This window comes from Podarcis bocagei (genome assembly GCF_964188305.1).
Source record: "Podarcis bocagei genome assembly, chromosome: 13".
Taxonomy (NCBI): Eukaryota; Metazoa; Chordata; class Lepidosauria; order Squamata; family Lacertidae; genus Podarcis; species Podarcis bocagei.
The window spans coordinates 23,583,180-23,727,358 of record NC_138138.1 but is presented as its reverse complement, the minus strand read 5'-3'; the positions used below and the strand labels follow the sequence as shown (position 1 = coordinate 23,727,358).

At 45.6% G+C, this 144,179-nt stretch overlaps 2 protein-coding genes across 5 annotated transcripts; one reads left to right on the top strand and one right to left on the bottom strand.

Annotated features, from left to right (window-relative positions):
* Positions 1 to 43,822: 43,822 nt before the first annotated feature.
* On the top strand, positions 43,823 to 102,390 carry TBX21 (T-box transcription factor 21). The gene is made up of 6 exons (XM_081166433.1): positions 43,823 to 45,094; positions 92,363 to 92,517; positions 96,223 to 96,344; positions 96,469 to 96,627; positions 98,050 to 98,111; positions 98,554 to 102,390. Exons 1-6 carry the CDS (start codon positions 44,466 to 44,468, stop codon positions 99,218 to 99,220), a joined length of 1,794 nt encoding a protein of 597 aa, XP_081022559.1. The 5' UTR covers positions 43,823 to 44,465; the 3' UTR covers positions 99,221 to 102,390.
* Positions 102,391 to 103,968: 1,578 nt separating this feature from the next.
* Positions 103,969 to 142,501, bottom strand: OSBPL7 (oxysterol binding protein like 7). 4 transcript variants are annotated; one of them, XM_081166235.1, is made up of 23 exons: positions 141,892 to 142,501; positions 132,586 to 132,801; positions 132,129 to 132,251; positions 131,646 to 131,699; positions 131,360 to 131,473; positions 129,669 to 129,800; positions 128,442 to 128,568; positions 127,283 to 127,386; positions 126,501 to 126,593; positions 125,809 to 125,938; positions 124,873 to 125,021; positions 123,335 to 123,430; positions 122,240 to 122,371; positions 120,031 to 120,124; positions 117,354 to 117,667; positions 116,251 to 116,388; positions 111,984 to 112,047; positions 111,064 to 111,142; positions 110,819 to 110,963; positions 109,137 to 109,281; positions 107,724 to 107,850; positions 106,970 to 107,092; positions 103,969 to 106,472 (listed from the first exon to the last, which is right to left on the bottom strand). In XM_081166235.1, exons 2-23 carry the CDS (start codon positions 132,682 to 132,684, stop codon positions 106,364 to 106,366), a joined length of 2,691 nt encoding a protein of 896 aa, XP_081022361.1. In that variant the 5' UTR covers positions 132,685 to 132,801; positions 141,892 to 142,501; the 3' UTR covers positions 103,969 to 106,363. The 4 variants fall into 4 exon arrangements, 3 of the variants coding, with proteins under 3 accessions (XP_081022361.1, XP_081022363.1, XP_081022362.1); XM_081166237.1 differs by lacking the exon at positions 141,892 to 142,501 and adding an exon at positions 141,686 to 141,777; XM_081166236.1 differs by lacking the exon at positions 141,892 to 142,501 and adding an exon at positions 141,519 to 141,658.
* Between the last annotated feature and the right edge of the window lie 1,678 nt (positions 142,502 to 144,179).

Here is a 144,179-nt window from a genome sequence, read left to right as displayed (position 1 = left end):
CATAAATGCCGAGACAAGATCACACGTGGGGCTCGTCGAGAGGATATCAATCGGCAGGCAGGGCATTGGCACAATTGGGGAGCCAGCAGAGCTGTTCAGAAAGGAGATTGATTTCTATAAGAGGGTGGTAAAACGCCGCTTAGGGGCGTGGGTGGCACTGTGGGTTAAACCACAGAGCCTAGGACTTGCTGATCAGAAGGTCAGCGGTTCGAATCCCCGCGACGGGGTGAGCTCCCGTTGCTCAGTCCCTGCTCCTGCCAACCTAAATGGTGTTTCTTTTTTTTAAAATGATATTTATTAGAGGTTTAAAAATTACAAAAAGAAGAAAAAATAAAGAAAACAACAAAAAAATTAAAAGGATATACATTACAATACATAAAAAGAAAAACATAGAAAAACAATTTGGGAAATGATCTATAATGAGTTAAAAAAGGTATTTAAGTATACCTTCCCTAAGAAACCAGAGGCCTTCCTTTTAGGCATTGTTGGCCAGAAGGTGTTAAAGAAGGACCGAACCTTTTTTATGTATGCAACAACAGCAGCAAGAATACTTATCACAAAACATTGGAAGACCCAAGATTTGCCCACGCTGGAAGAATGGCAGACGCAACTGATAGACTACATGGAGTTGGCTGAAATGACTGGCAGAATTCGAGACCTGGGAGAAGAGACAGTGGAAGAGGATTGGAAAAAGTTTAAAGACTACTTACAAAAACATTATAAGCTGTATGAATGTTAAGAAAATGCACGATAGATAACAACATGGCATCAGCAATTTAGTTGAAAGATATATGAGAATAAGTGATGTTTAAGAAAATGATGAAGTTTGAAGTAATATTATGTCTAAACTAAGCAGCTTAGTATTTGATAAAAATATTTAAAGTCTGGGACATAATATTTGAGAATTATAAAATTAAGAACTGAAATAAGGTAATAAATTGCTGCCTATAACTTTATTTTTGAGAATGCAGGAAAGGGAGATGTGAGGAAGTCCAAAGCTTATGGAAATATGATTTATGGACAGTTGTTTCTGTTGTATTTTTTCTATTCTATGTCTATTTTTTTGTTTCTCTTTGTTCTCTTTTGTTTGTTACATTGTGGTGATGGTATTTTATATGTTTGGTGACTTTTTGTTTAAAATCTGCAATAAATATCTTTAAAAAAACAACAAAATGTTCGAAAACCAAAGCATGGGTTCCGATTGGCTGCAGGAAGTTCCTGCAGCTAATCAGAAGCCGTGGAAGCCCCATCGGATGTTTGGCTTCCAAAAATAGTTTGCAAACCGGAACACTCACTTCCAGGTTTGCGGCGTTCAGGAGCCAAAATGTTCGAGAACTAAGCTGTTCAAAAAACAAGGTACAACTGTATGTGAAAATGGTTAGCCAGACCAATTAAGTTCCTTTGAAAGTGCCGTAAACCTTCTAATGTGCATGCTTTTAAACATTATAGTCTTGCACCCGTAAATTATTATTCAGCTATGTTATCATTCCTATGCTATAATATTTTTATTAGCGGATGATAGCTACATATACGGTATTTTAATGCAAATTCACATTCAGATCAATCTAATATTTGAAATTCTGTACAAATTCCAAATTATTATGATTTACTGGTCAAGTGTATGTTATATCTGTGTATTCATGAGTAGATCTACATTCTTTCCTGTGTTTCAACAGCTCAATATGTGTTCGGAGCTATTTAATTCTCTTAATATCGGCACCTGGGCTGGATTTTCTCTTCCTTGACCTGTGAGAATCTCGTGCCCTTAGGAAACAAGTTTGTGGGGACCTGGGGCTCCTGAGAAAGAATAGGTTTGAAAACCCTGCTTAAGTTAGGACTGGCTCTCCCAAGAGATGCAATCTCCGAAATTGTGTTTCCCTATAACCCTTAAACAACTGCACCCACTCAAATGCGGTGGGATTAATACAGCAGCTGGATTTGTCTATTTTTAAACGCAGAACCGTGTTTTGAAGCGGCAGCTGTTCTTGATTTTGTAATCCTACCATGACACACCTAGCGTGGCCCTCATTATATCTGTCATTATAGAACCTCATGCCATAATAAGCCCCGATGAAGAATGTGGAAGTTGGGGTGAGGGGAGAAGCAAGCAGGCAGCAGAAAAATGTCGGAACGGGACAGTTGTGAGAAGAAGCCTTTGAAACATCCCAAGAAGCAAGCAAAGGAAACAGATGAAGAAGACAAAGCTTTCAAGTGAAAACAGGAGGAGGAGCAAAACTAACGGGATGAGTTGAAGGCAAAAGCTGCTGGCAAAGGCCCACTTATTGGAGGTGGGATTAGGAAATCTGGTAAGAAGGAGCAGATTTGATGAGACTTTGTGAGAAGAAAAGCATTCGTTCTCATTGGTTGCTGGGCAGTAGGGTGGATTTCCAAGCTGATGTGGTGGAAAACATTAATTTGAGCACCTTTGTGCATTTTGTTCAAACAAAATAAATAGTGCTCTTTTTTTGTTAAAAAAAGAATGTGGAAGTTCCCAAGAATAGGGCCTTGTTGTGATCTTCATCAGATATAAAGGGACCGTCCAGACTGGTGTTTTATTGTGGGTGCATTCCACAACATGTTCTTGTCACAATAATAGTGTGTTAGGTAAAGGGACTCCTGACCATTAGGTCCAGTTGCGGACAACTCTGGGGTTGCGGCGCTCATCTCGCTTTATTGGCCGAGGGAACCAGCGTACAGCTTCCAGGTCATGTGGCCAGCATGACTAAGCCGTTTCTGGCGAACCAGAGCAGCGCATGGAAACACTGTTTACCTTCCCGCCAGAGAAACACTGTTTACCTATTTATCTAATTGTACTTTGACGTGTTTTCGAACTGCTAGGTGGGCAGGAGCTGGGAATGAGCAACGGGAGCTCACCCCGTCGCGGGGATTCGAACCGCCGACCTTCTGATTGGCAAGCCCTAGGCTCTGTGGTTTAACCCACAGCACTGGTGGATTTATTCTGCTTCAGTTTCGAGATGCTTCCCCAATGCTACTACCCTGTGCCCAGCTGCCATCTTTCATCCGAACCTATCTCACAGGGTTGTTGCAAGGATAAAAGTGGTGGAGGGGGACCATTTACATTAATTTAAACATAACTTTCTATTCATTTGTTATTTAGTTGTTTTCTGAAAGATGTTTGTCAGCTACGTTTTGAGTCTGAAAAGAAAAATGGAAAACATGGTTTTAAATAAATAACTCTGTGTGTGTGTGTGTGTGTGTGTGTGTGTGTTGTCTGTGAGACACACACACACACACACACACACACACACACACTTTCTTTCTAAATATAGTCCATGCCTGGCAGGTTGCAGCAGCCAGATGTGTCAATATAAGCTGTTGGTATCTCGATTAGTCTGAACTTTTTCTGACCCTTCTGAGGCTAGAAGGGTTGCTGACAATCAAATGAGTGCAATGCAATCAGGAGGGTTAGATCTCTGTGCTCAATAAATGAATTAAACACACACACACACACACACACACACACACACACACACACACACCATCCAGATTCAGCCACACATGTAAGGCTGCCTGCAATCCTATGCACACTTCCCTAGAAGCAAATCCTGATCCAAGTGCGTTGACTTTTGAACCACCCTTCATTATCTGATCAGGATTCCAGGACGGTTTACAAAAGACTTGTTAGAAGACCATCATTTAACATGCCATTTAAGCAAAACATTAAAAACAAAAAGACAACACAACACAACAAAACTGAAATTTAAAACAAAACCAACACGTTTGTAAGCACAGTGGGAGTCAAAAATTGCCCTTGGACCGGAACAATTTCCCCCCAAAGCATGTGTAAACATGTCACGTGACCTCAGATCAGTAATGGAAATGGTATTGGAGTTTGGTACATATGTTGTAGTGGTTTGTAGAAAGAACGAGTCTCGTAAGAGACACCGGGCCACCTTTAGCATATACACTACTGGGGTGCAAAGATCTGCCCAGCGCCCCCAAATTTAGTTTAGCTGCCCCCAAATTAACTTTCATTGAGTTTTTTTGGGAGGGGGGAAGCCAAAGTTGTTGACCTCACTCACCTGTAACAACAACGCAGCGGAAAAAACTGCTTTTGTTTCCTGACTCGTCAGGAATATTTTACACTACGGAGTAACAGTGATGGAGGAGGGGGGCAGGGAATTTCGTTCCATCTCAAAGCGGCTAACATTCTCCTTTCCCTTCCTCCCCCACAACCAACACTCTGTGAGGTGAGTGAGGCTGAGAGACTTCAAAGAAGTGTGACTAGCCCAAGGTCACCCAGCAGCTGCATGTGGAGGAGCGGAGACACGAACCCGGTTCACCAGATTACGAGTCTACTGCTCCTAACCACTACACCACACATGCATAGGACTGCAGTTTAAAATGGGAAACATGACCACATTGGGGGGCATGAAGTAGAAAAACTGAATGGACCCTCCTTTTCTACTAATAAACAGAGGATGCAATTCAGTGGGAATTCATACAAGTGTCCTACTCAGATGGAGCAATGATGATTTAATGGGTGCATTTTTAACCCAAGAAGCTCCTCACCACTATTGAAGTAATGCTAGCCTTATGAGTTGGAACAACAAGGAACCCTTTTACACCTCAAAAGCTAACACATTTATTATGGCATTGCATTTTGTGGACTACAATCCACTTCCAGGGAAGCTTATGCCTACTACTACTAATAATACACAATATCCTATGTGTACCATCCAATTGAAGACTAAATTTCGTGCATCTAGGGTAATGTATTGAATGTGTGTGAGAGTTTTCCCTCTGATACCTCAGTCTTCAATAAATAATTGCACTGCATTGTGTTGTGTTATATTTTGCATTTTCTTCCTTTTTCAAAGGTGGTTGGGGTCCAGTTGACCACAGAAAAGTGTGTATGCAAGCTCATTCCATACCTTAACGTTAAAAAGCACCATAATTTTACAGACAAACATTGCAAACAGAATGCCAGACTAAATGACTCCTTTTGCTCCACCAGATATACAAAATGGCTTGATTTGCATAATTTATACAGGTTGCTGAATTCATTTTCTCTTGGTGCAGGATTTGGGTTGTTTAACCATATAATTGTGATTCCTTGTTTTTAGCAGAATCAACACTCAAAAGCACACTGAATTATTCCTGTAAAGTGAGAGCGGCAATGAGAGACTTGTGATTCTCCCTATGAGATTGGACTACAATTCCCATCATCCCTGACCAGTGCTTTTTTTCTTAAAAAAATGTTTAGGGGTACTCTCATTTTCCTATTCATATTGAAATACTGCCCCTCAACAAGGCCAAACCTACATTCACAAAATGTTTAGGGGTATATGTACCCCTGTGTTCCCCCCCCCCGAAAAAAGGACTGTCCCTGACCACTAACTATGCTGACTGGGGCTGATGACTGAAGGAGGCCAAGAATACCTGCGGGTTAGAGGTAAGAATGGGGAGAAATCCACTTCAATTCACATCTTAATGTGAACCAAAACACAAAAAAATCCTTCAAAAATCACACCTCAGAATTTTGAATGGGGTTCTCCAATTTTTTAAACAAATGCACAGAAAGACATATATTGGGGGAAATGTCCCGAAAAATACATATAGTAGTGACAAACCTAGATAGCATCTTAAAAAGCAGAGACATCACCATGCCGACAAAGTTCTGTATAGTTAAGGCTATGGTTTTCCCAGTAGCGATGTATGGAAGTGAGAGCTGGACCATAAAGAAGGCTGATCGCCGAACAATTGATGCTTTTGAATTATGGTGCTGGAGGAGATTCTTGAGAGTCTCATGGACTGCAAGAAGATCAAATCTATCCATTCTGAAGGAAATCAGCCCTGAGTGCTCACTGGAAGGACAGATCCTGAAGCTGAGGCTCCAATACTTTGGCCACCTCATGAGAAGAGAAGACTCCCTGGAAAAGACCCTGATGTTGGGGAAGATGGAGGGCACAAGGAGAAGGGGACGACAGAGGATGAGATGGTTGGACAATGTTCTTGAAGCTACCAGCATGAGTTTGACCAAACTGCGGGAGGCAGTGGAAGACAGGAGTGCCTGGCGTGCTGTGGTCCATGGGGTCACAAAGAGTCGGACACGACTAAATGACTAAACAACAACAACAAAGTGAAAATACAACAAATGCAATTACATTAGGGGAAGCTGCTTGCAAAAAAATATGTCTATTAGGGGAAATCACATGCAAAGATGTGTGTAATAGGAAGAACCACGCACACAATTTTGTTGTGAGGACTTTATTTTAAAATTTCATTTTTTAAAAAATTGCATCAGAAAAACTGGGGAAGCACAGATTTCCCAGAGTAGCTGTGTTTCGATTGGTGTATCGTTTTAAATATGTGTGAATTAGGCTGAACCAATTTTCTCTCCCACTCCTCACACGACTTATGCCAAAGGTCACACAGCCTGTGTTGCATGGATCTCTCTGCCTCCTTCCCTCCGGGAATCTCACAAACCTGAGTGTCCAGATTTGATAACCCACTTAAGTTGCACCATTTCACCTCTTGTCATGGGGCCTAGCCAGTGTTTCTGATCAGCTGCCGCCATGTGGAACTTAGTTTTTGAGAATTTTGCAAGTGAGAGAAGGGAGAGATGGAAGCCGTTACGAGTGGGAGGGAGAGAAATGTTACTGAACTAGCTGCTGAAATTAAAACTGCTTTTATCTCCTTCCTCCTGACCTATTTCTAACATAGGATTGGACTGGGTTCCCCACCACCACTTGAACATTAGTCATCCCCTTCCCCTCCCCCTCCCGCCTTCTCCCCAAGTTGCCATGTCAGCCCAGCGTCACATCAATTAAAGCACAGGGACCGTCATTTGTCACTTTGAATTTTCTCACACAACACCAAACGCTTATCCATTTCTCTTCCCATCCCCCCCACTCTGCTTCCTCCAGCCGCATAGGACTGAGTTTTTATAGCATTAATGCGTGCCCATCCACTGATTCTTGCTATTAATTAAGAGCCAGATTTATTTCCCCCTCTGCCCATTGTGTGGCCTTGCTCACACGACAAACAGCAAGAAGGAAGTGCTTTTATTGCATTTCATTTATTTATAGCGCATTGTTAAATCGAAGTCGAAGTTATTTATTCATTCGTTCATTTAAAGTGCATTGTTAAATTGAGGTAGGTGTTCATAGATAGCCTCAGTCTTAGCAGCTGTATTTTGGCGCCACTTTGGCCCCCTTGCAGCGCATATCTACTCAGATGTGTATCTACTCAGGAGTAAAGCCCATTGGCTTCAACGGGACCGACGACGGTAAGTTCGTGTTGGATTGCAACCATGATCCCACTTTTGTGTCTCTCACACAGAGAGACACAGGTAGGCGTCTATTTCAGTTTACACCTTTCTTTCAAGGCACTGGTACGTGATTCTCCCATCTCCCCATGTTATGCTCACAACAGCTGTGCAAAGCAGAGAAGGTTGGACTGAGGGAGAATAAATTTCCAACATATATAGTTGATTGCCCAACATTCTAACCACTAAACCACACTGGCTTACCATTGTTTGAACTGAAAGAGGCGATAGAAGGCCACGAGCAGTCAGGGAATGGGCTGGTTGTGTACCTGTCCATAGATGCTCCTGGAATTATAGTAGTACCTCAGGTTAACAACTTAATTCGTTCTGGAGGTCCCTTCTTAACCTGAAACTGTTCTTAACCTGAGGTGTCACTTCAGCTAATGGGGCCTCCCGCTGCCACCATGTGATTTCTGTTCTCATCCTGAAGCAAAGTTCTTAACCTGAGGTACTATTTCTGGGTTTGCAGAGTCTATAACCTGAAGCGTCTGTAACCTGAAGCGTCTGTAACCCGAGGTACCACTGTAGTGCATTAACGTGCTCAGAGGATTAGTGAGGACAGCAGGCACCCACGTAGCTTCTCATTTTCCCCTGGGCCCAGGAGAAAATGCAAAGCGTGTGACACTAGGCAGCACCTACTATCCAAAATGGCTGTGTGCTCCCTCCACTGTGGGAGCTCTGAATAGCAGGAGCTCGGAATCACAGGTGCGGAGAATGCCCAGCTTCTGCTCACAAGCTTCCTATGGACCTCTGCTGCCTTAGCCACTCTGAGAAAAGGTTTTTGGACTAGATGGGCCTTTGGTCAGATCCAGCGAAGATCTTCTCATGTTCTTAAGCCAGCAGACTTTCTGCACAACATCTTCTAGGCCAGGAGCAGCTATAGGAGCCAACTCCTAGGGGCTGAGGGGGCCTCACCCCCCCTCATTAAATATTTGCCCCTTCAAAGTTGATGGGCACTGCCATTCAAATGGTATGTGTGCACCACATCATGTGTTTGATTATGCTGGGTGGGACTTACCTGGGCCCCCACACAATATTTTATTCAAGTTGGCACCCCTGGGAGCAGCCCAGTGCAACTTTGCGATTTCAGCAGCTGTACCTACACCAGTTCTTCATTGATTTAAGTGCCAGTTCCTGGAAGAGAAGTATACTTGGGAGCTTGTCTTGGAAACTGAAAGGGCACTGGAGGCTAGCATCAGATTTGAATAGATGAGTCTGTTTCTCATTGGTCAGTTTCACTTCCTTTGAACCGAATCCCCTGGCTCCTGGTACTTGTCACTGGGTAGTACAAGGCAAGAGATCATTCTGGCTCCTGTGAGACCAGAGGTAGCTCTCTGATTGAATGGGAAATGGAAGAGCAACTGAGAGCAAAGAGAACCGCTGCCTAAGTACAGGAAAAGCAGAGGCCGCTTTTGATTAATCGAGGCCAAAGCATGCTTTTCATTTTAAATCATCGTTCTTCTTCTTCTTTAATCCAGTGTTGCTACATCCGTTCATATGGAAAATACAGCCCTCCCAGACTTGGTTGAGCAATTTGCTGTCTCAGGACTGATCCGCCAACTTCCTCGCTGACGTGAAATTCCCCCGCGCCACCAAGTCGCGTTCTGATTCGGGAACGTGGTCCACCAGGTCACCTGGAAACTCTTCGGCACCGTTGCAGATGCAGCTCGCTGCAGCGTTGATGAAGACAAGGGGACAGAAATTATCAAACGGCCACACACACACACACACCACCACTTTTTATCCTTTCCATTTCTGGATGGCAACTCACCGAATGCGGAGTCTATTTATTTCCTTTCCAACCAACCCATCTCTGGGAGAATAGAGTGACTTATATAACTTTCTTTTTAAAAAGGAGAGGAGAGGAGAGGAGAGAGAGAAACCCAGACATGTAAAAAAACAAAAAAAACCCCAAACCCTTAAGTTATTGTGGCATTTCTACAATGAAATCTGGCATGCCATCACACCCACAAAGGGCACATGCTGGAAATCTCAGTTTTGGGGTGCTTAAAAGGTAAAGGGACCCCTGACCATTAAGTCCAGTCATGGCAGACTCTGGGGTTGCGGCGCTCATCTCGTTTTATTGGCCGAGGGAGCCGGTGTACAGCTTCCGGATCACGTGGCCAGCATGACTAAGCCACTTCTGGCGAACCAGAGCAGCGCACGGAAACGCAGTTTACCTTCCCGCCGGAGCGGTTCCTATTTATCTACTTGCACTTTGACGTGCTTTCAAACTGCTAGGTTGGCAGGAGCAGGGACCGAGCAACGGGAGGTCACCTCGTCTTTGGGGTGCTTAGCCTGGCAATAAATAATCACTCCTAGAGGCCATGCTCCTGAACTTTGATACTCTTTGGGGTTTGAGAAGGATCTGCAACATCAGCCAGATCAGGGCAAGGAAACTTTGTTAAGGGCCACATTTCCTCAGAGGGGGGTATACTTTGTTTTCATCTCTTTCTATTGCTGTATTTTAAATCATTGTGACCCGCCCTGGGACCTTAGGGTGAAGGGTAATGACTCAAATTCATCATCACCATCATCATCTCCATGAATAGTAGGCCTTAGAGGATGTAGACATTTCTGATTACCTCTGTTCATCTCATCTCTAGTCTACTCTTCCTCCATGTAACTGGAGCTACTGCAATACACTAGGTCCATTTCAGTTTATCTCTACCACTTTCTTCTGAGATAGACAAGGCTATCACTACATACAGATGGAACAGTACTTTTAATGCACATTCAAAACAACTTTTCCTTCTCAAAGAATCATGGGCCCTGGAGTTTACCCCTTACAGAGTGACACTTCCCAGCAAGCCCTAACAAACTACAGTGGCCAGAATCCTTTGAGGGGAGGGGGGAAATGTGCTTTGAATGTGCAATGTGCTTTCAAATGTATAGTGTCTACACAGCCTTAGAAGGAATGACTGACCCAAGCAGATATTTTAAATCTGGGTCTCCCTGAACTAAGTTGGACACTCTATTCACTAATCCCAGGATATGTTCTGAAGACATATGAGGCCACCACTTTTCTGAAGATTACCTGGGTCTTGTCAGTGCCCGGGTGGGTGACTTCCTGGGGACCACTTTGGCTTCCATAATGGAAAAAGGAAGGATGTAAAAAACATAAGAAAATAAATAGATAAAAATAAATCTACCTACAACCTGGGGGCCATATGTAGCCTTCCAACTTCTTCCATGCATCCTTCTCCAGGCCTGGGGAGAGAGGTGGGGCAGGAATGAAGACAGCAGGAGGTGCTTGCTTGTGTGTGTTGGTGTGGGTAGATGTACAGTGGTACCTCGGGTTAAGTACTTAATTCATTCCGGAGGTCTGTACTTAACCTGAAACTGTTCTTAACCTGAAGCAGCACTTTAGCCAATGGGGCCTCCTGCTGCCGCTGCATCGCCAGAGCACGATTTCTGTTCTCATCCTGAAGCAAAGTTCTTAACCTGAGGTACTATTTCTGGGTTAGTGGAGTCTGTAATCTGAAGCGTCTGTAACCTGAAGCGTATGTAACCCGAGGTACCACTGTATGTATCTTTGTGTGTGTGTGTGTGTGTGTGTGTGTGTGTGTGAGAGAGAGAGAGAGAGAGAGAGAGAGAGAGAGAGAGAGAGAGAGAGATACAGAAACAGAAACAGAGAATGATGGCTGAAGGAGAGAGAGGCACATCACCCATTTTGTTGCTTTAGCCCCACCCACTTTTTGCATTGGCCCCACCCACCACTAGTGGCATGTGAACCCTGCCCATTTCCTTCCCATACAAATGCAACCTTCTCTTTAAAAAGGTTCCCTTCTTGCCTCCCTTGCTGGGTCTCCATATCTGCTTTCCTTCAGTTTTTCTGTTCATACTTGGAAGAACGATTCCTGTGCATTCCACACACATGATGCTGCCGCCGCCACAGAATTTGCTTCTATGGCCTTTCATGACCTGTATAAGCCTGGTTGCCTGTTCGAAACCATTCCTGACTGTCGCCTTGCTAGTTTCCTCTCCTTTCTGTGCCAGTCTTCCTTGCAGGAGCCGCACGACATATGCTCCTGTGTCACTGTGTCCTAGCTGCTTCTGCACAGAGCAAAAGTGACCACAGCGCTCATGTCGTCTCCTACACAGAAGTGACAGCTGAAGGAAATATGTGTGGAGCGAAGCAATGAAATTAACTCAACCTTTCTCCATTGGTGCTTGACAGGAGCTCTCCAAGGTACTGATTTCTTCACCAATGCAACCAAATTCCTTCTTAGCCTTCAGCTATGCCACTCAGCCCAAGCACTCAGGACCACAGGAGTCTAATACAGAGTCAGACCCATTGGTCTATCTAGCTCAGTATTGTCTACACGGACTGGCAGAAGTGCTCCAGCATTTCAGGCAAGTTACTCTCCCAGCCCTACCTGAAGATGCCAGGGATTCAACCTGGGATCTTATGCGTGCAAGGCAGATTCTCACCCACTGAGCTATGGCCATTCCATGCTCTTAAAGTAATACTAAAGAGGGTGATTCACGCAAATTCCTCTGGACACTTCAAATGATTTCAGGTCTCCCCTTCCCTCTGCTTTCCAGAAAACTTCCACGAGGCCTCCTCCCAAAAGCCCTTCTTTTCCATGAAGTATTTGGCACAACTTCCTAGTCCCTAAAAACCCACTGCAGCCTTTGCTGTGTTGGCTTGGGCTGACGGGGGTTGTCATCCCAAACAGCTGGAGGGCACCAATTTGGCGAAGGCTGCCCTGCTGAACCTAAGCCTGACTTCAGTCACATTGTTTTCCCCCTGTTAACCCCGGCCTTGGTTTCCTTCCACTTTCTTGGTCATCTCTCTTATTTCCTTTTCTAGATTCTTGTCTCTCTTTGCTTCACCCTCTTCATTCCTCTCTGTGTTCTGGGGTGGGGTGGGGGGAGCTGGCCGCAGCAGAGACTCCCCAGCTTCTTCAGAAGAAGAGTTTGGATTTGATATCCCGCTTTATCACTACCCTAAGGAGTCTCAAGATCGTGAAGCTGAGGCTCCAATACTTTGGCCACCTCATGAGAAGAGAAGACTCCCTGGAAAAGACCCTGATGCTGGGAAAGATTGAGGGCACAAGGAGAAGGGGACGACAGAGGACGAGATGGTTGGACAGTGTTCTCGAAGCTACAAACATGAGTCTGACCAAACTGCGGGAGGTAGTGGAAGATAGGAGTGCCTGGCGTGCTCTGGTCCATGGGGTCACGAAGAGTCGGACACGACTAAACAACTAAGCAACAACAAAGGAGTCTCAAAGCGGCTAACAATCTCCTTTCCCTTCCTCCCCCACAACAAACACTCTGTGAGATGAGTGAGGCTGAGAGACTTCAGAGAGAAGTGTGACTAACCCAAGGTCACCCAGCAGCTGCATGTGGAGGAGCGGAGACACGAATCTGGTTCACCAGATTATGAGTCCACTGCTCTTAACCACTACACCACGGTGGCTCCCAACTCTTCACCTCATCCCTGTCTCCTGGCTCCCATTCATCTCCTCCTCTGAACCACTCTCTGCCACAGCTTCTTCCTGCTCACTAAACCCTGTTACCTCTTCAGCTTCCAACACCTGCTCCCTCTTCTCTCTCTGACCGCTCATCATCCTACTACCACCCATCTCCAGGCTCTGAGCCAGGGGTGCCAACTTGAGTAAAATATTGTGGGGTCCCAGGTAAGCCCTGCCTCACATAATTGACCACATGACACGGTGCGTGCGCGCACACACACACACACTCCCATTTGAGTGGCAATGGCCATCAACTTTGTGGGGGGCCCAGCCCCTTCAAATATTTTATTGGGGGGCTCCCACGGCCCCTAGGAGTTGGCTCCTTTGCTCTGAGCCGTCCTCCCTTAGGGGTTCCCCAGCTGGTGCCTCCACCACTCCTCTGCATTCAGCCTGCCCATGACATAAAGGTATGGCAGCCTATGGCCATGGCCAGCTTTAACAGTGAGGGATGGTTGATTTACTTTATGCTGTGCCTTCCCTTCATTGATTTCAAGGCAATATTCCTGGTTCTACTCCCCTGTTCCCCCAGAAAAACCCTGAAAGGTAGGCCAGGCTGCGAGATAGTGACTTGTCCAAGGTCCCCAATGAGCTTTGGGGCTGGGCAGGGGGTTCTGAGGCTGGTTCTCCCCAAATCCTAGTCCACTACTCTCACTGCTAGCCCAGCACACTGGCTTTTTGAATCTTTGAAATGGAAGAAGCAAAAAGGGGTCAGGAGTATTCAAGGAAGGGACTTGGAATCCATGATGGGATGGACACTTCCAAAAGATCCTCCTGAAAGTACTGCAAGTACCGTAGGATCACAGAAACAGAATGGTAGAATTGGAAGGGGCCACAAGCGTCATCTAGCAGGAACCTTTTGCCCAACATGGAGCTCAGACCCAAAACCCTGAGGTTAAGAGTCTCATGCGCTACCGACTGAGCTGTCCCAGCTATATCACCACCACCCACAATAAAATGGGTGTTGTGGTTATATTTCCTGGACTGAGAATCTAGTGTGGTGTAGTGGTTAAGAGCAGTAGACTCATAATCTGGTGAACCGGGTTCGCTTCCCCACTCCTCCACATGCTGCTGGGTGACCTTGGGTGGCTAGTCACACTTCTTTGAAGTCTCTCAGCCCCACAGAGAGTTTGTTGTGGGGGAGGAAGGGAAAGGAGAATGTTAGCCCCTTTGAGACTCCTTCGGGTAGTGATAAAGTGGGATATGAAATCCAAACTCCAACTTCTCCTCCTCCTCCTCTTCTTCTTCTTCTTGTAATCTGAATGCCACAAAAACAGCAAGACAATGTTGATTGGGCAAGTTAGAAGCTGCTGAGAAGTCCAACGTGTGGGAGGGCCTTTGGAGGCAAAGGGGAGACTGTGACCCCCTACCCACCCTGTCCATGGGACTGAGAGGAAACTATGAAGAATGTCAATGTCCTATTGGTGGGTTCTCTTCTATTGAGAACCAGCAGCAGCCTATTGGAGCCCTAGTAGCTTAGGAATATTTGCTAATGAATCTTTCCTTACCTGGTCAACCATTTCCAGTAGAGGGGGCCAGAGATCTGCACTCCAAGGGGTGGGGTGCAAAGGCAATAAACAGACTTCTTTTGTATCACAACAATCTTTTATTTCACGCAACACCCCTCAAATTTACTCCCTGACTTCATCAATTGACATTGAAAGATTTTTATTCGCTTCTCCAATGGAGCGTTGCCTCTGCCTGGGCAATGGTACTTAGTACTATTCTGCCTTCCTCAAAAGGGATAACTTCCTATTTATAATTTCTCCTTCCAACATCCTTCCTTCCTTGATTATATGCAGGGCAAGTTGGGGTCAGGAAGGTAGTGGATCCCTAAATATTACAGCTACTGCTGGGGTTTCGGTTTCCATTCAGGTGGACCTCATTTTTGTTTTTAAGCTTGTGTGGTAATTGATACTCCTCTTCTCTCCTCTTCTCTTCCATCTGAAACTATTGAGTATCACTTGAGAGAAACTATGATCACGTCACAGGAAACCACTAAGGTAGGGTGGTTATTTGTCAGAAGTCTGTGTGTGTGTGGGAAGACATGCTACTGTAGTTACTGCTACTGTTTACATTTTTCTGCAGTTAATAAGTGTATACATGGTGATGTTGTTGTTGTTTAGTCGTTTAGTCGTGTCCGACTCTTCGTGACCCCATGGACCAGAGCACCCCAGGCACTCCTGTCTTCCACTGCCTCCCGCAGTTTGGTCAAACTCATGCTGGTAGCTTCGAGAACCCTGTCCAACCATCTCATCCTCTGTTGTCCCCTTCTCCTTGTGCCCCCCATCTTTCCCAACATCAGGGTCTTTTCCAGGGAGTCTTCTCTTCTCATGAGGGGGCCAAAGTATTGGAGCCTCAGCTTCAGGATCTGTCCTTCCAGTGGGCTTCCTCTGGGCTGATTTCCTTCAGAATGGATAGGTTTGATCTTCTTGCAGTCCATGGGACTCTCAAGAGTCTCCTCCAGCACCATAATTCAAAAGCATCAATTCTTCGGCGATCAGCCTTCTTTATGGTCCAGCTCTCACTTCCATACATCGCTACTGGGAAAACCATAGCCTTAACTATACAGAACTTTGTCGGCATGGTGATGTCTCTGCTTTTTAAGATGCTGTCTAGGTTTGTCATTGCTCTTCTCCCAAGAAGCAGGCGTCTTTTAATAAGTGTATACATGGTGATAGTTCTATGTTTTACATACTGCTTCATTTCTCAACAGAAATCTAAATGGGTTTGTATATCCCAAGAAAAAGGAGTCAGTATTAAAATAAAATAAAATAATGCAAGACAAATCCCACATCCAAAACCAAATAAGAATAATTCCACATTTTAAGTTACAGTAATTTAACAATAAACATCTCCAAGCAATGCACAAAAGGAAATAATATACAAAAAGATCAACCTGCAGCTTTGAAATGCAACGTAATTTCACACCTGATGCTTCTCACCTCATCACAGGAAGCGCCCCAGTCAATCAGACAAAAGCACATGAAAACAATCTCCCTGAAAGAGCAGCAATGCACCTAGGATAAAGCCCACAGAAGTGGCAGAATCCTGCCCATTAAAATCTGATTTGCAAGACTAAAGTAAGGAAAGGGGTGGGGCCTGGAGCAGAATAGGGATGAGCAGAACTATGCAGACCCCAGGGAACAGAATGGCAAAAATTACAAACTCAAGTTTTAGAATTAAGAGGATGGTAAGGTCGAGAACACTTGCTGCATTTTTAATATTGAACTTGTTTGCCTAGGACGTAGCAATTTGGCTTCGTTGGATCGAACTTCATTTTGGGGTGGGATGCTGCAAGAATAATTTCTTACAATTCTCTGTTCTCACAATTCTCCCTGTAAAACCAGATACAGTGGTACCTCGGGTTAAGTACTTAATTCGTTCCGGAGGTCCGTTCTTAACCTGAAACTGTTCTTAACCTGAAGCACCACTTTAGCTAATGGGGCCTCCTGCTGCCGCCGCGCTGCCGGAGCCTGGTTTCTGTTCTTATCCTGAAGCAAAGTTCTTAACCTGAAGCGCTATTTCTGGGTTAGTGGAGTGTGTAACCTGAAGCGTATGTAACCTGAAGCGTATGTAACCCAAGGTACCACTCTATCGATCTATCGATCTATCGATCTATCTATGTATCTCCCCGCTCTTAATAGCACCCACAACCTGCCACTTGATGATGCTGTCTCGCTCACTGCCCCCCCCCCCAATTGCAAGCATGCATTTGAATCCAAAATAAAAGGGGAAGACGGTGGCTTGTGTTTTCATCATGTGAAGAGGCCTCTTCGGCCTGCCATCCTTTCCACCTCTCCCTCTAACCTCTTGCATGTATTCTGTACACCACAATTTGTTTCAGAGGGAACCAGATTGTGTCTGAAAACAAGCTTTCCCCCCTTTCTAACCGCTTGTGGGGTTACTCCAAACCCTGTCGGCCCGACTTAGTGTAACTCTGGAAAGCAGAGTCTTTGGGGCGGATGGCCAGAGGGGCTGCTCCTTTCATCAGAAGGATTAAAAGGCGAGGAAATGATGGGTACTGACCGCTAAGGGAGAAGTGGGGGGGCGGGGGCAGGAACTGGTAAATATAACATGTGTTACAACTTCTTAGAAAGAAAAAGCAAAAAAAGGGGTCAGTGGTCTTGTCAGACGCTGATCCCTGCCTGCACCTTCTTCTTCGAATGTGGGCATCAGGGAATTTGGGTGGGTGAGGAGGGGGAAGGGGGTGGGTGCATAAAAAGGAGACAGAGATGGAGGGACAGGGTAGAGGATGAGGAAGAGATGGAAAGAGGCAAGATGGAAGGGCAGGAGAAGTACTGGGCTAGGAATGAAGAAGATGGGCAACAGAAGAAAGGAAAAAGATTGGTGGTGTGATGAGGTAAACGTAGACTCTGGGTATCTGAAGCATCCCTTCCCCGAGTTTCAGGTGATACTACTTCAAAATATTGTGGCAATCCTCTGCATTTGGGGGGAGGCCCTCCTTCTCCTCCAATAGCAGGATCCAACAGCAGGGTTGTGAGGCAAAGGGAAAACCAAACAAAGCAGAGTGGTCCAAAATGGCGGGAGTCCGAAGGGCAAGGCCCATCACGGTAGACAACAAGAACAAGAAGAGTCCAAGGCCACCTTCGACTTACGAATATGGTCACCTGGACCTTGCCCAGACCCAACTGCAACGGGTTAACCCATTCAGATCACACCAATGGCCTCATCTCATCCAACATCCTGTTTCCCCACAGCGGCCAACCACATGCTTACAGGAAGTTCACCAGTGGGGCCTGAGGGAAATGGCCCCGCCACCTGTAGTTATTCTTCAGGGGCTAATATTCAGAGGCTCTGTGATCCTGGCAGTGCAGTTCCGCCATCATCGATTGCCTCATCCTCCACGAACTTGACTCCATCTTTTTTCTACAGTTGCCTAAGTTGGTGTGCCAATGTCGCTGCATGAATACAGTGGTACCTTGGGTTAAGTACTTAATTCGGGAGGTCCGTTCTTAACCTGAAAGTGTTCTTAACCTGAGGTACCACTTTAGCTAATGGGGCCTCCTGCTGCCACCGGAGCACAATTTCTGTTCTCATCCTGAAGCAAAGTTCTTAAACCAAGGTATTATTTCTGGGTTAGCGGAGTCTGTAACCTGAAGCGTATGTAACCCGAGGTACCACTGTACTTCCTTTTGTCTGTCTTGAATCTCCCGCTTGGTTGGGTGGCCCTGGGTTCTTGGTGTTGGAGGGTAAAATAGTCCTTTCCCCAGATGTGGAATAATAATCACATTTCTCCGTTGGAAGCCATACATGCTTCCCAGCCTCCCACCGCCGGCATTCCTCTCCTGCGGTTCCAAGGAAGCTGACATTCCAGTTCCCCTCCTGAGCTGGAAGGACTTGGCAAATTGGTCACACATATTCTTCATACTATAACTCTTGGAACTGGAAGCGTTCCAAGACGGGTGCCTCCCTCAAATCCCTCTCCAATCTTTCCTTGCCAGCCCCCCACACTCTGGCCCCAGGGCTCTCCTATCTTGTTTCCAGCTCTTCTTCCCTCCCTCCCTCCCCCCCCCCGCCCCACCTCTCTGCTGCTGGCCCTTGCAATCTCTTGCTTTAAAAACCAGGAGCTGGGAACTTTGGGTGACATTTACTTCAAGGTTCAAATGCCGGCCCTGAAGCCTGTTTCAACCGCCAGGGCTTTGCTCAGGGGCAGCATGTCTCTGAGCATCTGCAGAGTGCCTTCCACCCAGAGTGCCGGATTACTGCGCAGCTGTCAGGAAGGCAAGATCACTCTACAGCTGTTTCACAAACTTTACACAATCCGTAAAAGGTACTTGCTGCTTCTGGTTTCATTTGTAAATGTCTCAAGGGAGACTGGGAAACTGAGGGAAAACACTAATACGGCTGATTGGACAGGATTGTAAAGCTGGGTATTATTTTGATTTTCGAGGCATTTCTGCTGTCCATTCCCCACCACCACCACCACCACACAACCCTACCCTCTTTACTGTCTGCAGGACAATTCCGCTATACAGTGGCACCTCGGGTTAAGTACTTAATTCGTTCCGGAGGTCCGTTCTTAACCTGAATCTGTTCTTAACCTGAAGCACCACTTTAGCTAATGGGGCCTCCTGCTGCCGCTGCACAGGCAGAGCACAATTTCTGTTCTCATCCTGAAGCAAAGTTCTTAACCCGAGGTAATATTTCTGGGTCAGCGGAGTCTGTAACCTGAAGCGTATGTAACCCGAGGTAACACTGTACATGTAAATAAATCACCGATATGCTGATTTGGGAAAGGCCAGTTATGCCCATAATTAAATTGTGTGTTTTATTCAGGCCAAAACCTGGCAACGGGCTGCTAGTTTAAAGAGCTTTAAAAAGGTGTGAGGGTGGGGAGGGGAGGTTAGGTCCATCAGTGGAGGTTAGGTCCATCAACAACTGAGCCACAATAGAGCCTCCACATTCAAAGGCAGTATACCTCTTAGTGGCATATGATGAGGACAAGCCAGAAATAGAGGGACCACCTTGCCCTTGAAGTAGGATTTGACCTTGTCTGTCCTCCCTTCATGTCCAGCACTGGAGAAGAGATGTGACTGGAAAGGGATTAACCCTTGGGAATCTTCTCTGTCTGTCTGCCTGCCTCTCTTTCTCTCTCTCTCCTCCCCCCAATTTCAAGCTGTTTTTGGATGGCATTAACTGAGCTATGCTAATGGCTTTCCTTCCTGTTCCTCTCTGTTTACACTGGCAAGGATCAGGTTGTGCTCCTGTAACTAGAGCTCACTTCCTTCCAGAAGATTAAGGAGTGCTTGCCTGGTAGCCCTCTCCCTCCAAAGGATGCTGACAAGGAGCTAAAACTAGTGATTAATATCCCAGAACAGGTTCTTAGATCTTCACTTCTCCCTCAGCATGTGGGCCAATATTCATTCAGCTGCGCCCCCCCCCCTTCTCTGAGCCACCACTGTACTGTGTAACAAAACCTTCCCCGCTTGGCTCAACACGGCCTGTTAATTCCTTTAGGAAGCTTCTGCTTTCAAAGCAAGGAGGGCTGGAGAAAGTTTTGAGGCCTGCCTGTCTGCAATGTCAGTCACAGAACGAACTCTTATTTATCCAAAGAAAGCCTTGGGTTTCTGTACAGTTTCACAGCAGTGTATCTCTAGAATTTAAGGATTTAAATTCAGATTTGTCTTAAGCAATGAGGAATAGAAACATGGTGCCCCCCCACGCCATATAAATAAGTAAACACAGAAATTGGAAGAACACCTATTCAGAAGCTGCTGGGTTTTTTCATTACGGAACCATGACTTATTTTCTTTGTGGCACCACAGGAGTTGTGTGTGTTTTCAGATACTCCTCACCTCAAGAGATTCCTCCAGTCTTAGACCAGCATAATGGCCACTTTATGCACACTGGCTTCCACAGAGCAAGGAAATGGACTTATATTTTGGATTTTCCAAGCATATGATTTTGGGAGAGTCCATTTTTAAGGCTCTGGTGGAAGAGAGCAGCATTTAATTTCTAAGGGAGAGTTGATGTGGGATGCTCACACCTTCCTCTCAGCCTTTTGCTTCCACTCCCTAAAGCTCAGTCAGAAGAGCATGAGACTCTTAATCTCAGGGTTCAAGCCCCACATTGGGTGAAAGATTCCTGTATTGCAGGGGGTTACACTAGATGATCCTTGTGGTCCCTTCCAACTCTACAATTCTGTGTTTCTAAGTGGGGGTGGGTGGGGGTTGGCCCGTGGTTTATTCGCTATTGGTATGAAGACATTCTGTTTATTCTTAGAAGCACTTTCTTCATTCATTCAAAATATAGCACTTTCTTCTTCATTCAAAATATGGGTTGCCTTTGCTTACATTTAATGACCACACACACAGAGAGAGAGAGGACAAAAGTACCTGATTCCCTTACACTGGTCGCTTTCAGACAACCTGTCTATTAAGGATTCTTCCTGATTTGTTTGCAGGAAGGTTAGATAAAGTTGCATCAGGCAGGTGTAAACCCTGCATTTCCCCAGCACAAAACAACAACAACAACAACGCCACAATTTGGGGAGGGTGAAGGTTGTTGTTGCACAAGTTCTCCAAATCAACTTCAAAGGTGAAACCTACATTTGTCAGGAGGTGATTGAATCCCACCCCCAAATAGCAACTGTCTGGAAGTGTCCGCTTCCTGGAAAGCGTTTCCTCCCCCCCCCCCTTTAGTGTTCCATTTGGGTTTCCCATCTGGGTTATATTTAGGGTGGCCCCTTATGCATTGCCAAAAAAGAGACAACAGAAACGAAAGGGCAGGGGCTATTTGCAAATCATTAGCATGGGTTAATTTATATGCCTATGTAGAAATTATGGTGACAATTTCAACAGAAAAAACCAAGACATCACACCATAGTGGAGAGGACTGTGACCAGGGGTCCTGCTCAATCTGCTGTCCAGGTGGTCACTGAGGAGTGACCACTTCCATCCCCCTGCTTGTCTCCCTTCTGAAGGTGCCCTACCTTTAAAATGGCCTTAGACCAGGCAGCCCTTCCGTAAAGGACTCCTTCAAATACACGACGGTCCTCTGATAAGTAATGGACCATAGGTAAAGGTAAAGGGACCCTTGACCATTAGGTCCAGTCGTGGCCGACTCTGGGGTTGCGGCCCTCATCTCGCTTTATTGGCTGAAGGAGCTGGCGTACGGCTTCCGGTCATGTGGCCAGCATGACAAAGCCGCTTCTGGTGAACCAGAGCAGCGCACGGAAACGCCGTTTACCTTCCCACCGGAGCGGTACCTATTTATCTACTATTTATCTTACGTGCTTTGAAACTGCTAGGTTGGCAGGAGCAGGGACCAAGCAACAGGAGCTCACCCCGTCGCGGGGATTCAAACCGCCAACCTTCTGATCAGCAAGTCCTAGGCTCTGTGGTTAAACCCACAGAACCACCCGCATCCCTATGGACCATAAGGAAGGACAAATGATCACGCAAGTTATGCTTACTCCAAAAATAAAATAAAAATAATAGACGTGGGTGGCGCTGTGGCCTAAACCACTGAGCCTCTTGGGCTTGCTGATTGGAAGGTCAGCAGTTTGAATCCCTGCGATGGAGTGAGCTCCCGTTGCTCTGTCCCAGCTCCTGACAATCTAGCAGTTCAAAAGCACACCAGTGCAAGTAGATAAATAGGTACCGCTGTGGCATGAAGGTAAATGGCGTTTCCATGCGCTCTGGCTTCCATCACAGTGTCCCGTTGCACCAGAAGTGGTTTAGTCATGCTGGCCACATGACCTGGAAAGCTGTCTGTGGACTCCCTCGGCTGGACCGGCTCCCTCGGTCTGAAAGCGAGATGAGCGCCGCAACGCCATAGTCGCCTTTTTTTACTCCAAAAATATTGGGTGTGATCTGTACTAACTGAGCATGTCTAGAGACCTTTTGGCACAAGGTAGGCTTATAAATAACAAGTGTAGGCAGGTGAATTGAGAACTGCCGCTCCAATCCAAGCCACAGCAGGTATGCATGCCTCTTCAGTGAACAGAGCTACGAGTCACCTTTGCTGAAAAGGGATGCCATTTCACCACCACTGTACATCTGCTGAAGCTGAAGGCGGCTGGGCAAAATGGTCATTTGAAAAGAAGCATCTCATAAGCCAGACTGATATTGCACACCCCTATCGCCAAGGCCATGTTAAAAACTAGGTTGTGGGACATAGATCATCAAGAACTAATCTCAGCTGCGGAAAAAACATGTCCCCCTCTTTATTTTCGACTCTCTTGGGTACAGGAAACTAGCCTTAATTATTTGCAATTTTTGTTTAACCCGCAAGAAAGAAGGGGTTTTTCACTGGCTAGGTTCAATTCTAATCCTTCTAACCTCCTTTGGGGTAGGTTTGCGGGTATGGCAGAAGGTGATAGGATCTGCCCATGTGATGCGCACCTGGTGGAAACTCTAGCTCACATGGCCCTTAAATGTAAAATGTATGATGATCTCCGCCAACAATTTTTAGCCATCTATGTATTCCAACATGGAAACCAAAGACGGTTCTTATTCTACGCTTCTTATTACAGGGGAGAGATCAGGAGCTCATCAAGACAATAGCTAAGTTCCTCTATTTGATTTTTTGTCTCCGAAGTACGCTACAGGATCCTGCCCTTGCTGGAGACCCACAAAGATGAAATAGATTGCTCGCCTCTTCTTCCCTTTGGCAAATGACTGTACTGTTGAAATGGCAACCAGATCGCACTGGCTTATTTATTCTGAATGTTTGTAAGTGATGCCAATAAAGGTTTGATACTGATGGTGATGATATTGTACAGAGATGGTTTTGCAAAGAAGATTAAGCATGCAGCTTAATCACACAGGGAATTTGGAGGTTCGGTGGTTCCCCTGTGGCCTAAGTGCAGGCTTATCCACCTGCCAGTATTTTACAAGTTTATCCAATCTCGACAGAAAACCAGGGTTTGGGTTCTGACAAGTCAACAAAACACAGGTTCTGATCTTGACCTTTCTCTTCTGCAGTGGCTCCCCATTTGTGAAATGCTCTCCCCAGGGACGTTCGCCTGGCGCCTTCATGACACACCTTTAGGGGCCAGGCAAAACATTCCTCTTCAACCAGGCCTTGGGCTGATTGACATCCAATGCCTTTTTAAATGTGTTGGGGGGGGGGAATTATCGGTTTGGTTCTGTTCTTAATTTTATTGTGCATTTTGATTCTTTTATATTGTAATTTATACAAATTTAAACAACAAGAACAACAACCTTTACCTCGCTCCACCTCATCCCCTCAGATTTCTCTGGGCTCCACCTTTCACCACCTGGGTTCTGTCTTCGTTCTACCTGTGCTGGGCCACAAATGGGAGTAGTATTTTTTTAGACATAACTAATGGATGTGGGTGGCGCTGTGGGTTAAACCACAGAGCCTAGGACTTGCTGATCAGAAGGTCGGCGGTTTGAATCCCTGTGGCGGGGTGAGCTCCCGTTGCTCGGTCCCTGCTCCTGCCAACCTAGCAGTTCGAAAGCACGTCAAAGTGCAAGTAGATAAATAGGTAGCGCTCCAGCGGGAAGGTAAACGGCGTTTCTGTGCGCTGCTCTGGTTCGCCAGAAGCGGCTTAGTCAGGCTGGCCACATGACCCAGAAGCTGTACGCTGGCTCCCTCGGCCAATAAAGTGAGATGAGCGCTGCAACCCCAGAGTCGGCCACGACTGGACCTAATGGTCAGGGGTCCCTTTACCTTTACCTTTAATGGGAGTTAGATCCTTGGTGCGAAAGAGTGTACACAGGTGGATTTGATAGCCTTTCGAGGCCTTTCCAGGCCTCCCCTTTTGAAGCGTCTGGGTGAAATTCTGTTTGGCAAGACCTTCCAACTAGCAAGCAGGGAGGCCCCGGAAAACCTCCTGCATCTCCAAGAGTGGTCCTTTCTGATGAGATGCGACAGCTTGCATCGAAGGCAGGAGAACGGCCAATATCTTGGGGGCAAGCATCTTGCAGGAAGTGGCATTCACACACAGACAAACAGACGTACAGTGAAGCTGAGTCAAGATGTCAGGCCTGAAACGTAACAGTTTGTCATTTCCTTAACCTTATAATTAACGGGCGATTCTTCCGAGCGGCGTTGCACGCGCCTCTGTTTTTGTGTGTGCGTGCACTTGCTTGCATGTGTGGAGCTGAGGCAGAGGGAGGGCTGTGTGTGTGTGTGTACAGAGAGACAGTGTTGTGTCAAATTTGCTTGCAGGAGAACAGCTGCCTCGCTTAGGGATAGATTGCACTGCATTTGCAATGACTCTTTGCAGGCAGAAATGCAAGTCCACCGCAGTGTGGAAAGCAGCTTGAACATGATACTGCCGAGCAGATGGGGGTAGATTGGGGAGGGGGCAGAGGGGTGGGGAGGAAGCAGTTCCTGAAGGTCTACCCACATGCTGTATCACATGCACACAATGCTCACATATGCAAGGAAAACACAAGGAAGCTGGCAAGCTTTCTCTGTTGGCTCCACGTTTAAAAAAAAAATTTCCATGAGGCATTTTGGGTCCTTCTTTTCAGGATCAGATTCCTGGAAAATCTGCGCAGTGCAAATAGCTCCAATCGAATCAAGTCATTGAACCAAGTCACATAAGAACGTAAACAAAAGCCCTCCTAGGTGGGGACAGCTTGTTTTCTCCTGCTCTGGAGGGTAGGGCACCAACCAATGGCTTCAAATTACAAGAAAGGAGATTCCCATGAAACATCAGCAGGAGCTTTCTGACAGTAAGAGCTGTTTGACAGTGGAATGGACTCCTGCAAGAGGTGATAGACTCTCCTTCCTTGGCGGTTTTTAAGCAGAGGTCAGGTGGCCATCTGCCATGGATGCTTTAGCTGAGATTCCTGGGGCTTGGACTAGATGGCCCTTGATGATAATAATAATAATAATAATAATAATAATAATAATAATAATAATAATAATAATAATAAATTTTATTTATACCTTGCCCTCCCCAGTCAAGACCGAGCTCAGGGCGGCTAACACCAGATATAAAAACAATTGATTAAAATACAACTTAAAAACAAGATTAAAATACAACATTAAGATGCAGCCTCATTTCAGTAGAAACTCAAATCAAAAAAATTGGGGGATGAAAGGGACCTTGGGGTCTCTTCCAACTCTATGATTCTAAAAGTTTATCCAAGCTGTGTACACTCTGCACATTTAAAGCACATTTCCCCATCTCAAAGAATCCTGGGAACTGTGTTTTGTTAAGTGTGCTGTGATCTGGCACCCTGTTCCCAAGAGTGGCCAATCAGATGCCTTCGGGGAGGCTGCAATCAGGACCTGAGTACCACAATACTCTCCCTGGCAACTGGTATTCAGAGGCATCTCCTGCCTCCGATAGACCAGAAGAATAGGAAACCCAGCCAGCCCTGCTGCAGGGAGCAGATTGGAGCACGAAAGAACAGGTTCTCAGAGCTCAAGCCACATTCATCTCAGTAGGGCTTGTGCAGGAGAACTTCCCGGTGGATTGTGCCCTTGAGTTCTGGTGAAACCTTGGCTGAAAGGCATTCCGTAGCCTTGTGGCTAGACTCTAATAATGCACCCACAACGAATTCACCAAACTCAAATCGTCTTTCATGCACCTGCAACTTTCCGGCTGGTCTTAAGCTGCCAGTTGTGCGTGTGTGTGTGTGTGGGCACACATGTGCAGTGACTCAGCAGCTATTTCAGTGTGGGTATTGAACTGGTTATTTCCCAAGGGGTTTGCCAGCTGTTACAGATGCAGCCTTCGCCAGTGAACGATTTCTGCTCTCATGCATCTGTATGCTTAGAAATGAGAAACATTAGGTGAAGTTTGATGCAAATGCTCCCATGTGGGTAGGCTCCCCGCCCATTTCCACTCCGAGACTCAGGTTAGTCATAGTTTGTTTGGTGTTTTCAAAAATGAAACAAAGGTCTTTATTAAGAATAAGAAGAAAACGCCCACAACTTCCCCCACTTTCCCCAGTTCACTCAACCTTGCCTTCATATCGCTTGCTATCAATACACAATGTGGTTCAAAGAAGCTCTCAGACCTACATCTCTTGTTTTACTTGTTTCAGTTATTTGTGGATTAAAACTAATTCTCCAAAGCAGCTTCCATTAAAATAAACGCAACAGTATACCAGAGAAATGCAATACAGTGGTACCTCGGGTTAAGAACTTAATTCGTTCCGGAGGTCTGTTCTTAACCTGAAACTGTTCTCAACCTGAAGCACCACTTTAGCTAATGGGGCCTCCCGCTGCTGCTGCGCTGCCGCTGCACGATTTTTGTTCTCATCCTGAAGCAAAGTTCTTAACCCAAGGTACTATTTCTGGGTTAGCGGAGTCTGTAACCTGAAGCGTATGTAACCTGAAGCGTATGTAACCCGAGGTACCACTGTATTTATCTATCTATCTATCATCTATCTATATCTATCTATCATCTATCTATCTATCTATCTATCTATCTATCTATCTATCTATCTACCGTATTTTTTTAAATGATATTTATTAGAAGTTTAAAAATTACAGAAAAAAGGGGGGAAAGAAAACAACAACAACAACAAAATTTTAAACAGGACATACATTACAATACATAGAGAAAAGAAAACATAAAAAACAATACAACAATACAGCAAAAAAGAACAATAACATTAAAACACACATCCATATTCCATATCTTTATCTTTCATTTACTTGTTTCATCGACCTCCTCACACCTCCCTTTTTGTATTCTAATTCAATTAATTGTTTCAGCAAATTCTTTCCATCTTTCTCAATTTTTATTCTATAATTTATCTTAACGGTCTAACCTATTAATTAACTCAGCAAATCCTTTCCATCTTTCACTGTATTCTGTCATTAAATTACCTTAATTTATTTTTACCTTATCTTACCATAAAAAGCCTTAAAACTTAAACTTAAAACTTAATACTTATTTATACATAACTCCTTATATCGTTTCTACTAAAGCCAAATAGTTTCATTCCAACATTTTTCCTAACACTCATTAATTTTACACTATTTCTCAAAATGAATTTTTTAAAAACTTTCTTCCAATCTTCATCCATCGTCTCTTCTTCCTGGTCTCGGGTTATGTCAGTCCTTTCTATCCATTCCATCTAGTCCATCAACCTGGTGATCTTCTGTCCGAGGCTCTTAAGTCTTTTCCATGTCCCTTCTGCAGATCTTCTTCTTGTTTATACCTGCACTTTACTTTGTCTTTTGTTGATCTTTTTCTTAATTTCTTTCCTTTCTCATTGAGGAGTAGGTCTCGGGGAGACTCCAACCCAACAATATCTCCATCCCCCCTCGACAGGTCAGCCCACTCTCCACAGTCAGCACTGTAATCCAAAAAGTATTTGAAGGCATGTTTCAAAGTCCCTCCAAAGTTAAGAGCCCCCACAACTCCAGACCCCCCCTGGCCCAAAACCAAATCCCAAGAGCCGAAACGGCCCTGCATAGGGGGATCCATCCAACTTTCCATCTCCAAACCAAACAGTACTCCATCTCTCCAAATCTGACCCTCTCCAGGTTCAGTCTTCAAAGACTGCAGCTTATGCTCCTGCAGGGCCTCGGGTCTCTCCATTTGTGTTAGTTGAGGTTCAACAACAGCCTCCTCAATTATCTTCTGCATTTGCCCTGTCAAAGCAGATTCCTGGGTTGGTTCCTGAATGGTTTCTATATGCGTATTCACTGTTTGTCCAAAATTACTGACTGCAACAGTCATCAAATCCATCTTCTCATGCAGCTGCTCCAACAAAGCGCTTGTCTTGCAAAAAGCAAGCACCAAAACTTCTTCTAGGCACATTCTTGTCCAAGGTCAAAGTCTGGTCTCATGATCCTTAATCTCCACAGCTGTGGAATTCCCCAGATCGACTCCAGCAACAGTTTAACAAGCTCCCTCTAGAGGAGACAATTTCTATTTGTATCCATCTTTTAAAAGCAGGTCCAACAAAAGAAAGTTGCTTTCGTTTTTCAAATATTTTGTTTCTTTTAAATGCAAAAGGCAACATTGGAATCAATATGTTTCTCTTTTTTAACTATCTGTCAAAAGACGTTTCATTCACAGTCAATGAACTTCCCCAAAACGTCTGTCTCTGACACCCCGTTCCCAGGTTTGAGACGGTGGAAATTTATCTTTCTTTACTTTCTCTCCTGCAGGCTTAAACAATCTAAAATTCCCCCTCCTCTTCTCCTGCTTCCAAGAGGGGTTTTGGTAGTTTTAACTGAAGGAAATTTAGTCCTTTGTATACGACTTTCCAGACTTTAGCTTGCAAAATTTTGCTTCAATCTATTTACAAAAGCGGAAGGCGGACTTCCTGTTTAGAACCTTCCTGCTTCGGTGCCAAATTAAAATATTTCGTAGTCCAATTTTCCGTTCTACTCACGGGTAGTTGTTTAGAGTCCAATTGTCCACAGGAAAAAGTCAGCGCTCTCCGGCAACGGCTGTGCGGCTTCACTCCGTAAAAGTAGCGGTTGATTCAAAACACCGTGCCACTCACCCCACTTCACTTCGGGACCCCGAAAAAGGGTTTTCCCGCAAGTAGGGGAGGTGCTCTTGGTGTCAGCCGAATCCCACGTTCCCAGCCTTCCTCTGCCTGGGATTTTTGAAGGGTCTCCGCCTTTGCCGCGGCGGCAAGACCCGATTTTCGCGGAGCAGGTTCCTCTCGGCAGAGGAACTCTGCCATTGCCGATGGCGCTAACCCGGAAGTCCTATCTATCTATCTATCTATCTCTATCATCTATCTATCATCTCTCTCTTTCTCCCTCCCCACAGGAACATTAAAAGAAATCAAGGGGGGGGAGGTACATTTTTTAAAAAATGACAGTGAAGATACAATGGGACACCTCCCAGAGTAAAACTGTTTTCAAATGCCAACAAAAAACTGGAAGGGAAGGGAGTTGGTCGACCTTCTGGGGGCTGAAATTCTGTGTCAGGGACTGGCTCAATGAGAAAGAGTGGGGGAAGCCGCCCAACCAAGAGTTCCCCATGGAAGGTGCAGAGGAAGAGGATTTTGAACCTGGCAACTGGTGGGGGGACACTGGCCACACCTCAGAGGAGGGGACAAGCTGGGAAGTGCTAGAAGCAGAGGGCTTGAGGGATAGCGAAGAGACGGGAGCAGACAGGTATTTTGTTAATAATGAATTAACTCGCTCAGTGTAATTTACTGCTGGCTCGCTCCTGTCCTACTTTCCCCCTTACTCACCTGAACTAAAAAAGCCCCCAAACTTGTCACCTTTCATCACAGAGGCCTGGTATGTCCCAGTGCTATGTGGCCAACATGAGTCAGGGTAGAGTTGGGTGCTTGCTTGTTTCAATGCAGTGGTACCAACGTTTACGAACGTAATTCGTTCCAGAAGTCTGTTCTTACACCGAAAGCGTTCTTAAACCAAGGCACGCTTTCCCCAATGAGGCTTCCCGCCACCGGTGCCCTTCCGTTCTTCTTCCAGGGCAAAGTTCGCTAGCCGGAACACCTACTTCCGTTTTTGCGGAGTGTGTTGCCTGAATCGTTTGATAACCGGACTGTTCTTAGACAGAGGTACCACGGTATCTACAGACTGTCTATATACTGAAGGTGGCTTCAGGGCCCACAGGGCTTTGCAGAAAAAGTTTGCTTGGATGTGTCTCCTTCCCAGAGCGCAATGAGACAATAGAAGGCTTGGACTGGGCCATTCTCACAGTACATTGATTCATATACTGTATACAGTGGTACCTCAGGTTACATACGGTTTAGGTTACACACTCCGCTAACCCAGAAATAGTACCTCGGGTTAAGAACTTTGCTTCAGGATGAGAACAGAAATTGTGCTCCGGTGGTGCGGCAGCAGCAGGAGGCCCCATTAGCTAAAGTGGTGCTTCAGGTTAAGAACAGTTTCAGGTTAAGAACGGACCTCAGGAACGAATTAAGTACTTAACCTGAGGTACCACTGTATATTTTAAAAGGGTGCAAGTGTTTCATTTAATTATGATGAAGTTAACCAGGAACTGCAAGCAACTGTGGGGAAATGGGATTAGGACTGAAGGAGCACCTTGGTGGATGAGACCAAAGACCTACTGAGTCCAGCAGCTTATTCCTCAAAGTGGCCAACCAGATGGTTCTGGGAAGCCCAGCATCAAATATTGCCAATTTGTGTGGGAAGGAATGCACTCTTGCTCTAGTCTTCAACCTTCTCAGATGGGACCCACCTTTAAACCAAGCATACACTGGGAAACCCCTTTTTTAAAAACCGCATATTTGAATTGCTGGTAGTTCTGCTATTATGACCCATCTTGAATTAGGCCACAATTTAGCAGTGGGTCCCTCCTTCCCAAAGACCAATGCAAAAGAGTCTGCAAACAGTAGAAGCAAGGCAATCACTCCATATCTCAGTGGTACAACACCTGCGTTGCATGCAAAAGGTTCCAAGTTCAAACCCCAGCATCTCCAGTTAAGGCTGGGCAAAGAAAGACCTGTGGCCAAGACCCTGGGCAGCTGCTGCCAGTCAGTGTAGGCAATATTGAGAAAGGCTGATCTTTAATGAAATGGAAAAAAAATGTTTAGAGTAACCTTTGTTAAAAAACCAGAAGCCTTTTTATTAGGTATTGTAGGAGCGAAGATTCCAGAAGACCAGAAAAAATTGTTTATGTATGCTACGGCGGCCGCCCAAAGATGGCAAACCAAGTTAATGGACAATGCTGAAATGGCAAAACTAACTGGAAAGGTCAGAAATCAAGATGACAATAAATTTTTAAAAGAATGGGAAATGTTTATTATGTATATGCAAAAGTATTGTAATCAGGTTAATACATTGGCAGGATTTTAAGAGCACTTGTCATTTTAGAAATAGTACAGGAAATTTGAAGTAGAAAAAATAATTTGGAGTAGAAATGATATGCAGTTGAAAATGAAACTTAAGGAACCAGGGGAGGAGGGGAGGGAAGTCATGGGATTTGGAGAATCCCATTTTATGGATTTGATACTGTTTTGTGTATATATTTCCTTGTTTGTGTTTGTTGTGGTGGTGTTTCTTGTTGTTTGTTTTTGTTGAGAATTTAATCAAAATATTATAAAATTAGAGAGAAAGGCTGACTCAGTAAAAGCAGATTTGTATGTCCTTGAAGAAATCCAAGATGGGCAGTCATCATACTAACTTAGGTTGGCTGAAGGCAGGGGGATTTCTTCTGTAAGGATGTTATGCTTTGCTTTCTTCCCTTCCTGGCTTGATGACACAAGGTATTCATTACATTTATTTATATTTTCCTTTGCCGAGGAGAAAGTAAAGCTAGAATGAATTAACACGTTCTTACATCGAGGCCGCTTCTCGTTATAACACTTTCCCTTCTCTTCCTAATGAGTTCTCACGAACAAATTCTTCCCAACACAAAGGGCTGGGCTGGGAATTATAGAGGGAACATTATCTTCCGACAATAAATAGAAAGTAAGCGAGACACATCTTTTTGTGAAGCCAACCTCCCTTTGAAGAAGCAAACCTCTGTGTTACACAGAACCCTTTTGCAGACTTCGGTGTTGAGAGGAAATGTCCAGACACTCTCTGAGAGAGCCAGCGTGGTAGAGGGAAGGGTTAGAGATCTTGTGGATCTCCAGAAGATGTTTATGGCCACTGGTCTTGCTGGCTGAGGTTGATAGAAGTTGGAATCTAACAGTGCTTGGAAAATCGCAGATTATCCACTCCCACTCTCAAGCTTTTGTATACAGTGGTACCTCAGGTTACATACGCTTCAGGTTACAGACTCCGTTAACCCAGAAATAGTGCTTCAGGTTAAGAACTTTGCTTCAGGATGAGAACAGAATTTGTACTCCGGTGGCGCGGCGGCAGCAGAAGGCCCCATTAGCTAAAGTGGTTAAGAACAGTTTCAAGTTAAGTACGGACCTCCAGAATGAATTAAGTACTTAACTCGAGGTACCACTATACTGCCCATATAACTCTGAAGCCAAAGGCCTTGTAGTATAATGGAAACTCTCCAAGAAATACTGTTTATGCAACACCAGTGTTACCCAAATATTTGGTAGCTGCTGTGGCACACTTTTTACTGAATTAAAAGAATTAACACGTTGTTGTCTCCTCTTTGCAGCTCAGGCTTTGTATGCACAAGACCCCAGGTTCTCTATTTGGCACATATTGCTAGGGCTTGGAAATACTCTGTCTGAAACCGTGAGCTGGACAGGTTGACATAAAGGCAGTTTTATATGTTCTTAGTATGTTTTAACTTCCAGGCTGCCTTTCTGTGCTTTTGATTGCTGTGTATGGGGCAGGGGTGGGGGTATGGTTAGACAGAGAAACTGTGTGTGATAAGGTGGGGGTGTAAACATACTAAATAATTTAAGCAAATAAATAAAATGAGAGCAAGGCATACTTTTCAGGGTCATCCAGCTCAGCCCCACTTGTCCTATGGGCCTGAGCAGTTTTCGCTTTGCCCTGCTACTTTCCCCTGGAAAACCCATGCTTTAGCGCTAAATCAGAGCACATGGCAATTGGCCCTGTATACCTGAAGGAGCATCTTCACCCCCATTGCCCAGCCTGGACACTGAGGTCCAGCTCCGAGGGCCTTCTGGTGGTTCCCTCATCGTGAGAGGTGAGATTACAGGGAACCAAGCACAGGGCCTTTTCGGTGGTTGCGCCTGCCTGGTGGAATGCCCTCCCAGCAAATGTAACACAGATAAACAGCTATGTTATTTTAAAAAGACATCTGAAGGCAGCCCTGTTCAGCGAAGTTTTTAGTGTTTGGTGTTGCATTGTGATTTTCCTATTTTTTTGTTGGGTGCCGCCCAGAGTGGCTGGGGAAACCCAGTCATATTGGCGGCATATAATAAATTATTATTATTCTCTGAGGAAAACCCGGTTGCTGTTTGTTCCGATTCAGTGATAAATCATGGATTTGCTGTGGGGGAAATTTGGGGCGGGTGGGTGTGAATGAGCCCTTGATCTGTGTAATTGTGAAGAGTAAGGATTCCCACTTTCAAATAAATTTGTTCCCTGTGTTTCTGCGTGAGCCACTGCTAACCCAAGAGTGCCTCTCCAATGAAAAGAGTGATTCATTCAGAGAGGCAAAGGGGTCACACTTGAGGGTCTGCTATTCCAATACCTTTCTTGCCACTGGGAGCAACTGAATGGGAGGCAACACCTGATGGAGAGACGAGGCCAACCAGTGGAGGCTAACCGAATGCCACCAAGGCCAGAGCAGTGACTCATGGAGAGATGCGGTGGGCAGCCTCTTTTTGAGAGAGAGCCCTTTCAGAGTTCCCCCAGATAATTTCTTGCAGTAAACAATTTGGGAGTTACTGTGCCAGCTTCACTTGGGGAGGCTGAGAATGCCATATCTTTTCCCCATGTGTTGCATTGTAGGTCCAAGTAGCCAAAATGACTTAAAACAAAAAAGGACATTTCAGGAATGTCAGTGATTGCAAAAGATCCAGGTTTTTTAAAGTACACGTTGACACTGATTTCAGCTGAGCTCTGTCACCCTCAGTTGCCTGTGGCTCTTGTTAGAAGGAGAGGCCACTGCAGGTTCATCTGAAATGGAAAAGTACCTGCCAGTTTTAGGTATATACTGGAGATGGAGGGGGCTGAGGATCAACTGTATTTAAAAAAAATAAAAATCTATTTGTATTTGCTAATAAGTGGTGTGTTTTTTTAAGGTAGGGGAAAAAACTTTCTGCAAAAGGTTCCTCAAATGGCAGGGTAGGAAACCTGCCACTTTGGCAGTAATTTATTTTTTGTTTTCCCCCAGCAAGGGTGGCCATGTGTCCTTCTTTACAGAGGACTGTTCTCCATTTGAAGGACTGTTCAAACTGGGATAAAATATACAGAACCCTAAGAAGGGAGAGAAGAGGATTCAGGAGAGTTAAAATGAAGTACACTGCTCGTAGCTAAACTATGGAACTTGCTCCCAGGGGAGGTAGTGATAGCCACAGACTTGGGTGGGCTTTAAAAGAGGATTGGGCAAATTCATTAAGAACTACGCTAGGCAATCAGTGGCTACATGAGGGCTGTGTTTTGCAGTAATGCAGTAATAGGAATTGCAGGCGGGCAAAGCGCAGTTCTGACAGCAGCCACAAAATTAAAAGATGCCTGCTTCTTGGGAGAAAAGCAATGACAAACCTAGACAGCATCTTAAAAAGCAGAGACAGCACCTTGCCAACAAAGGTCCGTATAGTTAAAGCTATGGTTTTCCCAGTAGTGATGTATGGAAATGAGAGCTGGACCATAAAGAAGGCTGATCGCCGAAGAATTGATGCTTTTGAATTATGGTGCTGGAGGAGATTCTTGAGAGTCCCATGGACTGCAAGAAGATCAAACCAATCCATTCTGAAGGAATCAGCCCTGAGTGCTCACTGGAAGGACAGATCCTGAAGCTGAGGCTCCAATACTTTGGCCACCTCATGAGAAGAGAAGACTCCCTGGAAAAGACCCTGATGTTGGGAAAGATGGAGGGCACAAGGAGAAGGGGACGACAGAGGGCAAGATGGTTGGACAGTGTTCTCGAAGCTATGAACATGAGTTTGACCAAACTGCGGGAGGCAGCGGAAGAGAGCAGTGCCTGGTGTCCTGTGGTCCATGAGGTCACGAAGAGTCGGACACGGCTAAACGACTAAACAACAACAACAACAACAACCTCTTTGAAGGCTTCCCACAGGCCAATGTGAGAACAGGATGCTCAACTTAATCCTGGAAGCTGCCCATCAACAGTTAGCAAGCCAGACAGCAGACTCAGCTGCCAGATTACCTGGCCTCAGGCACCTTCACTATGGTCCTTCTGTTGAAATTATTTCTTAATTTGCATCTATCTGCATATCGCAGTACACATTATCTGTTTTTTTGATGATGCAGGTTTATTCTGCAGCATGGCATCGAAGCATTAATGAGGCACTGGTGGTGGAATTATACTGGATCGTCCACACTTCCTTCTGTTTTATTAGCTGCTCTGTGATATTCATTGTTACCACATTATTGTCATCTGGAGAGGCGACTCTTGCAGTGTGGTACAACAAAAGTGGGGAACAAAGCAGGGTTGGAACATTAGAAGTGTACAAAGTTTCAGGATTCTCAGAAAGGAAGTTACAGGACAGGCACTGGTTGCAACTGAAGATGTGTGACCACCCTGAAACATCTGGAGATACAAACAGTGTTGAAACCAGGGTCAAATATAAGCACTCCAATTTTGTTTGCACCAGGGGCAGACTTGGGTAATAAGACTTTGGTAATGAGGGAGAGTCCAATTTGGCACCCCCTGCTGCAGCAGTTCCTTGGGCCCTGTAGAAAAAGTTCAAAGAGGTCTATGTACTTGGAAGGGACGCGGGTGGCGCTGTGGGTTAAACCACAGAGCCTAGGGCTTGCCAATCAGAAGGCTGGTGGTTCAAATCCCTGCGACAGGGTGAGCTCCCAATGCTCGGTCCCTGATCCTGCCAACCTAGCAGTTTGAAAGCACGTCAAAGTGCAAGTAGATAAATAGGTACCACTCCGGCGGGAAGGTAGTGGCGTTTCTGTGCGCTGCAGTGGTTCGCCAGAAGCGGCTTAGTCATGCTGGCCACATGACCCAGAAGCTGTATGCCAGCTCCCTTGGCCAATAAAGCGAGATGAGCACCGCAACCCCAGAGTCGGCCAACGACTGGACCTAATGGTCAGGGGTCCCTTTATCTTTACCTTTAGCAGTGCTGGAGGGGCAGGGAAGAGGAGGTGGAGGAGAGCCACCTGCCCTCTCCAACCCAGGGCACACAAGCACCCAACACTTAGCTCCCCATCATGCATGGAAATAGCCAGGATTTTTGTTAGGGGAGACCCAAAAACTTGTTGAGCTTTTTTGGGGAGATCACAAGTAAACCCCCCCCCCCAAATAGGACGTTACAGGTTGCAGGCATTTGTTAGGAGGCCAGGCTTCTGCTAGGGGGTGCAGAAGCCCCTTGTTGGCTATGCCAATGCCCCTCCCTCGCCTATGGAAGCACCTGTGGCTCCCCCAAGCACCACCTACGCTTGGTCCGGAAAAATAAGTGTCCTGGCTGCAGGAGTCCCCTGATAGTGCTAGAGAGGAGGAATCAGCGGCTGGAGTCTCGGGGTGCCCCCTCAATCTGGTGCCCTGTGTAGGGGAAATGCCCTCACCGCCCTAAATCCAGCACTGGTTTGCATCTGCAAATGTTTCAGAGTAGTCACACTGCTTCATTTCCAACCAGTGCCCGTCCCGTAACTTCCTGCTGAACTCCTGAGTGGTACAGTGGTACCTTGGGTTACAGATGCTTCAGGTTACAGACGCTTCAGGTTACAGACTCTGCTAACCCAGAAATAGTACCTCGGGTTAAGAACTTTGCTTCAGGATGAGAACAGAAATTGCATGGCGGCAGCAGGAGGCCCCATTAGCTAAAGTGGTACCTCAGGTTAAGAACAGTTTCAGGTTAAGAATGGACCTCCAGAACGAATTAAGTTCTTAACCTGAGGTACCACTGTAGTTGCCGAGTCACACTACATGTGTCGCCCAGTGGCCACCCTATTTTCAGCTGGTTCAGAGGAGCACTTCAGTGGCACACTTTAAAAGTATTTTGCAGTATTGTGTGGCATAGGCACAAGAAAGGAGCAGCTATGTCATTTCTCCATAGTGATGTCAGAGTCACTCGTCCAATAGGAGCCTGAGAGGCCACATTCCTTAAAGAAAGTAGCCACAACTCCTGCAGAAATAACAAAGGCTGTATGTGGAATCCTGAAAGACTGGCATGTTTATGTTGGCATAAACCAGGGATGGGGGAAAACTTCCAGATTTTGTTGGATTCCCGCTCCCATCGGAGTCAACCAACGGTCAAGGATCAGAGTTATAGCCCCATCTATGCACTGCTTGGGTATTCCTTGAGGGTGGAGCAGTTTATATGTTCTGAAATAAATAAACTAAATTAACATCTGGAGGGCCACAGGTTCCCCGCCCCTGCAGGAAGTTTTAATGGAGTAGAAAGCACTGCATCAGAGGTTTTCATTCTATTAATGTTTAGTTGTTTTTAAATTATATTTTCCCTGTTTTTAGTGATTCTTGTTTTTATCCGTAAGCTACCTTGAGTCCTATCAAGGAAAAATGTGGGGTACACTTTATTTCTTTATTATGTTCTGTCCTATGCAAAACAATTCATTGGCTACAATAATGCTTTAACTCTTAAGTGCATGCACCCGGCTTGGGTTAGTTATGTGTTCTAGTAAAGAAACAAAGCGGAACTCACAAATCTGCCATTCCCTGCTCTAAGGTGCTTCAAGATTCCACTGGCTCTTGCAGCAGACCTGCTTAGTGAGCATTCATTCTGGTTTGTTTGCACAGAAATTATATGAAATCACCCAACATTGCCTTTAACCCACTTTCTGGTGCATTTTCCCATAATTTTTCTTACTGCAAAAAATCCATGGGTTTCTTCTTGTTGTTGTTGTTTTGTAAGTGAGTTTGTTGTGCTAGTGTGCCAAATCCACTATATTCACTCAACCTAAATTGCATCATTAAGCCATTTCATAATTAAATCATTCTCACAAGATACAGTGGTACCTCTGGTTACAGAAGCTTCAGGTTACAAACGCTTCAGGTTACAGACTCTGCTAACCCAGAAATAGTACCTTGGGTTAAGAACTTTGCTTCAGGATGAGAACAGAAATCATGGGGCGGTGGCGCGGTGGCAGCGGGAGGCCCCATTAGCGAAAGTGGTACCTCAGGTTAAGAACAGTTTCAGGTTAAGAATGGACCTCCAGAATGAATTAAGTTCTTAACCCGAGGTATCACTGTAGTGGTGGTCTGGAAGCAGCCTTTGTTATTTTTGATGCAATACACTAAAACAGCCATCCCTCCAGTGAAAGTATAATGGAGTTTGTATTGGGGGCCAACTTCTTGCAGTTGCCAACACAGAGCTATTGTGGTGTAATGGTTAGCAGATTGTCAGGTGAGGACAGGGGAAATCCTTGTTCAACCCCCAACTGAAGCATGAAGGAGGCGACTTTGGGCCAGTCGCTGACTCTTCACTTAACCCACCTCACAGGGTTGTTGTGAAGATAATGGAGATAATGATGTAGTAATTCAATAGTAAAGACCGGTGTTTGAGCTGCACAAAATTACTTTCCAATGGAAGGCAGAACGTTTGTCATACAGAGATGAACAAGAGGGGTACACATAAATGCTACAATGCTAAAATTCAAATATTGCTGTTCCTAGAGGTGGCCAGGCCTTGGTCAATTAAAAAAGATGTCGTGTGGGTGTAAGCCACATTGAAAGCCCAGCCTTGAGTTCTAAAATGCCTGTCCACTAGCAGCTAGCTTGTCACTGGTAGGAGACAACAGTTTAAAGGTGAATTCCTGGCATTTTAAAGACAACAGCAACTTTGTTTCTGGACAATATGATGTGCATCTCTTGTGGCTGAAGTGAATGCTGCTAGAGAAAAGTATAGAATACAATTATTTTAGGCCAGAATCTTGACAGTAGGGTTTGTTCGGCTTTTTGTTTCCTTTCTTTTCTTTTGAGAACCGTAAAATATGCCTTGGGCATGAGATGCAAACTCATTCCACTGTTGCCTCTGGTCAAAAGGTCTTGCAGGTTCTTGCAGTTCTTCCAAAGCTCTCCAAACCTGTCTGAGTTTGGGAGAGTAGCAGGACAAAAGAAATTGAGTTTGTACACAGAAAGGGACCTGCTTCATAACACCACTGGCTCCCTTAGAAAGCATTTTACAGATCTCTGCTTCACAGATCTCTGCTTTCTGTTGTGTTTGCTCCCCTAAAATCCTAGAATGGACAGCTGCTTTATTCTGTTTTATTGTGTCCTATCTCATTTCTGCCCCTTTCTTGGAATCCTTGAAGCTTACAGTGGCAGAGTGGACCTTAGAGGAAGCCGGAAGAGGGTTTTTTGCATACAGGAGGAAGAGACAGAAGGAACCCCTCCAAACAATGAAAGTTGTGAATGGGCTGAGATGGCTGCTAAACTCTGTCTGATGGGACAATACACAACCCCCCTGGAGAGACAACCTGGCCCATCAAACCAGCCCTACTCACATCTTCACAGAGGGGGAGCACATCCCTTGGTTTACATAGCATCAGACAGACCTTCCTGCTGGTGCTCTGGGTGTCTGCAGGGATTTCCTGATCTAACCTTAAACACAAAACTGTTATGAAGACTTTGTGAAAACTGCCAGAATAACACCCTCCCAAAGAACCTTTGATTGCTGCCCCAAACATTCTCTGTCTGTCACTCTCCCCCCAGCTGAAATAGTTCTTTTTCATATAGCACCATCAGTTTCCTCAGCATAGTAGTAGTAGTAGTAGTAGTAGTAGTAGTAGTAATAATAATAATAATAATAATAATAATAATAATAATAATAATAATTTATTTATACTCCACCCATCTGGGTAGGTCTCTCCAGCCACTCTGGGTGGCTCCCAACAAAATATAAAAAATACGAGAAAACATCAAACATTAAAAACTTCCCTAAACAGGGCTGCCTTCATATGTCTTCTAAAAGTCAGATACAGTGGTACCTCGGGTTAAGAACTTAATTCGTTCTGGAGGTCCATTCTTAACCTGAAAGTGTTCTTAAACCGAGGTACCACTTTAGCTAATGGGGCCTCCCGCTGCTGCTGCTGCGCCATGTGATTTCTGTTCTCATCCTGAAGCAAAGTTCTTAACCTGAGGTACTATTTCTGGGTTAGCGGAGTGTGTAACCTGAAGCGTCTGTAACCCAAGGTACCACTGTAGTTGTTTACTGTATTTCTTTGACATCTGATGGGTAGGTGTTCCACAGGGTGGGCACCACTACCAAGAAGGCCCTCTGCCTGGAGTGAAAAAGACAGGGAAGGTTTCACCTTGTGAATTTCGGCCTGTTGTGCAACTCCATGCTCTATATGTATATCCGTTTCTCTCTCCTGTAGCCTCCCACTCATAAAATTGTAGAGTTGGGAGGGACCCCAAGGGTCATCTAGTCCAACCCCCGGCAATGCAGGAATCTGAGCTAAAGCATCCATGACAGATGGCCATCCAGCCACTGCTTAAAAACCTCCAAGGAAGGACAGCCCACAACCTCCACTGTCGGACAGCTTTTACCGTCAGAAAGTTCTTCCTGATTTTTACCTGGAATCTCCTTTCTTGTAACTTGAAGCCATTGGTTCGGATCCTACCCTCCAGAGCAGGAGAAAACAAACTTCCTCCATCTTCCATGTGACAAGGCCTTGAGATATTTGAAGATGGCTATCACATCATATCATATCGGTAGCAGGCAACAAGTTAGGAATGAGTTCTAAATCCGGTGTTCCTATATCCTATTTTAAAAGAACCCAATAAAGTATTTTTCAGCTTTGGGGGTGGCGGGGATGTTATATCATGTTATTTTTCAATTTCCAATTGCGATTCGCTTCCAAAATGTTTCTGTATATTGACATAATCAAAAGATGTGCATGAATCTACATCAGATGAATTCTGTCTCTTGACAGCTATCAGCAGCATTAGGATAAATAGCATTAAAAGTTTTTGTAAGTTAACACTAATTAGTCTTGTTGGAACATTTTAAAAATAACCACGACCATTCCTTCCCTAATATAAGTGAATTAAGATCTGTGTCCTATATATTTTTAAGAGGAATGAGGAGAGGATCTTCATAAATTAACAGCAATATTGTTTATAAAGTTACATATAGAATGAGTTGTAATTAATATTTCAGAAATTTGGTTTTGCGTGTAAACAAGACTATTTCACTGTTAGTTGTATAATGATATGCCTTACCTGGAACTAATGGAATCTGGGTGATCTAAACCTTGCGATCTTAGTTAATAACTACCCATGTATAAGTATATGTTGGTCCACCACCTGCTTTTATTTCCAAATGGAAAAGTCCCCAGAATATGGCAAATTAGTCACCACTTTTTCATTATCAGATACTGATATGATGTGAAGGGCTGTTTTGGGGCTGTTTGAGTTTAAATTTAGCTTTGTCTGGGAAGCTGTATTGTAAAATAAGTGAAGTAACAGTGAAGAAGACAGTGCCTCTGGGTGTATGCAGGGTGCCTTTTTCTTGCCACTGGGTATCCTTCACTAATCCCCAAACATTTTAAGCAGAGATGAAGGGAAGTTTCGCTTGGGATCCCAATTTCAGTGCCATGACCGAAACTTGGAACATATGAAGTAATAAAGAACAGCACAATTCTGAGCATGTGCCGAGTAATGCAAGTGGCCACCACTCCAGAATGAAGAAAACTGGGCTTTTTTAATGCAATGGTACCTAGGGTTACATACGCTTCAGGTTACAGACTCCGCTAACCCAGAAATATTACCTCAGGTTAAGAACTTTACCTCAGGATGAGAACAGAAATTGTGCTCTGGTGGTGCAGCGGTAGCGGGAGACCCCATTAGCTAAAGTGGTGCGTCAGGTTAAGAACAGTTTCAGGTTAAGAACGGACCTCCGGAATGAATTAAGTACTTAGCCTGAGGTACCACTGTATTGTGACATTTGCAAATGTAAAGCTTCAGTTCTGAGTTTATTTCCTTGGAGGTTAATTCTGTTGACATCGGAGGATTTCCCTCAGCCCTCCTCAATAAGATTGAATTGATAACGGATTTGAGGAGTTGGCTGTAAGAAATCTCAAATCATATGCCCTAAGTATGATCTGCTTGCTTTAGTCTGAACAAGAACAAAAAAATGAGACAATGTAGTTCTTCAACTCCCCGGCTAGAGTTAGAAATACACATAGACATGGCAAAAATGCCAGTGTTCAGTTATGGAGTGGGAGAATATGAGGAGCAGGGATATGACTTTATCTTTGCAATTTGGCATTGAGGCATATCAAAGTGAAATGCTGGACAATTATGTTTAAGCATCAGAATGTACAGGACAATGTTTAAACTTTGATAATTCCTCCCAACCCCTCAATGCACCCCGGCCCAGTCCCTTAAATTCAGTTCTATAATTGGTAAGACTAAAAACCATCAAAGTAGTATTGCGTTGTATTCAGATTGGACTCATTGAAGTTCATGGACATGACAAACTTGGGTTCATTGATTTCATTGGGTCTACTCAGAGTTAACTTAATTGGGTGCAACTGAGAATGTTTACAGGCAAATTCAAATTAGGACGTACCTACAGCCACTTTAATTGTTTACATTCTGCTGAGAGTGAGAGAGTGAGAGAGTGAGAGAGAGAGAGAGAAAGATCCCCTAAATGGATTGATTTAAATAGATCTCCTTCATATTAAAGCAGCGAACTCTTTCTAAAGGGGCACTTGTCAATGAATTTTAAGATCAGTATCTCAAATCCAGGTGTCAATATAATCATATTTATGTTCAAATCACTCCTGGTAATGTTGTATGAGGCCTATTCTGCTCTCTCCCCTGTTAATTAATCAAGATGGTAAATCTTAATTTCCATTTAAAGCAGAAGGGAGGAGCTTGTGACCCTGCAGATGTTGGTAGACTACAACACCCATGATCCTTACAATTGCTAGCAATGGCTTTAAAGCAAGCCACCGTCTCTCAACCTAACCTACTTCCCAGGGTTGATTGGAGGATAAAGCTGAAGAAAATACCGGTAACTTCGTCGGAGGAAATGAGGTTATTATGAAAGTCTTAAATCAAGACTTACTGGTTAGCTCAGTTGGTTGCAGTGTGGTGCTGATAACGCCAAGGTTTTGATCCCTGTATGGGTGCACATTCCTACATTACAGGATTTGGACTAAATGATTCCACAAAGTCCCTTCCAACCCTATAATTCTATTATTCTGTACAGACAGGGAAACCTTTGGTCTTCCAGATGTTGATGGACTCCAGCTTCTAGGCTTTACAAGCACAGACAATAGTCAGGGATGATGAGAGTTGCAGTCCAACAAAATCTGGAGGGCCAAAGATGTACTTTAATTAATTAATAAGCAGTGACTGGGATGTACCAAAAACAAAACCCTCTTAATATTTTATGTTTTATCTTATTACATTTATACTACTCCTTTTGCCCCAAAGGAGCCTAGAGCAGCAACGAGGGTGGTGCGAGGGAGGGGGAGGAAGTGGTCTTGCACGCCTGATCCCTGCATATCGAACAAGAACTGTTCACACAGACGGCTCTCTTCACATGGTCAGACCCTGCTTTTCAGGGTTCACACTCAGGTGGAGGCAGCTCCCTGTGCACACAGATATATATGTGAGCCCCCCCCCTTTTTTTGGAAATCTTATAATCAACCTGTAGATTTGATTGTGCATGCCCAACCTCTGAAGTGGGAACTAGGAGTTCATACAACATCTGAACCTGAAAATAGAATATAAGCATTGCCCTGACACCACAGAGTTTTACTCAGGCAGTTGGTTTTAATTCATTTTTAAAAATATATATTTTTATTGAGTTTCAGAAGAACCCCCCCACCCCCCCCCCAGAATAGTTACTTATATTTGAATGGAGGAATATTGCGTCCAAAATAGCACCAACCATATATAAATTTATTTATTATTCTGGGATATAACTAGGCAAAAAAAAACAAGAATACAGAACTGGCATGTAGGAAATAATAATAATAATAATAATAATAATAATAATAATAATAATAATAATAATAATAATAATAATAATAATAATAATAATAATAATAATAATAATTAATAATAATAATAATAATAGGGAGGTCACTTTGGAAGGACCTGTCTTCTTAATTCATTGGAGCGAAGCTTGCAGCAGTGAAGGGGAAGGAGCAGCGGAGGTGGGCGTGTCTTGGAAACTCCGCTCAGCCAATGAAAGTGAAGCCGACACGAGAGCTCGAACGCTGTTCTTTTAATAGGAGGCAGGTCGAGAGAGCAGTTTTCGGAGGCGGCGAGGATGGGCTGGGCAGAGTAGCAAAGAAGAGAATAAAGTAGAAAGGGGGGAAAAATAACCCCCCTCTTGAGATCCTTAGGAAAGAAAAAGTAGAGAAGAAACCCGGAGTTAAGCAGCTGTGATCTTGACCCATCAGCTGCCGCATATATAAACAACAACCCCAAACTTCTGGCGATGTTTTGCGATGCAGGAGAAAGCACGGCTGCTAAAGAAGGATGAGGAGCGAAATTGAGCAGCCTCGTTCAGCCAAGTAAGGAAACGGACCAGATTGCTGTTGATAAAACGGACTAGGCTGGTCTCGGGTAGGGGACACCACTGGGTGTCCCCTTTCCCAGCCACGATGAGCCTTTAAGGGTTTCGAGCCAACCCTCGGGACTTCCCCCCCCCCCTTCCCTACTTACCTACCTTCCTCCTCCCCCTCAGCCCTCCTCCTCCTTTTTTCCTCTGCTGCCAACTCCCTCCCGCTCCCCCCCCCACCCCGCCAGCCTTTCTTCAATGGGCGCTTTGGATTCCCTCGCCGGAGGAAGCGCCAACCCGACCGCCGCTGCCCTCACCATGCTGAACGGGGCAGAGAGCCAAAGTTTCGCCAAGGAGCCGCCAGACCTGCAGGGAGCGGCGACCAAAGACCCCGCCGAGCTGAAGATCGGCGTCCCCCAGGAGCGCTTCTACTACCCGGAGCCCCACATGCAAGAAGGCGGCTGCAACTTAGGGCTGACCTACGGCGCACAGATGGTGCAGGGAGGAGGAGGCGGTTTTGGGGTGAGCAGCCCGGCCCCATCGGGCAGGTTTCTAGGGCCGGCCGTGAACAACTGCTCCTCTTACAGACCTCCGCCTCCTCCTCCCCCTCCGGTTCCTGCTCCTTCTTCGGCTGCCCCTGCGGGGAATCCCGGCTTCTCGGTGTCCGCGGCCGAGATCTACCCAAGCGCCGGGGACCTGTATCCCAGCGCGCCCGGGGGAGAAGGCTGCTACTCGACCGCCGTCCAGCACATGTTCCCGCGCGGGCCTCTCTACCAAGTGCCGGGCTACCAAGTCTCCGGGAAGATCCAAGTCGTGCTCAACAACTATCCTCTCTGGGCCAAGTTCCACAAGCACCAGACGGAAATGATCATCACGAAACAGGGCAGGTGAGCAGCAACGCGCGATCGGCCCGGAGGGCGCACGAGGTGGCGCGGGGTGGGCTGGTCGGCAGGCGGGAAGCGGGAGGCCGAGATTTCAGTAGAGAGAAAGAGAGAAGGAATGTGTGGATCTGGGGATCGAAGCGGGATCCCAATGGAAGGAGATGTGGGAAGCGCCGAGGGATCCCGCTGCGCGCCAAGAACTTCTGGAGCGCGCCGGGAAGAGGATCTTGGGGAGGTTGGCAAGGGTGGGCCCGGCAGGGAATATTCCCGGGTCAGGCGCGTAATTGGGGCAAACATGTCCGCTGGGAGACCGGCTGTTGGCTTTTGGACTGCGCCGCGGAGGACATAAACAACCCTAAAGTCTTGCCAGGGAGGGAGAGAGAAGCGCCCACGGGCGCGCGGCTGAAGGAGGTACGCTCGAGGAACGCGCATTGTTTTGTTTCTATTTCTTACTTTTATACTCCAGCCGCATAAGAAGAGTTCTCTGGGTGGCTCACAAAAGCGCAAGCGCGCACGAAACTACACCATAAAGCAGCAATGGAACAAATTAATCGAAAACCAAAAGCCGGTAAAAACGCAGTTCACCTGTTCCTTAAATTTGCCAGGTTCCCCAAGCATCAGAGCTACAATCCCCAGCACCCTTAATGAACTACAGTTCCCAGGATTCTTTGTGTGTGATGGGGGGGGTGTACCTTAAATGTACCCGCTGACTGTCACAGGCCCCGCTCTGGAATGTCTTATTCCTAACGTGCGAATGGGAAACCCGTGTTTCTTAGTGGTGTGACGGGAAGACCTCGGTCTTCTCTCCCGCTCACGTTCACATGGCTGAGGGGCAGCATGGAGAATGCGAGTCGTGGGTGTGAAGGCTGTGAAGGGAAAGTGAGCTTCGTCTCTTAATAACATTGGAGTTGGTTGTCCCGCGTAAGAGGTAAGAGCAAAAAAAAAACAACAGAAGGCCAAAAGTGTGGCTGGGCTGCTGGGATTGTATTTGCGTCCAAATTTGTGAAGAAGCAGTTGTACCTCAGTGCTGTGACAGGGCTGAGCTAAGATATTTTGCAACATGGCAGCGCCCCTCGAAACCTACCTGACTGGTAACTGACTCTTTAACACTAGTGAGGATGGGACAGTGTTCTCCTTGTGTGCCTGAAGAAAGGAGGCTACGTGCTATATTACACATTTCATATCTCCAGGCAACTCACTGTGGCTTTTCTCTGCACTTCAGCATCTACTAACTGAGGCATCCGCCTCCCTCTGCCTAATGGTAGATCCATCTTTGACTTTAAAGGCTGCTACTTAAACTTTGCAATATGTTTGGAGAATATGGCTGAGGCACAGCAGTTGTTGGCATACTGTGTTTTGAAATTATTTTTAAATGGTGTAAAAGGGACCTGAAAAAGGAAGAGTAGGTTCTAGTTCAATGAAAATTTAGTTCTCTGCTGAATCTAGTTCTCCTTTCATGTTTTAGGCCTTTAAACAACAACAGTGCACAAGCAAAACTTTGTAGATCTTTCCCCATCAGTACCAACAAAACCTCCCCTCTAAAAAATGAATGCAAAAGCTGCATCACTTGGAATATACATTCAGGGTTGAGCTTGTGTCTTTGTTTTAAATGACTTTCTTGTGCTTTCTAGTCCTCCAACATCAGGATGCAATTTTTTATTAGATTAACTGGTAGGTTAAACCAAGGTTTTTAAGGTAGTCTATTCCGATAGATGAGTTAAGTCTGAGTTACGGACTTCTCTCCCTTTCAGGTGTTATTTCTCCCTTTTAACAAAAAGTGGAGGCCAATTTCAAGGGTGTGGTTAAGTCTTAAAGGTACATTTGTTGATGTATTTATTTGTAAGGCTGTTTTGGCTCTGGTATGTTACCATAAGGGGGAATTGTAATATTAACAATATAGTAACTTGTTGGTTTTTTTAATTTTGAGCTACCCTGCACTTCCTTCAATGTTCTTTTTTTTTTTAATGAGAGCCTGGTAATATGGACATAAATATAATCAGTTTATGCAATCCTGTGCCTACTCAGAAGTACCGTATTTTTCGCTCTATAACACGCACCCGACCATAACACGCACGTAGTTTTTAGAGGAGGAAAATCCGTAGGCATGCCACCCATAGGCATTCCCTCCATAACACGCACAGACATTTCCCCTTACTTTTTAGGAGGAAAAAAGTGAGTGTTATGGTGCAAAAAATACGGTAATTCCTCATGAGATTCAATTAGATGTGCATAGGATTGTACACACACTTACCTGAGAGTAAGTTCCATTTAACTCTGTGAGGCTTATGTCTGAGTATACATGTACAGACTCACTCTGTAAATGAGTTATAAGGCAGGTGATTAATCGATTGAAAATTCTTTAATGGGTTGACAGCTCTATTTTGATAGGGTTCTCAAAATAGGTTTCTAGTGCCGCTTATGAAAACATGCTAGGCCAGAGATGGTTAGTGCCTGTCTTTTTAGAGGCAACTTAATTTCCCATACAACCTGCACTGGACACATGTGTGCACACTAACAAATTTTACTCATGGAACTGATACGCTTATGAATGACCAAGCCCCTTTAAAAGTCTTGTCAGGCCAGGACAGCATCCTTTTTCCACTGAGGTCAGGCACAGCATTGTAAATAGAGGCCTATATATACAGTGGTACCTCAGGTTACAGACACTTCCAGAAATAGTACCTCGGGTTAAGAACTTTGCTTCAGGATGAGAACAGAAATCTCACGGCAGCGGGAGGCCCCATTAGCTAAAGTGGTACCTCAGGTTAAGAACAGACCTCCAGAAGGAATTAAGTTTTTAACCCGAGGTACCACTGTACATATTACATACAAAATCTAAAGAAGAAATGCAACGTTAGAATATTGAATGTCTGTTTTCTACAGCTTGGAAGGAAAGCTTTTGTTCTGAAAGTGGAAACTTGACTACAAATTTGACAGAGGCATGACGTGGACCCATCTGGACTATAGTCTGCCAGTTACCCATCCCCGGCCTAATCTGAAAAGGAAAAAAGAGACTAGGTTGCCCATTGCTGTGTGCAATTTGTTCAAGTTATTTATTCATTTATTTTTATTTCTCATGATTTATATACCATTTGATGGTAATAAAACCTAAAAATGGTTTAAGAAAAGAACAAAACACTTAGAATTATAAGTCTAAAGCCATTAATAACACCTATTTAAAATATTCAAAAAAGTAAAATCTGTAATAAACTAAAAAACCAGATTGGAACACATGTCTAGATAGGCTCGTTTGCCTGAACAAAAATGCTTTCAGTGGGCACCAAAAACAGTACATTGAAGGTGCCTTCCTGGTGTCGATGCACAGGGAGTTCCAAAGATTAATTTCTTGCAAATGCAGAACTAGTATTATCTGGCACCTGTAACAGTGCCAGTTCCACAGATTGAAGTGATTAAGTAGGCATATATGAGGTAAAGCAACCTTGCAAGTAAACTGATCCCAAGGTGTTCTTTCTGAGCAGTGGGGGACTTTGGGTTTTCAAAATTACACAGTGCAAAAATTGTGCACCAACTAACCAACCTGCCACCTCTAGGTCACTGTTGTGGTGCCCTCTTGGCTCTGCTCCCAGTGTAGGTGAACTGGTGGCGCTCCCCTAAATCTGCCTCTGTTGTGAGGTTTATAACCTGCCCTTCATCCAAAGAGCTCAGTGTATCTTATGTGGCATGCAGATATTTCAAGCAAGCATGAAAAGGACAGAGAGGGTTAGTATGTGAGTGGGCAGAGTTGGCCCAGGTCTATAAGTCATCAAATCCTAGTTTGCATCTTTCAGACTTCTGTTTTTCTCACTTGGCATGAAAAATATCATAACGACTCTTATGGTGTTTGTGGGCACTGATTTATCCATGCAAGAGAGCCCTTTTAAAACCTGGATAAATGTGTGCTACTCGCCAGTATGGATCCTAAGAGAGCCCCATCCCCATTTCAGAGCTAGGAAATGCAAAGGGCAAACTGAATGTCATGTGTGAATACACCATCTGGCTTTGCAAGATGCAGACAGAACAGTGGTAAAAATTTAGCTCTCATCAGTTTTTCTGATGGTACAAAGAAGGGGATACAGATATTGTTAATAAAGGAAATTAGTGTGTTTGTGACAATTTTCTCTGTGCTCACTCTGTTACACACAGAGAGGGCGGGGGAGAAATTAACTTGATTTGTTCTAGAGTTCAAACTTTGCATCTGTTTTCAACAGGGATAGCTGAATCTGTCAATTCTGATTTCTCTGCATTTCTTGTTTCCCCAGTCTTAATTTCAGTTTAGTTTCTGCAACAGTTTGCAACTTATTTTCTTTTTTTAAAAAGTGAGGTGCATTTTCATGCACATTTCTGTGCCTTCTTTCCCCTAAAGTTCACATTTTTTAAAAAAAAATATTTTGAGCAGAAAAAAGATTTGGAGAAGCAAGCTCTATGAAGGATCGTTGCTTTTCTGTTTGCAAACTGGTTTAGAAAGGGCGTGTTAGGCAGGTTCATGTGGAAATGGGAAACCAAACTAATTTGTCTCCTTGCCCTTGGTTTTCAGTGTCTTAATCTATGGATGTAAAAAGGCAATAATAAAGTGCCTTTTTAGAGCACTTTGCTCTAAAAAGTTAATCCATGCTGATTAACTACAGAGGCCACACATTTCAAGGTTTGGAGTGAAGGACTTCTCAGTGTTGATGTGCCCTTTTCCTAGAAATTAAGCAGAAACTCTCTCTCTCTCTCTCTCTTTTATAATCTCTCACCTTTCCTCATTTCACCTTCAGGCTGTTTACTGTCAGGTCTGCGAATCCTCTTTATTAACCACCATTGTGGCTCCACAACTTCCTCCCCCCGCCCAAACCTCCTTTTATTTTCCATTTTCCTCTTTTCAGTATATCTGTGGATATGCTGGTAAGGTGATTAGGCATTTTCAACCAAGTTGGAAATCCCCAGGCACCAGCTCTGTAGTGGAGGGAGGGGGGCAGCGCCATACAAACATAATTGCCAGAGTTTCCCCCTGTTGCAACGTGGCAGGGGGGGGGGTTGCAGTTGGGGAGTGTGTGCAGAGAAGAGCTGTTCTTTCCACCCTTCCACTGAGCTGTCCACAGACACCCACTCACACCCCTGTTTGTGGAAGGGATTGCTTTCAGTCAGAGGGAGGGGGGAATTAGGGGGGGGGAAATTGAAAGGCTGCGAAGGTTCATAGATAGGCAAGGTCCCCAGGCAGTAGATGATATGGGTCACAGCCACAGAGGCTGCGGCAGACACCAAAATCCTTTCCTCCTCTTCCAGCCTACTGAATGTCGGGCCTTTTAAAGCCACACTCCATGCAATAGGATCACATGGAACCTGAGTTCGGTTGAGCAAAGGGCTAACAAGAATCAAGTTTTGAGATGTGGGGCTGACTCACACTTCACATTTTGTACTGGGACGGTGCAAAAGGCATTCACAAACACACAAAGATCGAAGGGCCGGAAAACGTAAAAGTTGAAACGTGTCCCTTTAAAAATAATCAGAAATGCAGACACTATCCTTTTTGATCTGTTGCTTCCAAAGGTTTTTAAATAACATGCCCCCCCCAAAAAAAAAACAATTCTCAGGGGTGCTTCCTTGGTAAAAGGTGCATGCTCGTCTTCTGTATCCACCCGAATGCAAAATGTAAAAACTGTTTTTTTAAATTATTCCTTGTGGTTGTTTTGATAGATATATTGTGCTTTACATACATGTAATCTTTGTTGGAAGCCACCCAGAGTGGCTGGGGAAACCCAGCCAGATGGGTGGGATACAAATAAAAAAATTATTATTATTATTATTATTATTATTATTATTATTATTATTATTATTATTATTAATTACAAACAGCAAAAATAGGTAGGTCCCTGGTCCCAGCGAACTTGCAGTCTTAGGCCTATTGTCACTGAGGTGGTAAATCAGGACAGTATAGAACAAGGTTTCCCAAACTTGGGTCTCCAGCTGTTTTTTGGACTACAACTCCCATCATTTCTAGCTAGCAGGACCAGTGGTGAGGGATGATGGGAACTGTAGTCCAAAAACAACTGGAGACCCAAGTTTGGGAAACCCCTGGTATAGAATCATAGAATGGTAGAATTGTAAGTGACGCATTTTCAGGTTCCAGGTGGAGAGCTCACAGGACAAACACACATATAAAGCCAAAATTACCTGCATTTTGAAATCTAGCATATTTGGGAGAAGGTATGACTAGAACTCTTCTCCCTGATAGGCTACATTTGTATGTGAAGTGAACGTTTTGAGGTCAGACCCCACCTTTGAAGTCTGAAGTGGTATAGTCCAGATACAGGTTTACTTTTTCATTGAGGGCAAAGAGACGTGATGTGGGGCATCTGTGACTGAGGCCAAATTCACACCATTCGATTCACACCATACCACTTTAAAGAGGCATGGCTTCCCCCAAATAATTATGGAAGCTATAGTTTGTCAATGGAGCTGAGAGTTGTTAGGAGGACCCCAACCCCAATTCCTCTCACAGAATTCCAGTTCCCAGAATTCCCTGAGAACACCTATTGATAAAACCACGTTGACACTTGAGATGCATATTTTAATCCCACCTAATTTCTGTGAAGGTAATTTGTTTTAAACTATAAACTATTTTTCATACTGTGTTTTAATTGTTGTAGTCCACCCTGGGACGTTAGAATGAAGGGCAGATTAATAATAATAATAATTAGAACAATAACTTCCACTCCTGAAGAGTTTCGTATTATCCTCGAGAGTTGCTGCAACCCCATTTTTATCCGCTCTTTTATTGCATAGTATTTTAGGTTTATAAAATGTATTTTAAAATAGTTATGCTTCTAGTTGGCCCTGATATCCCACTGTGATGAAGTAGGGGGTTATAAATATTTTTTAATCAAATGTGCAAACCTTCTTGGAGTCTAATCTCTCCACGATGGACAGAAAGTTTTGGCAGGTACGGCCCGTAAGACATTTTGCTGCCGTAGAAGGGGCTGCCACCGAAAGCCTCCCTGCCCAGTCAAGGTGCAGAGCAGTATCCCCAAGGCCAGTAGATATATTTTGGCACCTGAGGCAGGAAATCACAGAATTACCTCCCTGCCTCCCCACCAGTAAAAATAGAATAATAAAAAATTGAGTAACTAACAGTTTGCTGGCCTTTCATGACACAGAACATCTGTTGCTTCGGATGCCTGTCTCATTCTGTCTAATGGTAGGCGCTGGGCTTGAGAAGTGTGAAGATGGAGAAAGAAAGAAAGAGAAAGAAAGAAAGTTAAGCACTCCCTCTTTCACCTAATAATTTGGTGAAAATAATTTGGGCTATGTGTGACATTTAAATCACCATCGTATTATTGTCTATTTGCTTGTTTACGTTTCTTATCTGCCTTTCTCAAAACTATAGGCGTGAGGCCAGTTACAAATCATCATTTTAACAAGTTTTTTAATACAGAAGGCAGGTGATCTTCTGTATTTGTTGAAGGCAGACCCTCCAAGTGTCCCTATTTTCTAGGGACAGTCCCGGATTTACAGAAGCTGTCCCGGTTTCTGGTTTGATCCCCAAATATCCTGCTTTTCCTTAGCACATCCCTATTTTCATCAGAGAAATGTTGGAGGGTATGGTATGGGACGCGGGTGGCGCTGTGGGTAAAACCTCAGTGCCTAGGACTTGCCGATCGTATGGTCGACGGTTCAAATCCCCGCGGCGGGGTGAGCTCCCGTCTTTTGGTCGCAGCTCCTGCCCACCTAGCAGTTCGAAAGCACCCTTAAGTGCAAGTAGATAAATAGGTACCGCTTTATAGCGGGAAGGTAAATGGCGTTTCCGTGTGCTGCGCTGGTGCTGGCTCGCCAGAGCAGCTTCGTCACGCTGGCCACGTGACCCGGAAGTGTCTCCGGACAGCGCTGGCCCCCGGCCTCTTAAGCGAGATGGGCGCGCAACCCCAGAGTCTGACACGACTGGCCCGTACGGGCAGGGGTATCTTTACCTTACCTATGGTAGGAGGTCCCTGTTTTCTATGGGGAAATGCAGGAGAGCATGGAGTTATGCGACCCCTGAGCCTAAGGGGATAAGTAATTATACAACCTTTAGAAGACATATGGAGGAAACCCTGTATAGGGAAGTTTTAAAATGTTTTATTATATTTTTATATGTGTTGGAAGCCATGTAGAGTGGCTGGGGCAACCCAGTCAGATGGGCGGGGGATAAATAATAAATTTTATTATTATTGAATAGGATGTCCCTTTTTTCATCAGGGAAATATTGGAAGGTATATATTCACATCTACTCAGATGTAAGTCTCTCTTAGTTCACTGGGCCTTACTCCCATGAAAGTGTAGGCTGTCCTGTTACTTGCATGAATGAGAAACAGTTAGTTCACTTGCTTCTGCAACAGTCTTTGAGCAAATCATTTTCAGAAACCTCATTCTGTGTGCCGAGCAACCATTGTTGGACCAGGGCCAGGCAGCTTCTGGGAACCTGCGTTTGTTGGGCCTGGTTTATCCTAGTAAGTTTTTTTTTCTTTTTTCCTCGTCTCTCAGGACTGGAGAGGTGGGGTTCAGGCCATGGGGTATCCCTGCACAGATCCCTGTTCTTGCCCTCTGCCTTGATTTTTCTGGAGTTCAGAGCTGGGCTTGTGGCTGTAGCGCTGAGGCTCATGGCTGGGTACATAGGCATCGGAACTTTGGTTACTGTTCCCACCCTGTGGGGAGTGGGGTGTGTCGGGCGTGGGGCCTTTGGGCATTCCATTTTCCAGTGACCCTCTTGCCTGCAGATGGCGCACTGGCTTTTTCCCTAGGCGTTCTCTGCCCCTCCCGTGGACACCCTCGCTCACTCTGAGATTGCATTTTTGGCTTTCTGGCTGTTTGAAGACAAACCCCTAATTATTTTGGCCAGGTCCTCTTCGAAAGAAGGATTCTGATTTAAGGTGCTTGGAGGTCTGTGGTCCTGGGCATCGGATGACTCCAGGGGGTCATACACTCAGTGGAGTGGGGCCATCAAAGTGGAGTTTTAGCTGCCTCAATTGCAACTATTAGTATTGTCCGCTGCCCTGAGGGCATTTATCTTCCTATGCGGCTCTCAAAGCCTTCCCTTCTGTATCTTTCTGCCAGTTCACATCCTTGCATTGTGCTGCTTCTAGAACTCAAGAAGCCACATGGTTCTACATACTGAAACACTCTTTTGGACTGCTTGTCCACTTCACCTTCTGAATTCTTCATTCTCTATACCACCTTCTTCTTCACTTTCCTCTTCTCTTTCTTTTCTCCCTCAGTCTCTTTTCTTGGGGGTTGGGTAGGGGAAACCTCATTTAGCCCTGGTGCAGTTGCTGCATAGGGTGGAGGGGGGCTAATTATTCCTTCCTCCTTTTCTTCTGGGACTTCTCTTCTGGGACTGGCAAAACTGCTGGCTTTTTAACTTGTACTTGCTGCCATACTGGGCACAGTTTGGCATGGCACAGGTAATCACAGTTCTACTTTACTTGAGCCATGGGAGACGGTTAGGAACTCCACATAAGTGTTGGAGTCTATTTTTTCATCAGGTTTTTAAAATCCCCAATCTTCTCCCTTCGTGGCATCTTTTCAATTTGTTCAGGAAAGCATTGCAGGGGGGTCATGGGAGTTGTTTTACTGCTTTTTCTCCATGACCCTGGAACACTTGGACACTTGGGATACTGGGACACTCCCTCCTCCTAACGTTATTTTTTCACTCAGTCACAGGCCAGACGTTGCTTTCAACGTCTCACATACTCAAAACATTCACTGGAGTGTCCCCACACGCACATTCAGAAAAACCCATGCGCCTCCCCCAACCCCTTTTTCCCCCCAAAAACCAAAATCACAACCGGCAGTGCTTCACAACTTCGACCGGGGCCCAAGAGCACCTTTTACTGCTTCTTCTGGGCACAAAACCAACCACAACCACAACCGGCAGCGCTTAGACTTCGACCGGGGCCCTAGCAGCACCCTTTGCTGCTTTTTCTGGGCACAAAACCAACAACCAACCATAACCGGCAGCGCTTAGACTTCGACCGGGGCCCTAGCAGCACCCTTTGCTGCTTTTTCTTTTTACCAAAAAAAAAACAACAAAAAAAAAACCAAAAAAACAAAAAAACCTTGTTGGTGGCACACCACTGCCACGCCCTTTTTTTCCCTTCCTGGCTGCACACTACTGCATAACCAGGTGAGGCTGATCAGGCCTCCCTTTTTTTTCCCTTGGGCCCCATGCCCAGCCCTTTCCCTTGGGCTTACCGTGTTTCTGCTGCAGAGTCCCTTCCCTGGCCAGTCCTCTTTCCTCCCTCGACCTGGGTCCTTGCTCTGGAGCGGTGTGGCTGGTTCCCCCCACAAATTGGTAGGGTGCGCGCGTGGAGCCTGCAATCACCGATCCGAGCTGTCCACCAGGTTGAGCCTGGCTCTCTCCAGCCCTCTGAGGTGGGGCAGATTCCCGTTCAGGGAACCAAGATGTAGGCTGAGCCTAGTCCATGCCAGGGAATCGTTGGCCCGCGTCCTCAGATCCAGAGAGAGAGTAAAAGAAAACTCCAGGAAAGATCCTTCTTTGGAGGAAAGCAGTTTTATTCTCTGTGCACAGGAGACAGCCAGCAGAATAAATTCTGGAAAAACTGACTGCCCCGAAAATACCCCTCTGCAGATTTTCTTATACCTTGAGTGGGCTCTCTCCCTCCTCCCCACGCCCTCCCAAAAAAGTTTTCAACTTATTTTTAGCATGTCTATAGCCTTCTAAAACAGCCCTCCCTATTGTTCTTTCTAAGCGTCCTGCATCCCCCGTCTCCTCCCGTCTGTGTCTTTTTTTTATCTTGCATTCCTAAGGCGAGGCTATTTCTAGCTTACAGTCTCTGTCTTATCTTGCATTCCTTGAGGGGCCCTTAGCTCAGAAATTAACTTACAGAGAATATGAAGATCCTTCTTAGGTATATATGAAGATCCTTCTTAGGTATAAAATATAGAAAGCAACCCTTCCCTCTCCCTTCAAAAGCATGTATAGAATTGCAGTCTTAACCTTGGTTGCCCATTAGCTCTGCCAGCTTCTCTGTTTCTGCAGAAAATGCAAAATGCAGTCTTTCAAATTGATTAAGCAGTTTTTAAAAATACTTAATTTTTCAAAGAGTGCGCATGTGCAGTACAGTAATAACCATTCTGAAACTTTATGGTTTCTTGATTTATGGTTTCCTCAAGCTAATATTATGGGGAAGGAAAGGAAATTTTAAGAAATGAAACGGGCTGGTAAAACGACACCAATTCCATTGTTAAACATTGCTGAGTTATTTCCATTAATGAGTGCCTTCCATGACATCACACCACATCCCTTCTCAAATGACTTGAGTGTCTCCCTCTCTCATATCAGAACTGGCACACCGTTAGAACAATTGCCACATAATCCTTGTTCCGCATTTGTAGGAAATGAATCTTTTACTGTGGCAGCACCTGCACTTTGGAACTCCCTGCCGATTGAGAGCAGGCAGAAACCTTCACTGTACTCTTTTCGGCTCCTGCTAGAAACATTTTTGTATAGACAATCCTATCCAGATCTGTAGTATGTTGGCCTGTGGTTTTTTAATAATAATAATAATAATAATAATAATAATAATAATAATAATAATAATTAATAACAACAACAATAGTAATAATTTATTATTTATACCCCACCCATCTGGCTGGGTTTCCCCAGCAACTCTGGGCGGCTCCAACAGAATATTAAAAACATGATAAAACATCTTTTGCTGGTCACATACAAAGAACTGAACTTGCATGACCTCCTGCTCCAGAATCTTGGGTCTCTTTGAAACAAAGCCATTTGCTTAATCACAAACTCATGACACCCACAAACTTATAACATTTCACTTCCTTGCAGCCTAAGGAAAGCTGTTTATTGGCAGAACACACTGGGCAGAAACGGGGATGAGGAGGCCTAAGGGTGAAGTCTTGCTCCTGACCATCATAATACTGGACAGATTACTACAAGGTGTTGAGAGGGGTTGTTTTTAACTATTAAGTGAGAAACAGCAGCCATAGTCTAGGCCAGAAGTATTTTCCTTTGGTAACCCCAACATATTGAAAAGCGTGTGTGTTTGTATGGCGATTCCTGTCCTTTTCAGAAAATCACTGAGCTGCATTGAAAGGGGTCTTGAACTTTTAAAAAATAAATTACCGATAAATAAAACTGCTTAACCCACTAAAATATATATTTTAAAAAATGAATATTAAGGGGAGCCATGCCCATTGTTAAGCAGGGTAGCTAAAGTCATGGTGTCATGTCCTCCATTGTGACCCGCCCCCCTGCTGAGTGACTTGGCTGAGGACTTTGGGAAGAGCAACTATTTGAGGATAGTTAGTTTGAGGAGCTAGAGTTAGTTTGTGAGAAAGCCAAGATGTTTTCCGGTGCAATGAAGAGACTTTCTTCATCTAAAGTGTAAGTCAGATTTCTAAGTCTTTCTTCATTCTGCTTCTTTTGCTAGCCCTCAAAATTTAGAAACATGGGGAACCATATTGTGGTTAGGTTAATTTTTAAAGATTGTCCTCAGGGCCACCTTAGAGACTTTGAGGGAAATGGCTTGCCTCCTCCCTTGTGGGCATCATCACAAGAAGGGCATCTCCCAGTTTGGGAGGGTATTTTGACAAGATGGCCTCCTCAGTGTTGGCCTGTGTTTTTACCCGCTTTTGATCTGAAATATTTTTGAATGTTTAAAATAATTGTTTTTACTTATAATTTCATTACTTTGTTCTTTTTGTCACCGGCATTTGGGGATCCCCCCCCCTTATAGTTGCACAGTATATAATTTTTATGAAATAAACATATCTTTCCCCATTGGCAGCATGGCAGAAAGCAAGACATGACTAGGTGGGAGCAAATCACCAAGCCAATGCCTTTTCTGCTGCTAGCAGTGATGGCCAAACTCACCCCCCCAGCTGTTTTGGGACTACAGTTCCCATCATCCCTGACCACTGGTCCTGGTAGCTAGGGATGATGGGAGTTGTAGTCCAGAAACAGATGGAGGGCCAGGTTTGGCCGTTACTGTGCTAAGGTGAACAAGATGCTGCCTTTCTTGATTCCCCATACGGATATTGACTGGGCAAGCAGCTGGCTTTTACCTCAACACTGTTTATCCGACAGCACCATCCCTTGTATCTGAGGGTGGCAAGCTACCAGCTTTCTGCTGCTTCCTAGTCTCCAGCACCTGCCATCTTGGGCAGCCACCTCCCTGCCAAATGGTAGGACCGGACAAGGTTGAACCTGCATACACACCATACATTGAAAGCACATGACTTTTCCCCCAACACTGCAGTAGACTTTGACAGAGGTGCAGATAAAAATGTCAGCATTCAGCAGAATTAAGTGGTAAAGCTTTTTCCTGGATGTTACCACGTCTGGCTGAAGTGGTGGTTTGAATGTTCTATTATTAGGACCAAGCCAACAAATAGGTATAGACAACTGAGTCTTTCTCAGGTGCCAAAAAGTCTTGGGCTGGCCCTGCAGAGGAACATCTCACCCATCATCAAAAAAGGATCCTCGTAACAGGTGTGGGGAACCTCCCCCCCCCCCGGATGTTGCTGAACTACAACTCCCATCACCTTTGGGCATTAGCCATGTTTGCAGAGGCTGATGGGAGTTGTAGTTCAGCAACATCTGGAGGGCGACAGGTTCCCCACACCAATTTTATTAGGCTCAACTCCTGTGCTCCTTTATGTGGAGTGAACCCTGTTTGAACACAATGGCACGTATTTCTGGATAAAGATACAGAGGGTCAGGTTGGACGATGTATCTTCTTCCACCTTTCTGCCCCCCCCCCCCGGTCTGCTTCCTTTGTGCTCATGCTATTCCCCCCCCCCTTCCTAACTCTATTCTTGTTTATCTACTCCTTCAGCTTATCTTTCTCCCTCTTGTGTTTTCTCTCTATGCATTGCTGCAAGATCCACAGTAAAGGTAAAGGGACCCCTGACCATTAGGTCCATTCGTGGCTGACTCTGGGGTTGCGGTGCTCATCTCACTTTATTTGCCGAGGGAGCCAGCGTACAGCTTCCGGGTCATGTGGCCAGCATGACTAAGCCGCTTCTGGCAAACCAGAGCAGCACACGGAAATGCCGTTTACCTTCCCGCCGGAGCGGTACCTATTTATCTACTTACACTGGTGTGCTTTCGAACTGCTAGGTTGGCAGGAGCTGGGACTGAGCAATGGGAGCTCACCCCGTCGCGGGGATTTGAACTGCTGACCTTCTGATCGGCAAGTCCTAGGCTCTGTGGTTTAACCCACAGCGCCACCCGCGTCCCTAGATCCACAGTAGCTAGCTTTAAAAAAAAGAGAGGGGGAAAAAGGAGTAGATAAATCAATGGAGAATGGATCTTGCAAGATCTGTTAGCGTGACAGCTGGAGTGAACCTCCCTGTCGGCAAGCACTATATCTCTGAGTACACGGCTGCCAGGGAGGGCTGTTCCCTTCACAGCCTGCTTGTGAGCTTCCCAGAGGCATTTGGCTGTCTACTATTTTGGAACGGGATACAGGGCTAAAACGAGTTTCTTGTGTGATCCAGCAAGGCAGTTTTGACCTGGTTCTTGGTTCTGTTTCTTTGGCTTTCTTTCTTCCACAAGAACACATCCTCTCTTTTAACCAGGAACACTTTGAATAACAGAACCACGGAGGAGGAAGGGACCTCGAAGATACAGTTGTACCTCGGAAGCCGAATGCCTTGTGAGTCGAACCTTTTGGCTCCCGAACGCCGCAGACCCGGAATTGAGTGTTCCAGTTTGCGAACGTTCTTTGGAACCCGAACTTCCGATGCGGGTTCCGCAGGTTCCGATTGGCTGCAGGAGCTTCCTGCAGCCAATCGGAAGCGACACCTTGGGTTTCCGAAAGTTTTGGAAGTCGACCGGTCTTCCGGAAGGGATTCTGTTCAACTTCTGAGGAACAACTATAATCTAGTCTGACCTAAATGACTTTTTGTACTCTCCATGGAATCCTATTCTCAAGTGCAAAAAACCCCCCAATATTTATGAATGGCAGACAGTAGGCATAGCGGGCAGTTTTTGCCTGTGAAATGCCACCTTTCCCCTTTATCTCTTACACACTCTCACTCTTTTACACACACACACACACACACACACACACACACACACACACACACCTTTGTTTCTTTCTCACACTGTTTACAAGGCAGCCTCTTGATCTCTCCCCCTTGCTTGCTTCTTTCTCTTTCTCTCTCATCCTTCCTTGTTCTCCTTTCTCTCAAGCCCCAGACACAGAGTGTCACTTTGATGCTGTAACCAAGCCGCTCCTAATGTGTTGAAAGTCTAAATGCATTAAAGCCGCTTCATTTCCTGAACACCCTTCAAGGGTTTGCAATCTGGAGAAAAAGAAACCCCGTCCGCCTTGTGCTCCCGGCGCTTCAGCGACACGCCACCACCATCAGGGAAAGGAAGGGGGAAGGAAAGAGATACCAACACAAGAGAATAATTCTATTCTGAAACTGCACTGACATAAAATGGTCCGCAGCCAGTTCCGAAGCAAAGCTTCCACATGCGCCGCTCCAAACTTTCCCTCTTTTTCTTGGGATCCCAGTGGGAGATCAGGGTTTGAATGCGCACTCAGACATCAAGTTCGCTAGGTGGCCTTGGGCCTAGTCCAGGGGTCTGCAACATTTAAGACAAAAAGAGCCACTTGGACCCGTTTCCGAAGAAAAAACAACAACTGGGAGCCGCAAAACCATTGCAACATTTAAAACAAATATATCTCCGGAGCCACGATCTGACAGCGGGCGGGAAGGTGACGTCGGGACGGTGCGTGACTAACGCACGCACCGCCCCCATGCGACGTCACAGCCAGTACAGCGCCCACCACAGTGAGGAGTGTCGGGGCGCACAATGCGCCTCCTCCCCTCGCTAGTATCCGCCCCAGAGCCGCGGCAAAGATGTAAAAGAGCCACATGCGGCTCCGGAGCCGCGGGTTGCAGACCCCTGGCCTAGTCAGTCTCTCAGCCTGTCCCACCTTGCAGTGTTTCTGTGAGGATAAAATGGGGGAGGAGAACCAAGAAGGAACAACTGTGTTGTATCTGGGAAGAGCCACGCAGTATTCATAAGCCACGACTTTCCTCAGAGAATCCTAGCATAGCTCAGTCAGTAGAGCATGAGGCTCTTAATCTCAGGGTCTCTGGGTCATAGGTGCAAGCCCCATGTTGCGCAGAAGATTCTTGCATTGCAGGGGGTTAATTATAATCATCACCATCATCATAGTAATAAATTTATTATTTATACCCTGCCCATCTGGCTGGGTTTCCCCAGCCACTCTGGGCAGCTCCCAAAAGAATATTAAAAACGTGATAAAACATCAAACATTAAAAGCTTCCCTAAACACGACTGCCTTCACTTGTTTTCTAAAAGTTAGGTAGTTATTTCCTTGACATCTGATGGGAGGGCGTTCCACAGGGCAGGCGCCACTACCAAGAAGGCCCTCTGCCTGGGTTGAACTAGATGACCCTTGCGGTCCCCTCCAACTCTACAATTCAGATTCTAAATGTGATTTCCTCCCTCACCGAGCCACAATTCCCATCACCCTTAACAGACTACACTTCTCAGGATTCTTTGAGGGAAGTCCTATGTTTTAAATGCACACTGAATGTGCTTTAAATGTCTGTTCCTCTGTGTTTTTAGTGTCTGATAAGGTTCATGCGGGCGGTGCTGTGGTCTAAACCACAGAGCCTAGAGCTTGCCGATCAGAAGGTCGGTGGTTCGAATCCCCACGACTGGGTGAGCTCCTGTTGTTCGGTCCCAGCTCCTGCCCATCTAGCAGTTCAAAAGCATGTCAAAGTTCAAGTAGATAAATAGGTACCACTCTGGCAGGAAGGTAAATGGTGTTTCAATGCACTGCTCTGGTTTGCCAGAAGAGGCTTAGTCATGCTAGCCACATGACCCAGAAGCTGTCTGCAGACAAACGCCGGCTCCCTTGGCATATAGAGCGAGATGAGCACTCAACCCCAGAGTTTTCTGCGACTGGACCTAATGGTCAGGGGTACCTTTACCTTTACCTATGGTTCGCTTTTTTAAAAAAACACACTTTTGGTGTCACTCACCAGGTAGGCAAAATATACCTTCCACTGGAGTTTCTGTGATCGGCACCGTTATATTTATTGATCGAATTTATTTCAGATTTTTAAGCTTCACCATGTTTAGTGGCTCACATAGGCTTTTGCCAAGGGAGGCGGAAATGGAGTAAACGACCAAATTGTAAAATGGGATTTCACTGTTCCTAAAGGTGTGTGAAAGGGTTTCCTTGAGCAGCTATGAGCAATTGCTGTGGAGAGCAATTGGGGAGAAGCGTGACTGCTTCCATACCAGATACATTTTTGTATTGGTTTTAGTCTTTGCCATTATTATATCATATAACTGGCTGGGTATTTAGTTTGTAGGTTGTCAAACTGTGTTCTAGACAGGGATGCCATGGGGGGTGGGGTTCAGCATCGCTGGGCTTTCTGTGAGGCCCATGCCACAGTGTGTGTGTGTGTGTGTGTGTGTGTGTGTAGTATCCTGACCCTGGTGTGCCACCTCCTGGCTGCCATTGCCTACTCACCTCTCTGAGCAGGCAAGCGGCAACAACAGAGAGATGGGACAGCAGCCTAGGCATGCCTAGGCCTCCCCACACCGTGTGTGTGTGTGTGTGTGTGTGTGACTGTGACTGTGACTTTGGGCCAAGACGAAAAGGGCAAATGTGGTGAGAAACTGGCACGATGCAATGACAGCATCTCTCGCTCAAGGAGCCGGCAATGGTTTTGCTGAACGCCTGTGCTCCTCCAAATCCTGTTAGGGATTCCTCAAAGGGCTGCACTTCCCTGAAATACAGCTTGTCTAACCACTGCTTCTCTTCTTCAGCGTTGTCTAGGCACAGGGGAATATGAAGGGTGGGTCTTTCTCTGGCCTCAGTTCACACAGGGCAACAACGGTGGCCAAGAGGCCTGGTGCATGGGAAGCAAGAGTGTGTCTTAAAAAATATGCCCCATAATCCTCTTCACAGGAGGTCCACGGCAGACGTTTGTTTGTTTAGTTCATAAAATTTACAAAGAACAAAGAACAAACAAACCTCAAAACGGTTTACAGAAGATAAAACAGGAAAACCGGGGGGGGGGGGGGGCTCACAACCACACTTAAAAACACACAAAAGTTGAAATGCAGTGGTACCTTGGGTTAAGTACTTATTTTGTTCCAGAGGTCCGTTCTTAACCTGAAACTGCTCTTAACCTGAAGCACCACTTTAGCTAATGGGGCCTCCTCCTGCTGCCGCGCCACCAGAGCGCGATTTCTGTTCTCATCCTGAAGCAAAGTTCTTAACCTGAAGCACTATTTCTGGGTTAGCGGAGTCTGTAACCTGAAGCATATGTAATCTGAGGTACCACTTTACTAACACAGATTTTAAAATTTCTTAAGCGTTTGGCTACACTTGTGTGAACAAGATTATGAGCAGGTGCCAAAAAGAGCACAGTTGAAGGCACCTGCTTTATCTCAATAAGCAGGATATAACAACAACAACAACAACTATTATTATTATTATCATCATCATCATCATCATCATTATTCCCCACCTATGTGTCTGAGTTTCTCCAGCCACTCTGGGCAGCTCCCAACAAAATATTAAAAACATGCTAAAACATCAAACATTAAAAATCCCTAAGCAGGGCTACCCTAAATTTCCCTAAACAGGGAATCCCACAGTGTAGGCACTGCCACACCAAACGACTGAATTTTTACAAAGGCGGAACATGCAGCATCTGTAGCAGCACCAGTTCTGCCACATGGGCACGTGTGGGGTAAGAACGTCCTTGGCAGGATGAGTTGTGGGAAGTTGGAAAACTGATGTCAGAGCCTTCTGCAGCCTGGTTATCTTGTCCTCACACCCTGACAAGGCCATCTCCCACCAGCTGCCTTCTGGGTAGGATTTCAGGAGAGATGGGGGGGGGGGGAGAAAGAGAGAGACTATCCTCTTCCCCTCTCAGGGTTATCTCCCATCAGCTGCCCTGTGGGAAGGATGCCAATGATCTGTTATATTTTGATATTGTGATTTAATTAATGTGTTTTGATGTTACTTGAAGTCTGCCTAGGAAGGATTGATATGAAGAAAGAAAGAAAGAAAGAAAGAAAGAGAAAGAAAAGCAATAGCTTGCTGTCAATAACAACAACAATTTAATTTAATTTAATTTATTACTTGCCCTTTGCCCTAAGGTTTCAGGGTAAGGTAAAGGTAAAAGGACCCCTGACCATTAGGTCCAGTCGTGACAGACTTTGGGTTTGCGGTGCTCATCTCGCTTTATTGGCCAAGGGAGCCGGCGTACAGCTTCCGGGTCATGTGGCCAGCATGACTAAGCCACTTCTGGTGAACCAGAGCAGCGCACGGAAACGCTGTTTACCTTCCCGCTGGAGCGGTACCTATTTATCTACTTGCACTTTGACGTGCTTTCGAACTGCTAGGTTGGCAGGAGCTGGGACAGAGCAACAGGCGCTCACCCCGTCCCGGGGATTCGAACTGCCGACCTTCTGATCGGCAAGCCTTAGGCTCTGTGGTTTAACCCACAGCGCCACCCGCGTTCCCAAGGTTTCAGGGTAGGTTGCAACAATTTAAAACACTACTTTTAAACAACTTACAAAAGTAGTGTGGGGTCCTAAAAATATACATCTCAGATGTCAAAGGCCAGGGCAAAAAAAGGGGGGGGGGATTCAGTCCCATCTGGAAAAGGCGGGATATAAACAAACAAACAAACAAACAAACAAACAAAAAAGTGTATTAATATACAGTCTACACCTGTATGTTTTTATAGTTGCATTGGATATTAGGTTTTGGTCAAAACAGCTATGGAGGCTCATAACTTTATTCTCCTTTCCCATCCCCCAACAACTGGAAATTTATTCATGAGTCACTAGTCTATGAAAAATACTAGATGTGACATTTGGTCATTGAAACGTATAAGCTCAAATGACATCCAGTAAAACAAACACGAAACAGCAGCAACAGCCCTAAAATCCAATGAACCTAAACAGTTGCTGATATGAAATAAAACAAAACACATGCTCACTCTCAAAAACTAGTACAGGAACAGAAATTGCATGGTGTCCACACAGGACCAGGATTATTCAGGCAGCATTTCCTGCCTTTGTATCTTGGCTTCCTCATAAATACAAGACATCAGGTGCAGTTTTAATTGAAAATTCCTTCCTTCCTTTCTCCATTAAGGCTGTCTCCTTTTCTACCAGCTCCTCTTCAGGACAAACTTCCAGACAACAGAAGTGATTAACTTGCAGGTCATAGCACATTGTTCCCTTTTATAACAACAGGATTGGGATCTAGGTCTTATTGGCGCTAAAAGACTTATAAACTTTTTGTTGATTTATCCTGAAGTTTTTCCTTAGTATTTGGGTTGCCAGAGACAAAATCAACTGGTCATCTATCTTCTTGTTTTTATTGAGACCTTCTTGTCACTTTCTTGAACCTCATCTGTGAGATCAAAGCTACCTCTGAATCATTAGGAATATCTTCTTCTTTGGCTATCATTGTTAGCCGAGTAAGATTGTCTTCCATAAACATGGTTTTAACAATGAGTCCGTAAGTGACTGTGGAGGCCAATTTTGGAACCACACGTCCTTCCACAGTGGGGAAATTGGTTTCCGGGCAGGAGTTGATCATGGTGTGGATTTGCCAAGCATGCCTTCCTCTTAGCGCGTTTCTCCCTTTCGTCCTGAGTTTGAGTGTCTTCAAAGCCCATGACACCTTTGGTAAAGGCTGTTCTCCAACTGGAGCGCTTGCAGGCAAGTGTTTCCCAGTTGTTTGTGTTTATACTACATTTTTTAAAATTTGCCTTGAGACAGTCTTTAAACCTCTTTTGTTGACCACCAGCATTATGCTTTCAATTTTTAAATTTGGAATAGAGTAGTTGCCTTGGAAGATGATAATCAGGCATCCGCATAACATGACCAATCCAACAAAGTTGATGAGTCCTGTGAGTTGCCATTGGATAAGCTTGGTGTTTGCTTTCCACCCTTTCAGCAATTCGAAAGGCGATTTTCATGTAACAGGGTAGGGAGTAGTTACGTAATATCACATCTGCTAGCGTACATCTATGCAGGAATTGATGAATTGCATCTATGCAGGAATTGATGAATACTCAAAGTGTACTCACAAAACACACACCTGATTTTGGGGAATTAACTGAAAAGTTGAACTCAACTGGGGATGCCCAATGCATTCAGTAATAAAGAAAATGTATCAAAACAGCTTCACCTTGAATCTGAAAAGGCTTTTCCACGAAGGATCCAAGCTTGCAAATAAGATTGTAACACATTGCACAACAAAATACATACCGTATTTTTCGCTGTATAAGACGCACCAGACCATAAGATGCACCTAGTTTTTGGAGGAGGAAAACAAGAAAAAAATATTCTGAATCCCAGAAGCCAGAACAGCAAGAAGGATCACTGCACAGCGAAAGCAGTGATCCCTCTTTGTTCTGGCTTCTGGGATAGCTGCGCAGCCTGCATTTGCTCCTTGAAGATGCACACACATTTCCCCTTACTTTTTAGGAGGGAAAAAGTGAGTCTTATAGAGCAAAAAATACAGTAGGTGGAGAGGCCCTCAGACATCCTGAATGGAATTAATTTGATATGATGCCACAGGTTGAAAGCCCAGCCGAAAGAGACTTCTCTGTTGATAAAAGTATTTTAACAAGGTATTGTTGTCTTTGCTGAAAGGGGAATTCAGCATACTTGGGCTTCTCAGGAAATGCAAAAAGGCTGCTTAATTTAATTTAGGTGGGATGAGCTTGCCGGCTGAACAAGGGACTCACAATAGGAGATCAGAAACCATGCTGAAGGTGTTGCTTGCATCAGATGTGGTACTTGTTTCTGGAATTAATTAGGCTGGAGTGTTACCTCCTCCTTGTAACTGGGATGTTCCTCAAGCTTACACCAGTGCTGACTCACACAATAGGGACTTCCTCAGGTGACCACAATGCTTCTCTCACTGCCAGAATTAAAGACAAACCATGCACACATTCCCTTGGCTTGTCTTAGCTAAACTAAACTTTTTGGTAACTACTAAGCAAACAGAGTTTTGAGAATTGCCTCTTTTGAGGGTTGTTGTGAAATGGTCAGTTACAAATTCTCATTTAGTAACTGTTCATTCTTTCTGCTAAGCAATTCTCTCTTGGATGGAACAACCTTGTAATTTTTTAAAATTGCTGTAGAAATATTGTTCTAGTTTAAATGAGGTAAGTTGTCGCCCATTGTCAGTCACTAATTCCTTGGGAAGGTCTTCTCTGGTAAAGACTGCAGACAAATCAAATTACAGTGGTACCTCGGGTTACATACGCTTCAGGTTATATACGCTTCTGGTTACAGACTCCGCTAACCCAGAAATAGTGCTTCAGGTTAAGAACTTTGCTTCAGGATAAGTACAGAAATCGGGGTCCGGCGGCGCAGCGGCAGCAGAAGGCCCCATTAGCTAAAGTGGTGCTTCAGGTTAAGAATAGTTTCAGGTTAAGAACGGACCTCTGGAACGAATTAAGTACTTAACCCGAGGTACCACTGTACGTTGCTTATACAGTAGTGGTTTGCCAGAGAATGAAACATCTGGACATTTAGAATAATAGTCCCCCACCATGATGATAAACCTCTTATTTTGCAGGCTGGTCAACATCTAAAGGTCTCCTTATGTCTATCTAGAGTTAATTTTCCCCATGGGCTGTTAGGATATTCTGTTGGGCTTGTGGCGAATGTTTTCTGGGATTTTTCACAAGTACAGTATAAGCCATACAGTTCCTGATTACTTCCTCAATTTGTTTGCTCATTCCTGGCCTCCAAAAGCTTTGTGTGATTCATCTGTTAGGGAATCTGATACTTAGGTACCTTCATTAGGCTACATTAATCAACCTTGCTTGCAGAGATGTTGGCAGTACCAAACAACCAGTCCTTTAAAACCAACTTTTGAGAAGGGACACTTCACATGCTTATGGTCTCTACTGTTGCAAATATTCAGACATCTAATTCATACATGTACACGGGCATCCTTTGGTTATATAAGGTGTGAGTTCAGTAAACACTCAGGGCTGCTTTCTGTTCCAGTGCTGTAAGCGTTTCTTAGGTGGAGGAAGCTATTTGTGCATTTATTGACCCTTCATCCTCATCTTCGACTTGGGCTCCTCTGTAGGACAAACTTCTAGACACCTGAACTGATTAACTGGCAGGGTAGTGCACCCATCATTCTCCCCTGGTAGCACCTCCCTCTCATGTCCTTTTATCATTGGGGCTGAGCAGCTGGATCATGCTCAGCCCATCACAAAACTTGGTGTATCTTCCCAGGAAATGGGACTCCAGGGGGAACTCCCAACTGAAGCAATCAGAGGTACAAGGCCTCTGAATACAGTCTCTGAATGACATTTTAAAAGTCATGTAAGCTGGTGGCCATCACATCTCATGGCAATGAAATGCAATGAGCTTAATCCGCTCGGAGTCTAAGGGTAAGGTTCTTTTTCTTTCTAATTCCATTGCCTGGTTGCAGAAAAGTCTGGGCAGAACCGCTGCAATGAGGGCAAGGTATCTTGTGCACACAGCACAATACTAATGCAATTTCAAAGATATCCAAATGGATGTTCTATGTTCATGCAAATGGTATGTGTATAATATGATATACTGTACTAGCCTGCATACAGCCTACGGTCTTAGATATAATATTCTTACATCCTGACTATGGTGGAGGCTTGGCTCATGGAGACTAGGGAAAGGCTTTCTTTATTGAATAGAGGCTCAGTTGCCCACTCCTTGTATAGTTTTTTGCATTGCAAAACCCTTTCTATTTAGGCAGGTGTTTAGTATTAACTCATGCATTGCCTTTCTGCCCCCACCTTTTTCTCCATGGTTCTTCCCTTCCATGTTTTTCTTGTGTATTTACCATATTTTTCTGTGTATAATACTGCCCCATGTATAAGACTATTTTTTTGAACCCTAAATTAAGAAATCAGTATTTTAAACACCCAAGATCGCCCAATTTCGTCACCGCTGAGAGAGGCAGGCAGGCAAGGCAGGGTGGGCGGGTAGGTGAGCAAGTGATAGCTAGCAATAGGGAGTGTAAGAAGGAACTAGAGTCAAGCAAGGCATGAAGATAGTGGAAGCGGAACGAGCAGCTGAAGCTCTGGACCGTATTTTCCCATGTATAAGACGACCCCTGTGTATAAGACGACCCCCTCTTTTGCACTAAAAAATAAAGAAAAACATCGTCTTAACACACAGAAAAATACAGTAAACCCCACAACAACCAATCGAGGTAAATTTAAGCTGAGAGGCTGTGACTGGCCACTCAATGGCCGAGTGGAGATTTGAATCCTGATCTCCTTGGTCTTATGCCATACATTCTTAATGACACTGTTTGGTTTAATGGCTAAGTTTTTATCCGATACCTCTATTTTATCCATTGTACTTGTCTCTGTTTCTCTCAGGGGTGGTTTTACAGTAGCTGCAGGGGGCGACATGACAAGGCCATGGAACAAAACGTGAGAGGCCGAGTGGTGCCGAATTCTAGCATTCCACTGCGTGCCACTGAAATTTGAGAGCCCCCCACTGTTTTTATAATCCTTTTTGTTGTTGTTGTTACAGTGGTACCTCAGGTTAAGTACTTAATTCGTTCCGGAGGTCCGTACTTAACCTGAAACTGTTCTTAACCTGAAGCACCACTTTAGCTAATGGGGCCTCCCGCTGCCGCCGTGCCGCCGGAACACAATTTCTGTTCTCATCCTGAAGCAAAATTCTTAACCTGAAGCACTATTTCTGGGTTAGTGGAGTCTGTAACCTGAAGCGTATGTAACCCGAGGTACCACTGTAATTGTATTTTATGATTGGCTTTGATGCACTTTAGCTGTGCTCAATGGTACCGAAAAGGCAGGATATATACCTGCCATATATATATATGGCGAATCAGCTGCAAGCTTCTGGCTCGTGATACATTTCCAAGCTGCCCCATGAGCACGGAGCAAGTTGCCAGTTGCGGGCTTGCTGCCCTGTTGCCCTCCTCGAAGCGTCTCCCTCTCCACCCCGCCCTGCCGCCTGCCACGTCTCCGAGACTCAAATTATGTCTCTTCCGCACAAATCTTGGCTGCATCTTTCTCACACCCACGGGGAGTGTTTATATCTGTTAATTTTTTATCCACTGAACCTTTCTTTCTCCAAGGGCCTGTTGGTGCACAGTGCCAGTGCTGTGTCCCTGGGGGGAAGCTGTCAACACGCATGTTCTTTAAGTGGCCTCCTTTGAATGTGGACAAAAAAAATTTCCAAACCTTTGGAGGGAAAGATGAGGAACAGGGCTTCTCCTTGTGGTTTGACTCTCCTTCACTAACAGGGCTGTGCCAGAGGAGGGAGGAACTTTATTCTTTTTAAAAACAAAGGAAGGGGATACTGGAGCCGACATGATGGAAGCTGTACCACAGGGATGGGGAACTTGTGGTCCCTGCCTCAAGGAGCTTACAAAGCAAATTTCAGAACTGGAGAGGCAGCAGGGGAAGGTGAGGGTAAACAGGAGAAGAATCATCTGTGTTCAGCTCAATTAGGGAAAGGGTGTTTTCACACTGGATGTTCACTGGGGAGGGACGCGGGTGGCGCTGTGGCCTAAACCACTGAGCCTCTGGGGTTTGCTGATTGGAAAGTCTGCGGTTTGAATCCCCGTGACGGGGTGAGCTCCCGTTGCTCTGTCCCAGCTCCTGCCAACCTAGCAGTTCGAAAGCATATCAGTACAAGTAGATAAGTAGGTACCACTGCAGCAGGAAGGTAAATGGCGTTTCCGTGCACTCTGGTTTCCATCAAGGTGTTCCGTTGTACCAGAAGCGGTTTAGTCAAAGCTGTCTGTGGACAAATGCCGGCTCCCTCGGCCTGAAAGCGAGATGACCACCGCAACCCTATGGTCACCTTTGACTGAACTTAACTGTCCAGGGATCCTTTCCTTTTTGCCTTTTCACTGGAGAGGAGCCACACTTCATCCACAACCTTCAAGTGGGGCATCTACAGACTACTGTCAACAAATTGTTGCCCTCCTGTGTTTCTCCATGCTCCTTTAATATTTTCCAAAAAGAATTATATGAGAAAGAACAAAACCTAGTGCATTCTCCACCACCATAGAATCGTTCTTCTGTCTTTTTTAAGGCATAAAGACATAGCATTGACATGTGCAGTGATGAGAGTCTATATGCATCAATACTCTGGCAAAACTTCCCCAGCAACTCTCCTGTCAAAACCCATTTATTAGCATGATTTTGTCCCCCATTGATCTTTTTAAAATTTGCTGTAAAACGCCTTTATACACAACACACACCTCTCTTAAAAAGCTTGCACAATAGCACTTAAAACTTCAAAAGCATTTTAGCACAAAGTTCAACATTAACTTAGGGGGAGGGTGAACCATCCCTGCCTATCGTTGGCACCATTTTTGCATTGTGTTTATTTCCCCCATCTGTTAATTAGTGCTAAAACACATTTTTTTATTTTGCCTTTAAAAATTAAAGAAATTGTGCACTAGCTCCTAGATAAAAAAAGCGTTATAATGTAGATTTAAAAACTGATCTTAAAAAACTGTTTGGGGGGAAAAAAAGTTACTTTTAAAAATGGCAGATGTAGACATTTTGTCCCTTCTTCCCACAGGCTATCTCAGGTCCATTCGTGTGGACAGAACATAGCAAAATGTACCCACCATATTCCCCAAAGTGTTGAAAGCACCTTTCAGTTCCATTTGTATCTTACAGAGGATGTGCAATAATTGGGGAGTTTGATAGCGGATAAAGACTAGGGCAGGCATAGGCAACCTTTGGCCCTCCAGATGTTTTGGCCTACAACTCCCGTGATCCCTAGCTAACAGGACCAGTGGTCAGGGATGATGGGAATTGTAGTCCAAAACATCTGGAGGGCCGAAGGTTGCCTATGCCTTGGGCCTATGCATGTGCCCAAGAAGGCACCAGATGTAATCCATGATTAGATGCAGGAGCATCCCAGAAGCATCTCTGTTGCCCAGGAAGCCTGGTCCCATTCCTGAACCATGACTTGACTTGACAATTCGGAGGCAATATCACTGTGCACATCTGCAGTAGCAATGGCAGGATGATTGCCCATTGTTCAGGGAGCGAACAAATATGCATAACCTTTTTTAAAAACATCAGCTCTTAGAGAGCATGAGCCGGCACAGTGTAGTGGTTAGTATGGCAGACTAGGACAGGATGGGGGGGGCAGGGGAATCGGGTCACAGGTTCAAATCCCTACTTGGCCTCACAGAAGGCAGTTAAAAAATAAGAAAGTTACAGTGGTACCTTGGTTCTCCAACGCCTTGGTACTCAAACAACTTGGAACCCAAACTCTGCAAACCTGGAAGTAAGTGTTCCGATTTGTGAACTTTTTCGGAAGCCGAACGTGCTCCATTTTGAGTGTTACGCTTCCAATTTGAGTGCCACACATCCTTTTCAAGTGTTACGCTGAGGTCTGCCTGTTTTTGCTATTTGTTTTGTGTGTTTTTGTTTTTGTGGCTCTTTTTTGTTTTGTTTTTGTGACTGTGTGGAACCCAGTTCAGCTACTGAATGATTGATTGTGTGACTGCTGGTTATTGCTTTCATTTTATGGATCAATAGTCTCGTTAGATAGTAAAATTCATGTTAAATTTCAGTTTTAGGGATTGTTTTTAAAAGTCTGGAATGGATTAATCAGTTTTACATTACTTTCTATGGGAAAGCCCGCCTTGGTTTTGGAATGCTTTGGTTTTGGAATGGACTTCCGGAATGCTTTAAGTTTGGGAACCAAGGTACCACTGTATTTTCTTCAGAAATATTGTCTTTATTTGTATTGAAATGTATGCAGATTGAATCAAATAATTGTTAAACTTATATGAGGCTGTGTTGCGTAGAGGACAGCACTCTGCCCAAGTCTGCTGCTAGGGGTGTGTGTGTGTGTGTGTGTGTGTACTTGCATATGTAAAATCTCTGGAGGTGCAGGTGGGGAGTTGAATGAAGTGTTTGAAGAAATGGTTTTACCCCTTTGTTGATAATACAGTGTTTGATTTGTTGCCGCGAGGTTTGTGCCTTCAGTACTGCCAAACTTCTGAGGTTTTGTGGCATAAAACTCAAGAACAGAAGGTTAGCGTTGAGAGTTAAATTCCAAAACACCACTCTCCTCTTTTTGTTTTATCGTAGACAGGTAGAAAATATTCGCAGGAGGTACGGTTTCAGATTAGGGGGTGTAGGATTAAGAGAGATACTATTTTTGTTTGCATTGCAATGAGAAATTATCCAATTTGCACCTCTTGAACCAACACATGAAGACGGCTCGCCTTTGAAAGGCACATTACTGTGAATTCTCAATACAATTCTCCAACCAAACAATGTGTACAAAAATGCATGCATTAGGCACAGCAAAACTAACACATGCATAAATACATTGGGGAAAACGGTTGCCAAAAATATGTATATTGATGAAAACTGCATATAAAAACAAGAAATTTGAACTAGAATGATAAATGTTCATGAGGATTTTCTTTTTATTAAAAAAAACCCCCTGCATACTCTTGTGGAAATGTGAATAATTGAATTTAAGATTAGCAAAATGAGAAACGCTGAAATGGACACATAAGTCCATTCTAGGGGGCTTGGGAAGACCCAGCAGTGTCCACACGCCTGGACATAGGGCCAAACCACATGAAGATGATACAGTTCCATAGTTTCCTTGACTATTTAAGTTTTGTAAAAAGCAGTCTTGGAGTGTTTGCACATACAGCTAAAGAAACTAGGTCCCAAATCGGGACCAGGGAGAGAGGTTTTCTAGGTGGCTGCCAATCAACTTCAGAAGTTTCTCATATCAAGAGACTCTCCAAAGGCCTCTCTGTGTGTTGTGCTAAGGCAGTTTTATTCAGACAAAATTTTGCCTCCTTTGAACTTCCTTTCAGCACAAGTGTCACATCTCTCCCCACCATGAGCAACATTCTGGGGAGTGGGAGATCGCATGCCGCTAGTGAACGGCACCACAGACAGACCACATGGGTGGGACAAGAGCAGACATGGGCAGAAGATTGGATTTGACCCTTCCCATTGGACTCTAGGCCACGTTCACCCTGTCAAACGTCAAAGGTTTCTGCGCACATCTCCCTGGGGTCCCTGTGCTGCGCAGCTGTGTCAGTGAGCCTTCGTCTAAGATTTCCCACGATGCCCCAGAATGGTGCTCTTGTCAGGGAGATTGTGGGGAATTTAAAATGCAGGGTCACAACCTTTTCTGCTAGGTAACATCAAGGGCCCCACCAACACTGGAAGGAGCCCACCAGAGAGTATGCCTAGGACCTCCTCACACCTTGAAGCTTTTCGGCACATTCCTGTTGGCTATTGACGCATCTCTCCATCCTTCATTCAGGAAAGTAAGATACACGATTTCAGTTAAAAGTTTTTCCAACCAGGCAAACACACTCAAGGAGGTCACAGAGCAGGGACAATGGAAGGTCTGGCCTGAGGGCCCAGGCTGAGAGGCCCAGAAGGCCACATTTAGCACCCAGGCCTGATGTTCTTGTGCCTATAGATTAATAACTAAGCCTTAGTTTATGATTTGGAGGAGCGGTGGAGGCTGGCTAAATCAGTGGATGCATTTTAATAAAAGATTTCCCCCCAACGATGAAATATTGTGATTTTCAGATTTAACCAATGGAACAGCTAGTAACGTGCATCAAAAATGGGACAAGTGGGCGTATATTGGGCAATGAGCTTCCACAGAAAGGCCTGTGAAATGGATACTTTTAATGCAGATATAATAAACATGTAAATATTCCTGCTTTTGATGTGGTGGGGCAGTGTACATTTAACACTGCATCTGCGTGGATGGTATAGGAAAATGTGACAAAGTACTTTGTTACAGGACACTGGTAAATCTGCTTCATTTGTGGTAGGAGCTTGGTCTAGAGCAGAGGTTTTCGATGTTTTTGAGTCTGCGGCTCCCTTGACCAATTCTTTCTGCGGCACTCCTGTGGGGCTCAGGAGCCCAGTTATGTCACCCCTCGCCTTCAAAGCTGACAGCCTCTCACCCTTTTTTGAACACCTTCCCTTGTGGAGGGTTCCCTCAGCTTCCTCTCCCCTCTCCTTGGGAGTCCTCTGGGCAGCCGCTGTTGTCACTGCTGGTCCCCTGCCCCAAAGAGAGGTAACTCCTCACACTGCCCCACAGGGGCCTGGGAAGCACCCCTGGCCAGCCATGAAGGCACCATTCACCTGGGGAGCTTGTAGCCAGGGCTGCTGCAACAAACAGCCATGCAAGGCTTTGGGAGGCAGAGACTCAAGACAGCATCAGAGGAGACAAGGAAGGAAAGAGGGACAGAGGCCAATGTTGCCTGCAGCATCCCTTAACTTTATTCAAGGCACCCCAGGGTACCACGGAACCCTGGTTGAAAACCCCTGGTCTAGAGACCACAGTTGTGACTTAGGGCCAGTGTATAGCTATGGGCAGTAGGTAGTCTGTTACCCTCAGTTCCTCTGTCTGCAAGATGAGCATGCCAGGAACCAGTTGCATTGTTAGGCAAGGTTAAAATACAGAGAACGTGCTCTACAGTAGAAGTGACTAGATGTAACAACACCTGCAAAGTTCTGCGTTTGCAACAGGGGCGAAGGTGGGATTGGAGGTACTGGGGTTGAGAAGCTTGTCGGCTCTGAGTGGTTATTGCGGCCCGTATCACGTTCCCCTGGCAACGTTGGCTCAGGAAGTCAGCAGCCCACCACACGCCCTGTTTAGTTCTTTTTGTTGTTTTGCTGTGGTGCGGCGATGAGGAGAGGGGATGGGTTTTGGCTCCCCTTCTGAAAAGTTCAGTCTATAAAACTTGATTTCCCCCCACCCGCTCCCCACCGCAATCCTTGCATGTGTCCCAGCTCCCACCCAACACATGCAGACAGAGGCTTGTACTTGGAAGTAAGAAAGAGATTATGGGACGCAGGTGGCGCTGTGGGTTAAACCACAGAGCCTAGGACTTGCCCATCAGAAGGTCGGCGGTTCGAATCCCCGTGACAGAGTGAGCTCCTGTTGCTCGCTCCCTGCTCCGGCCAACCTAGCAGTTCGAAAGCACGTCAGAGTGCAAGTAGATAAATAGGTACCACTCTGGCGGGAAGGTAAACGACGTTTCCGTGTGCTGCTCTGGTTCACCAGAAGCGGCTTAGTCATGCTGGCCACATGACCCGGAAGCTGTACGCCAGCTCCCTCGGCCAATAAAGCGAGATGAGCGCGGCAACCCCAGAGTCGTCCACGACTGAACCTAATGGTCAGGGCTCCCTTTACCTTTACTTTAAGAAAGAGATTATAATTCAGGCAAGTAACAATACAGCAGATACAGTGTTCAGGAATTACAATCCAGGAGTAGGGAAGTTCAGAACTGGGCGGAAGGGACAAAGATGTCCTGACAAATTTCCGTACCCCTCCCTCCAACATTCTGTGTTAGCAACTACCTTTTGTTGTTGTTGTTGAATGGTCACTGTTAGTAAGGTAAGTACTGTATGGTTCAGTGTTCCAAGAGTGAATCTTGTGTTTTCATACTCCAAGCTCTTCCCACTTTTTCAATCAATGGTTTTCTCTTTTATGGAAACCATAGTTATGCTATTCTATCCAAGCCCAGCAAACTAAGTTTGGCACTTGCCCACCAAACCAGGATTGCAAACCAGTTTTGAACTGCTAGCGGCTGCAAAGCCACATGTTGTAGATCGTAATAATGGATATTAGTTGCTGAGTGTCATTTAGATGGGAGTGTTCTTTGTTTGTGTGGGTATCGTTAGATTGTATTTGTTTACTACCTGGTTTGTTTTCGCTTTATAAGTTTGATATTCCGTTTCACACTTTGTTTGGGCCAATAAACTGAATTGGGCTGAATCCTGGTTCGGCAGCAAAGTGCATGTCACTGTATGCTGGTTTGGATGCAAATCATGGTTTATGTGAAAGTGGAAGTAACTTTGCCTATGATGCCAGTGTGGACTGACTGGATCTCAAACTGAATTTTTCACAGATCTTGCTAATCTTTCAAACCAGATGTGCCAGGGATGGAATTTGGGGCCTTCAAAGGAAAAGCTTGAGTTTTACCAGTGAGCTGTGGCTCCTGTCGCTTGTATTTCCTTTCTAAAAGAAATGTATTTAAAGATTTCCTTTTATTACTTAAACTATTAAAGTGTCCCTTAAGGACGGATTTTTGACATGTGGACCTTTGCTTCAAAACCATCAAACATTCTCTTATTTTGCCTTGAACACCCGTTCTTATATACTATTATACATAGCCATAGAGGGAACTTCCCAAAACTTTGTCCAATAGTTCTTGCTCCATGTGAGTCCCTGAGGGTCAAATCAGACTTGATACTGGATCGGGGTAAGCTGGGGCTGCAATGGGGTGACAGCACAAGTTTAACCCTTCTCCTCTGCTTAAATTCCCCCCACCCCCATGGGAACCTTCCATGGCTAATAGCAGCTATGTTGGGGTGGGGAATTTAAGTCAGGGAAATGGGATGGGGAAAAGGTTAAACAGCCACCTCTCGCCCCCGCAAAGCAAAATTGAGAGCAATTGCAGATGCTTTGAACCAATGGCAGATTTCCCACTTCACATCTCAGTTTGGCTGTTGTCCAACACCTGCGTCCCAACACCTGACTCTAACTGCTACTAATAGTACCAAACCTATTTCCTGTTGCCTCTCTGAGAGCTGCTCTTTTACATAATTTAGTAAACAAACGAGGAGAGGTCAGTTCAGGTTATGTCTTCAAAAAAACAAAACAAAACATAGATGACAAGCATCTCAGTTTCCTCTTTTTCTAAGCTTTGGCCCCCATTGCTCACCCACCCCAGCCAAGGCTGTCGCCAGGCTCGATGGAGTCTTAAGCAAAATGTGCCACCCCCTCAGTCCCAGGATCCCTTTGGACTTACCTGGCAGATGAGTGGCTGCATCAAACTGACATTTTCTGTAGCTCCCTAGAAGGATGCTATGTCCAGGGCATTGTAGAAAATTAAGATGCCAGCCAGAGCCAACTGTTCAACAATATTCAGAAGGCCAGGGCAGGCATCAGCAGTGAGGCCTGCTAGGTGCTGAGATCCTGGCAGATGACCACAGATTCCCATCTGGGATTGGAAATCAGATCGACTGCAGCATTTCATTCATTCATTCATTCATTCATTCATTGTTTTATTAGATAGCTTATCTGCCCTTCACCACAAGATGCCAAGGGCAGGTTTACAATAATAAAATATCTGTTGATTTTATTTTATTCTGATACCATTTCTATGCTGCTTACATTTTTTTAAAAATAAAATAAAATCACAAAGTGGTTTACAAAACTGAAACACACATTAAACCAATATCCAGTTATAAAATGGTTACAACCATAAACCAAGGGCAATAGCAATTAAAAACAGTCCAATAAATAAAATAATTAAATGTATAAAAACTATACAAACATTTAAACACAATTCTGTGTATAAAAACTTTTTACCAAAAAATAGTTGTGATACAGATGATCCCCAGATTGATAAATTTAATTGCTTAATTGGTCAGGATAATAATTTTAAGAACCTGTTTTACAGCGCAAGCCTAAGTATGTCTACTCTGAACTAAGTCCTGTTCAGTTTTAGTGGGACTTGCAACCTAGTAAGAATGTAGGACTGCAGCCTTTTAATCAACTAAAAATAACCAGTGATAAATCTAAGCAACACATCCCCATTTTTTTAAACAAGGGCCAAATTGTTGTATGATCATAAAAGGGCCTTTAAAAAGAAAAAGAAAATATTAAGGATGCCCTTTCCTTTTGTCAGTGAGTGGTAGTTTTTGTGTACAACTGAACTGTTAAGTTTGATCACATTGTTTTGAATATCCAAACAAGGCATCTATACCAAGTCCTTTGTAGTTTGCAGATTTAACCAGATTCTTTTCAAAAAGTCAGATGATTGATAAGATAAGCATTCCTTTATTGGTGGATACAGAAGCATGTGACTCTCAGAAGCTTGCGCTAATTTTTTTCCGCATTCTTACCCGGGCTGTGGTTACATTTAAAACATCCCTGATAGGTCAGTGATGGTTTGGGAAACTTGAGAAGACAACATACATTTCCGTTCGTATGCTGGCAACCTCCTGTTCTTTTTTTATATATACATCCTTCCTGTCTGATGCCGCTCCTTTGAGGTCCCTCTGAGCTGACCAGACTGAATTGGTTAGTTAGAAAGCTTTGTGCCAGTCCTTTTCTTCTGCTCATTTATTCATTTGTTTAGCAGCAGGAGTATTGCTAGAGCTATTACAATGCGTACCTACATAATAAAAAAAACAACAACAGAACCCTCAAAGTCCAAAAAGGAGGAGGAAATAAAGGTTTCAGATACATCAGCTGTAAGACTAATGATTTATGTTTCTCTTCCCTTCCCTTTTGTTATTTCCATTTTGCAAAAAAAGCTGGAAATTTAGGACACTTCCTATTCTGCTTCTAATTTTCGGGTGGGATTCAGTCACCTTCTGGCAAATTCAGGCTGCACAACTATAGTTGATTGGGAGGTCTTTCACAACTAACCTGCTTTCCCAAATGAATGGACTTTTTTGTGACCGGTAAAGTGAGGTGGGAAATTTCCTGAAAAGCATGAAATAACACTTGCCTTGACCCAACATCATCTAACTTCTCCATAAACAAATCAGAATGAATGCTCATTAAATAGGCAACACCGTCTAATCTCCCTGCAAACAAATCAGGATGAATGCTCAATAAATAGGTCATCTGGAAGCGACCTTACAGGTTTGAAACAGTCTCTAGACAATTACTGATGCATTAAAGTGGAACCTCGGAAGCTGAACACCTTTAAACTCAAACGTTTTGGCTCCCAAGCGATTGAAAACCAGAAGTGATTGTTCCAGTTGCTGAACGTTTTTTGGAAGCCGGACGTCTGGCACAGCTTCTGATTGGCTGCAGGAAGCTCCTGCAGCCAATCAGAAGCCACGCCTTGGTTCTCAAACCGTTTTGGGAAGTCGAACGGAGTTCCGGAACAGATTAAATTCGAGAACCAAGGTACGACTATACAGGGAAAACACTCTGAGAGCGGGTCATCTTCCCCAGTCAGACTGGTACAGTGGTACCTCTGGTTACGTACTTAATTCATTCCGGAGGGCTGTTCTTAACCTGAAACTGTTCTTAACCTGAAGCACCACTTTAGCTAATGGGGCCTCCTGCTGCTGCAGCACCGCCGGAGCACGATTTCTGTTCTCATCCTGAAGCAAAGTTCTTAACCCAAGGTACTATTTCTGGGTTAGCAGAGTCTGTAACCTGAAGCGTATGTAACCTGAAGCGTATGTAACCCGAGGTACCACTGTACTATGTGATACAACTGTACTATTCTTCTGTCAGGTCACTAGAGGTGGGGTGGGAGATAACATTATTTTTCATTTTATTATTATTCTATAATGTTTACATTCAGGGGGGGACCCAAATATAAACATGACGTGCATTCTTGCAGTTATTGTTAGTTTTGCTTCATAACTATGGAACAATTGGCAAATGAATCTTCATTCTATGTTGGATGTCTCCCAGAAGACCAAGGGAGTTTTGTCTCTTTAACACCAGTTCCACTTTAAATGTGTAACTTAAAACCCAGGAGGTCTATTCATAATGAGCTGTGAGTTCCTGGCTGTAAGATCCTTCCTCTTAGGTGATGAATCCAAACCAGCAGGCTTCGAAGTCATATTCCTAATTAATATTTCTCTTCACTCTTAATTGTTTAGTACGTTTTTCAGAGGCAACAATATTTTTAGTAGGTGGAACAGAGAACGTTTATAGATATGATTTGCCATTTTGGAAAGGACAACCGCCCCATCCTGATATTTCCCCCTCTTCCATTCTGTTTGGTATGACCTGGAATGGGGGAAATAGGGTCTCAAAATGTCAGAGATATATTGACCCCCCAAAACAGGACTTAATCAGTCTCAATATGAATAGGAGTGTGCCCCTGACCATACAGAGAGTGCTTTTTCTGCTCACTGAATAATCACATGAATAGCCCAGCTCCTATCACTAAATCTCATCAACAAATCACCTCATCAAGTAATCAAAACTCTTGAAAACAAAAGAGAAGAACTAGGGTTAGGCCAGGTGTAAGTTTCATGTAGTTTTGACCTGTCATATTGTGAAACAAAAGCCTTGTCAAGGAGGTGATATCAAAGTTACAAACCACAGCAGCTGTCTGCTTTCCATTCTCCTCTTTGAAAACATGGCATTTTCCAACCTGTAAATGCACAATCCGTTTATTTTCTATATAACCCTTGATGTGTCCTGAAGGCCTTTTGTCTTGTAAAATCTGACATGGCCAAAACAGTATTTTTAATAACTTTAGTAGTACTAGCAGCAGTGGTAATAAACATGCCTTTATTTGTGCAGTTTTCACCCCACCGTATCCTGGTAAACTAGACCATTGGTATTATTTCGGCTGGTTGTCCATCTATGACTGTCACTGTCTCAACACGTTAATTCTGCCCTAGCCACTTTTCTGTACATTGGGAGGGAGAGGCTGAGAGTTCTGGGCTAAAGCCAAAAGGCTTTGACTGAGCATCCTTACCCTTCGGAGACCATAGGAAGAGGGAATGCATGGATAATGACTCCACTTGTGAAATATGCAGCCTTACAGAAAATTTCCCTGCTTTTGGGAGACTGGCTGAGCAGTTGTCCTCTGACCCGTGCAAGGTCCATGGAAAATATGACTCGGCAGTTAGAGAATACGTGATTCTTGGCCATGTATTAATTTCCTCTCCACCCCCACACCTTCCAGTTGTCAGTCTCTTAAGGATAAAACCAGGATGACGATTATGTACTCTCTCTTTTCTCTTTGCCCCCTTCATTACTGGAATTCCTGCTGGTGCCCATTTGATGGCACAGCGCACCAGATTTTGACGACCAACACAGGCTTCTTCCATAAATTCAAGGGCATGCAATATGGAGGCAGACATTCTGAACAGAAACAACCCCCTGTTTAGATATACAGTGGTACCTTGGGTTACATACGCTTCAGGTTACAGACTCCGCTAACCCAGAAATAGTGCTTCAGGTTAAGAACTTTGCTTCAGAATGAGAACAGAAATCACGCTCCAGCAGCGCGGCAGCAGCAGGAGGCCCCATTAGCTAAAGTGGTGCTTCAGGTTAAGAACAGTTTCAGGTTAAGTACGGACCTCCGGAACGAATTAAGTACTTAACCCAGAGGTACCACTGTACATCCATGAGTGATCCTCAATGCTCCTTGTCCCTTTTTAATCTGCAAGGGCAAAACGGTCCCTGCCACAAAGCTATAATTTGGACTACTGTTCTACCCTGGAACTTGCTTTAGATGCCAGGGCTTTGCTCCATCCGAAAAAATACGAGATGCCTCTGAGCAAGTGCAGAATCCTTTTTCCTCTCCGCCGCAGGACCTCAAACAACCCACACACCTCTGGAATTAGATAAAAGGGCATCCGGGATGTGACTTCCAAGATTGGCAGAAAACAGGATATGTGTTGCTCTGGTCCTCGCCTTCTAGCCTAGCTGTTGACAAGGTATTTGTGATCTGGGGATGTGGGTGGCACTGTGGTCTAAACCAGTGTTTCCCAACCACTGTTCCGCGGCACACTAGTGTGCCGCGAGATGTTGCCTGGTGTGCCGCGAGATGTTGCCTGGAGGGAGGCGGGCGAGTCGGGTGGCGAGAGGCGGGGCGGCGGCGGCGAGGAGAGGCTGCCCAGCGCGGGGCTCTCGCCGTCTGCCTGCCTGGCTGCCTGCGAGCTCGGCGGGCAGCGCCTCCGTCCGCAGCGCCCGCCTCGCGGCTCTCATTCCCTGCCCCTGCCAAAGCTCACCCAGCCAAGCCGCGCTCTCCTTCCTGCCTCGCTTTGCTGCCTCCTCCCCCCCCACCCCCAAAGCTTGGAGGTTTCCCGGCAAGGGGGAGGGAAAAAAATTGAAACTTACACTTTCGTGCGTCCCTCCCGGCGTGACGCTGCGCGCTGACGTCACGGGGCTGTAATGGTGGTGTGCCTCGAGATTTTTTTCATCAAACAAGTGTGCCTTTGCCCAAAAAAGGTTGGGAAACACTGGTCTAAACCACTGAGCCTCTTCTTGGGCTTGTCGATCAGAAGGTCAGCAGTTTGAATCCATGCAATGGGGTGAGCTCCCGTTTCTCTGTCCCAGCTTCTGCCAACCTAGCAGTTCGAAAGCACACCAGTGCAAGTAGATAAATAAGTGCCACTGCGGCAGGAAGGCAAATGGTGTTTCTGTGCACTCTGGTTTCCGTCACAGTGTTCCGTTGCGCCAGAAGCGGTTTAGTTATGCTGGCCACGTGACCCGGAAAGCTGTCTGTGGACAAACGCTGACTTCCTCAGCCTGAAAGCGAGAGGAGCGCCACAACCCCATAGTCTCCTTTGGCTGGACTTAATCGCCCAGGGATCCTTTACCTTTATTTGCGATCCTTAAAATCTTTTTATTAAAACAAATCACTTAAATATTTCTAATTGAAACCTCTTAGACTTTTCTATTTTTTAACTTTTCTGCTGACTTGCTTGACTGATGAGGGTCCTCCCTCAATGTAATTTTTAGATGTGCAAAATCTCTGACTGATTTCACCTAGCTGGGTTGGACCTCAACATCTCTAATTACAGAACTTCAGAACTCCTACACAATGGGGGTAATCCTGTCACTGGAGTAGAGGAAAAAAACCTGTGGGTTTTTGTTTTGTTTTTGTTTTAAAGGTGCTGGAACTCAAACCTGACCTCGAACCAAAATCTCTGGATTTATTTATTTAAAGTATTTGTTGTTTACCCTGCTCTTTGGCTGGATAAAAGGCTCTCAGAAGGGCTCATGATAGCTGATATCAAGACAGTCCCTGCCCTCAGGGCTTGCAGTCTAAGAGACATGTCACAAAAGGAACACTGGTTGGAAGGGAAGAGGAAGAAAAGCAAACTTTTCTTTAGGCTTTATTTCCTATTGGCAAAGCAAGCTCCCTGCGTTTTTCTTGATCTCAGTAGCATATTAGTACGTCCCTGTGACTTTTGAATGGGTTTTAATGGGCCAGGCACACAGCGTTTGTGTGTCAGGCTGAGGGAACTGGTCAGACTTGCTGTTCCTTTCTGCGGCCCAGCAGGACCTTCAATCCTGCCTCCGGGATGGGCTGTTTCCTCTTGGGATTTAAATGTACTGTTTAATAGTATTAAAATATTGACCTAGCCTTCCCTGGGGAGACCATTGAAGAATGGATTACTTCTTTTTGCATAGAGATGCTCCCAGATTTGGGGGGGGGGGTCAGGTGTGTGTTTGTGTCTGCAAGGGAAGAGGGAAAGGAGAGTTGGTTGTGCATCAGCTGGCAAGAAGGAAGCTTCCGATTCCACGAAATTAGTTTGCTCTTTAGAAGTTTTACCCCTTTTCCATTTCAAACGTGCAACCTTCAGGAGTAGCTGACGTGGATTCTGTGTTTGATTCCCAATGCAAAAATTGATAAAATCTCCCCATTGTGTTATACGGTGATTAGAAACTATGTAGACTCAGAATTGTAGGGGGAATGTTTATGATCAGTTTTGGGGGTGGTGTGTGTTTTAAAAGGAACTTTCTTTTGGAGACGGAAGTGCTGTAAATAAAAAAAATTGTCCAGTTCTTTTGGAGAGAAGATCAGGCAAGCTTCAAATAGCACTGGTTTTTCCATTGGGAATAATAATAATAATAATAATAATAATAATAATAATAGCAGCAGGTCCCAACTGATGTCAGTGTGATGGTACTTTTAGAAGATATCTGAAGGCAGCGCTGCAAAGGGAAGTTTTTAATGTTTAATGTTTTATTAGGTTTTATATATTCTGTTGGAAGTAGCCCAGAGTGGCTGGGGTAACCCAGTCAGATGGGCGGTGTACAAAAATAAGCACCATATAATCATAATCAGTGCTTGTTCCCTAGGAAAAATAGGTGCCGGTACTCACCATGAAGTTGCTGCAGTAAGTGCCATACTTTTTAACAACAACAAAAAGATTAAGAAATCAAGAAGAGAGAATTTTAATAAAAAGCAGGGATCATTTATATTTAAAGAATTATTGTAAACAATTTAAAACATTGGCAGGATTAACATAAACACATGCATATTGCAATGTTAACATTTTGAATATAAGTGATTAATTATAATTAGGTGGTGGAGATGCAAAACAAAGAAGAGGCAATTTATGTAACCAGAGAAAGGGGGGGGGAGTCAATATCCACATTAAATGTATGAAATAATATTTCTTACGTTCTGTAAAATGTGAAAATAAAATTTAGTTTTAAAAAGAAGTGGTGGTACTGTGTACCCTTGAGTACCCCCTGAAAAAAACCCCACTGATAATGATCACCATCACTTACGTGTGTTGGGGAGGTTAATCCCAATGAACTCAAGGGACTTACTTCTGAATGGACTATTCACTGTTGATTTCTTTTCTTTTCTTTTTTGTATCAGAGTTCATTCAAGAAGAAGCACTGCTCCTCTGTGAGGCTTGCTTCCTACAGACAACCAACAGTGTCCTAACAGTTTTACTTATTCCATTTATGACATATGCCTTTTTTCTTCTGTGGAATAAAATGCCATGTAGGTTCAAAGGTGGCCTCCAGCCCAGGGACACTGAGTGAATCCAGACCTGCTTGCTTAAAGTCCGGCCCAGGGGCCTAATCCGGCCCAACAGTCGGTTTCATCCTGCCCCTGCGGCAGTTTATTTCCTGGTGTAAAATCCTAAAAGAAGGTCAACAACTTAAATCCTAAAAAAAGGTCAACAACTTTGGTAGACCCTCATCATGCATGTTCACATCATCAAATCTGGCCCTCTTTGAGAAAAGTTTGGACACCCCTGACTTAAAGCAAAGTGTCTGTGCATTCATAACATGCCTTGGGACGCGTTTGCCATCATCACAGCGCCCCCCCCCAAAAAAAAACCAGGGCGAGGGAGAATGTCAGCCTGCAATTAAAACTTTAATTTGTTTAATTAAGTGTGATGCTTACAGCCCTGGTGGTTTGGGTTTTGGTTTAAAATAGCCATTTGCCTTTATGGTAATTTACCAACTACAGTGGTACCTCTGGTTAAGTATTTAATTCGTTCCGGAGGTCCGTTCTTAAGCTGAAACTGTTCTTAACCTGAAGCACCACTTTAGCTAATGGGTCCTCCTGCTGCCGCCACGCTGCCAAAGCACGATTTCTGTTCTCATCCTAAAGCAAAGTTCTTAACCCGAGGTACTATTTCTGGGTTAGCGGAGTCTGTAACCTGAAGCGTATGTAACCTGAGGTACCACTGTAAACTGTTGAGTCATGCACTCTCTGCACATGGTCAGGGACACTTCTTTGTTATGGCTACATGCACACCAGGCCTAAACCCTGACTCTGAAAACAGGTTTCCAAGTTGTCCCAGAGCCCTTGTTGAATCAAGCCCATCTGCATATCTGGGATTAGGGAGAAGGGTAGTCCTGGGCAGAGCCAAACCACTTGATTTTATAAATTAGGCACCCATTGAATCTGTACAATAGGGAGCCTTGGAGGAATGCTGATTTTTTTCCTTTCAAGTATGTCTATTTCTCGTGGGTGTTAAATAAAATGTAATAAATGCTGTGTAGCATGTGAGCTCATTTTCTTGAGGCAGCGAGCAAAGTCTGAACTGTCGGGTGAAAGTATATTTTGAACAATGAAGAGTCTTGCAGGATATTGGGGCGCTTCCAAACGACCAGTTTATTGAGTGTTCATTCTGATTGGTTTGCAGGGAGGTTGTGTGATGTTGGGTTAAGCAAATATCCCATACTTTCTGCTGCACGTTCCCCTCACTTTCCTTATTACAAAAAGTCCAGGTTTTGATACTGGTTTGTTGCGCTGGAGCACCAAATTGACTGTTGTTGCAGAACCTGAACCTGCCGGTATGTGAATGAATCCCACTCGCAGAATGGCAATAGTCTGTTAGGTCTTTTAAGTCCGCACAAGCAAATGTCAAAAATTTGTATGGGTTTTTAAACAAACACAAATAAAATGACAGTTAAACCCTTAGCCAGCAGTGTTTGTTTTTTCCATTGTCTCTAGACATGCACTTACACAGTCAAAATTCAAACATATTACTTAACGTGACCCCTCCACTGAGAATATTGGGCAGCTGATATAAGAAAGTCTTGATTTTGGTCATTAACATAGCTAAAGAAAGGGGCCCACGTTTCTTGGAAGGTGTCTCTATTTGTTGTGCCTTTATTTGCCTTCCTGTGTGTGGTGAGATGCTCAGACATTGCTATATCAAAGATACTATTTTTCCACATGTTCAGAGAAATTGGGGTTGTCTTTAAGGTGTCACAAGATCCTGTGGTTTGTGGTGGATTTGTCGTAGTGGGGAAAATGTCCACTCATCTATGCTGGGGCACCTGATTTTCACAGATCTCTGGGCTACCTAAGCCCTGCATCTCTTTCCCCCACCCCTAAATCTGCTTCTGTTGTTGTTTAGTCGTGTCCGACTCTTCGTGACCCCATGGACCAGAGCACGCCAGGGACTCCTGTCTTCCACTGCCTCCCGCAGTTTGGTTAAACTCATGCTGGTAACTTCGAAAACACTGTCCAACCATCTCGCCCTCTGTCGTCCCTTTCTCCTTGTGCCCTCCATCTTTCCCACCATCAGGGTCTTTTCCAGGGAGTCTTCTCTTCTCATGAGGTGGCCAAAGTATTGGAGCCTCAGCTTCAGGATCTGTCCTTCCAGTCAGCACTAAGGGCTGATTTCCTTAAGAATGGATAGGTTTGATCTTCTTGCAGTCCATGGGACTCTCAAGAGTCTCCTGCAGCATCAATTCAAAAGCATCAATTCTTTGGCAATCAGCCTTCTTTATGGTCCAGCTCTCACCTCTACTCCTAAAATGGCCTAACTGAACCGCTGCTTGTTTGCATAGGAACCAGGGCAAGCTACTCTGTCCACTTACACTCAAGTGTGACTTAGATAACACCACGTTGCAGCACCTCTTCCAGGGAATTTCTCATGAGATAATTCAATGCTAAAGCATTGAGCATGATTGGGAAATTTGCATCACGGCGAAACTGCTACTCATTTAATTTTGGGGAAGATTGTAGGTGCCGTACTGAATGTGGGGCAAGTCAAGACTGCCCCCACCTCTGTTCATGGAGCCCACCTAGGATGGTCCTACGCAGTGGTGTTGACTGCAAGGTAGAGCGGAAAATGCCACTCACCACCTTATTAAAATGGCAAAATCTATTTCTATTTGTGTGTGGGTGAATTGGGGGTGGCTGGAGGGGCTATTAACCTGGCTGTTAATTTTTTCCTTAGCTCATACTCAGTGATCCACATTAAATGTACACATACCAGAAATGGTCTGCCATTTTCTGACTGGTTTGGGGGCTTACAGAGGCGACTGGAAGGTGTTTTGGTTTGGCATTAAGAGATGATTCATGGACATTCCAAACCAACCTCTTGTGCCAAAGCACGATGACTGCAAATCTATGACTAAACTTTCCTAATAATTTATGTTTTAGTCATATATGAAGCTTCGTATTTTTAGTATACTGTATATATCTAAGTTTTTTTTTTAAACACCTCTTGTTGTAGCAGGAGGGGAAATCCTCCTCATCATTTATATTTCATCACTCCAGTTCCTCTTCCCCCACCCCACCCCAATTTATCAGCAGCAAAATACATTTTGCATTCTCCTTTCCTTCCATCCCAACCTCACTTATGGATAGTGTTAGATGGCGGGGAGGGGACAGGGGGGGGCGGGACATATTTGAACCGCCAAATAAGAGGCAAAGCACATACTGATATCCGGCAAAGTCTGCTAAAAACATTTTTTGTTTCCGGAAGCCCAGCGAGACATGTAGAAGTTACATGTGTTTTATTTCCTTTTAGCTGCTGTCGATGTCAATATTCTTTTGAATATTTGTAAAGACCAGTTTTTCAACTGGGTTTTTTTCAACTGACAATTTCAATGTTTTATATTCAATTTCAGTGTTTTATAATCAAGCGGCACATGCATTTTATTTAATAACTAAATAGAGGTCAAGATTTGCATCATATTTGCATATGCTAATGTATAGGTGTAGGTGAAAATTTATAAAGGGCGAGTGTCATTTAAACAGAAATGCACCAAAGTTTGGGAAGACTGTGGCCAAGTTTCCCTTCCCTTTCTCTCCCTCCCCCCCACATAGATGTTGGTTTTTGTTTCACTGCCCATTTAAAAATAATTAATTTGATACAGTGTTGGTGACTTGGTTCTGTATTCTACGCTTTTATAACTTTATGATTCGTTAATGATTTTATGGTACACTGCCGTGGTATTTTTTAAAACAAAGCTGGAACAGAGTGAGGCACCTTCCCCCGTGGGCAGATTTTAGTCACCCAAAAGGGTGGGATTTGCATAAGCCTGACCCAGTTCACTGGCACAAACCATTGCAATGAAGCTCCAGTTCAGTGGGGCTTTTACATAATGTCTGCAATCAGTGTGTTAGGAATGAAAAGTTGGGTTGTATACAAGTAAGTTCCACTCAAGGGTATACCCATTGAAACCAATGGGCCTACGTTAGTCATGTCCATTGACTCCCATGAGTCTAGAACTATCAATAAACTTCTAGGGAGGGGCGGACTCTTTAGACGGGGGTTAGGTACACGCCATAAATGTAAAGCACACTAAAAGCACATTGCTCCCCCTCGAAAGAATCATGGGAGCTGTAGTTTACTCCCTCGCAGAGCTACAATTCCCTTCACCCTCAGCAAACTACAGTTCCCAGTTGGGGGAAGCCTAGGTGCTGTGTTTGGGGCTCTTCCTTCTTATTAGCTATTATTATTATTTTTATTTATTTATTTATTTATTTATTTATTTATTTATTTATTTATTTATTTACTCTGCCCATCTGACTGGGTTGCCCCAGCCACTCTGAGCGACTTCCAACAGAATATAAAAACACAATGAGGCATCAAACATTGAAAGCTATACAGGGCTGCCTTCAAACTCTTTGCGGCTTGGACTGTGTGTGCATCTCTGTGTGTTACAAGGCAGGGAGTGGGGTGGAATGTCATTTAGAGCTGCCATATATCCGGATTTTCCCAAATATTACCTGGATTTCAAAGGCGGAACGTTTGGTGGTTTCCTTTTTTTATATAAAAAAACAGCTCAGCAACTTTCAGGGTGTCCTGGTTTTCATTTTTTGAAATAAGGCCGCCCTATTATCTTTCGAATTTTCCACCTCAGATATCCAAAGGTATCCTCCCCTATTCTGGCCATCCGTCCCAAGTCTTTCTCTGTTTCTGTCCCCTTCTCGCTTTCTCTGAAAATAGAAGCTGCATCTATTTCTGAACCGGAAGCTTGTGGAGGGGAGGGGAGTGAGGTAGAGGGATTGGGTGGGGGCCGGGGGGGGCAAGAGGGAAGTGGCGAGATAGAGAATTTGGTAAAGGTCAGGGGGGGTAAGAAGGAAACAGAGCTGTTTTTGCATCTGTCGCCGTCACTTCAAGCCGCTTAGAACGAAAAGATGGAGCGAGTGTCATTTGGATGGAGCTGTTCTGCTGGGAGTGTGTGTGTGTGTGTGTGTGTGTGTGTGTGTGTGTGTGTGTGTGGAATGTCCTGGAAATATATTGACCGCTGGAAAGTAGATCATAGCACTGAACTATTAGGGCTGGGTGCAGTAATTGATGAAGCCAGTTGGAATACAGACAAGATTATCTCCTATGGGAAGAGATAAGGAGTCAAAAGGCTTCTTCCATACAGCAGTAGAACCCAGGCTGCCCCCCCCCCCTTATTACTACAACAGTCCTCTGTGGGATAAGCATTTAGGCTCCGCTTCCCTGCTTAAGCTTTGAGCCACAAAGACTCCTGGGGGGTTTTATGGGCCCCTCCAGACGATTCCAAGGAAGCAGACGATAAAAAAAATGTATTGCCATTTGCTTGAATTATCACACAGAGATCACTTGCTCACAGGGCTGTTGTGAGGAAAGAAATCATCTTGATGTCCCATACGCACCCTCAAATTATCTGGTGGAAAAATGGAATCCAAACAAGGCAACGTAGGTTTATGTCCGCACCACACATTTAAATCACATTTGTACACTTTAACAGTCCTGGCTTCCCTAGAGAATGGTAGTTTACAGAGCAACAGTTCCCAGCATTCTAAGCAAACTGCAGTTTCCTGGATTCTTTGGGGAAAACTATGCTTTGAATCTAAAGTCAATGTAAACCTTAGTTACCTCCTCCACATCCACCATTCTTCCTCCCAAGGAGTTCTTCCTTTCTGTGTTTGGAAGGTAAAGCCCTCTGCCTCCTCCTGCATAGACTATCAAGCCTAGATAAACAATGGGAGAGGTTATAACAGTGCAATCCCATGCATATCTACTCAGGAGTAAGTCTCACTGAGATGAATGTGGATGGTTTCTTGTTAAGTATGTATGGGATTGCAGTCTAAGTGGTGTAAGGGCTTTCCCACAATTCTTCTTGTCCCGCTGCTTCCATGTGCCCTCCCCAAAAAAACCTGCTCTTTAGTGCTCAATCGCAGCAAACAACAATTCAGGTTTTCTCTGGATTGGCGTTTGCTCCGATTTCGCAGTAAAGAGCAGCTTTTCCCTGGGAAACGAGTGGGGCACAGGGAAAACTGTGCCTAGAAAGTGTGGGTGAAGCAGAAAAGTCTTCAGGGGGTTGGACTAGAGGACCCTTGGGGTCCCTTCCAACTCTACAACTCTATGATTTTAGGCGTGAGACACATGGAAGTGTGGGCAAGCCCAGTCTTCTTGTTCCGAATATCTGAGTTCATGGAATCAAGCCGAACACTTGTAGCTTTTTCTTTCCCCTTCATGTAAATTCATGGGTTGGAGTTCATTGTCTCAAAGTTAGACGTGATGGTAAGCTTTTTAAGACAGGGTTTTCAGACGAATGCAAGAGAGAGAGCTCTAGCAGCGCCCATTCACCCAGCTAGCCAAAGATGAAAGTTTGATCTCTTGTTTATCTCCACCGCATTGAAAATTTGATGTTCAGAAGTACAATATGACTGAGATGCTGAAGATTACAATCTTTGGTTTATTATCTCCATCGTGCTCTTTGAGCTTCTGCCTGGTCACAGTCTGGAGGCAGAAGGCTGGGGTTTCACAGACTTATTTTGCTCTGAGGCAGTGTTTATGTGGTTATTCCAGTTTGAATAATTGCGTAGGGACTGCAGTTTGAATTCAGGACAGCGGCTCTTAACAAATGATGTTAATACATTCATTTCGAAAACTTCTTGTGCCTTGTGCCTTAACCTCAAAACAACCAACCCAGCAACGTGGGGCTATTTTATTCCTGTTTTACAAATGGTTGTGTTTTTTCTCTCCCCTTCCCTCCGCAACACTGTTTAGGAGGATGTTCCCATTTCTGAGCTTCAACATCTCTGGACTGGACCCTGTCGCCCATTACAGCATCTTTGTGGACATTGTGTTAGTGGATCAACACCATTGGCGATACCAAGGCGGGAAATGGGTGCAGTGTGGCAAAGCAGAAGGAAATATGCCAGGTATGAGGGAGGAATTATCTTCCAGTGCAGAGTTAGACATATTAGCCCATGGGTAGGGAATCTACAAAATCCACAGTTGGGCCATGACTTTTATTAGGACTAACCAAAATGTCACAGAACAGCAGCAAAGTTTTGAATTCCCCAGTGCTTGAAATCTTGCCACAGTTTTTTGACCACTTCCTATTGACAAGTGTTCTTTCAACTTAGGTCTTCCTATGTTGTTGGACTACAGTTCCCATCATCCCCAGCCAGGTCAGGGGAGAGAGGCGATGGGAATTGTAGTCCAACATCATCTGAGGAAAAACATTGCTACAGAACACATTTCCTTTGTTCCCCCTTGGTTCCTTCGTCATGGCTAGTTTCTTTATATATGTTTTCCCATGGTAAACCATTCTCAGAAAGCAGCTCACATCAGGAAAGTTTGTGTAATAAAAAAATATTTTTAGTCATTTGTTTGTTACACTTATACACTACCTTTATATTCCAAGGATCTCAAGGTGGTGTATATCGTTCTCCTCCCCCCTCCCCCATTTCAGCCATACAACAACCCTGTGATGTAGGTTAGGCTGAGAGGCAGCAATTGGCCCAAGGTCACCTGAGTGAGCTTCATGGCTGAGTGGGGATTCGAACCCTGCTCTCCCAGGTCCTGGTACAATGCTCTAACCATTATGTCACAGTGGCTCTAAAATATAGTGCCATTTCAAGAAAACCAACCGTTGCAAAACATAACAGCATTTAAATTGTCATTAAAAAATTAGATTGGCAATTGAAGAGCTCATATTAACAAATGCACACTAAGGCTAAACATTTCACTAACAATTTAGCCTAAATGATAGAAATAAAAGAATAATCCACCTTGGTAGCTCAGTTGGCAGAGCATAAGACTCTTCATCTCAGAGTTGTGGGTTCGAGCCCCATGTTGGGCAAAAGATTCCTGCGTTGCAGGAGGGTGGAATAGATTACCCGTCATGGTCTCTTTCAACTCTACAATTCTGTGATGACACAAATACCAGCTAAATGTTGCCCCCAACAACAACTGTTAAATTACTCGGGGCCTTATACTGCCAGGCTGCGTGGAAATGAGCCAGACAGAGAAGCAACATCTAGGTATTTCAGGACTCGAGCAAAGTGAGGGGAAAGCACTCTGCCAATTCTTGTGGGCTTTCTTGCATTTACTTCTACTTCACGTGTGAATCTTGCGCCAAATTCAACGCAATGACTCTCCTCCAAAAAGTTGTATATGAAAGTTCTAACCATGAGAAAATTTGAAGAATTTTGAATATGGGAAATTATTCTAATCTAGCTGGGTTATTTAAGACCTTTTTCGGCGGGAGTCCAAATTCAACCCTTCGTTCTTGGTGGCAGTTTTTAATTAGACCCTAAATGAATTTGGCAAGGGAAAGTTCTGAAGTCCACCCCCCCCCTTTTCTCCTCCTACGCATGAATTTGCTGAGCAGTGGGTGGGTGGGGAAACTTTTCTTTTCCCCTAATGTGGATTCCCTTTTATTTAATTCATAATTTATTTACTTCAACTTTTTTAGTCCTCAAGTCTTACATACCCAGGGCAGTTTAGAGCATTCGCAGAAAACTTTTGAACAAAGGCATCACAACAGTTTTAACTTTTTTTTTTTTAAAAAAAAAGAAGTTTATTTAAATCTAACCAAATACTTTTGGAAATGAAATCACAGTATATCTTCTTCTTTTTTAAGTCCAGCAGCTGCTGCCTTTGCCCTGTTTGCTCTGCAGCTCCCCCACCTCCCCATTCTCAGGAGCTACAGCCCCATCTGGTGGTCCAGAGAAGAAGCTGAATCGCTTCCTTGTTAAAGCACAGTGCTTTGCACAGAACCAACGTTTTGATAACGTTGTGCATTTCCTTTGCCACTCCCTAAACCACTAGTCTGCACCCCATGCATTTAGTATTAAGAGCTGAGCATCCAGGGCAGAGGACATGACTCTCCATTTAACTTGAATGCTGGTACCTTTCTTTTTAAAGCTCAAGAATGTAACTACATGCTCTCTCCAGGGAAACTTGCCTGACGTTATACACTCATGTTCTTTGCGTGCCAAGCAAAGGCCTTCTTTTGTTTTCCCAGAGCTTTTTAAATATTAGCTGAACATAGTTTCAGCCTTCTGTGATGTATTAACTCTGCCATTTTTAATTCAATTTCTTGAGCATTTATTGTTTGAATGGTTTATAATGTTAACAGTCCTTGAAGTTCTCTGTACATAAAGGGCAGGATGTAAGTTTAAGAAGAAACACACACACACACACACACACGAGAGAGAGAGAGAGAGAGAGAGAGAGAGAGAGAGAGAGAGAGAGAGAGTGAGAGGGTGAACAAATATCCAAATGAAATATAATTCACTTTCAGTAAATTTATTTTACAGATCAGTCCATGTGAATCATTAAACCCTTTCAAAGTACACACACACAAAATTTCTTTTGCTTTTTACGTTGTACACTCCTTACACCACCTTGGTTTGCTGGGATCAATGCACGCATTTTGCTTTATATTTGAGAGATTCAGCCGCTGACCCCCCTCTAAATTCTATGCAGCGACTTACGTTTAATCCTCCATCTGTCCAACAGCAGGCATTTAAATTTTGCTGTGATTCTTGCCTCTTCCACCTGCAACGGGAATCTGAAATGATAGTCCCGGTTGTGAACTTATCTTGGACAAGGTCATCAATTTGCTTCCTATTGGGCCTGGCTCCATAATGCAGGGGTGGGGGGCATAGATGAAACCCGCAGCAATGACTGTCCCCAGTTGTTGCTGCTGCTGCTACGTGCCCAGTTCCATTGCCTGCACTGCTGCAGCTGCCAGCCTCTCATGATCATAGACTTACCCACCTGCAGTACCATAATTGGACAGGAACTGAGCAGCCAGCTGGCACCCATCCTATTACGCCAGGTGGGCAAGGTGTCAGCTCAGCCAGGTGTGTGCACCCCAGTGTGCTTAACAGCAGGCCTGGCTTCTCTGTGCTATGCTACAAGCTCTGGAACAATTTTCAACGCTGCTTATTTATCACGACTTCCAACAAGAAACCCTTGGCATGATTGTTGGAGCTAAGGAAATGCTCTCAGCAGTCCCACAGTCCAGCAATTCCTTAGGGCTCTTTGTGTTAGAATTCCTGCTCCATGATTGCAGTCATGGGATTGTTGTCTTTCACATGACGGTATATGTTTTGACTCCACAGAGTGGGAAGTGACGGAGACAGGATGTTTGTGTTACTGTGTTCCGTTAAGTGGGACTCTTGTCCTTTGTCCTTTCTCTTTGCTGTCTGATGCTAGAGAGAGAGGGAGCCATGTTGCAGTGCTCTGTGTGTGTGTATGTGTAAATAAAGTAGATTAGCCAAAGTGCTGAGTTGCTGGGGTTCTGTCATGCAAGCTGCGAAGACTCTGTGAATCCCCAAGTGTGTCTGCTAGCATCGGTCGCTGTGATGTTTGGACTGAAGAAAGCTTTTGAAGCTCCCGAACGAAAGACCAGGAGGGAGAGAAAATGCCAATCAGGCATGTGTCTCTGCCAGGGTCCTACTCGAGTGTAGGACGAGCTCCTGACACTTTGTAGGACAATCCAGCTGGAGTGATTTCAAAGCAGTTTAAATGTTTGTTGTGTAGACCAACACTAGGGCTGTCTGTGCTTTGACCTGGACCTAGGCAATAAGGCTGAGAGATGCTTACTAGAAATGCCCTCTTTCCGGCAGGGAATCGGACGTACATGCACCCAGATTCTCCCAACACCGGAGCCCACTGGATGCGGCAGGAGATCTCCTTCGGGAAGCTGAAGCTCACCAATAACAAAGGAGCGTCCAACAATGTCACACAGGTAATGGTGGCTTCCTAAATCAGTTTTCTCCTCCAAACAAACAAAACCAGGAGAGTTAATGTCATGGAATATACTGACATAACGTTATTCATGGATCTTGTGCCTTGTCCTGTTTGTCCGACAGATGATCGTGCTACAATCCTTGCACAAGTACCAGCCCCGTCTACATGTCACCGAGGCCAAGGACGGCGAGGTGGACAAAGTACACCCTTCCATCTGTAGCCAGACCTTCACCTTCCCCGAGACTCAGTTCATTGCCGTTACAGCGTACCAGAATGCTGACGTGAGTTTGCAATCTCAGTCACGACTGCTCACCGTTTGGATAACAGATGGGATAGAAGAGGTCGGGTCGGGTCTGGGAAAGAGGGTCATATTGGTCTGTGCAGGGTTTGGGAACTGAGGTATGCATTCACCTGGAATCTGTGAGTGCAGGTTTTTCATATTTCAGCATCGGAGTAACCTCAGAACATGCCGAAAGTATTTGAAACTCGAGTGCTTCTGAGCATAAGCGAGAATGTGAGAGTGTAGAGGAAGGGGAGCTGTGTTGCTTGCCACAAGTTTATATAATGCACTAGTTAATACATACCTATGATATTTGTGTAGCCATATAAACTTATCATGGTAGGCTTGCAAACTAGGATGAAAATAACTTTCTGCCTGTGGCAAAACATTCCTGGCAAAAAGACATTTTTTCTTAACTGAGGGGTGATGTCCTCCTCAACAACAGAGTAACAAATTGTGTGTTTATTACACATAATCTGATAGACCGTAAAAGCTCACAGAAGACAGATTCTACCACCTCCGTAGGCAGTGATGATGTTGACTGACACCAAATGTTTAACATAGCTTTATAAAGATACTAAAAGCTATGGTGCATGTGACTTCATAAACAAGAAGTGGGAGAGTTCAAACCATAGTTTAGTGTGATGATAACAAGCTACAGCAAGCCTCACGCGTGTGTGCTGCCCACCAACCCCATTCAAATCTGCCTTTCTCTTTTACTTAACCACAGCTTTGTAGTGTTATCTAAAACAGCTTATTTTAAGTTCAGGTAGGTAGCCGTGTTGGTCTGATGCAGTCGAAATAAAAAAAAGTTTTATTTATGTTTTAACATTTTGACATTTGCTATCCTGGGCTTCTTTGAGACAGAAGGTGAGATAGAAATTTAATAGGGAATAACTATAAATGATAATAATAATCCGAGCTGGCAAGGTGTGCTTAATGTTGACCATGGTTTGTTAGAAACAAGCCAACTGTAAACCATGGTTAATTTAGCATGACATCCAAAAGTGATTCCTTGGTCGCCAGACGCTCTCTTGTTTAGAGATCTTCAATGGCAGAACGTTGTGCTTGTGAGCAAAACGGGTTGGGGTACATGGAAGGCACAGACAGGATTATAAATGCATTACTAGATCACTGTTTGCTCTGGTCACTCACATTCCACACTCCCACACCTGACACAGTGGATTTCTGTGCAGCAGCTACAAAACATGAAGAAATGTGCTTTCATTCATCCCACCATTCACTACATCGGTACCCAAATCCCATCATGATGGGAATTGGTGGCAGGAATAAAGGAGGTAGAGGAATGGAAGCAGATGAAAGGCTATGAATGAATTTTGGAGTATATGGGGTGCAATGAGGTACATCTGTTTTTCTGGTACTGAACTTCAGAACAATAGCTTTCTTCTTTGTTTTCGCTTAGATCACCCAGCTGAAGATAGACCACAATCCTTTTGCTAAAGGCTTCCGGGACAACTTTGATTCGTAAGTCTCTCTTCTGCTTACCCAATGTCAATTTGGCTTGCCTGTTTGAGTACACATCGGTCCCAGGGGGGAGACTACTGTGGCAATCTCCCAATTTCAATTTTTAAACTTTGCATCAGAATCCTGCAAAAATGCTCACGTTCTCCTACACCCACCTACTTTAACTGTTTCTGTTTAGAGCTAGGTTATTTTCCCTTCTAGCACCTGGGGGGAATATTTCATACAGTAGATCAGTTCAGATAGCACACCAAACCACGGCTCTAAAGGAAGCTTTAACTATGGTTTGGCACGATTCCGTAATGACAAACCGTGGCCTGCAAATTAAGACAGCAATAAAGCCAAGAAGCAGAAGCTGTGGCTTGAAGTGGGTTTTGAAAACGGTGTGCTGTCCCATTTAAGACATTAACTTCCTGTTTCGCCCTGTCCATTTCCTGTCCTCCAGGATGTACACCACGACCGAAGGAGACCGCACAACTCCATCCCCGCCCAGTGCCGCCAGCTGCCAGCAGCTCCTCACCAGCAGCCGCTTCCAGCCCTTCTTGCATGATCAGTACACGCTCCCTCAGAGCCGCTTCTACAACAGGGAGCGGGCCCCTCTGCCTCTGCCGCCCAAGGAGACCCACCACTGGTATTTCGCTTCCCAGCAGCCCCCTTCTGCCCCTCTGGAATACGGCACCTACGAGGGCGACTTCAGAGGGAACAAATTCATGCCGTACGGGATGAAGCCCTTTGCCCTACAGGCGGCGCCGCACCCCTCCTTGCCCTATTACCAGGAGCATCCCTTTGGGCCCCCTGCCACCTGGAGCTCCCCACCTCAGTATCACCACCCCAAGCCCACCCCGGGGGCCTTGAGCTGGTTCCGGCCCATGAGGGACTTGCAGGCGGTGCCCTCCGTCGACGAGAAAGGGAAGGACAGCGAAGGCTGGGCCGAGCCCGGCTCTGTGAAGTCTGCCGATTCCTCGGACTCCGGGCTGTACGAAGCCGAGTGCAAGCGCCGCCGCGTGTCCCCCTACGTCTCCAGCGCCGAGAGCTCCCCGCCCATTCGCAACGGGGAGCTCTATGACAAAGAAGGAGGGGATGGGGGCTATTATGGCTTCTATGGCAACTGAAGTGGGAAGGCGGGATTGAAACCTGTCAGGGAAAAACGGGGTGGGGGCCTTCTCACCATCCAGCTCTCCTCCGTTCATATCAGGGGTAACCTGTAAAAAGGAAAATGGACAGCCCCCCTTCTTGGTTTGGGGGAAAGTTTCGCACCTTTATGGGCACTGCCGGAAATAATGACGATGGCATAAATGAAGCTGTATGTAGTTGTATCTCCCCGCCCTCCGCCCCTGTTCAGCCACTTCCAGGTGCTAGTCTGCTGGTGTTAAAACATGCGCTCCCCTTTGGGGACAGATGCCCGCATGGTGGCGGCGAGTTCAGATCTTGGGCTTATGTTCAGACCCGAAGAGCTTTCACTCATTTGTGCAGCAGCTCAGCCTGCACTTGCCAGGGCAGCTTCCTGTCTCCGCTCCCACCCACGTTTAGTTTTGTGGATGTGTCACTGGGGAGAACGGAAGCAAAATTTCTTGAGAGATTCAAAGCCCAGGGAGAAATTCAGAAATAAAAATCCAACTTTGGGTGGGATGGGTTTTTAAAGCCACATGGTACTTGTCGGGTTAAAGTCAGCCCTGATCCAGCCAAGGAAATCTGCGTACAGAAGCAGGCTTCATTGTACTCCTCACTTGCTGAATTGGGAACCACAGGGAAAAAACCCAGATGTGTGTCTGTATGAGATCGTCCCACTGCGGTGCATTGATTAGAATGGGGTAGGCGTTCCAGTGTATATTTTGAGGGCATATCCCCTCCCGTGCTCCTGCATACCTATTCATACACTGACATCACATGAAACAAGATCCAGATTGAGATGATTACGTTCATACTCTGGTTTCCCCAGCATGCCTATTTGGGATTCCTGGGTGGGGAGTAGCTAGAAATCAGGAAAATTTGCTTGAGAAAAATTCTGCCCTTGGAACTCATTGCAGTTCTGAGACTTCGTTTGCAAAATCAGTATCTTTTGGCCCACTCCAGAGTGGGAACCCAGAGCATGAATCAGATGCAATTCAACACAGGCCAGAATGCACATTTGAGTTCTAATCATGTCTGTCCGCACCACATTGCATTCAATGTAATGAGTATGTGAATGTGCATTTAAAAGGCATTCCCACATCCTCGCTCGGGAGTCGTGTGCAATTATCATTATAGGTGACGGTACGTAGTTTGGGGCAAGAGAACTGCTACCCCTGAGGCAGCAGCCTGCGTTCACTTCAGCCAGAAATCTGGGATGTCACAGCCATGCTCCCTTACAAATGCTCTTGGGCCATTCGTGGGTCGCCATTTCTCAAGTAAACTGTGAATTTCACACATCTGAGATAAATACTCTGTTTTAAGCTCCCTGGGTTTGACAAGAGGGTGATGACTGCCTTCCCATTCTCAGTTCAGCCCTAGAACATGTAAACAAGCCAGAGGTTAAAGCCAGCTCTGGAGTTCTTCATCCCAGGCCCAGCCAATGGTTTGAAAACATGTGATAATGCAAACCACTCATTTTTGCTAACCAGTGCTTTTTTTCTTGAAAAAGAGCTGCTGGAACTCACCATGAACACCTCCCTCATTCTCTTATAATAATGGCAATGGCGCCCACCTGAGTTCCGGCAAGTTCCAGCTGGATAAAAAGCCCCGCTAACTAACCAGCATATTCTCAGATGGGCATCTCCCAGCACTGCCTTTAGGCAGACTTGGAAATGCTGAAACACCTTCCTCCATCTCTTGGGATTTCAAGAACCAGAATTCAAGGTCCAAGAACATGTGGAAAGATTCCTGGTGGGGGTGGGGATAGCCCTGCAACATGGACTCTCTCCAAATAGCGTCAGACCTGACATACCTGGGCAATGCAGGAAGAGCTGCCATCCATCAAAAGCAACAACAGAACAGGCCTTAGGTGGAATTTATGCAGCACAAAGATTTGCCTGCCGTTTTCTCCCCCCCCCCTGCTTCCTACATGCCAGACAACAGCCATGAGCCCTCAATGAAGGCCAGTGCCCCAAATTAGTAAATGGAACCAGCAGGGATGGCAAACTTGTGGGCATCCAGATATTGCTTGACTACAAGTCCCACCCTCCCTGACCATTGGCCACAGGGGCTGGGGCTGCTGGGAGTTGGAGTCTGGTAACACCTGAAGGGCCACAGGTTTCCTCATCCCTGGTATAAAGGGACAGGTTTCTCAGGTAGTCCTCTTGTGCCAGATGTGGAGATGCCTACGCAGAGAGATTGGAGGAGAGGTGAAGTAGGGGGGAAACAACCTCTCTTGTACAGAGCCATAGGGGGTTATCCGTACAGAAAGCCCCTTGGCTAATTTTTGTAGCATTGTGCCTCACTGTTTAGCTGTGTGTGCCGCAGAGCACACACTTTGATTTGGTGAGATCCCCAAAGCAGAAGGCAAAAAAAGGGGCAAGTCATCTGGGCATCTTCGCACACCTCCCTAGAAATAAAACAAGAGACACCATACATTTCAATGGGGCAGGTCTACAATGAACAGTGGATTGTGTCCAAAATGATCATATTTAAAGCCCTCCGTAATTAGTTTTATGGAAAACAGGAGGCAAAGACAGGTTGTATTTTTATACTTCCACCTCCTCTAAAGAGATTTCCTCTCCCCCTTCCCTCCCTCAAATCTTGGTGGTATTTTATAATCCTGGAAAGACTTGATGGTCATTTGGTGAAGTGAATTTTAATTATGCTAGACAATCAAATGGGACACTCTCTCCCCTTTTAAGCGCTCCCCGTGGCTCGCCAAACCCGGCTGAGTTTCTCGGAGGCAGAGGGGGGAGTTAGGCTCAGCTCTCCTAACTGTTTACACTCTTAAAACAAAAAAAAAAATGTAGATGTAAAAGACACAACGGTCTTTGTGGTGTTTTGAGGTTCTCTCTTTTTTATTTTATTTTTCAAGACAACAAAAATTCTTGACATTTGCAAATATTTATTGATAGCAGTGTACAGGCTGCCTGTTGAGTTTTCGTTTTGGCTTAAGAATTTCTTTAAATAAACTGTAAAGCTGTTAGTTCTCTCCACGTGACAAATGCAGCCTGCCATGTCTGTCAAATTTCTTCTGCCTGGATCAGGAAGTAAGGTACCTATTATTTATATTTTAAGACAGTATCTCCATCTGTAGTTCGGAGATAGTATTGGTGTACCTCACTGGGTCATGGTTAGGACGCCAAGCATCATTGTTTACTTGTCGACAGGAAAAGAAACTTACGGTAAATTATCTGTGTCAAGTGTCCTTATGCCTCATTCCGCACCGACAGGCTCACGTCCAGACCAAGCCATTGTTGGTGGATTCACCTCATGGGCCAAAGTCGTGTGCTCCAGTATTCCTTGCAACAAAGCAGAGGCTAATGGTCCCCCCTAAAATATATATATATATAATCTTGGGAAGTGTCGTTTGTAAAGGATGCTGAGTGTGGTTGGGAATTGCAGCTCTCTATGAAGGGAATAGGGGTCTTCTAACAACTCTTCACCCTTAAAAGTTCCCAAGATTCTTTGGGGGCAACTTATGACTGTTTAAAGTGGTATACTGCTTTAAAGGTTTGGTGCAGGCATGGCCCTGATTATGATAAATTATATTTATTTATTTATACCCCGCCCATCTGGCCAGGCCTCTCCAGCCACTCTGGGCGGCTCCCAACAGAGTATTAAAAATACGATAAAACATCAAACATTAAAAATTTCCCTGAACAGGGCTGCCTTCAGATGTCTTCTAAAAGTCAGAGTTGTTTATTTCTTTGACAACTGATGGGAGGGCGTTCCATAGGGCAGGCGCCACTACTGAGAAGGCCCTCTGCCTGGTTCCCTGTAACTTGGCTTCTCGCAGTGAGGGAACCGCCAGAAGGCCCTCAGAGCTGGACCTCAGTGTCCGGGCAGAACGATGGGGGTGGAGACGCTCCTTCAGGTATGCAGGGTTGAGGGCGTTTAGGGCTTTAAAGGTCAGCACCAACACTTTGACTTGTGCTCAGAAATGTACTGAGAGCCATTGTAGTTAAGTACTTCCTCTGGCTGCTTGTCACACTCTGCTAATCCAGAAAGTGGTAGACTTTCCTACACCATGCCAGGGCTGGTGGCTGCAGTTAACACACATCTGTCAAAATCATCTTAAACCGGCGCTGTATCTTTGGCAGCAATTCACCCTTTTGAACCTTTCCACAACCACAGATTTATGAAGTGACATCTGGCCGCTACCTGCAATATGGGCCTGATTTTAAAAAATGGCTCCTATTCCACAGTTGCTTTTAGGGGGATAATATGTACTATGCAATTTGAGCAGTCAAAAAAGGGCACATGAATGGTGGCTTTTTTTAAAAAAAACACTACTATTCAGTTGGGACGCGGGTGGCTCTGGGTTAAACCACAGAGCCTAGGACTTGCCGATCAGAAGGTCGGCGGTTCGAATTCCCGCGACAGGGTGAGCTCCCGTTGCTTAGTCCCTGCTCCTGCCAACCTAGCAGTTTAAGAGCATGTCAAAGTGCAAGGAGATAAATAGGTACTTCTCTGGCGGGAAGGTAAACGGCGTTTCCGTGTGCTGCTCTGGTTTTCCAGAAGCGGCTTAGTCATGCTGGCCACATGACCCGGAAGCTGTACGCCGGCTCCTTCGGCCAGTAAAGTGAGATGAGCGCCGCAACCCCAGAGTTGTCCACGACTGGACCTAATGGTCAGGGGTCCCTTTACCTTTTCTATTCAATTACTGATGGTGAGGGACAAGCAGTTGATCACACATGCTTGCCGGCTGAGGAGGATGAACAAAATGGCCGCCGCACGCTGGAACTTTTCTGAAATCTTTGTTTTTATTATTGGACACGCCGTGGAGTGTTCAAGCCACAACACAAAGACAGAACAGAGGCCAGTCAACATGGTCGCAGAAGACGGAACGGCGGCTCATCACTGGACCAGCCAGGTGAGGTGAACGAAGAGCAGGCCGACCTGCTTTGTGGGCCAGACAAGACATTAAAGACAACCAGCACACAGAAAGGAGGGGCAGACAACAAGACAAGACACCAATCTGGATCTGTTGGGCAAGAAATCTTCAGGAAGGGGCAGAGAGGGAGGAGCGAATAACAGGGAATAAATTAAAGCTCCCCCTCCTATGCAGCGATTATCAAAACCCTTTCAGGAAGTATCTCTTAAAATAAAATAGAAGATCAAAGCTGAAAAGTGAGGCTCAGTTTCCAACCGTGTGCAAACCCCACCCTTTCCCAGCAAGGAAGGGAACCAAAGTGCTTTGTAGACATTCAGTTAATGATGCCGCCCACTTCAGACCCATGTAAATGGTGAGGCTGGGCCAGTAAACAAGAAAAAAAGCAGGAAAAGGTTCTTGACCACCTCAGGGTGAGTTGGGCAACACAGTGGTGAACTGCAGTAAAAGAACATAGAGTCTGGACGCTAAAAATATATAAAGCTGTGATGTCCCTAGGCTGCCCTGCATCCAGATTGGGAATTCAGAGAACTGAGGGCTGCTTCACATGTTGCATTTCTCCACCTTGGCAGTAGATGTTCGTTTTAATAGTGCTGGGAAAGTTCAGACAGGTTTGCAGGATATAGGAGCATGGAAAATGGTCCTAGGAGTTCTGCATGATGGTCTCATACTTGTGCCTGAACTTTGTAACTTCATAAAGACATGCAGCATTTTCCAGTTACAGTACTTCCCGAAACAGAGTTTGAAAACTGGGTGGGGGATGAAACCAGGAACACAAACCATAAAATTAGAAACTTAGGTGTGAACGGAGCCATTGGACTGAGCTTGCAACACCTTGTAACCCACCAAGCCAAATTAACCATGTGTACTGCAACCCCTCTGGCGTTCAATAAATCTGGAAATGCAACGATAGTGGAGATTGTCAAACACTCGCTGGTCTGCATTGGCTTGGTGGGCCACAACTTGTGTGGGCCTGCTCTAGACTCAGCCAGAACTTCCTCCTTTTTTCCCTCCCTTCAAAACAGGACCCGAGCCTCAGGATAGTCTATATTCCTCTTGCCACAGCTGAGAAAGAGATCGGAATGTGTTTTGCTCCCATGATACACACACACCTCTACATTCAATCATAATCGAGGCAGCTTTGAATATCACAAGTTCTGACAGACCCTGACCTGATGCTGAGGTACAAATTTCTGCAAAGGACTGTGGGAGTGCCAGTGTTTGCCCACTTTTAAAAATTATTGCTTCAAATGCTGAAGGACTGGGGGGGGGGGGGAGGAGAACGGCTTACAATCCTAGCAAATAAGGAAGGGAAGGAGATACCAGAGATGGGGTGATGAAGGGAAACAAAACACACATACACACAATGTCCTGATTCAATGCTATAAGCCCCAACAGTGGCCCAGAACTCAGAGGACTTCCTTAAGGCGTGGGGAAAAGTCCTGGAGTCTCTGCCATACCAGGCATCTCTGGCTCAGAGCGACATTAACCCAATTCCTGTCCTACAGCCGCCTTGCGGGGAGAAAGAGAGTTGCCTCAGAGGGCTACCACAGCTTCACATATTATAATCTGCTCCCGGAGCAGGAATTCCTAACCTAGGCCAGGCTTTACCTCAGAACAACCACCGGGAGCGACTTGAAAACAACCCAAAAAACAGGAGGGGAGGGAGGGCGCGACCAGCCACCCCCCAGAAGGAAACTACTAGGTAGTCAGGAGGACCCAAAATGTCCAGTATCCAGGCTTTGCTGTGCAAACAACCACTCCACACTGGAGCGCACATTTGCCACTGTTCTCTGAGCAAAAGGCAGGCTTCGAAAATTTAAAGAGCGGTTTCCCATTTTCAGGGGGGGAGGGGCGTCCAGTCTCGCTGGCCCCACTGCTTCTGTCCCGGAGCCGATTTGTGATTCGGCGGGTGTTAAAGTGCTTCCTGTCGGCATCCGCGACAACCCAAGGCTCCACACCAAGGTCTGCCTAGCCAGCAGGCAGCAGTTTTGAGGAGGTGAGATGGATCACAGTCGCCTTCCTCAAGTGTGCGAGGGGGGTAGGGCTGCTTTGTAAGTGCAGGGCGCAACACCGAAAGGCGTCCCTCCGCTTCACGAGGTGCTGGTAATCCCAGGATTGCATGCCTTGATCACCTTTGTGCTTATCTAGCAGGGGGTCCTTGCTGTCTGGTCTCCTAACCCCCCACCCAACCCCCCTGCTTTGGGAGATGGCGGGCAGACACAGCCGCTCCCGCGGTTGTTAACCGCTACCACAAGACGGCGCTGTCCATATTGCTGAAGCCAGGCTCCGCCCTCAGCTTCCAGTAGCTGCTGTTGGTTAACCAGGATTCTTTGCCATTTGCATCCACTTGCCGCCTGCCAGGAAGAAGGAAGAAGAAAAGGAGCCCGTTAGGAGTCAGGGTTAACGGTTTGGTGAGAGGAGATGCGTCTGGAGCCACTACCAATTCATGTTTCAAAAGCAGGACATGTTTTGATTCACCCCTAGGAAGCAGGGAACTAGGATGTTGATGGGATGCAACCTATGGTGTGTGTGTGTGTAGTCTATATGCTTACAAAAATAAAAAAGAATCATGTCCCAAAAAAGGATGAATCCCGCAACCTGTATATAGATGCAAATCAAGGAAGACTACATGTTTAATTTTAATTTTGCATCCTCTGCTCTGCTTCTTTAAATGGCAAGGAGACTTGAGTTCCACCTCCTCGCAACAGGACACTTTGCTTCACCAACCATGGCTAACTCCTGGTTTGCTAAATAGACCACAGCTTACATGAACCATGGGTTGGCGTTTATGTAAAAACCTGGCCATAGGCTCCATGGAGGAAGAAACAACAGGAAGCAAAGGAGGAAATACCTGAAGAAGCGCGCCTGATGAAGAATGTTGTTGTCCTCCATGACCCGACGCCGGTCTCGCTGCAACTGCTCGATTCGCCGCTTCTGCGACTCTGCGGCCTGCACATTTCCCTCTTCTAGGTACCTGGAGAAGTGGGGAGGAGAAGGGCACCAACCCAGTCGTATTCATTTCCTTTTCATATCAAAAATTTGTGTGTGCACGTCTATGGGGTGTAAATGGCAGCCAGGATATGCAGGAAAGCTTACAATGGCCTTGCATTTTTATTTTTAATAATTTTTATTAGTTTTACCATATAAATTATAAAACATACCACAAAACTTCACCAGTTTTACAATCTTTTTTTTTGGACTTCCATCAGCGCCTCTGATGATCCACCGTTTTAACCACTTTTTATGCATTTCTTAGATTCATATTGCCTTTAATTATCTTAGCTAACCATCCTCCCTCAATCCCTTTTTGCAATAGTTCCAATAATTCTCACAAAACTTCTTGCAAACCTACAAACGTAGTCTGATCACCACAAATACTTTTCATATAATCTGTAAATTTACTCCAGTCTTCTGTGAATTTCTGGTCCTTGCATTTTTTATGTTCGCTCATTTCCCTAATTTTTGTGTATATCAGCTTTAGCATGGATGCGGCAAAAACGGGGATTTCTATGAACGGAAGCTGCCTTGAACACCTTACAAGCAGAAAAGTAGGCTATCTGAAACAAAAGAGGAAAAGACAGTCCCCAATGGCTTCCTGCCCTCACCTTTGGTCAGGCCTCAGGCGCGTATCTGTGGAGGGAAGGAGACGCTTGAGCTCCGGCGTTAACTCGTTGAGCTCCAAGGCAAACTGAGTGAAACCATAGTTCTTCTCGAAGTCTCGAGGCATGGGGTCTGGAAACAGCAGGGGAGACAAAGGCAGAGGGAGAAAGATTTCAGAAGATCAGGTGCCCACCACCCACTTACTCTGATAGGTTGATCCTACCTAAATCTCCCAAAAGCTGTGGATTGTATTGGTTGCCGGTCATGCAAAGTGGCCTGAGATGAGAGTGGGGACCGGTTGCTGAATTTACATAGGCCTGCCCAAAAGAAGGTCTCCTTGCCAGAATAAGCACCCTTTTCACTATTGTTTGCTTTGTTGCTTTGTGGCCCAGAGTTAGTTGAACAGAATTTGTTTTTATTTTCTGCCTGTCTCAAAGGTTGTATCCCACGTTCTCAAAGTCATGCACTATCACATAGTTGTGTTTCCAGACAATAGCTGCCCTGGTCTGTTGCATATTTATGTTCCCACATTCATCCTCGAGAGTTCCAGACACGTTAAGCAAGGTAAGCTTTCCTGTTTCCTTAAAATGAGGTATGCTGGATGCTAGACAAGCAAATAGGTCTGAGATGAGGGAGGGAATTAGGACAACGGCTGCTGATGTCACAAAGGATTCTATGCTTCCCAGAGGAACAGGAAGACTTCTTTCTTGTAGTTCCTTTCTGTTATGGACCAATGCAATAAATGCTATTCATTGATTCCTATGCAGTTCTTATGAGATGAGGGTGTTAAGGAACTGGGAGCTCTCTTACTAGTCTATTACTTTCCTCGCATCCTCAGATTCTAAGATATCACTCCCACTCAGACGGCAAAAGTGGTTCAGGAAAAGATGGGCAAACAGATTCACAGATGCATGGAAGAATGCTATACACGATAAGGATCCATTTGATGGTGGCTCTTGCACAGTTTCCATTCCTTTCAATAGGGCTTCCCCAGGAGAACACCTTAGTGATTTGCGCTCCATGGGTCAGATCAGCTGGCTACCCTTAATGGCCCCCAAATTATGTTGCCAAAGATGTCTGCTTCATGGTAGGGGAGCCTTGAGCTACTTGGACCCTACCCAGCAACAATCCCTCCCACAGCTTCCACACCTTTAGCAGCCATATTTACATGTACTTCCAAGGTTCAACAACAATAGCTAGAAATTTGATAAATTTGATCTCTGGTTTCAAACTAAGACCAAATACCACCCGCATCAGAAATCCAGGTTCCACGAGTTTCCACAAAGAACTGTGGAATTGTTGCATTCACGGAACTGTAGCATTTCAGAACGGACTCATCAACCACTGTGGGGCAAGACCTACAGGAGCACCAGTAACTGCCAGTTTCCCCCATTGCCCCAGTGCAAGCAGTTCCTTACTGGGCCTCCAGATGCACTTGCCGACAGGGGCCACGCCGCGATACAACCCGTCGTGCCACTTCCCGAAGAGCCGGTGGATAACCTTGCCGCTATGGCTGAAAATGGCGCCCTGCACCTCGTTGACCCCGGAACCCCAGTACCGCGCCTGCCAGAGAGGGGAGGGTGCGGTTAGAGCAGGGAGGATGGCTCCACACAATCAGGTGTCAATGCAGGCAGGAACAGGGTGGGATGAAGAGGGCTGGAAGGAGAGATTGAAGGGTGGGAGGGCAGGGAGAAACCTGGGAGTAAAAGGGAGGGAATCAATTTGGGGGTCAGGCATTAGTGTAAGAATTTAAAGGGCTCCAGAGCGGGGAGGGGAATCTCAGGATGGTTAGAGAAAGAGACAGGCTTGGTTTGCATGCCACTTTAAACCATAGTTAAGCTTAACCATGGTTTAAAGCTGGACCATGCAGCATGCTGGTAAAAAGGTAAAGGGACCCCTGACCCTTAGGTCCAGTCGTGGCAGACTCTGGAGTTGCGGTGCTCATCTCGCTTTATTGGCCAGGGGAGCCGGCGTACAGCTTCCAGTTCATGTGGCCAGTACAGCTTCCAGTTCATGTGGCCAGCATGATTAAGCCACTTCTGGCGAACCAGAGCAGCGCACGGAAACGCCGTTTACCTTCCCGCTGGAGCGGTACCTATTTATCTACTTGCACTTTGACGTGCTTTCGAACTGCTAGGTTGGCAGAAGCAGGGACCGAGCAACGGGAGCTCACCCCGTCGCGGGGATTCGAACCGCCAACCTTCTGATCGGCAAGTCCTAGGCTCTGTGGTTTAACCCACAGCGCCACCTGCGTCCCATAGCATGCTGGTACATAGATGCAAATTGCGGCCACTTTGCACCTTCCCTGCTTTTGCAGTGCCAAGAGCCAAGCTATGGTTTGGATTAGCATCACTTACAAACCTGGGCTCATGGTTTGTTTCTCTTCAAACAACCAAGGTTTTCTTATTTAGTTTACTGCTCACGGTTTGTTTGGAGGAAAGAAACCAGAAGCCCCAGTTCAAAGCTAATGCTAAGCCAAACCATAGGTTAAGTCTCAGCAACATGGCAGCAGAAGGAGTGAAGCAGCTGTTATCTTTGCCATATGCACCATCAAGCTGCCTGTTCATCTTTAAATCATGGTTAAGGTTAACCAAGGTTTAAAGTGCCGCAGAGTGAAGAATCTCCAGTAACAGGCACAGGGGGCGGGGAGAGAAGGGAGAAAGAGACTGAAAGCTCAAAAAAGATGGAGTGAGAACAGGAGTGCAGAATGAAGACACTGAGCAGCAGGGTTGAGGCAGTCCAAGGGGAAGAACCCAGGTACCACAAGATGTTCCAGGAAAGAGGGAGAGGCACCAGAGGGCAGGGCCGTAGCTCTGTGGCAGAACACCTGCCTTGCAATCAGAAGGTCCCATGTTCAATCCTGGGTATCTCCAGGTTTGGCTGAGAAAGACCAACGCCCCAAATCCCATGAAGTCATTGCCAGTCCAAATGTAGACCAAGACTGTGCTGGGATGGGCAAGTGCTGGGAATGTTCAAATTCAGATGCCAGAGGCTGGGTTCAGAGCCAAGAGGGGCAGGATATGAAGGGGCAAGCACAGAACAGAAGGAGCAGGGGGGTGAGGGAGGAATGCAGACAAAACAGCCCCAGATCAGAACCTACCTTGCAGAAGGTGATCTTGCAGTGGTAGGTGCTGTCTCTCGTGTTCCGGATCAGCACCTCGCCGTAGTGCTCGATCCAGCGCTGCCCACTCAAGATATTGTGGATGCAGGAAGTCACCTTGTTCCATTCGTAGTGATCCCCAAACCTTTCGTTGGGAGAAAGAAAGAAAGGGGGATCCAGGGTCTGGAGGTGGGTGGAAAATCCACCAAGGATCAAAGGGGCAGGAAAGAGGACGGGCGACTCACCTGGGAAGATGGACGTTCACTGTACCCACGGGGATTATCTCCAAGGATTTGCCCCAGAATTTATTTTTCCACTTCATGTCTAAGCAAAACAAAATATTTGGGGGGGTAGAGAGAGAGAGAGAAATATGAAAAGTGAGGTCACACTAATTATGTCTTTGGGAGGTAAGCCAAATTGTGAAGTGGGGTGGTGACTGCAGCACAGATTATGAGCCTACTCTAAAGGCATTCTTCTAGGATAGTGTTTCCCAAACTTGGCCCTCCAGCTTTTTTTGAACTACAATTCCCATCATCCCTGACCACTGGTTCTGCTAGCTATGGATGATGGGAGATGTAGTCCGAAAACAGCTGGACACCCAAGTTTGGGAAACACTGTTCTAAGGAAGATGAAGAAAGAAAGAAAGAAAGAAAGAAAGAAAGAAAGAAAGAAAGAAAGAAAGAAAGAAAGAAAGAAAGAATCCAGTGCTATGGCCAATGGTACCTGCAAGTTGACTTTTCTGACAGAGCCCATCCTGGCCTCCTATTGTCAAATGCAAAGAGGTTTTTGCTTGAGTCCAAGTGTGGGGAACCTTCAGCCCTCCAGATCTTCCTGAACTACAACCACCATAATCCCCTAATAAGCAGGGCCCAAGATATAGTTCAGCAAAATAAGGAGGGTCACAGGTTCCCCACACATGCTTTTGCTTATCGGTGAGGAAGGGACACATGCTCAGAAAACACTCGTTCATGGTCAAGAGCTGACCCCTCAAATGTTTTAAAATCTGATTTGGGACGGAACTATGTCGACAACCTGGAACGGTTTTTTTGACCCAAGAAACAAAGCACACACTCCCCCACCCCCAAAGAGAGCTCCAGGGTGCTATTTTCTTCCCCTCCTGCACACTCTTTCCAAGCATGTATTTGCTTTTACCTTGAAGCCTCACCTTGCCAGAATACGAAGTTGTCAGACTCTGCGTGGCAAGCCGAAACAGGAGGATGGTGGCAGACCTGCAGTTTAGGGCAGAGTGGGCAGAAGGAAGAGAATAAGCCATCAGTGTTTCAGGGGTGGACACCTTCGAAAAGTGTGCTATTTCAAAAAAAGGAACTGTTTTTTCTTTCTTTCTGCCCACTTAAATGTCAGAGAAATTGGCAGAAATTCAGATCATGACTGCACTCCTAAATTGGGGGTTGTGGTTTAACAGGATTTAAAGGTTACAAATGTTCTCTGGATTGCACATTAAACATCCAGGTTCAGGGACCGCATTCTGCGCAGAGCAACAGATTTAATTTGTGTACCCACACCTGTACACTCTGCATCCAATGTGCTCCCATCGTAGGTTTAAGGAGGACTGTACACACGATGATAACCTCAATCCATATCTATCCTGGAGTTTCTGAGGAAATTCTGTGTTAGGATGCATTCCCGCCCCCTGCGCCCAAACGAGCGTGGATCTAAATTGAGGAAGAAAGAAAAAACTAGCTGCGTTTTAAGCTGGTAATATGTATGCAGCCTTAGGCCTTAGGTGGGCCTAAACACTTGGCCTAAGTTACCTCACAGGATTCTTTTGAGGTAAAAACGGGGTGTTCCTTGAAGGAAGTGCCTGGCAAATAAAACTTTTATTGAAAAATCCTGGGCCCAGGACTTCCGGGTTAGCGCCATCGGCAATGGCGGAGTTCCTCTGACCGGGAGGAACCCGCTCCGCGAAAATCGGGTCTTGCCGCGGCGGCGAAGGCGGAGACCCTTTAAAATCCCAGGCGGAGGAAGCATGGGAACGTGGGATTCGGCTGACACCAGGAGCGCCTCCCCTACTCGCAGGGAAACCCCTTTTCGGGGATCCGAAGCGACGTGGGGTGAGCAGCACGGTGTTTTGGATCGACTGCTACTTTTACGGAGTGAAGCCGCACAGCCGTTGCCGGAGAGCGCTGACTTTTTCCTGTGGACAATTGGACTCTAAACAAGTACCCATGAGTAAAACCGAAAATTGGATTAAGAAACATTTTAATTTGGCATCGAAGCGGGAAGGTTCTAAACAGGAAGTCCGCCTTCCGCTTTTTGTAAATAGACTGAAGCAAAAATTTGCAAGCTAAAGTCTGGAAAGTCGCATATAAAGGACTAAATTTCCTTCAGTTATAACCATCAAAACCCCTTTTGGAAGTAGGAGAAAAGGGGGAAATTTTGATTGTTCAAGCCTGCAGGAGAGAGTAAAGAAAGATAAATTTCCACCGTCTAAAACCTGGGAACGGGGTGACAGAGACAGAAATTCTTGGGGAAGTTCATTGACTGTGAATGGAACGCTTTTTTGACAGATAGTTAAAAAAAGAGAGAAACAAACTGATTCCAATGTTGCCTTTTGCAATCAAAAGATACAAAATATATGAAAAATGAAAGTAATTTTCTTTTGTTGGACCTGTTTACAAAAGATGGATACAAATAGAAATTGTCTCCTCTAGAGGGAGCTTGTTAAATTGTTGCTGGAGTTGATCTGGGGATTTTACAGCTGCAAGATTAGGATCGTGAGACTAGACTCTGGCCTTGAATAAAAATGTGTTTAGAAGAAGTTTTGGTGCTTGCTTTTTGCAAGACAAGCGCTTTGTTGGAGCAGATGCATGAGAAGATGGATTTGATGACTGTTGCAGTCAAAAACTTTGGACAAACGGGGAATACCCATATAGAAACCATCCAGGAACCAACTCAGGAACTTGTTTTGACAGGGCAAGTGCAAGTGCAGAAGATAATGGAGGAGGTCACTGTTGAACCTCAAGTAACACAAATGGAGAGACCCGAGGCCCTGCAGGAGCATAAGCCGCTGTTCTTGAAGATTGAATCTGGAGTGGGCCAGGGGGGGTCTGGAGTTGTGGGGGCTTTTAATTTTGGAGGGTCTTTGAAACATGCTTTTAAATACTTTTTGGACTACAGTGCTGAGTGTGGGGAATGGGACTGTGGGGAATGGGCTGATCTGCTGAGGGGAGATGGAGATATCTTTGGGTCGGAGGCTCCCCGAGTCCTATTCCTCAATGAGAAAGGAAAGAATCTAAGAAAAAGATCAACAGAAGACAAGGTAAAGTGCAGGTATAAACAAGAAGAAGATCTGCAGAAGGGGCATGGAAGAGAGTTAAGAGCCTCGGACACAAGAGCACCAAGTTGATGGACTAGATGGAATGGACAGTAAGGACTGACATAACCCGAGACCAGGAAGAAGAGACGTTGGATGAAGATTGGAAGAAAGATTTTTTTTAAAAAAAATTATTTTGAGAATTAGTGTAAAACTAATGAGTATTAGGAAAAATGTTGGAATGAAACTATTTGGCTTTAGTAGAAATGATATAAGGAGTTATGTATAAATAAATATTAAGTTTTAAGCTTTACCCGGAAGTGTCTCCGGACAGCGCTGGCCCCCGGCCAATAGATGTGAGATGGGCGCACAAACCCCAGAGTCTGTCAAGACTGGCCCGTTCGGGCAGGGGTACCTTTACCTTTACCTTTAAGGTTAAAATAAATTAAGGTAAATTGAATGACAGAATATAGTGAAAGATAGCAAGGATTTGCTGAGTGAATTAATATGTTAGACCGTTAAGATAAATTACTTAACAAAAATTGAGAAAGATGGAAAGAATTTGCTGGAAAAATTAACTAAACTAGAATACAAAAATGGAGGTGTGAGGAGGTCGAGGAAACAAGCAAATGAAAGATAAAGATATGGAGTATTGGATGTGTGTTTTTTATTGTTGTATTGGTTTTTATGTTTTTTATTTTCCTTTTTTATGTATCGAAATGTATGTCTTGTTGAATTTTTTGTTGTTTTCCTTTTTTCTTTTTTCTGTAATTTCTAAACCTCTAATAAATATCTTTAAAAAAAGAAAGAAAGAAAAATCCTGGGCCCAGTGAACTGCTGACGATGGAAACTACAATCTCTTTGCAGGTTTTATTTCAACTCTTGATAGCCCCCAAGTGGCTATCAAAGATGCTCACAAAATATCCTCAAAATAAAAGATCACATCCCAGTTTGGTGTCGAGAACAGAAATAACACGGCACCCCATATGGTGCCATGATGATTCCAAGTGGCATTTTCTGCCCTCACCCTTCTTTCTCCTTGGCCTCTGCCTACTAGGCAGCACTGTCCACTGAGGACCTCTGAGGGAAGGGAATGCCGTCAGCCCAAGACGGAGCCCCAAGTCTTCCGTTCTGAGTAAGAGCCGGGAGACAAAGGGTTCGGGTCCACACTTCCACTTGCCCCATGTCTAGAAAGCAGGGGTCCAATCTATAATAATAATAATAATAATAATTTATTATTTGTACCCCGCCCATCTGGCTGGGTTTCCCCAGCCACTCTGGGCGGCTTCCACAGAAACCAAAAAACACTAAAATATCATACATTAAAAGCTTCCCTGAATAGGGCCGCCTTAAGATGTCTTCTGAATGTCAGGTAGTTGTCCATCACCTTGACATCCGATGGGAGGGCATTCCACAGGGCGGGCGCCACCACCGAAAAGGCCCTCTGCCTGGTTCCCTGTAGCTTCGCTTCTCGCAATGAGGGAACCGCCAGAAGGCCCTCGGAGCTGGACCTCAGCGTCCGGGCAGAACGATGGGGGTGGAGACGCTCCTTCAGGTATACTGGACAGAGGCCGTTTAGGGCTTTAAAGGTCAACACCAGCACTTTGAATTGTGCTCGGAAACATACTGGGAGCCAATGTAGGTCTTTCAAGACCGGTGTTATGTGGTCTCGGCGGCCGCCCCCAGTCACCAGTCTAGCTGCCGCATTCTGGATTAGCTGTAGTTTCCGAGTCACCCACTTCTCTTGTTCCTTCTAGACATGGGTCTGAGCAGTTTTGCCTTTCCCCCTGCCGCTTTCCCTTGGAAAACACATTCTTCGGTGCTAAATCGGAGCAAACATCAATCTGAAGAAAACTCGATTGACATTTGCTCTGATTCAGTGGGTTTTCCCTGGGGACAAGCAGGAGTGTGGATGAGTCCTTATTTATTTTTGTCCCACCCATGCCCCTCTCTCAGCACCATTCATCCTCTCCTTCCCTCCTAAGCTAAAAAAGCAAAGTCCTGATCCCTTCCGCTGCTCCGTGAGAAACACTCGCCCAACCCCTCTGGACCTGTAAGCCTGAGGCACCTGCCATATTGCTTGGTGGATGAGTGCTCCCCTCTTTCTCGACTGCCCTGCCTGCCTGCCCCCCTCCCTCTGCTCTCTCCAGCTCCTTACCTGTTCACTTATGAAACGAAAGCCCTTGTCTGGCCGGATGCACTCATATGTTTCTCCAAGCACGGGGTTGAACGGCTTGCTGCCGGCACGGTAGTACGTTGAGGCATAAGCCGATACAGCGAAGGCAGCCATGCAGATCTATGGTAAGGGAAGGGAGATAAACATTAGGGGCAGAGAAAGGTGGGGGTGGGGGACAACACATAACCAGCTGAGAAAATACTGTGATTGTAAAGGCCAAGGGAAAGGACAACCACTGGGTTAAAGCTGACCAAAAGTCCAGAGGTAGTAGCCTTATTATCAATTTACAATGGGGTAGAAGGTTCGCAGGCTATGAAGGAACTTGCTCACAAATTTATCGACAGCTGCGAGAATTATGATAGCTAGGCAGGGGAAAGAAGAATATAAAATGGAAGAATGGCATAAAGGGGTGTGGGATATAGCTATTAATGACAAATTAACATGTGCCATTAAGGTAAGACGGCAAATATGCAGGAGAAATTATTTCGAGGAGATGTGGAAGGTATTTGTAGGATTTGTACTGTTACAACGTAAAGGGGTCAAGCCATAGCAAGAGGTGTTGAAATTTTGGGAGGTTGGATAGTTACAATGGAACGGTCTCGGTGGTGGGGTGCACATTTTTATTCTTATTTATTTATGATTATTACTTTGTCTAAATAAATAAATAAATTCTTTAAAAATAAAAATAATAATCCCCCCTCCCCGCCAAAAGGGAAAGAACAACGATGTTCTGTCAGTCTCATTGCAGACTTTGATTTTCCAAAAGGGGTGGGTTCAATCTCAGGCCAAGTAAGAAGATTCAGGCCAAAGGGATGAAAGAACCTCAGGCCCAGAGGCCAAATGGAGGTCTTCGATCTGGCCCTCAGGAGTCTCCCTGGGCCACACCTGTCGCTGCCCCCGATTTGCGCCTGCCTTGAAGCCTTTTATATTTGGCCTGCCTGGAATGTGACCTCCAATTCTCTTTTCCCCCACCAAGAGCTGGTCCCCCAAGGGATACACACGGATGACCTTCTCGCCTGACCAACACAACCCCTGTTCCAAGATGGCGGCCTGGTTAAGGCAATAAAGAGGGCGAGGCCAAATACCAGTCTTTCACAGGGGTCCAGGTTGCGGCTGGCCGCATCCAGCAGGGCACTGTATTCAAGTTCTTCGCAGAGGCGCTGCAGCGTGTTGAGGGGCTCGTTCAGCTGAACCGGCATGGAGACCTTGGAGAGATCCTTGCCGATGTTGTTGCGGAGGATGTTCCAGACGCTGACGTCGCTGGCATGGACGTGGGAGGCCGGGAGGCAGTTCCGTCGGATGATCCCGGGACCCGGCCCGGGGAGGTACAAAGGGAGAGGCACTGGCAGGCCGAGGCTCATCTCAGAGGTGTCCCCAACACAGGGCATGGCGCCTGGGCCTGTAGGGAAGGACAGAAGCAGTTCCTGTCAGGTCTTAAAAGAGACCCTACGCCTGGCTGTGAAACTGAGAGGCAAGATGGCTGAAGAAACGTATTTAATGTTGTTGCTCTTCGGAGTACGAAACCCCGGTTTCATCTCCTCAGAGTCAGGAAACACCCTGTTTTGCAAACCTGAATTCAAAAACCCAGTTTTGTCTCTGCAGTGATTCGTGACAAAGAGCTTGCCTCCTCCTTGTCTGACTCACCGCGGTGCTTCCTCCACCTCTTCCTGCGCATTTGAGATTAGGAGCCAGAAATCAGTCTCCTCCAGGCAGGGACTTTTAGATATTCCCTCTCTGTCTAGTTTGCCCATGACGTGGGTGTATGAGACTTCTGTGTTACAAGAAGCACAGCCCCAAACTCTGAGCCCCCCCCACTCCCTGCAAAGAAGCCGAACACGGCCCATTTTATACACAATTTCCGCACAAAGAGCCCTTGTGAACTACATGACCCAAATTTGTATTTGTGTGTGTTTAATTTGAATTCAATTTGAATTCAATTCAATTTGAATTCAGTCTTTCTTTACTGTTGTGTTATTGAACTAGATGTTGCTGCTAAGATAAATAAAAAATTTAAAAATGTTAAATGTCTAGCATTTTGTTTCCAGCAGCGGTCAGTCAGATGCTTCTATGAAGGTCACAGGAAGAATAGGATGCAATACTTTTTCCTTGCTGTGCTGAATGCCAGCTTCTGATATTCAGAAGTATAGTGGCTCTGTTATCTAAATAATAATAATAATAATAATTATTTATTATTTATACCCCGCCCATCTGGCTGGGCTTCCCCAGCCACTCTGGGCGGCTTCCAAAAGAATATTAAAATACTATAATACATCAAACATTAAAAGCTTCCCGAAACAGGGCTGCCTTCAGATGTCTTCTAAAAGCCTGATAGTTGTTGTTCTCTTTGACATCTGGTGGGAGGGTGTTCCACAGGGAAGGCGCCACTACCGAGAAGGCCCTGTGCCTGGTTCCCTGTAACTTGGCTTCTCGCAGTGAGGGAACTGCCAGAAGGCCCTCGGTGCTGGACCTCAGTGTCCGGGTAGAACGATGGGGGGGGGGGGAGACGCTCCTTCAGATAACAGTTGGGGATAACAGTTAGGGATAGACAACAAACACACACACAAATCCTCCAGGGGTTTGTTCTTTTGCTTTTAAAGCCATCTAACCTAGCAGCTAAGGGACGCGGGTGGCGCTGTGGATTAAACCACAGAGCCTAGGACTTGCTGATCAAAAGGTCGGCGGTTCGAATCCCTGCGACGGGGTGAGCTCCCGTTGCTCGGTCCCTCCTGCCAACCTAGCAGCTTGAAAGCACCTCAAAGTGCAAGTAGATAAATAGGTACTGCTCTGGCGGGAAGGTAAACAGCGTTTCCATGCGCTGCTCTGGTTCGCTTAGTCATGCTGGCCACAGGACCCGGAAGCTGTATGCTGGCTCCCTCGGCCAATAAAGCGAGATGAGCGCCACAACCCCAGAGTCAGTCACAACTGGACCTAATGGTCAGGGGTCCCTTTACCTTTACTTAACCTAGTAGCTAAGGCCAGACCTTGTAAAAGTGCAGGAGTGGGAAGCTTGCAGCCCCGACTCGCTTCATGACAGTGGGAAGGAGCATGACAGGGAAGGAGGAAGGCAAGATGGAGACAAATTAGGGAGAGTCAAAATGGGGGGAGCGATGGGGAAAGAAGCGGGGGGGGGGGAAGCCCCCTCTGCTAGTGATCAGATCAGACCTCAGCAAGAGGGATCTGTGTGCGCTCCCCACCCACCCTTAGCAGCCCACAGGGTGTGGAGGAAGAGGGAGGGAGAGAGAAAGCGGTGGCTGAGAAAGCAAGAAATGAGGCTGGAGCAGGGGCAGGGGCAGAAAAGGGGCCACACCCACTTTCAGCTCTGGGTGACCCAATTCTAGCATCAGACCCACCCTGCTCCCAGTTATCCCCTAGGAATGTTGCTCTCCACAGCCCCACACCTCCTGTGGAAGTGAAATCCAAAAGGTCAATCATTTGTTATGTGAATGGTGCCTATTCCAACTCTTGTACTATTACTATTTTGTATAACTTACTCTGGGAGGTCGGCATATACTTGGGGACGGCAGGTGACATTTATAAAAAGGATGGATCACCTCCAGCTCATTGCTCTTTAGTGCCCTCCAGATGTTGTTCGCCTACAACTCCCATCAGCCCCAACGAGCAAGGACATTTGTTGAGGTAATGGTGGGAGTTGTAGGCCACAGGTCCCCTGCCCCCGATTTATCCCCTCCCCTAGTCGCAGCTCTGTTCTGTAGCTCCTCCTCTGCAAGCACACCCACCCTGATCACCTCCTGGAACAAGTACCTTTGAGACAACGCCCTGGTCCTCCCGCCATGTCTGTGGCTTCCTCCAAGATGCTGTTAGTCACCTCGCTGATGCAGGACTCGTCGTCTGTGGCCTGGAGGAGCAACAGAGGTTACACAGGCCAAGGGAAGTGGTGGGCTTGCCAGGAAAGAGGAATGACGGGGAAGAGGAGTTGGTGGCTGTGTTGAGTTTAAATGGAATCAGAGGCAGGACAGAAGGCTAGGACTTAGGCAAGGGGCATGGAATCCAATGCAACTTTTCTTATATAAAAAGGCCCAGCAAAAATCCAACAGGGATGCTTTTGGAAAATGGCGTCAGGGTGGACTGACAGCACAGATTTAGTCAGCGCAATCTCCATTCTCCTTCCCTATCAAGTTTCAAAGCAGGAGTGGTGAGCCTTTGTCCCTCCAGATGTTGTCTCTGTTCAACAGCCATGCTTGATGGGGGCTGATGGGAATTGTAGTTCAGCAACACCTGGAGGAACAACGGTTCCTCACTTTAAAGGGAGAGGCCACTGGGAAGGCCCTGAGCCTTATGTACTCTTGGCCCTATAGCGAAAATGGGGCAGAGGCAATTTGGCCCTGAAATTCATCCCCAGCAAAATGACTGAACCTGGAAGCCGGGGAAGATATGTGGGAAGCAAAGGCTGCTTCTCCCGTGAAGTGTAGGGTAGAAGGAGAGACAGAGGACAAAGAAGAGAGAAAGATTTCACAGGATTCTCCAGGTCCACATTGCAGAGACGGTAAGGACTGTGACACAGAACTCTTCGAAGCAATCGAAAGAAGAAGCCACGAGTTGAGGCCTTGGACATCAAAGGAATAGCAAGTTGGAAAAGCCCAGCCATCCCCTCAGACGCCTTCAAGACTCATGGGAAGAGCTGCATGCAAGCAGGGGATTGTGAAATTCAATACCATAGTGCTCCTGAGTCTCTCAATTTGAAGCAGGCACCTAGAGTTGTGTCCGAAAGGGAAAAGGTGGTGGAAAAGCAGCAGGAGGAGGAAGAGAGGCCTAAGAGAACACACTGTAGAACTAGGCTAAGCCTGGGTCTTCTAGAAGGAAGAGGGAGTGAGAGAAAGAGACTGAACATAAAAGATCTGGGCAGATGTATATGAGGAGTTGGGGTGGGAAGAGGCCACTGGGGGGATTTGGGGGGGACAGCAGCTGCTAGGCGGGGGGGAGTGGCTTTGCTGCTGGCTAATTCACAAAAGGATGAGAGAGAGAGAGAAAAGACGACAGTGAAGAAACAGCAACAAAAATGTAATTCTATTTTTTTTTTTAAAAAAAACAAACCTTACACAGATATGGAGCCTCTGACACAAGATCATACCCTGAAAAGCTGGATTAAAATCTAAATCCAATTTATTTACCATTCCCACTGCTTTTTTAAAAAGAAATGCTGCCAAGGCCTATCTTTTAAAAAATGAATCACTCACCAACAGTTGTTTATAAGCATATGAGCTCAGATGTGCAGGAAGTTAATTGGGCAACATTATTGTACATTTTCTTGTGGTTGCTGGTTATTTTTTCTTTCTTTTTAAAAATAATTTTATTAGTTTTCCATTAAAAACAAATCAAATCCAATCATAATCCAAATCAAAGAAAAAAGCACAAAAAAAACCAAATTACAATCTGAATTATTGTGGGAGGCAGCCATTTCCCACAGCAGGAAGCTGGAAGTCCTATTTAAAGGTTGCTGGTTATTTTTTCAGGCATCAGCAGGTAGAGACACTGACCTTATTCACACTTACCTTTCCTTCACTTTTTCCAGGCGCAGCCTGCTCTTTAAAGCTCTGTGTCTAAGCATTTTTCATGCTCCAGAGCTTTCCCGGCAAAAACCTGCTCTTTAGCGCTCAACCAGCGCAAACGTCCATCTGCGGAAACCCTGAACTGACGTTTGCTCTGACTGAGTGCTAAAGGGTGGGTTTTCTACTGAAACAACCACTCTCTCCTAACAGCCTGTAAGAACACCTTGCAATTAATCTGCGGCAGGGAAGATTATGTTGGGATCAGCTATAATTTCACCTGTTGATGTGTGTCACCATAAATGATGGGTTTTGACCATTTGCTCTCAATTACCACAATCATTTTGTTTATTTATATGGGGAACCCGTGTACCTCCAGATGGTGGAAGCTGTAGTCCGGGAACAACTAGTGGGCCACAGATTCCTGTTTTAAAGAGTCCCCCCCACAAATGGCTACATCCACCAACCTCATTCTCAGATGAGCTGGCCGACAGGAAAACCTCGCAGGCATCGAAGAACTCCGTGTGCGAGTCGGAGAGAGACACGATGCTGCGATTGGAGAGCTGCTGCTCCTGACCTTTAACCAACAGGGCATCCGGCTAGAGGGCAGAGAAAGAAAAAAAATGTTGCCAAGAGATCCAGTCAAAGGCGACTGCGGGGTTGCAGCGCTCATCTCGCTTTTAGGCCAAGGGAGCCGGCATTTGTCCACAGAGAGCTTTCTGGGTCATGTGGCCAGCATGACTAACCCACTTCTGGCGCAACGGGACACCATTACGGAAACCAGAGCACACGGAAACGCCATTTGCCTTCCCACCACAGTGGAACCTATTTATCTACTTGCTCTGGTGTGCTTTCGAACTGCTAGGTTGGCAGGAGCTGGGACAGAGCAACAGGAGCTCACCCCACCGTAGGGATTCGAACTGCCAACCTTCTGATCGGCAAGCCCAAGAGGCTCAGTGGTTTAGACCACAGTGCCACCCGCATCCCTTAACCTGAAAGTAGAGGGCCTCTGGCAATCACTGCCAATAGCTGTGGATGAACCTCACCTTCCATGAATCTCTCTATAGTCCTTTTTAAAAACCTAACATCCAACCTAATGGCCAGAGTCACAACCTGTGTAAGTAATGGCTTTTAGTGGTTTGGAAGGCATCAGCCTGCCTTAGGGACTCAGGAGTTTGTTTGGTCTGTTTATTTTGCAGTGGATCAGCCCAATCCATCACTCCTGAACTTGCTTCCAAATTGGACTCCAAAGGCTCATCAGCACACAAATTGCATACAATTTAAATGCAGGCTTTTTTTTCTTTCCGAAAAGTTACATGCAACACGACGGAACAGATCTATGACCGACCACTAGAGAAACTCAAAACAGGATGGAATATGGCTGCTTAGTTCATCTCTGGGTTTGCCTGGAGCTCTCTGCAATACTCTCCAATCAGGTTAAGAGCCTGCAGCAACCTTTGCCAACCTGGTGCCCTCCAGTTGTTTTGGAGTAAGACTCCTATCAGCCCCAGCTAGCATGCAGCGGCACACGTTTCTCCGCTGTAAAGAAAAGGAAAGCTTACCTCATCAGGGTTAAATGAGGCAAAGGAGTCCAGGGTTGTGTCCGAGGAGATGGAGAGAGAATGGAAACGGCGTATACATTCCATATTGTCCAGTGTCTGCAGAGAAGCCAGGTGGGGGGAAAGGAGGAATTTAGAGAGGGACGCGGAATGTAGATAAAGAAATTGCCCTGTAGAGCATCATAGACCAGGCAATGCTTAAATTTCTCAAACATGAGGTACCAGCACTCAAAACCACCAGAAAGATACAGAACCCCTCCAAACTGGGGTTTGTTGGTTTTGGGGGTGTATCCTGCAACATGTCATTGATGCAATAATAGTAAATTATTATCTATTATCTACAGGTGGCGACCATTTTAGGTGCGTCCTATTGACGTGCAATCACCAATGTGTGGGACTTTTTGGACCTGGAAGAAGGCAGAACAGGGGTGGGGCTTATACAGACTCCACCGAGACATTTGGGGGCCGCGAATTTTATCACATCATTGTCATTTGGAAGGGCACTCTTGCAATATAGCGCAACAAACGCGAGGCAAAAATTAAATAAATTAAGTGGCATGTTTGTGGTGCACTATTTGACAGGGCTTTAGCATGCACCGATTGGAAACAAAAGCAGGATGCCTGCCACAAAGCGTTCGCAGGAGCATTGAAAATGGGACCGCTTATACCTGCCCCAATACCATTGTGAGCCCAAATCCATCATGAATGCACAACCAAAAACAGACATCTGTGGAGCCCCATATTCTCTATGACTTGGGCATGCACATAAATCAAAGATGGAAAACTTCTTTTGGTCAAGGTTTGCATTCCCTTAGAAGGGCTGGGGTTTATGTGCCCAAAGCCACCTGAAGAAGTGGGGGCAGAGCCAGTCAGACTCCCTTTACCTGCCTGAAATTAAGTTCATGCTCTTGACTTTATATAGCCCATAATTTTTTGCTCCATAAGACGCACCTAGTTTCTAGAGGGGGAATGCAAGAAAAAAAATATTTTTAAAGGGAGCGCTGAGCAGAGCCTGGGATGCATCCCAGGCTCTGCTCAGCGCTCCCTTTCACGAGCCGAATGGAGCGTGTGTGTGGCACTTGCAGGCTTTTCCCCAGGAGGGAGACACATGCACACACGCTCCACGTGGCTCGTGAAAGGGAGCGCGGCTCTTGGGGGCTTTTCTATGAGGTGGGAGAAGGACAGCCCCTCAGTGACAGGCTGCCCTTCTCCCACCTCGTAGAAAAGCCCGCAAGAGCTGCGCGGAGCGTGTGTGCAGCTCTTGGGGGCTTTTCCCACCTGCCTTCGCTCCATAAGACGCACACACATTTCCCCTTACTTTTTAGGAGGGAAAAAGTGTGTCTTATGGAGCAAAAAATACGGTACTGTACACTGATTGAGCTATTCCGTGCCAATGCTGCAGTATTCTGCATATTTTGGGTTGTTGTTTTTTGGTATAAGCATCTAACATTTTTTTTAAAAAGTAGTAATAATTCTATACCAGCAAAGTTTTAAAACCAGCAATTGGCGAGCCTGCCAGAAGACAGAGGGAGGAGCCTTACCCCGGCTGCTGCCATGCCGATGCCACCCCCACGACCACCCTGGGCAGAAGACATAGTGGAGCGTTGCAGATCGAGCGTCCGCTGCAGTTCTTGGAGACGGTCTCGCTCCGCCGTCAGCACGGCCAGCACGCTACTGAGGGAGCCATGAACTGGCGAAGGAGGAAAGCACATTTCAAAGCAGATCCCATCATTCATAAGGAACCAGGCATTTGGCAAGGACTCCGGAATCCTTGGAATGATCAACTTTTGTTTTTAAAGGAAGGAGCTCAAGTTTCTAGCCCTTAAGGCCACCTTGACTAATTTGAAAACAAATGTACGTAACACCCAATGAAAACTCAAGAAGTGGAGCGAAGTGTGTGAGCAGAATTGGCAAACAAGGCGTGTGTGTGTATATATATATATTTATATAATAATAATAAATTTTATTTATACCCCGCCCTCCCCGGTCAGAACCGGGCTCAGAATGGCTAACACTAGTAAAATTACAGTAAAAACATAATAGGAAAAGAAAAAAACCAATTTAAAATACAGGTTAAAATGCAATTTAAAATGCAGCCTCATTTTAAAAGTAGCCCATAGATACACTCCCCTTGTTCTGCAGAAGCTGAACTAGTTATGTGAAACAAGAACATTTCTGCAATTTATGCAGGACACAAAATCCAGCTTTCCTTTGTACAGAATCTGGGTTGCTTCAGTCACAACATTGTGATTTATCGCGGCAAAGAATAGGTTGTGGAAATGGGGGGAATTAAACCCCCCCAAAAAAGTAACAAGCCGATAAAACAATCTTTCCTTCCAATCTCTCACATGCTCCTGCTCTCTGTCGACCTTCGACATCCCTCTCCACCCACAACAAAAATAACAAATAAAGGTAAAGTAGGACTGTCATTCCTGAGCATTGCAAACAACAATAGCCAACACCTGCCGCAAGCTGACCTTTCTGAGCTAAAATCCAGAAACTTCTCTGCAGCTGGCTGTATTCCGGAGGGACGCTAAAGATGGCTTGGTTCTGACAGGATTCCAAATATCTCGAAAGGTTGGGCACAGAGCCATGCAGGCGCCCCACCTGCAGGTGACAAAACACTTCTGGTTTAGACACCCAAGTAGAGACTTTTCCCCAATTGCACCCTCTCCCCTTCCATATTACTTAAAAGCAGTGCTTTTTTTTCCTGCGGGGATGCAGGGGTACGCATACCCCAAACGTTTTGTAAATCTTTGTACTTTAGTCCATTTACTGTATTTATTTCCCCTGATTTGAACTATAAAATGCTGATTTTCTTGAGTCAAAATTAGAGTACCCCTAAACTTTTTTTTAGAAAAAAGCACTACTTAAAAGGCTTTTCTCCTCTGTCCCAGAAAAGCATTGCTCTCTCAATAACAGCAAGACAATGCAAAATGCCACCCTCCACTTTCTAAGCTAGACACACACCCTCTCACCCCCCCCCCATATAACAGTGATGGCCAAACGTGGCCCTCCAGATGTTTTGGGACTACAACTCCCATCATCCCTAGCTAACAGGACCAGCGGTCAGGGATGATGGGAATTGTAGTCCAAAAACAGCTGGAGGGGCAAGTTTGGCCATCACTGCCATATCAGAACAGTCACCCCCAGTCCCAAGCCAGCTCACCCTGCCTATCGTGTCGTCTTTTGCAAAACTCTGAGTGCACCAGATGCGGGTGGATCTCTTCCCCTTCCTGGGTCTCTCCGTGCCCGCTGAGGTCTGTAAAAAAATCAAGAAAGAGTCTCCTGCCACAGCTACCATCGAAAGTTTATTCAGCGTCAGAGAACTCAAAGCAGGAATTCCTCAATTTGTAAGAGTGGGTACATAACCATGCAAATCCATTCAAAGCCCATTGTTGGTACATGACTGAAATGGCAAGAAAGCAACTCCAGAGCCAGTGGCAACTGCACTGTAGGGGGTTGGGCTAGATGACCTTTGGGATCCCTTACAAATCTATTATTATTATTATTATTATTATTATTATTATTATTATTATTATTATTATTATTATTATTCCGCCCTATACCCGGAGGACTCCGGGCAGTTCACAGAAGAAAATCAAAATATAAAACCACAAAATAAATAATCAAAACAAAAACAACAACCCAAATAACAGAATCTACAATTCTATTATTCCACAGGACGGCTTACAATACAAAAATGCATAATACGGTAACAAACAAGAGCAATTAAAAAATGCACAGTTTAAAAGGCCATAGGTTGTTGAAGTAGCCGAAGGCCTGGGAAAAGTGGAATGTTTTTGCCTGCCAGGAGAGCTTCCGTGAGGAGAGGATCCCACAAGTGGGGAGCCACTGCAGAGAAGGCCACCCTCTGGACCTCTCCTGGAGGAGGCAGGCCAAAAGGGGCCTCAGGGGAGGATGATCTGTTGCCATCGCCGCTCTACATACCTGACTATTGGAGATGAGGGGAGCAGATGGAATGCGGTGCAGGGTCTCCAAACTCTGCAGCATCCGGTTGAGCTCTTGAAGTTTTCCCTGACATTCGGAGAGTTCTGAGGAAAAAAGAAACCAAACGTTACGCGTGTGAAAATTTTGCACTCGGAAAGAGCATGCATGGGCGATGTCTGCAGATTTAACATGGCAGAAACAGGCCAGGAAGTCAGGAGGCGGGACTTCCTGTCTGTTGAGTACATCGGCTCTTTGGTTGGTCAGCATTTGGAAGAGAACGCGGACTATATCATGGCAGCACTGTAGAGCAGGGGTCGGCAAACTACGGCCCGCGGGCCAGATCCGACCGATTTGCCCTCAGGATCCGGCCTGCTGACGGTCCGTGGATCGTGTGGATTCTGTTCGTTATTTTTTTTTCTGCACCGCCATTTTTTGGGGGCGCCATTTCCCCTCTCACACACCACGGCGCCTCCTCCCTCCTCCTCCTGGCTTCTCCCTGCCCTGCGTAGAGGAGGAAGGGGGCTGGGATGAGCTGGCTGAGCGCCATTTTGGGCAGCGCCTCTCCGGAGCCAGCCCACCCTTGCGCCAGCAGCACCACAGGTAGGCAGGGGGAGGGGATGGGCTGGGGGGGAGAGAGAGAAGCCCCCTCCGTCGTGTGTGTGTGTGTGTGTGTGTGTGTGTACGCAGTCCGGCCCACCACAAGGTCTGGGGGACGGTCGGCCCCCTCCCCAAAAAGTTTGCTGACCTCTGCTGTGGAGACATTGGGTGGATGGCTTGCGCTTCAAGCATAGTTTGGAAGCCACATTCCCACAAAGAACTACAGCATGCACAGCCTCTCTGACCCACAGGCTGCCCCTTCATTCTCCTTCGTTCTGGCTTATAACGGCCACTGATTCCCACCCCCCTCCAACTCCTTAGCCCACTTCTGATCTGCTGACCCTCCCCAGGGAAAAGCCTTCTTACTGGAAAGGTGCTAGAAGGAGAGAGAGATCAATGGAATGGGAAAGCGTTCCCCAGCAGCAGCAAATGCAGACGTCAAGAAGCTTGACGGTGCTTCAGGAAGAGTGCTGGCTTAGAAGAGCAGAGGAGAGGGAGCTGGGAATGGTGGAAGGCGGAAGGGCATTTGTTTGAGGCAAGCGGTAAGAAGATCCCATCTCACCTGCTGAGCACCTGTCCAGGCCTTTGCTGTCGCTCAGCCAAGAATTCACCTTGTCTCGGGGGCCAGCCAGGGAAGACAAAGCAGGGGCACTCTCGGACATCAGAATGCGGTGCCGTGAGCTGCAGGCCTGCAGGAAGGAGGCAAGAAGATGTGGGCCGAACGGAAGCTAAGAGCAAAGGATTGTGGGAGGCACGTCCATTTTTCAGGCCACAGCTGTGAGCTTTTAGCCTCTTGTTCACCAGGAAGCTCTCCCTGGGACCCGGGCACAAAGCTGAATAGCAGAGGCAAAGTCATTTTAGGATTTCAACACCCCTTTCCTCTATAAATCACTAGGTGAAACCAGCTAAGTGCCAATACTATAAAACTCTTTTACAAAGCCACATAAACTGGTGTTGGAGAACTCACAGCTCTTTAGTATACTGGTCATCCTAGGGGTAGGGAACCTATAACCTTTGAGATGTTATTGGACTCCCAACTCCCATAGGCCTCAACCAGTATGGCCAGCTAGTATTGGAAGCTGGAGATGTACAACAACATCTGGAGATGTACAAATTCAGTTATACAAGCAGCCGACGCAACTTAGCAGCTGAACGTTACAAATGTATTTGCTAGATGTACTTAACATTTCCAAAGGAACCACCAAAGCTTAACTTTGACCTATAAAGCAACTCTTTCCTGCCAGAGCTATGTGAGGGCCGCTCCAGACTGGTTTGGGGTTTTTTTTGGCAGGTCTATTCAGCAATATGCCACTGATGCAAAAATAGTGCATCCTTCCAGAACGATATAGCGTTATTGCCCTCCAGTGGGCAGCTCTTGCGCTGTAGCACAACAAAAGTGGCACAAAAAAGGACTCCTGTAACATTCTTTTCATTTGAAAAAAGACAGGATTTCAGCAGGAAGTTACGAGACGTGCACCGTTTGGAAATGAAGTGGTGCGTCTGCCCCAAAACTGTTGCAGGTACAAAGAGCACTGAAAGCGGGATCTACGTGTAACCCCGCTGATACCATCGTGTGCACAAACCGTCATGAATGTGTAATAAAGAAGGCATCTGGAGTCCAGGCCCCAAATCTCCTCTTCCTGCATATGACTAGGGGGAAAGAACCAAAGAGGGACACTGGAGTCCTCTGTCCATTCACCTCGCCATCATTCCATGTGCATGTCCCTTCCCATCCATCTTGCGCAACACAAAAAAGTTATCCCCACCCCCACCCCTCCCACCAACTCACCTGTGTAGGATGCGAGGCTCTTCCACCATGGCTACTTGTCAGGTACTGCCTTTGGGAGGCATCCAACTTCTGCACTTGGCGGTGTGAGCAGAGCTTGGCCACCCAGTTATTGAAGAGTTCCTGGGATTTAATCTAGAAGGAATGAACCGTTAGGAGCACAAAGGTGGACGATGGGAATTAAGATACCTGTCCATGCAGAGGTTTACACTGATGTCTGAAATCTGAACCCAAGAGCCGATAGGGTCCTGAGCGGAGCTGATACTCAACCTAAACTGTGGAGATTAATTTATTTCGCAGCCATCGGATTCAAAAGATCTCAGAGAAGAGAGAGCAAGATGCTAGTTCTCCTGCAGATTAAAGCTGCTTCGCTTTCTTTCCAGATCTTTGTATTAGGCTTTTAAATACATAACAATTTTTCAATACAACAAAGCTTTCCCTCCCCTTTTTCTTTTTAGAGGCAAACGCAGATAAAGACCTTGTCGTCATTGTCCCACTCAGACTACAGAATCCACAAAACAATCCGGTTCACAGTCAAAGCATCGTGAAAGTCCGCAGGCGAGGGCTCCAAGCTTGTAGCAAACCGATCTGACGACACCACTGATATATACCATGTTCAGGTTCCTGCATGTTTTAGGAACTGCCAGGAAAACATGCGCTGAAAGCTAAGTCCAGTGAATGGCAAAGGACGTACACCTAGCTTGGTTTGCCATAGCTGGGGAGAAACCTTTCCCCACACTCTGCATGCCCACAGAATCCTCCTGGCTATGGGCCCTGGTGTTCATGCATTAGCTTGGATTTGAACCCAGAGCAACAATGCAAGGCAAACAAATAGGACAAGCCAGCTCTTTTTTACATGATACCTTGACCGAGAGAACTGCAAAGGCAGAACTTTCTAACCCTAGCTGCTACAGTCCAGCAGTTCTCAACCTGTGGGTCCCCAGATGTTGGACTACAACTCCCATCATCCCTGAGCTCTGGCCAACAACATCTGGGGACACACAGGTTGAGAAAGGCTGTACTACACAATGCCTATCAAACAATTCCCAGGATTATTAGGTACAGTCGTACCTTGGATCCCGAATGCCTTGCGAGTCAAACGGTTTGACTTCCAAATGCCACAAACCCAGAAGAGAGTGTTCCGGTTTGCAAACCATCTTTGGAACCTGAATGTCTGACGTGGCTTACGCGGCTTCCGATTGGCTGCAGGAATTGGAAACTACACCTTGGTTTCCGATCATTTTGGAAGTCCAACAGACTTCCGGAATAGATTCCGTTTGACTTCCAAGGTACCAGTGTAAACATTACTGTGCCGCGTACTGTCATCTTGTTTCCCAGTAAACCTTTGTTCATCCAGAACAGGAGGCAAGCAAACTGAAACTTCCTTTCAGGTGTCATTTGCCAGATCAGGACTTTCAGCTTTCCCATCCTCAGGCTAATGCTCCCATTTCCCAGACTGGGGAAATCGAGGCCCAACAACCTCCTCAAGGCTAAATGATGGGTTGGCATTTGACCTTTCCTATTCACTCACCCAGTCTTCCTTTTCCAGTTTTCCATCTGATTTCTCTTCAGACCATATAAATCTTTTGTCTTTTTTCCATTTTAGTTCCTTATGCTTTTCTGTCCCATCCTGTCCTGGGATGGACAACCACAACCCCGCAACCTACATGAGGTTCCTCTTTTGCACGCCTTACCTTGAGATGATATATGTTCTCTTCTGTGTCCAGATCTACGCGCTGCGCCTTCTTGTTGACCGACATGACAGACAGGCGGACGTCAACAGAGCCGTGAAGCTTCCCCTTCAAGACCTGGGAGGGAGGGTGAAATGGTGAAATGAATACTGACCCAGCCCTTTGAGCTCTGCCCTACGAATCTCATTGATCTCTGACATCCCCCTTTGGCCACTTCTGCTCTTAGATTCCCCGTGAGTCCCCACCTCATTGAAACCCGGGCACCCCAGGCTCCCTACCCTGTACTCACATCTTGGCGTGTGGTGGCATATTTCAAAATCCCATCTTCCAAAACGAAATAGCGCTTTGAGAAAGAGAGAAGGGGAGAAAGAAAAGGAAGAAGTCACAAATATCCGTGTGGTCAAAAAACCACCTGAGGCACAACAAAAATATCCACCCTTTTCACATATATACCCTTTCCCCCAGTCTAGAGAACCGTGAGAGAAACAGGAGATTGAGCAGAAGAGGTGGCCTACATAGGAATGAATCTTACGGGGTTCGCGTGATTTATTGTGAATGTGGGATGAGTTAGTTTGACACATTGGTTTTCCTACAGCACCGGAAGCTGTGAGGGATCCACTCTGGTCCCGGGTTGATTGAACCTACGTTCCAAAGGCCTGGAAGGGACCACGGTTTAGAACCACAGGAAGTCTGGAATCGCACTAGAACAGGAGTACCAACCACACCCGCGACCAGCAATTCCCAACACACACGGGGCTCTCAAATCTCTCACCTTGTGCCAGCCCTTCAGGGGCCATTTTCGCTTCTTCAACAGGTAGCCCTCCTGCCTCTCTGGCTCCTGAATGACCCCGCTCTGGATCCGCAACTCATCCACCACCTCCCAGCTTTCAGAACCCTAGATTTTTTTTTTAAAAACAACAACATTAGAAAGAAGGGATGGGGTGTTCTCCCAGAGGGAAAACTGGTTGGAGTTTTGAACTGCAGTCCAAAGGCTCGATTAAAGGACATACCCATTGTTTAACCTTTAGGCCACACCCACTGACCTGAAAGCCCCTCCCGCCAACCTCTGGGATGTGTGTAGATTGTTTATGCGGTTCCTCCAGGATTGGCTGGCAGCTCCCACCAGCCCAGCCAGTATGGCCAATGGACAGGGATGATGGGTGTTGGGAGATCAACAAAATCTGGAGGGTCTCAGGCTACCCGCTCTTGGCAGAGGGGAGACATCTCACCTGCCGAGCAATGCTGTGCTTGGAAGACACAGTGCTGTTGGAGCGAGAGGGGGGCGGAGCCCTCTTGGGAGAAGATGGGTCCTTCTCATGGCTACCCATTCCTGTGCAGTCCGTCTCTTTGGACAATGCCCTCTCTGGATGCAAGGAAGGGTCAGAGATGCTGCTGTCGGTCAGAACCTTGCCCCCCTTTCCTGAGCATCACATTCAGAAGGGCAGCTGAGAAGAGAGACCAAAAAACAAGACTCAACGTCCTTATTACAGTTCAGCACAAGGAAAAGCAGAGAGAAGTAGGGATTTCCACAGAGGAACGCTTTAAAAAAGCGAGGAAGACCAACAAAACAACCATCATCTTGGATGAAAAGAAGACAACGAATGATTACATTTGACCAAACAACTGCTCGTTCTTTCGTCTTGGGAAATAAAACATGACTTTGGATGTTCTTTCATTTCTGTATTTCTATATTTGATTGAATGCAAAATGTGAGCTTTCTCCCCTTCATTTCATTTCACTTTTAATTTGTATACTGCCTTTCTCTATTACTATACACATGGTGGTTTGCAGCAATAAAATATACAACAAAGAACCTTGTAATACAAAAAGTCCTAATAAAGCATAGCTTTAAAATGAAATGACTTATATCAAATAAAGTAAGGTAAAGGTAAAGGGACCCCTGACCATTAGGTCCAGTCGTTACTGACTCTGGGGTTGCGGCGCTCATCTCGCTTTATTGGCCGAGGGAGCCGGCGTACAGCTTCCGGGTCATGTGGCCAGCATGACCAAGCTGCTTCTGGCAAACCAGAGCAGCGCACGGAAACGCCGTTTACCTTCCCGCCAGAGCGGTACCTATTTATCTACTTGCACTTTGACGTCTTTTCGAACTGCTAGGTTGGCAGAAGCAGGGACTGAGCAACGGGAGCTCACTCCGTCGCGGGGATTCGAACCGGCGACCTTCTGATCGGCAAGTCCTAGGCTCTGTGGTTTAACCCACAGCGCCACCCGCATCCCATCAAATAAAGTAATATTCAATAATCTATTAGAATAGGACGCAATAAAATTAACTCTCAAAACATCAGCAAGCACTAATTAAACAGAAATTCCGTCTTCCTCCTCCCCCAGTTGCAGGGTTTAGCAAACAAACCCTAGACCAAGACACACTCAGGAAAGGAGAAGGACGGAGGGGAGAAATATATTTTAAAGGAGAGAGGTTATAATCCATTGCTGGGACTGATTTCCTACAGTCCTCCCATTAGCTGGATGCCTGGATGACACCTCCTGTCCATGATGAGCCTGGCTTCCAGAACGTCATCTCTGCAGCTAACCCTTTTATCAATCTCACCTGCTTGTTCTACAAGACTCTTCGAGCGGCTGCAGCTGCTGCTTTGGATAAACTGCTCACCTACACCTATTTTCCATCTCTCCTCCCTTGGCAAACAGGTTCTCCCTTTGCAGCCTGCTCCTAGGCAAGTCTAACTAGATGCAAGCCCCACCGAATTCAATGGGAAACACTTGCCAGAAAAAGAAATGTGTGCCTTACATCGCTCGCTCGGACCAGGTTCTGTGTCAAAGTACTCCTGCGGCCCACTTGTTCTGAGGCATTGGACCCTCCTTGGTTTAGAGGATACTTAAAGCACAGGCTTCCCTCAAAGAATCCTGGGAGCACCCTTAAAAAACTAAAGCTCCCAGGCATTATTTGCGGGAAGCCATATGTGGTGTGAATGTGACCAGGGTCGGCCAATGGGGAGCTCTATGGGGAGCCTAAATGTGTATATCTGGGTAGCTGGTTACACTCTGAACAGCAAATCCGTGCCTACAAAAATCAGAGTTTATACACCGATTGTGTTTGCTGGACTGAGATGAGCTGCAAGGGGAAAGTGCCAGGAAACTCACAGTTCAAAACTTACCACTGCTGTGAACTTGACTCATTAAATGGGCTTAATAAACAACTATCTGACTAGAAGACTTCTGAAGGCAGTCCTGTTTAGGGAAGCTTTTAATGTTTGGTGTTTTATCGTGTTTTTAATATTCTGTTGAGAGCCGCTCAGAGTGGCTGGGGAAACCCAGCCAGGTGGGCGAGATATAAATAATAAATTATTATTATTATTATTATTATTATTATTATTATTAGTCTCAATCTCCCCTCCACATCCCACCTTGTTTAACCAATCCTGACCTGCATATATTCATCGCATTTTGCTGTTTTATAATTTGCCAGACTGAGCTCCTTGGGGAGGAAGGTCAGGATAGAAATTTAATAGGCAAATAAATAACCAAATAAAACGAGGTGTTAGGGACGAAGTTCCCTCCCCTTCCAACCCCCCACCAAAAGTTATCCTCCCTTGTAGCCGGTCATATTCCTCTCCCCGCCCCCAGCCCTGCCACCCAGTCTGCAGCCACATAAACACAGCTGCCACTCACCCATTTCTCATTCTCCTTCTGTCTCTATATATACTGTGCCTCAGCCCAAACCTCCAAATTTAGCAACTACTGAAAAAAAACACCAAAAAAACTCCCCACTCTCAGCAATAATCTGGATCTGAACACGCTGAGCAGAGTCAATGCAAAACGAAGCCCGTTTGCAAACATGTTGCATTGATTTGCGTAATTGTGTTTGCATGAAGAAAAGAGAGTCTCTCGCTTAGCACAAAATCTGAGGTTTCCTCAGTACGAAAAAGAGCAGCTCCTCACAACACTACCTGAAGAGGACTAAAGGCACCCTGATTTACATAATATTTGCATATGCTAATTGCATGCACATGCACAGGTATAGAATTAAATCTATCCCAAGGTAGTGGAGAAAGCTGACAAGGTGTTCTGTGTGCTGTTCAGGTTCTAACCTAGGAATGGAAAATGTTCTTTGGTCTGAGAGCCACACCCCTCATGGGCAATCTCCTAAAAGCCACATGCCTGCGGTTGGGTGAGGACAGGAGAGCAAATGTAAACAGAACAAGGGATTTAATTTCTACCTTTCTGGGAACTGGCTACAGTCCAGACATGCAAAAGTCAGAGGTTGCTACGCACCTCCATCCAATCTCTCCATCCTTATTCAAACAAGCCACAGGCACCTTCACAATTCATGAACACATTCCAGCCAGGCAAAAGGAGAATGGAAGTCTGGGGAGGGGCGTGGCTGGGGAAAGGGGGCGTGGCCTGGGCAGAATCCCAAGGGCCAGGTGAAGAGGCCTGAAGGGCCAAATTAGAGGTAAAGGTAAAGGGACCCCGGACCATTAGGTCCAGTCGTGACCGACTCTGGGGTTGCGGCGCTCATCTCGCTTTATTGGCCGAGGGAGCCGGGGTATAGCTTCCGGGTCATGTGGCCAGCATGACTAAGCTGCTTCTGGAGAACCAGAGCAGCGCACGGAAACACCGTTTACCTTCCCGCCGGAGAGGTACCTATTTATCTACTTGCACTTGACGTGCTTTCGAACTGCTAGGTTACAGGAGCAGGGACTGAGCAACGGGAGCTCACCCCGTCACGGGGATTCGAACCGCCGACCTTCTGATCGGCAAGTCCTAGGCTCTGTGGTTTAATACACAGCGCCACACACAAACACACAGAACCTGGGCTTTCCCACCCCTGATGGAAAGGACCCTGGGCTCTGAATTCTTACATTCTCTCTCTGTATACCTGACAGCCCTCTGAATTATTATTATTATTATTATTTATTATACTGTATTTGTTAATCGCTTTATCTTGCTCAATGCAGCCCAAAGCGAATGACAACCAATCAAACAAAAATCAGAAAAACCCACATAGATACATGAAAACCAAGTGGCAAGGGAAAATACATTAAAAACATCCCACCTACTTCTAAAAGGCCACAGATAGTGAAGGCCAAAAGGCCTGGTTAGAAAGGCAAGTTTTTGCCCGGCGACTAAAGATATGTAACGATGGTGCCAGGAAAGTCTCCCAGGGAAGAGCATTCCAGAATCGGGGAGCCACCCAAGAAAAGGCCCAGTCTCGAATGTTTGTAATTCTTTCATGTTTGTAATTCTTTTTCGGTTTTAGAATAAAGTTTTAGAAAGAAAAGAAAGAAAAGGCCCAGTCTCGTGTTGCCACCCTCCGGAAATCTCGCCGGGGCGGGGGGGATGAAGAAGGGCCTCAGATGATGATCACAGAGTCTGAGGCGCTCCTTGAGGCATTGCGATCCTGAGCTATTTAAGGTTTTTATAGGTCAAAACCAGCAGAAACAAATTGGCATCCCATGCAGTCAGGCCAGGATTGGTGTTATATGCTCAAACCGTCTTGCCCCGGTGAGAAACTTGGCTGCTGAATTCTGCACCAGCCGAAGTTTCCGAACAGTCTTCAGAGGCAGACCCAGGTATAACACATTGCAGTAATCTAACCTGGAGGTTACCAGAGCATAGACGACAGAGGTTAGGCTATCCCTGTTCAGATAAGAGACACAGTTGGGCCACTAGCTGGTGCTGAGGGAAGGCAGGACCCCTGGCCCCTTTTACTACATCATAGCTATGACGGAGCAGCCAGAAAGAGTGCAGCAAATTCACCCTGGAAAGTGAATTCATAGCCTCCACATTATGGATTTTGTTTCCTTCTCCACTGGTTTCTAGCCGAAGCTCACTCTGTTGAAGTGAAGGGGAACAACTCAGGAGAACAGTAGTGGCTCTTCCCACTCATTTCGACTTGCTCATTTCAGGCTGGAACAGGAGACCTCCCCACTGGATTGAGCCCATGTTTTCATTCTCATATATATATATTATATATATGACATGACTCAGGTTTTTGGAACCTGCGCGAACGACAACCAGAACGGCTACATAAAGAGTGCCAAGGACCCGCATTGGGGAAGCCCTATTCAGGGGACAGCCGCTTTTAAAGGCTTCCAAGCGGCCTGCCACCTGTCAGTTCCAACCACTCACATCGCATCACCTGCCTTGGGTGTTAAAAATAGGTTTCGGCTTAATAAACAGCAGCTTCTTGTTACAGGCCGGCATATAAAAAAGGTGTGTGGAGTTGCAACTGGATATAGCAGGGTGACATGCTGCAGACGGGGAGAACATAAGGAAGGTCTTATAAGACCCGTGCAAAGACAATTTATTTATTTGTTTCTTCCCAAAAGCTCAAAGTGGATTACCTCCCTACATTTTATCTACACTACCTCCCTGTGATGTAGGGTTAGGGTAAAGTAGCTATGCCCTGTTTGTTCATATAAACCAATGAACCCTGCTTCCTGACTCTGGGGCTTTCATTTATTTTGTTTGTTTAGGCTCTAGGGTGACAAATTTGGCCTTTCAAGGCTGTAATCCTAACCCTACTTCCCTGGGAGTAAGCCCCATTGGACATAGACGTAGAGCAGCCACGGTTAGGCTTGCGTTGCACATCCTTAAATAGTACTGTATTCTCATGTTTCTTACTATGTTGTTCTCACCTTCTGATTTTCTGGACGTTGCCTTGGTGGTTTCCAGAAAGGAGGCATAAAAGTATTATAAATAGGTACAGCCAGGAGCCACTGACAGATCTAACTCCCAGCAATAGGTCTGGCTCTTTAGAGCAGGGCACCTGTGTCAGTCATGAGCAGCACTTAAATGGCCCAGTTAGACAACATTACAGAGCTTTTAGCAAGCAGGTGACAGCAAAATGAAACCAAGGGAGGAACTGAAAAAGCCAGGATATTAATAAAGGATAATGGGGTGGCAACACCTCTTATACTGAGGGCATTTGCAGCAGCTGCAACAATAGCTACAATTAAAATTCCATGGGTAATATTTTACATTTCTTAAATGCTGATTTGCACATGACTTAACTAAAACAAACATGAACTTTTCCCGTAACTACATAAGTGGTTTCCCGAGGTTCCAAAGTAAGGCTGCGTAAACACACTACACCTGCATGTTCTTTCCCTCAAAGAATTCTGGGCACTGTACTTTACCCCTCACAGGGTTACAAGTCCCAGCAACCCTACAAACTACAGTGCCCAGAATTCTTTGAGGGGAGAAATGTGCTTTGAATGTGCTTTAAGGGTATAGTGCAGGCATGTCCAACAGGTAGATCATGATCTACCGGTAGATCACTGGACGTCTGTGGTAGATCACAGGTAGATCACTGGCTCCCCCCAAAGAAGCTCAACAACTTTGGCTCCCCTAAAAAAAGCCCTTAACCCAAAAAACCAGGGCCTTCCTTCCTAAAAAAAAGCTCAAACTTTGACCTGAACCCCAAAAAGGGGGTAGATCACTGCCAGTTTTTAACTCTGTGAGTAGATCGCAGTCTCTTGGGAGTTGGCCACCCCTGGTATAGTGCGTACACAGCCTAATGCTGGAAGCCTAACCCCACTTACCTGTGAGTAAGCCTCACTGAATTCAATAGAACTTACTTCTGAGTAAGATTATGCTGTCAATCAGTGCCAGAGGTGGAGATGGAGGAAACACAGCAGGGTTACTTTTTGTTTTCAAGGCCTCAGCTGTTTATCAGCTTAGTTTCCTTCTCTAGACACCAAGGCTGACATCCCCTTTGACCCTAAAACACCACAATGGAGCTGTAAATGGGAACCGGAAGTTTGGTGGTTACCCGCCCCCAATTTCTGATGGTACGCTGTAAACAATGCCCAATGACGTTTTTAGGCTGTAGCAACAAAAGCACAGTTCTCAGTTCTTGGGAAGTTAATAGAATTGCTGGACTTGGTAACTGGCAAGGCTCCATTTAGAATAATAGCACATTCAGTTCTGAGTACCACTGCTCAGGAGTGACATTGGCAACGCTGGAAAGGAGTCAAGAAAAGAGAAAGAGCTACGAAGAAGAGAAGGGGCCTAAATGAAGAAAGTCTGAAGGAACTGGGCGTACCAAGCTTAGAGTTCATTAAGAAGGGATGGTTTGTGTGTGTGTACACACATGTGCAGATAGGAGAGGGGGGACAGAATAGGGAGGGGAGCAGATATAGTGGAATGTCTTGTTTAGAAGGAATTGTTGGCTGGCGAGCTAGGGGCGGGGGCGGGAATACACAGTGACATTTTGTTGTAAGTCGCATCCATTTGGAAGAATTATCAAACTGTAAACTCCAGCAATAGAAGAGGGACCCAAGGAATCTCCTTCCAAAGGTTGGAGACGCATCCTGGAATATTTGAATACTCTAACTAGTGCAGCAAGGAAATAAAAGCTGGTTCACACACGTGCATGTGCATCACCTGATGACTGCAACATCAAGTGATGACTGGTGTGCGGATGTGTGAATGCATCACCACGGATCTTACCCCACAGACAGAAATTTCAGATCATCCAACGACTGCCCAAATGCAATGCTTTTCTGCGGAAATAATTCATAAATTCAGGATCGGGTCCTTGAAAGCAGGCTCGCACAACATTTGATTGCTCTGTAATTCACTGCTGATGTTGAATGAGCCACTCCAGCACGAATAGTTGTGTCAGAGGCAATACAAAAATTTGGTCTGCGAAGGCCCATGCTGTGCCACATGCACACCAGATATTTAAAGCACTATGATGCTACTTTAAACAGTCATGGCTTCCCCCAAATAATTCTGGGTGCTGAAAGTTGTCGGGAGACCCCTATTCTCCCATAGTTACAATTCTCAGAGTTTCCTGGGGAAAGTGATTTGATTGCTAAGCCACTCTGAGAATTGTAGCTCTGTGAGTCTCAGCACCCTTAACGGACTACAGCTCCCAGAATTCTTTGTGGGAAGGCCATGGGTGCCTAAAGTGGTATCATAGTACACTAGACCATGGGTAAGCAAACTAAGGCCCAGGGGTTGGATCCGGCCCAATCGCCTTCTGGACGGTCTGGGAATCAGCGTGTTTTTACATGAGTAGAATGTGTCCTTTTATTTAAAATGCATCTCTGGGTTATTTGTGGGGCCTGCCTAGTATTTTTACATTAGTAGAATGTGTGCTTTTATTTAAAATGCATCTCTGGGTAATTTGTGGGGCATAGGAATTCGTTCTTTTTTTCCCTTTCAAAATATAGTCCGGCCCCCCACAAGGTCTGAGGGACAGTGGACCGGCCCCCTGCTGAAAAAGTTTGTTGACCCCTGCACTAGACCTATGGCGTGAATGTGGACCCAAGCCATTGCAGGATGTTGCAATCAAGTGAAAACATCAATGTGTACAGTAATCAACATACAGTACACACACACAAACCAACCCTTCAGTAACCTCTGGGTACGTTTCTTTCCAGGACTGTATTTCTAGGCTTTTTTTTTTGCGCCCCCCTTGCTTTTGTACCAAGCTGTTAGTTTTCCAATTAATTCTTTCCTCCCACTTCCCCTTCACATTTTTCTCTGTGCTGTAGAATAATCCACTATCTATTGATGCTGTGGAGCACAGTTCACTTGACACTCCCAACTTTCCCCCACAGTCCCTCAGTTCTCCCAGGGGCCCTTCCCCAAGTCAAAACTTCAAGCACTCCTATACCTTTTCCATGGAGAAAAATCATGTCCATGACTCTCTCGGCCAGACACCACCATTCCCCAGCCTTTGGATTCTTTATTGAGGCATAATAGATGTCAAAATCCATCTACAGTAATCCCTCCTATTTATCTCCCCCTGAAACCAAAATTCCCCTTTCTCCTCCCCACATGTCTTTGAAATAGGGACAAACTTTCTCTGTGGGCCAATCTATCATCCGTCCCTTAAGCCCCACTTCCCCAAATACCTTTACCTTTCCCCTCCACCCAGACAACCATCACATCCCTTCCAAATCCCACAGTTCCCAGACCTATTACTAATATTATTTTTAAATCTGCATACCGCCCTTCCTCCGCAGCAATCAGGGCGGTTCACAGCATAAAAATACAATACAATACAAAAATACAAGATAAAACCACGCAAAATACATAATAAAAACAAAAAGAACAGCCCTCCCCTCCCAATGCGTTCCCTGGTCCACATTCCCATCAGGCTGTTTCTGTCCATGAAAACAGAACAAAAAACACTCCTATTTCCCTCCCCACTAGGAAATTTCCTGACCTCTTTCTCGGCCGTAGGTCCACAGTCCTCCCCTCTGAAGATGGGGGAAACAAAATTCCTCGGCGTCTCTGTTTCTATGACTCTTCCACCCGCCCTTCACCCTCCAGCCCCACTCAGTCCCAGGAAATCCCTCGCCCCGCTTCGCCAGGCTGCAACATTTGCCTTACCAAAAATAGAAAGAGCAGGCTCTCTTTCCACTCCCCATCTGTCCAGTCCACAGGGCAAAGTCCCGAGCAACCCGCCCTGCTTCCTCCTCCTTCCTGCCCTCCCAACTACACACAGTGCAAAGGAGGTGCCCCTGTTCCCTGCCCATGGCAAGAGTGGGATGCAGGAGGTGGGCAGAGAGTGATGGTTTTATTGATCAGCCGCCTACCTGCGCGCAGAGGCGATGCTTGCTATCGCCTCCCGTCTCCCTGGACTCTCCGTTTTCCAATTCCTGCAGCAACGGCTGTTTGTTGCTGCTGCTGCTGCAAACCGGAATCAGGAAGCAGCTGCCAAGCTAAGTCGCAAGCAGCCAGCCCTCTCGCTGGTGGTGCTCTTGAGTTAATCCACCTTTTGCAGCTTGGCTGCGCTTTGGCTCGCCTCTGCCGCCCTGCCTCTTGGAGGACCGGGTGGAAGCCGGCTGGTCTTCTGCCTCCGTGCAGGGTGGTTGCCCCCTCGACTGGAGAAGTTCTCCTTTGGAAATCTGCCCGACTAGGAGTCTGTTTGCAGCAGCATCAGGGCGGAGCCGCGCCAAGCGGAGTGAGTGATGTGATGGCAGTGAGTTCTGTCGGCTGCAACAAAATGTTGCAGTAGCCCATAGCTGTCAACCTTCCCCCCTTTTTTTGCGGGAAATTCCCTTATTCCAGCGCCGTTTCCCGCTGCTTCCCGCTGCTATCCCGGATTGTTAGATATCCCGTAGACTGTCCCCGGGACAGGTGAGGCTGCTGATCCCTTATTTTCAAATCTGAAAGTTGACAGCTATGCAATAGCCTATCCTCAGGTCCTAACGGGAGTGCTCTTATACACGGGGCCAACCACAGAATCAGAACTGTAGAATTGGAAGGGACCCTGGAGAACATCTAGTCTAACCCTCTGCAATGCAGGAATCTCAACCAAAGCATCCATGACAGGTGGCCATCCAAATTCTACTTAAAAACTTCCCAGGAAGGAGAGTCCACAACATCCCAAGGGAGTCCATTCCACTGCGGAACAGCTTACTGGTCAGAACCAATTATCCTTTTTCCAGGATACTCCATTGATTGTTTCACCCCCTTCCTTAAATGTTCTTATTTCACTAAGCATGCTCAGTACCTACTGAGCTGCCAAGGAGGGGGTGCCCCCCTGAGTTGTTTTAAAAAATCTCTATATTTGTATTTATGCAAAAAATTTCCCCCTGCTGCCAGAAGTTCTCAGTTTCGCCTGGATTGCGTGTGTGCAATTATTCCTGTTAAATACTCTGCAAACTGCTTTCATTTTCAACCCTGGCCATATATATAATCCGAAAATCCCTACTTAAATAATTACCGATGCTTCTGAAAGAGGCTTGGGGGATCAGATCCTATCTGGAGCAAACAGTGCAAGTACAGAGAAGCTGCAAACGGCACCTTAAAGAATGGATTTGTTGTAATGTATGCTTTTGTAATTGCGAGGCCCCGTCGTCAGGTGCATGGAATGATGATCTTCAGTTCACAGAGATATACATCTCTGGGGTGCGGGGGATTAACAGCGAGACCAAATGGCCCTGAAATATATAAAAGGCTTGTGCCTCTTGCAGTTACTCACAGTTTTTAAAATATTTGGTCGTGTTTGTGTGCGACAAAACAGGTTGGGTCACAATAGCTTGTGCCATGTAATATATCTGTCCGCCTTTAAAGTACCACAAAAGGACTGTCGGTTACAATAAAAACAAGCTGTTAAAAAGAAAGAGAAAGCTAGTAGTCATTTGTTTATTTTATTCCATCTATGAGTCACTTCCTAGGAAGCGTCTCTAAACGATAACCACATCCACCACCATTGAAACAATCACATACATCAGTCTTCCTCAACCTCGGCCCTCCAGATGTTTTTGGCCTACAACTCCCATGATCCCTAGCTAGCAGGACCAGTAATCAGGGATGATGGGAATTTTGGTCTCAAAACATCTGGAGGGCCAAGGTTGAGGAAGCCTGACAAATATGAAACAATATATTAGGAATCACTGAGAGGGCCCATCACTCAGTAGCAGAGCACACACTTTGCATGCAGAAGGTTGCAGGATCAGTCCCCCAGCATCTGCAGCCACTACTGACTAGATCAGTCTTCCTCAACCTCGGCCCTCCATATGTTTTTTGGCCTACAACTCCCATGATCCCTAGCTAGCATGACCAGTGGTCAGGGATGATGGGGATTGTAGTTTCCCTATAAGGCGGCTTCCTAGGCTGTGCTAATTGTTCACATCATCCGGGAGGCCCTATTAACGTGATGGGCATCAGTTCATTTCTCCCACTCATGTCAGTAAGGTTTGTGCAAGACAATTGTTTACAAGACCGTGCCCACTGATTTTATATTATACTGTATTTACTTTTTGAGTGCTTATCAGCTGCCTTTCCAAACCATCCTCGGCTCTCCTAGCAACATCAATCATGGTTTGTGTGCCTAAAAGCAATGTACCACTTCAGCTGTATACATATCAGCTGGATT

Coding starts and splice junctions, on each gene's coding strand:
- OSBPL7 (XM_081166235.1), bottom strand. CDS start 132,684: ATGGGTAGCCATGAGAAGGACCCATCTTCTCCCAAGAGGGCTCCGCCC. Junction 132,252..132,585: donor AGCACAGCATTGCTCGGCAG/GTGAGATGTCTC, acceptor AAAAAAATCTAG/GGTTCTGAAAGCTGGGAGGT. Junction 125,022..125,808: donor CTGGATTTTAGCTCAGAAAG/GTCAGCTTGCGG, acceptor CTCCTTCGCCAG/TTCATGGCTCCCTCAGTAGC.
- TBX21 (XM_081166433.1), top strand. CDS start 44,466: ATGGGCGCTTTGGATTCCCTCGCCGGAGGAAGCGCCAACCCGACCGCC. Junction 45,095..92,362: donor ATCATCACGAAACAGGGCAG/GTGAGCAGCAAC, acceptor AACACTGTTTAG/GAGGATGTTCCCATTTCTGA. Junction 96,628..98,049: donor CAGCGTACCAGAATGCTGAC/GTGAGTTTGCAA, acceptor GTTTTCGCTTAG/ATCACCCAGCTGAAGATAGA.